The sequence below is a fragment of the Arvicola amphibius genome, chromosome 2 (genome assembly GCF_903992535.2).
Source record: "Arvicola amphibius chromosome 2, mArvAmp1.2, whole genome shotgun sequence".
NCBI lineage: Eukaryota > Metazoa > Chordata > Mammalia > Rodentia > Cricetidae > Arvicola > Arvicola amphibius.
Window position 1 is genome coordinate 93736633 of NC_052048.2, and position 144179 is coordinate 93880811.

Below are 144179 nucleotides of genomic sequence, written 5' to 3' on the forward strand. Positions count from 1 at the left end.
AGTGACACTAATGAGACAGGTGAAACATCCAAGAGCCCAAGACATGTGCTTCAAGAAACCACTGCTGCTCTGCCAGGGTCCTAGTGGGCCTGTTGGTGGGTTTGTCATCAGGTCTAAAAATAGACCATGTGGGTAATATTTACCCTAATGATGATGATGATTATTTATAGTCTTCCCAGCTCAGCAGGCTAGTGTCCCGGGAAGAACAAAGGATGCTCGATATAATTAAAACAAAGAAAATTTCGAGGTGATGGCATATGAGAAAAGGGGGTGTTTCAACATCAGAAGTAGGGACGGCTCTGTTAGATTTGAAGAATTATCAATTATTGGGAGTTTATTTTAGAGTCAAACAAGATTTGTAGGTGTATGGTTTGATGCACCCACAAAAAATGCATCCTAACACTTCTTTTCTGGTGAAAAAAAAAGGTTTGCATTACTCTTGTAGATTTGCATGTTTCATATCCTCATAAATAATTTGAAAGGGAAAGTCTCCTAATCTGTGAGTCTTGAAAATAGAGCAACTCAGACGAATTCTGAGGATAGTTATTAGGTATACATCATTTTTCTAGCATTGGGAATGCAGATGGTGTGTGTGTGTGTGTGTGTGTGTGTGTGTGTGTGTGTGTGTGTGTGTGTGTGTGATTTCTAAATTAAAACTCTGATGTGTGCTATGGAATAGAGTTCAGGAAAGACCTTATTACATTTCGTATGAAAGGGTGGGGGGATGCCTCACAAAGTTTAAAGGCAGAGAGGTGTGGTGCAGCATTTTGCTTTTAAGATTATAAAGACACTAGCAGGAAGAGCAACCAAGTACAGACAATAGATGAGCTCTGTCCTGGTGTGATTGGGAGCCATTGGAGGGTTTCAATGAAGGAGCTTCCACATCCAAGTTTCTTTAAGAGGATCGCCCAGGCTGCAGCAGGACAGCGGATTGAATGAAATAAGAATATCATTGGGAAACCATTCAGAAGCCATTACAACTCAAGTGAGAGTTGATAGATGGTTTCTAGTAGGTAATGGAAAGAAAGCAGAAGACAGTGATTGTGGAGACTGCTCAGTACACAAGGCTTACTGCACAAGTGTCAGGACTGAGAGTTGGAACACCCAGAACAAGGTGGCTAGTTGGACCAGCCTAATATGTGAGGTCTGGATTCATGTGAGAGGCCCTGCCTCAAAATAAGGTGGAGAGTAATAGAGGAAGACAACACACACCCGCGTTTGGCCTAAACACACATGCATGCACACACGCATGCACACACACACATGCACAGAAGATAACTGTAAATTGTTAATATGTAGAGTTCCCTGTAAAATTCAATAATCGAAGGCATTGCTCAAACAGTTAAAGACTTTTTTTGAAAAATGCTCAAATGGCCACTTACATGGCGATTATTAATTACATATAATCATATACACGTAGCATGACATATTCACATGTTAGCATGGCCTGCCAAGAAGCTCCATGGAGTCAGCTTCATTGTCTGTGGTAAGACTCCAAATGCTGTTTTCAGACCTGGACTCTTGTTTTCCAGATGCTTAAATTTGACAAAATCTCTAGTAGGAAGAGAAAGCACCTTAAACTATGTCTGAACTAAGTCTGTTCACTTGTTCATTAATATGTTTCTTGGGAATAAAAAAACACATGAATGAATAAGGAGGAGGAGAAAAAAAAGAAAGAAGGAGAAGATGAAGAAAAGAAGAGGGAGGAGGGGAAGAGGAAGAAAAGGTGACCGATGTCTAATAGATTCAAGACCTGATCCTCAACTGTGAGTCATTACACCTTTGTTTGGCTTTCATGACTATGATTCAGCTTGAAGAGTTGAATAATTTACACCAAGCCTTAATTTTCTGAACTATAAAATGGGTACAGTCATAAGTGACCCCTACTTACCTGTTTGTGATGCCACGTAGATGACTAGGATATGCCTTTAAAATGCTTTAAGCCTTCGCTCAAAGCTCCCTTAATGTGTCATTACTCCGTTGGTAGTGATTTTGGAGATCATGTAAGCTTTAAGGGTGGCAAGGTTGGGTCTCCTAAAGTAGGTGACTCATTGGTCAAAAGGCACCAAAATTGATACCATCAGCAATTTTGGATTTAACTAGGCAGCCAAGGATTGAGGTCAACCAACCTATTGAAAGTACCAGAGGATTTGTACTTGGAAGAGAGAAGCTGTACTCCAAAGCCTTGAGAGTAGACACCAAAAGAATAAAAATAAATTTAGAATTGAAAATAAATACAATTACATTTCAAATCTGGTAACTTGAGTGGCATCAGGCTCTGTGTTGGTCCTCATTAATTCCGTGGACTTTTCTTCTTTTGTTCAAACTTCTGTTCAGCACATAATAAACACTCATTAAATGTCAGTTGCATATACAATGTTATAATGAACACTTTCCCAGGTTTGGTTCAAGACTAAGGGAAGAGAGAAGTATGCTAATGCCTTACTGCTGTTGGAGGAAGAAGAAAGCCTAGATCTACACACTAACCCAGTCTGTCAAGCTCCTGTAGTTTTCTTGACTTCCTGGCTTACAAGTGTTCCCTCTCTTTTTTTTTCTTTAACTACTGTGCTGGCCTTGCCCCTTTCAGTCCCTGGGATGTATAATTTTCTCTGTCCCTGACCACCATTTTGCTCTGCTTATACAAAAACTTGTTTATTGGCCCCATTTTTTGGATGGATGGATGGATGGATGGATGGATGGATGGATGATGGATGAATGGATGGATGAGTGGGTGGATGATGTCTACATCTACATGACTGGCTGTGTGACAGATGAAGTGTTTACTCCAGAGCTCCTTATATTCAGTGTTCAGGGCTCTGGTCAAATGACTGATAAGAACCAAACTGAGTTTTTACATTCATCTGAAACAGTCAGACATATTTTCCCAACTTCATTAATAGATGTCTTCATTTTTGGCAAATATCTAAAAAAATAGTCAGACTGCAATGAATGGTCCACTCTTTTAACTAGATTCACTGAATATTAACTTTTTATTGGATGTTCTCAGGGGTGCTTGGAAGTTATAAATATTGGTAAAACATAAACCTTGGCCTCCCAAGGTCATGATCTAATTGAGAGTCATGTTTAGGATGCTCATTGTTTATGAACTTCATAACTGTGAATGTTTCCTTATTAAAACTTATTTTTAGAGATGGGAGAGATGGCTCAACAGTTAAAAGCATTTGATATTCTTACAAAGGACTTGGATTTGATTCCAGCACCCACATGAGCAGCTTATACTTGTCTGTAATACCACCTCCAGGGTATTCATTGCCCTCTTCTGGCCCCTTTGGGCACTTCACACACTTGATACACATAAGATGAATAATATATATTAAAGTATGGTTTTTTAACACCAAAACTAATATGCTCAATGCTTTTGAGACTTTTTTTTTTACTGTCTTGCCTCAACCAAAAAGTACTTGTTATCCTAATATCAGTACATGTTCCCAGTGACTGAGATCATGGACATTGTCTTTTTAGCACTCATATTATGTCCATCTTGTGGGTTATACTGTACTGCACTGAACTCATTCCATGCTTTCTGTTGACAGCTTCAGTGTCTAAAGTGGTCCTGAAACACAGAGCCTAGTTCTGTACAATGGGTCCCCAACACAAGAGGGCAATGATGCTCGGTAAAGCGAAAACATGCACATTAGGTCCGCTCTGCACAGGCACAGGGGACAGTACTGTCGGCCATGGAGTCAATGCCAGCGAACCAACAATATAGATTAAGTGTGATGTCTCTAAATAGAAACCATGACTGTTTGCTGGTGTGTTAATGAAACAACTAGAGGCTTATAGACACCTAATCCCATGTCTCCCCTAGATGCTATAGTCCAGTTTGTGCCACAAGCTCAAATGTGGTGACTTGATAGAACACGGTTATTGTGAATAAGGAGAAATGACAGTTTGATCAGCTGATGCCCCAAGGACAGCTAAGTGGGGGTGACTATGAGGGTGTGAGGACCACATTATGGAAAAAGTCATTACAGAGGGGTCACTTTTGAACACAGTCTTTAAACGTATGAGCAGAAGGTCAATGGATGCATCTGGATGGCAGGTCATTCAAGGATGGGAGAGCTGTGAATAAAGAAGGGGGGGAGATGAAAGACCTTACCAATGGAGCAGCCGAGTGATATGTCACTAAGCTATGGTACAGGTAGGGGCTTTTAGCCACTACAGTTTCTCTGCATAGTTTAAGCTATAGTTTCTATATCAGGGAAATATGGAGGATGTCAGCTGTGAAAATTGGCTCAGAAATGCATAATCAAATCTATTATGCTCCCGCTGAAGCCTGGCCCATGTTTCCACAGAAACCCCTAGTTACACAAAGGGACCCTAGCCAGCCATTGGCAAGACGACTAGATTTTCCTGGAGGTCACTAGAGTAATGTCAGAGGGGAAAGGACGGTGAAGTACGATGCACTTCCTGGTGACAGCAATGACTTGGGACAGCAAAAGTACTGTTAGCTTGTAGCATATAGGACAGAGGAGAGAGAGCACCCTGGAGAAAGGACACAGAATCCTTCCGTCTCCCCACCGTGCCTCCACCTATGATGGACCCTGCCTACCAGTAAGTCCAAACCTAGAACTCACTTGACATCCAGTACAATTCAGGGCACACAAGAGGACGCCATTATAAAAAGTTTTTCTTAACCTGGTAGTGGTGGTGCCTTTGATACCAACACTCAGGAAGCAGGATCAGTCAGAACTCTCTCTGTAGGTTCAAAGCCAGCCTGGCTACACAGTGAAACCCTGCCTCAAAAAAAATAAGTAATTATTAATTAATTAATGAAAATAAAATAAATAAAATAAAAAAGCTTTTCTTTCACAGTTCCAAAGCAATTAATATATGCCCATATATCAGCCACTAAAACAGGAGCTTCCTAAATCCCACCTTGTAGAAAACAATCCAAATGACAAAGTAACCTATTATAAGTTTACACTGCTTGTCCCAAGGCCCCTTAAGGAATCATTAGTTTCTCTGTTAAGGCTTGGAGGTGGGGGAACTCTCCTCAGTTCGCCCTTCTGGGTCTCCACTCTGCTTCCGTTTGCGTAGTGCGCTGTCCTGTGGCATCTACCTTGTTCCTCTGTATGAAATGTTCCTGGCCTATTCACTGCCTGTTGAAAGCTAGGTCATCTCCGTTTAGCAAGACCCCCAGAAGCTTTTTCTCCCACGATAAATTCCTTCTATTCTGGGTCTAGATGGGCCACATCTTCATTCTAACCTCTGGTTTTGTCCTGTCCTGGCCTGGGCTGGCAACTTTTCTGTGTCATCAAAGGCCTGCGACAAGTTCTCATCCCATCATTTGGTAAAGTTCCTAGCATTTGGTTGGTGTGGTCCAGCAAAACAAAAACTCCACCACCCAAAGAGGATGTCCTTGAAGTTAATTGAATTGAGATAGTAAGGTTCACGTAAACAAGCATGCGCTGTAAATGAATACCATCGGGAATACAATCTGAACTTACCTGCCCCTAATTGACAGTTTAATTTCACTGTAATCTTTATTATGATAACTTCTGAACTTGTCATTAGCGTTACTGATAAAGTTGAAAGACTATTCCATCTGATTATCGTGTCTTAGGAAACACTTAATTATTAAATTCCATACCGATAATTAGAAAACCCTATTATTTGATAATGGGCTCAGCAATACTTACACAGGTACCCCTCAGTGACTGAGACAGAAACCATCGCCAAACACGCCGAAGTGAAATGTCAAACATCTAGTCATCTCTGCTCACCAACATGAGCCGCACTGCTAGAGATGGAGGGTGTAAAATAAAAAGTCTGCTCAGCTTAGAAAATGCTAGTGCTCCGGGTATGAGTGACAGCTGGGTCTGATTCATTCGGGACCTTCCCTCTGACGGCTGGCCAAAGTTAAAGGTAGACAGAATAAGGAAAAGAAAAAAGATAGAGGGGTGTGTGTGTGTGTGTGTACGTGCATGTGTGCGTGCATGTGTGTCTGGGAGAAACAAGAAAAGGCTAAGACAAAGCGAGGAAAATATATCTAATAGAACCATAACAAAATAAATTGTTGGACTAACAATAGAGGTTAGTGCAGGACAGAGGACCTTGGGAGACTGGTAACCCAAGGACCATTTCCAACTGAGAGAGTCTATTATTCTAGCCTGCCCAGACCCTGTCTGAATTCTTGCCAAAACTGATCCCAAAACTCCACGAAGCAGTCCCTGGGAGTCTGTCAGAGACACTTGCGGTCAGAGCCTCAGGGAGACTTAGGCAGAGCAAATTTCTTCTTGGGGACTCACACTGGCCTCAGGAAGATGACAGTGCCCGAGGATACTCTCCCTGAAGCTGATAGTTTTGTGGGCCCCAGGCTTTTCCTCCTTCTGTCCCCAGCCCACAAACTATCCGAAGAGGCTATGGCGGTCAGCACAGAGCCTGACACACTGTTTAATATTGCATAAATTTTAGAACCATCTTCCCTAGTTGACTGAAAAGAGCAGTCGAACTGGGGAGGGGTGGTCTGCAAGGCACAGACACACTACCAACAGGGGCTCTGACTCACAACCTGTTCAGCATGGCTCTGTCCTCGGGGCTTCCGGAAGCTCCCTCTCGTTAATGCACAAAGCCTCCTATGGTAGATGGTTTTGAAACAATGATCACATAATTATTAATGTAGCATAATAGTTTAAGATACTTTCTCCTTTCGCCGGAGAATTTTAGACTTACTGTTTAGAAGACCGTTGCATTTCAAAGGTTAAGCATTTGGGAAGACGTTTAAGGAGATCCCATCCAATAAGAGCGGCCCTTGAGGCTGGGTCCGTGTCAATAGGATAGACGGGGAGGTGGAAGGTAAAGCCAGGTTCGTAATCCAAAGTAACTTGAGAGCGGGGACTAGAGCTTTGGGGTGATCTGGTATGGGCACTAGTTTCAGTGTGGGTGTATGCCAGTGACTTGTGGGGATTGTGTCTTTGGGGGATCTTTTTGTTTGAAGTGGAAGGGTGGGTATGGAGGAATTCAAGCTTTCTAATGAGTAACAAGGCAAGTGGCCCAGGCTGAGGGACGGCAGGGTTACTATGAGCCGAGGGACAGTGCTAGATACTGGGTTCAACTCCTAGTTAGTGCCTAGCCTGCCTAGAAGAAGGGAATCAGGCTGCCTGGTGACAGCGGGGTGGGATTCCCGGGCCAGGGATGGGCGGAGCGGGGGCGGGGCGGGGGCGGGGCAGGGCGGGGCGGGGCTGGAAGCAGACTCTCGGGCTGCGGCTGCCGCGGGAGAGGCTTCCACAGCGGCGGAGCGAGCAGCGGAGCGCGAGCAAGGCAGCGGCGGCGGCAGCGGCAGCGGCGGCCGTGGGGACAGCGGCGGCAGCGGAGGCGGCGACTCCGGTGAGCGTGGGGCGGACGCGGCTGGGGCGCGGCAGGGAGCGCGGGTGGGGACCCGCCGGGAAAGGCACTGTGGAGGCGCGGGGGCCTCCCGGGCTCGGGACATGGTGGAACGGGGCGACCATGGCCCTCCTCGCCTAGCTCGGAATGTCCTACAGCCCTGGGCAAGGGAGGGAGGCAGCTCAGACTCGGTCTTGAACCCTTCATCTTGATGCCCGAACCAAAGGTCTGTGGGTCCGTCCGTTGCTCGCGCTCGCCGGGACTTTCTCCTGATTTTATTCCTTTTCCTGACGACTCCCTTCACCCCCCAACCACTCCCACCCCCAAGAACCTTCATCCCCAGAGCTATTTTTCAGGAGATCCCAATCTTACCCCCTTGGAGTTCCCTTTCGAGGGCCCCTGCTCCCCATCTTTTTGCAGACCCAAGGCGTGGATGAAGCCCGCCCCGGGCCCATGCACACCTGGCCCCTTCTGCTGCCACCTGCCACAGAAGTGCTTAGCCAGCACACTAACTGCTGTGCCCAGGACCTTGCCTCCGCTGCATCCACTCCTCCTCACATCAGAACTCCTACCTGGAGTCCAACAGGAGGAGACTTTTCCAAGCTGGAGCTTTGGGAACAATTTGACCCACTTCCCAAGGCGCTGGTCTCAGGCCAGCCGTGCTTTTTGGTAGACACACCTGTCTTTTTTGCCAGCTGAGGGACTGACAGGAACACCTCCTGCCAAAATGTACCAGCCCATCCTGAGTACTTCTCCAAGCTGCTAAACTTTCTGGCCTCTGTCCCCAGAGACAAGATCCAGGGCCTTTGCCATTTAATTCTGCTAAAGCTCCAACCCCCATCCCTGTAAAGATCCCAGAATTCTGTCAGCCATCCTTGGAAAGGAGGGGTCCAGTACTCTTAGGGCCACCATTCTGGGTTCTGGGCAGATTTCTTCTCCTCTGTGGGTGATCCCCTGCCTGCTCCATAGAGAACCCCAGTCACAGTCACAGGCTCCCAGAAGCTCAGTGGTTTCCCTATTAGAAACTTTCCCTATGGGCAGCAGTCACCACCTCTTCTAGATTGGCCCAGGCCATCCGCACAGTGTTGAGTTCCTGGGGCATGGAGAGCTGGGCTGGGACCATGCAGGGCTAGGACCCATCCTGGGCAGCAATAGGAGGTGTTGCCTGGCCAGGCCTCTACTTGGGAAGACCAGCCTGTTTGGGTTGTTTGCCGTCGGACTGAATTTCATGTAGCTCCTAGAGGGTTTTGAGGGTTTCTTGTCAAGAGAGGAGGCAGAATAGGGGCTGTTTTCCCTGCCTATTCCTGACTGTCTTGTGTTGCTATGGTGACACTTTTGCCTCTTCCTCCCCCTGACTCTTCTGGGAGCTGGTTTTTATTGGTCTGTTGTCCTGTCTTTTATGGCTCTAATTTCTTTCTACTTGCTCTGAAATAAACAGTCATAAACATGGGCACTGGGCCCAGGCTGGGGGCTGGCAGAACTTTACCTCCTGCAGGCCCCAAGCTCCTGCAAGGAGAGAAGACTGAATGGGGAAGGGTGGGATGGGACTACCATGCTGCTTCTGGCTCTCAGCTCTGGGGAGGAGACAGTAGGATCCCAGGTGCATAGTTGGTAGCACACTGCTGGGGGTGCCAAACACTTGTGGTAGCTCAGTGGGGGTACGTTCATGTTCAGGATAGTATTGTAGGGGAGGGAGAGCCCCCACCCCCACTTTGCAGATGTAGCAACTAAGCTCAGAGCAAGTTGTTTTCCATGGGCTCCCGGTGCTGGGAGCACACAGTCAGCCCTCAGGGTTGATGAATGAAGAGATGTCATGGAGCTGATATATGGGTCTCCTACCTCCCATTCTCTTGTACTCCCTGCTCTGTCTCCTGGAGGACTTCTGTGCATCAGGAAGTTAATTAGAAAGGGTTCCAGTCCCTTAACCCTGGTTGAGCTACTGCACCCTCTGGGGACACAAGCTGCCTTCCATGCCCTTTGTGCATCCTGAACCCTAAGTGCTGGAGACCCAAGTTGACAGCAGAGTGAAGCCACTTGTGACTTCCTGTTTTTACTCAGCATTGAGAAGAATTCAATTTGCTTGTGTTCCCAGAGCCTAGATGCGACCGGATGAGCCAAGGACAGAGAGCCAGCCCCGAGTGAGGAGTTCCCAGAGAGCTAACACCCCCTCCCCCCCCCCCCCCCCCCCCCGGGCCAGAGTATCACTCACTGTCTCCTGTCAGTGACACTCCTAGTTCTCTTTCTCTTCCTTGCATTTTCTCTGTCTCCCCTTTTGTATGGCAATGCTCTGGGCTTGTTGTGTTAGGGCAGCATGGGAAGGCAAGGGCATTAATGGCCTGCCTCACTGCTGTCGCCCATTGAGCCAGAGGAAGTCCGTTCACTCACACGGACCTCATTCTGTCTTTAAAGAGGACTTGACAGAATCTTTAGCTTCCCTGCTTGATATTGCTTCTTCTTTCATGATGGCATGGATTAGCCTATCAGGTACGTTTTGATTGGTTGGAAGGCCTTTACTTCAGATTAAAGAGATGTCTTGAGCCACTATTGACAAGTTGAAAAATTCAGGATTTTAAGGCATAATCTCTCAAGGCTAGTGGCATTTTCCCAAGTTATTTTGTGGCGTGTTCACGGAATGCACGTCTTCGTTTCTCCACCTTATGTTTATATACCAAATACAGTGCGGGTGTCTTGGAGCCACTACTCCCATTTGTAAACAATGTGGTCGGCAGAAGAGGGAGACCTCACGATAGAGTCTTGTCATGCGGTCGGAGGAGTGATTTGACAAAGGGGACAGGTGATGTGGGATCTAGAGATTGCTCTTGGTCAGGTAATTCCTTAGGGTTGACTCAGGCAGTCTGGGCTTTGTGGCTGAAGACCAGCTCCTGTTCTCTTGGGAAGCCTTCATTTACCTTCACAGAATGGGATTATTGTCAAAGAGAACACCTCCTTTAGTTCTGGTGAGCACACATCTAAAAGCCTGCCCTATATACCTCCGGGACTTTTGACTCCTTCAAAGTAGCCTCTCCTGGCTGTGGTGTCACAAGAATTCCAAGATTAGGTCTTAGGGTGGTCGGAAATAGGGAGGATGTTGGCAGTCAGATGTGAGTTGAAGTTCCGTTCTGGTGTGCTCTGGCTGTGGAATCCTGAAAGCCCACCTAACCTCACCCAGCCGCCATTCCTGTGACAGTCAAACTCCAGTACTTAGACTTGCCTTCTTTGGGAGTCAATGTCTTGTGTGTTTCCAGGGCCTGGCGTGGTGCCAATCTAACAACAAACTAGCTGTTATGTAGTTGTATTGATTAGAAAGGAGTTCTCTCATTACCGGGCCTCTGGGACCTCTTAAAATCCCAGGAGGTGGCTGTCTGGATGGGTTCAGGCCCTTGGACATCTATCTATTCATTATCTAGGAAAGTTAAAGATTGCCCACCCTCAGACTCCTAGCATTGCTAGTTAATCAAGTTGTATGTCACCAGATAAGCCATGTCCTCCACCACCAGGGTAAGTGCCAGTCTCTAACAGTTTTTGAAATGCAAACAAACTTCCAGAGTTGCAGGAATGCGTTTTATCTATGAGAATCCTTTAAAATAAATGTTTTCTAAAAAAAAAAAAAAAAATCCTGGACCTATCTAGCTGCCCCCTTATTTGTTTTTTAAAGGGAGAATATCTATGTTTATGTATTTGCTTGTCTCTATTCTGCAGTTAAAGAAACGGGGGCAGGGAAGCAGAATCTCTTGCATGGTGTTGTCAGCTAGTAAGAGGCAGGGCCAGAATTTAAAACTAAGTTCCGCTTACTCTTGGTGCCATGGCATACAATTTTGTCATTTTCTTGGCTGGCATGTCAATGACCTAAAATAAGTGTGTTTGGAGACTACGAGTGGATTTTAGTACGGGTGGAACTTGTCTGTGCCCTAACTCAGACTCATAGTAAATATTTAGAGAGTTTATTAGAGTTTTGCTCTCAGTGCAGCATTAACGAGGCTTTCTGCTGCTGGCTGTGGGTTGCTTTCTACAAGTGGTGAATAGAAGAGGAGGTTGATATGTCTTGGTTAAAAAAGAAGGGTTGATGGAATTCAAAGTACTTTTGTTTGCACAAGAATGGATCTTCAGTTTGTTATTAAAATAGCCCAAATCATTGGTCAGGCCAGGATTTTATCACCAGACATATGAATGGAAAACCTCACAAGTGTTTCCCTGGAATGTGGATATAGGGACAGATTATCCTAGACAGAGTTGGAATAGTTGACGGCAGGCTTGGGGACAGGGAGCTTTTCAAAGGCGAAGATGATGTGGATGTAGTCTGCCGGTACATCTCATGTCTAGGAAGAAAAGAGTGAGAAGTAGTTTGAGAATTGCTCCCTAGCCTTCCCTAGGTGAGATAGAAGCCAGCATTTCCTTAGGACCCCTGCTGCTCCAGCTGCCCCAGGTGCTGAAGACAGGGACCACATTTCCCAGCAGTCTGCTTACCAGGTCCAGCTGAGCACTGTAGACAGATGCGTTTCTACTTGCAATTATCTCAGGGCCTGAGCCTGGTGTCTGCTTCTTTAATGACTTCACTTTCTAATAAAAATTCTGTATGGCATAGATAATTAGATTTTTAAAATGAAACTGGGAAATAGAGTGCCCCAAAGAGTTTAATTGCAGTTTTATGATGGATCAAGCATAAAAATGGGACCATTCATTCCTATAACAAATGCATACCATATGGGTCCTTGCCCTTTGCTTGCACAGGGTTGAGAGCATACAGATCAGTATGGTATCATCCCTGCCCTCATGTAGCCCTCCCTCCAAAGGCAAAAGCCCCTGCGTAAGCATGGCCGGAGTCAAAAAACAGTTATCTAGAGGAAGAGGGAAAATGACGCAACAGAGCCCATTCTCCTCTGCCAGTTAGGTGCCATCTGAGGGCATACCAGTTCTCCCTTGAGTGCTGAAACACAAAAGCATGTGCCCAGGAATAACAGCTGGGTTCAGCAGTCAGCATCCAGTCTAACATCCAGGATAAGGGAGGAGCAAGCCCCTGGGCTTCTATAATACAGGAAGGATTTGATGGCTTGAAAGGACTTTTCCACATCTAGTCTGATGGTCTTCAAAACCCTTGTTGTTTTTGCCCGGTGACCAGTGAGGAAGGGAGACCTAGAAGCCTTAGTGAGCCAGCTTTGTTGAGAGAGATCTGAAATTGGGGAGAGTCAAGAGTACTCCCAGGGAGTACTCTCAGACCAAGGAAACCTGCTCCTTCCAAGGAAGGGAGCCCTTTTCTAATGGAGCACTGCCCCTACCAAGTGATTGAAAGTCAAAGCTGATGAGAGCAGAATATCAAGGAAGCAGAACAGAGCTAATACCATATTCCATAGCTTCCATTAAGGTCAGTGGAGAAGGGAGTGGGTCTCACAGATGCCTTACCCCCCTAGAGTTGTTTTCTATTATAGTTAATGCCCTTAAAACCTTTGGCGGGCAAGCTCGATGAGTCTCACCTTTTTAACTAAATTAGAAGGCACATGAGGAGCAATGGTCAATATACTTACCCCAGGGCCTTCAACTTCTTTTAAGGTCATTGGCACCTAGGTCTTCGTCCATGCAGGAGCAGTGATACAGCTGATTCCTAGCCAGCCAAAGGGGAGAGGCAGGTGACAGGGGCATCAATAGAGAGTCAGAAAATAACAAGAATCTTATGTCTGCACCTCTGTTCATTCACGTGCAACCTGGGCTTTGACAAGTTGTGCCCCCTCCCCCAGTCTTCTGTTGCCTTTGGTACTATGTGGGCAGCAGCATTTACTGGAGCAATAGAAGATCTTGTTAGCAAGATAATACCAAGCATTTGATAACCGTCTGTGCAAAGTTCTGAAGAACATACACAGCAGATATTAGCTCTGCCTCGTGGCTGGGGAAGCTGACATCCAGAGGTATCTATGGGAACTTCCATAATGTTGCCTCACTAGGAAAATGACTTCGATGGTTTTTGCTCCTCTGTAGATTGCCTTTCTGAGCCATTTTCTTACCATCACTCACATGGTAAATAAGGACCACATATGTGTGAGGAATGTGGTACTTGTAAGGAAGTGTCTTGGTAAAATACTTACCTCACAAAAGAGCAATTCCATGCTAGCCAGAAATGTAGCCATACTTTAAAACTGCAGTACATCTAATCAAGCTTGTGTTTTAAGTATTTCCCTGGCACTGACTGGTATCTTTCAGGGTATCTCTTGCTCAGCCTGCCTTGTCAAAGGATGTGATCTGATAGCAACGAGCTGAGCCTGAACTCAGCCTTGCTGAGTGGCGAAGGCGCCTCCCCTCTGGGGCAGGTGCTGTGCAATGGATTTTTTTCATCCTCTTCCCTGGGACAGCTGGTGACCCTGGGAATACAACAGAGCCATGTTCTCAGCTTACAGAATGACGGGGTCAGATGTGCATTAATACCTCTGGTGTCTTTCTTTATTCTGGTTTGAGGGGGGGGGTATGGATGGATGATGGATGAATGGATGGATGATGGATGGATGGATAGATGGATGGCTAATATAGGAGATATTAGAATGGGGGAGATACAGAGGAGAAAGAAAGGAGTGAGAACTGAAAGAGAAGAGATAGATGGGGAGAGAGGGAGAGAGGTGGTAGGACACTCAGCTGCTCTGAAATCCAGAGCAATGCCGTGTACACGTACCTAGGAGTCCTTGAGTTGTTTTTTTTTTTTTCAAACAGATACGATTTGGAATCTCGGCATTTCCCTTGGTCAGATTCCTTAAGTCTGTAACGTTTTCCAGCTTGTGAATGGCAGCTGATGATGCTTGTGTCTCATGGATGGTATGAGGAATACGTGGATTAAATATTTATCAGGTTCTCTTTTTGCTTGGGCTTTGAATAGAATGTGTTTGAAAAGTTTTGGCAGCTCCTGTAGGTTCCTCTTCAGGGCTCTGATGCGACGAGCAGCCACAAAACTCCCCCGGCCACAACCCATCAGTGAATGTCCCTTGAAAAGTCCCTTCTGAGCGGCTCATCATGTCTGTAGCCTGTGAGCCTTCATTCCCTAGCACACACGCAATAATAATAATAACTTTGTGGGACTGATGAATCCTAACAAAGAAAACTGAGATTTGGTCTATGCACATTTTATTACTGCCCTCCTTGCTCATTTCCTTGTTTCTCAAACATGTCCTTCCCACTCCTGACCTCCCCCCCTCGTGTAGTGAGATTTCAAACCCGTGTTCTTGAATACTTTTCACAAGTAATAAAAAGGGTCAAAAGCGATATTCCGAAATATCCACATCCTCTTATTATTGAGTCCAAAAATCTAAAACTGGGGTTATTTTTCCATCATTCTTTTGGAAGTAAAAGCTAGTCCAATTTTACATGAGACTATTTATAACTCTTATTAGTCTTTCTTGGGATAAATGAGTTTTTTTAGTGCAAAGATGAGTGCTTTAGACCTTCCTGGGGGGTGCATATAATAGGTAGCTATGTACTTTGTTCCTTTCTGAAGTATAGAGAATTCTGAAGTTAGAGGCACATCTGGTCTGAGAAAAGCATTTTAGTGAGGACTGGTGGGCCTTTATTACAAAATGCCTACAGGAGCTCACAGTAGGCCACATGTCCAGCTCGGGGAGAGTGTGGTCACCAGTTAGGTTTGTGGCGTCTTGACACAAGCTAGAGTCGCGGCAAGATAATCGTCCAAGAATAGGGACCCTCGGTTGAGAAAATGCTTCCGTCAGATGGACAGGTAGGCAATTCTATAGGGTATTTTCTTGATTAGCGATTGGTGTTGGAAGTACTATTCACTGTGGGCACTGCTACCCCAGGGTTGGTGGCCCTGGGTGGTATAAGGAAGCAGGTTGAAGCATCTAGTACGCGGTGTTTCTCAATGGTTTCAGCATCAGTTCCTGACTCCAGGCTCGTGCCTGAGTTCCTGCCCTGACTTTCCTCAATGATCGGCTGTGATTGGGACATGTAAGCCGAACAAACCCTCTCTTCCCCACATTGCTTTAGGTCATGGTGTTGGTCACAGCAATGGAAAGCAAGTTAGAATAGATAGAATGGTCATGTAGCTCATTTCATTCTAATCAAAACGTCGATGACCACTTTCATTTTTTTCCACTTTAAATAATTAGAAATGCATATATGAACTTACCACCAGGAATAAAGGAGTAATAACAATTTGTTCAAACATGGCTTCCAAAAGTTTCAAAAGGACTCAGTAGTTTTCAAGGAGAACTTTCTTAGAAGTATAAATAAGTTGGAATTTTGTTGTTGTTTTCTTAGCAAGTGTGGCATTAGGGGAAGATAGAAGGGACTTTTTCAGTCTGACTCATCACTTTAGCCTTGTGAGGAGGAACCAGACTTGAGAAGGAGCACGGGGAAGTGAAAAGTCCCAAGCCGAGCGTGAGAAGGTCTCGGCTCTCACTTTGGGCTCACTCTTAACTTACTGAGTGACCTTGGCCTTGTTACTTCCCTCCTCTGCCTCCTAGGAACCAAGTTGAAGTAAATCCCCGTTATCTCCTTGAGCCTGAGTGTGGGTGTCAGGGTCCCAAAGGATAGGGATAGAAGACGTAAGTCCTAACTGCCTGCCATTTGTCTCCCGCGGCCTCCGTTCAGATAGAGGGACACAAGGCTTCCAGAGTGTTGTCTCAGTATCGTCTGGAACTTTCCTTTTCTCTTAACAGTGATAATTCCATGCTTTTCTAATACAGTTTGTTCCCAGAGTCTCCATTGTCATTCACTGTCATTCCTAGGGATAGTACTAGGAATTAATTGTCAAGGTCTTGCTGGCTGGTGGACCAAGGAAACAGTGACCATAGCCCCAATGTGGCCATTGTCAGTGTTGCCTGGTTCTCTATAATAACAAGTTAAAACACACTGGGCACTAGGGTGCCAAAGAGGTTGGAATAGTTCCCTGTTGTGGAACAGAGCTAGGTCTGCTCAGAAAACTGAAAAGCTGTAGAGTCTATGTTTGTAGTCCGCATCTGTGTGGGGGGACAGTTAGGCAAAGAGATTGTGTAACTGATGCCCAGGAAATCCCTCAGCCTCTCTCTTTCTTTGTCTTTTGAGTTCATGCTTAGTGTGTATCATAATTCTGACCTTTACCCTGTTGGAAGTTGAACCTTATTCCAGGGTCCACGAGGTGTGACAAGCTGTAGTTCTCCATTCTTGGGGGGGCCTCACCTGATCATCTGGAGGGGATTGTTCCCCAGCAGGAATTGTGACAGAATCTGGGGCTACAACAAAGCAGGGTGTTTTCAGGGGACAGAAATGACAGTAGGGTTAGGGGTCTTCAAAGCCTTTGACTGGTACAGACTATGGAGTTTCAGGGGGGCTATAAACAAGGCCCATTTTGGAGCACAATTCTAGCATGTTAGAGTTTATGTGTCATAGAAGCCTGTGTGTATGAGTGTGTGTGTGTGTTATTATATACAAGTTTGTTTACTTCTTTAGAGTGTGAGCTGTGTGTGTTACTCATATATAAGTGTATTTATTGTTTGCTTATTTTGTGTGTGTGTTACTCATATATAAGTTTATTGTCTACTTATTTACTATATGAGTATGTATGTCTTACTTATATACAAGTTTATTTACTTATTTAGTGTGTGAGTGTATGTGTGTGTATGGGAGGGAGAGACAGAGAGTGATATGTCTATGTGTCTGCCATGACACTTGGGTGGTGGAATTGACAGGAGACCCTATGGGAATTGATTGTAAACCACGTGGTTTACAGGGATCAAGCTTAGGCCACTGGGCTCAGCAGCAAGAGCCTTAGCCTACTGAGCCCTCTCACCAAGCCTGTTGTGCTCATGTAATGTGGTATATGTGGGAGGTGGGTAAGTGTGCAGTGAGTGTGTGTTTAAGGTGGTTACTTGAGTGTGTCAATTACACAATTGTAATTACAATGTGTGTTCACATTCAATTGATGGATGTCCTGTAATGGGTGTGTGCAGGCTGGGAGCACACATGCCATGTGATGGGTGTGTGAAGGTATGAGAGAGGAGAGCATGGATGCCCTGCACGGGTGTGCTTTATGTGTGCTGGGTGTGAACACCGGAGTGCATGTTGGAGGTGTATGTGGTGTGCACGGGCACATGTGTGTTCATGCAGATCTACGGCAGTCCTGCTTCAGGCAGGGTCCTCCTAGGTTTTATAGGCGTGACTTTGGCTCAAGCCAAACCCTTGCTTCTGTGTGACCTGACTTCTCAAGAGCTCCTGCAGTTGAAGCGGAGAGACCTTCTGGGACCTTTCAGGCACCTGTGACCACAGCGAAAGGCAAACTAAGTGGCAGAATGTAGTTAAATCAAACTTCCTGGGAGACATTTCTAAATCCTTCTGCTAAAGAGACAGACCCTTGTAAAAATTCATTCTAAATGTATTTAAAAATTCAAAGCATTTTGAGTATTGCTTTAAAAAATAAAGAAACTCGAACACGGGTTTTCAAAGAATAGGGGACTAAGTTTCTATTCCATTTTGGGCAACATAGACTATTGGCAGAAGTGGGAAGGAAAGGGGTAAGGGGCACACAGAGGAGAAACTGTTGAGTTGTCTCTGCCCTGTGAAGGTTTGACTTACTCTGTCTTTGCCTCCTGCATGTTCTCACAGGTCAAAGCAGCCAGGGCGGGGTGGGGGAGCTTAGCAGAGTCTGTGTTCCAGCCGTGATGGAGAGGGAACAGAACAATGATAAACCCTAGCTGCACAGCTCTGCTCACTGAGCTGGTGGTGATAGGGAGGAGCCGTGGGCCAAGAATGGCCTGTGTGGATATTGACCCAGGGTGCTGAGCCGGGTTCTGCCGCTGGTCTGGCCCCGCCTCATGTGGTCCACTTCCCTCTTTGAACCTCAGCTCTTCCTCCTCTAATGAGAGAGTTTGATACTCTGTCTCTTGAAGCTGGACAAGCCTAGCCCTGCCCACCAGTCCCAGAGGCTCCTGAGATGGGGGAGTGGAGGATGGGGCACCGGAGGCAGATCTCTCTCTCTTGCCTGAAGCTATTCTTCTAGAGAGCCTCTTTGTGTGGGGGTTGAAATTGGGGTTCCCTTTGGATGTGAATGTGGGGATGAATGTCAACATATGGATACTGCATTATATGTTATCTCCTGCTTGCTTCCCACTTTAACCCATTGTGTGCTGGAGCCTTCTCTCCTTCCCTCCCTCTCCTCCCCTCCCCTCCCCTTTCCTCTCCTCCCCTTCCTTCCCTTTCTTTCCCTCACTATACTTTCTGTAACTTTCCAGTAAGGTAGTGAGTTTTGTAACTTTATCTGTTAACCTCAAATTCAGCAACTAGTTTGATTAACCCATATAAACTACAATAGCTACCATGTGCTCACTGTTATGTGGTTATGTGGTGTTTCTTCTGAGCTAATCATTTTCAGCTTATCCAGACCCAAGCTGGCCCCTAAGTTTTCAAAGAACTCTTGAATCTCCTATTGTATTAATTAAGTTATGTTATTCAGCAACCATTAGTGACTGTTAATTGTCTTGTGGGAAGTCGTTTGTATATTCCTCTCAAGCAGCAGATACTTGCAAGGCATGTCTCTATCTGTTTTTTTTTTTTTTTTTAATCAAGACCCTGAGCCTTAGAATGCATTTTTTTCTGAAATCTCATAAGGACGTAAGAACCCAAGTGAGCAGCATGATTGGGGTACAATCTATCTGTCTCTGAAAATTGTCTGCATTGCCATACCCCACAATTCACAATGGTTCTAGGTCACAGAATTTTTTTCTTCTCAATAAAAGAAAATCCTGTTTGCCATCCATGACTAGTCCCTTAAGCTTCAGAAAAATCCATCCACAGCTTGATTTCCTTGCCTTTCTTCCAAATGGAGTTTCATGCCCCCCCCCCACCTTAATGTATGTAAATTTCATGCAAATAGTATCTTCTGTTTGCCATGTGCTTCCAAAGTGCCAGACGCTGCTCTGGAAACTTTCACATGTGTCAAGTACTGGGAGAAGATGCTGGGTGCTCATTATATAGAGAGCAGAGCTTAGATGCAGAGTGTTGCCCTTACTTTAGATGCAGAGGGTTGTGCTGACTTACTGGAAGGCGGATCGCATAGCAAATACTTGGCTTGTTTTATGTAGGGGTCGTTCACAGAGCCCTGTTTAGAGAACAGTTGATATTTTTGCTCTGACCTGGAGTGCAAGGACCCTTATTAAAGCCTGGGATCAGGTCCTGATGACTCTTCAGTTCCCAATCTCACGGTACTGGGCTTCCCCAGCTTCTTTCTGTGGTCAAAACTGAGGCCCCAAATATGGAGAAAGGATGATTCCCTTTGGCTTTCCCCATGTTTCTTCAGCCCACATGGTGGTTGGCACTTCTTTTTTGCTGGCCAGAACTCCTCTTTTTAGTTTTATGGCTCATCGTAGACTTGCATATTTTTTCTGTTAGCTTCATCTTACAGAAGAAAAAGATGGAATATGATTTGCCCCAAATCACACAGAAGTTGCTTCCTCTTTCCAAGGTTTTTACCTCCACACATCCTTGGGGGTTCACTTCTTATAGGCCTTTCTTCTGAAAACCTTCCCGTTTCCCACCATAGTCATCCACCCATTCATCGATCCACTTGTTTAATAGATATTCATTGAGTATATATAACCAGGTATATTCTGGGGATTAAACCGTGAGCCAGACAGATGCAGCTCCCTGGCCTCCCAGATAACTATATTCTGATGGGGAAAGATGGACCGGGACACATAAGCAAGTAAAAAAGGGATGTAAGATCCGGGAAGAAAAGTAAAGCTGAGACGGATGTAGACCAGTGGATCTCAACCCTCCTAATGCTGCGCCCCTTTAATACGGTTCCTCCTGTTGTGGTGACCTCCCACCATAAAATTATTTTCAGGACTACTTCATAACTGTAATCTTGCTATTTTTATGAATCTTACTGTAAATATTTGTGCTTTCTGGTGGTCTTAGGTGACCCCTCTGAAAGGGTCATTCCACCCCAGAGGAGAAACAACCTACAAGTTGAGATGCTGGTGTCAAGGGTGAGACTTGGCTGGGAGGAAGTGTAGTCACTATTTTGAGCAAGATGGTCAGGGAAGGTCTCACCAGAAGGTGGGGACTGTGTGAAGACCTGAAGGAAGTGAGAAAGTGAACCTCATGTGGAGAGTCATGGGTAACTATTGTCTATATCGAGCCCCAGCTGATACCAAAACAGTGACCCTGGCCTGAAGGTAACCATAGCTGAGTGAACAGGATGGTTTCAGGTTATGAGGTTGCCAGCCAGTCTGTGATTTCAGTACCTCCTGACTCCCTCTGACCAAGAACGTAGACTTCACATTTACCGTCTCTGCTTCACTGGTATGTCTGACACTAGAGTATGCACCCAGAGGGCAAGCCTGGGCTGGCTTGTAATCACATCTCTAGCACACCATGGAGGCCTGGGGCAGGGGGAGAGTTCAGCTTTTGTGACTACCTCTGCTTCTTTCCTTTTTCAAAGCACAACGTCCTAGTTAAAGATGATTTGAAGGCTGGGAGTTTTGGTGGTGTGCTGGCTGCAAACCCCACTTGTCTCGAGTTTTGCAAAAAAAGAAAAAGAAGCCATCATTAAGCAGTACTGCGGAGAAGTCTGGATATGAAAGTAGTGGCGGGGAGAGTGGTAGCTGGAGTCCTGAGCATGGGGAAGAGCCCCCAGGGATTCACAGCACAGGAGGTCCCTGCTGGGGACTGGTGTTTATAAAGTGTGACCACAGGGCTGGACAGAGAAAGTTCTCCAGAAACGCTCAAGTGTGTTTGGATTTCATCCAGGACTCCCATTCACCATTGGGGTGACTCAGAGCATAGCAGGGGAGACCTTTCCTGAAAGAAAAGAACCTTCTCTGACAGTGGGACCCTTCTTCCAAGCAGAGCACTGGTATTGGAGAGGCCTGGCTTTATTGTTGGGTGGGAAGCAACTAGGAATGCAGGTGAGCTGACGGGTAGAGAAGAGGGCTATGGGCAGCATCATGGTGGGGGGGGCGGTGCTGCTCTGCTGTCTCTTCCACCTCCCTGTGCCTCCCATCTGAGGCCTGCATCCTTAGGGCAGAATCTGTGTTAGCAACTCTTGCCAGTGCGAGCCAGTTAGAAGATAGTGATGAGGTGAAATTGAAGAGAAAGGACATCAGGAAGTACCAGGGAGGCCATTATGGTGTTTGTACAAGGGGATGATGAACTTGGGGTTTCAACCAAAGTGTGTGTCTGTGTGCATGTGTGTGTACATGCACATATATGAACATGCATACATGTTTGTGTATCGGTTATTACATTGCTGGAACATAGACAAGCGAGGAATGGTGTTTTCTGGCTCATGTGTCAGAGAGTTCCAGTCTGTCATGGGGGAAGGCACATCGCAGTTCAGCTTGTGGTGGCAGTGAGAGCACATGACTAAGGCATCACACAAGATGTCCATACACTGAAGGACTCGTCCCGGTGACCCATCTTCTCCAAACAGCCATAGCTTCTACAGTTTCCCTCACCTCCCCGAGTAGTACCATCTGCTGGGGACCAAGCTTTGGGGAAACAAGCTTACGTGGGGCATACTTCAGATCCAAATAACAGCGGTGTGTATGCCGTGAGTGTAAAATGGTAGCGTATTCTCTCATGCATGTTAGGGAGAAAGTAGTTCTTTTTTAACTGGTGGAAAAGCTGACTTAAATAAAACAGAAAGGGAAAAGGCAAAGCGTTCCTTTTTTTAGTTAAATTGCTGTCTTTGAGGGATGAACTGACTCTACAGGCACCTTAAGAAGCCTGGGGGCGTGGCGAGACTGGAGAGATGGTTCCCTGGTTCAAAGCATACACTGTTCTAGCAGAGGACCCAAGCTCGGTTCCTAGCGAACACATTGGCGCCTCAGAACTGCCTGGTGCTCCGCATCCTGGGGGCCCGCTGTCATCTCCTGTCCTCTGTAGTCACATGCAGCCAGTTACACATACCTCCCCCACAGACACAGACACACCTGCACATACTACACACACTTGCACGGACACACACAGACGCACACACCCACAACTCACACACACACACCTGTACACGCACACACTCACACACACCTGCCACACACTGCACACATACATTGCACACACTCACACAGACACACAGACAGACAGACACACACACTTGCATGACACACACAGACATGGATACATCTGCACATACTTACACAGACATACACACACACCTGTACTCACACACACACACCTGCACACACCTGCACTCACACACACACCTGCACACACCCACACTCACACACACCCTGGCACATACACACACACATTAAAATTAAAATAGATCTCGAAGAAGCCTGGGTAGGTTGCATAAGCCCTGGCCTCAGGGAGACTGGATTCTTCTGGACTCCAACACTTATGATAAATAGTTTCAATTTTCTGATTCAAATGCACCTTTCAAGTTTTTGAAGTGAAGATGTTATTAAAAAAAACAAGAAACTATTTCTGGTACGTGATATTAAAGAAGGCAGAGTTAATTCTGTGTCTGCTGGTGATGTTCCATGGGCTTCCTCCCCTCATGCTCCAGTAGGGTTGATCTTTCCTGCTTTCCTCCCTCTCTAGGGTACTTTACAGTTACAAACAAGCTTTGACGTAGGTCAACGTTATGCACAAATGGCAGTATGTGAGTCGCATGCCTATCAGGGACCTCTGTTCACCATGTGATGCCTGAGTTCAGATGAAGTCTCCACATTTGTTCTGAACTCAATTTGTGTCAACTTTGCTCCTCTCGGTATGTCTCCAGCTGCCTGTTTGGGCTTTCTTCCAGCCTTCAGAATGACTTCTCGTGATTTATATTAGCATTTGGTCTCTGTAGTTGAATGTAATGCTTTAATAACACACACATGGGCACACTTAGCTGATTACCAGGAGGTGACTGTTTGATTGTTTTTTTCTTCAGTTGCTATTGCAGTAATGAGGGGGGTGGGGAAAAGCTCAGAGGAGGCGGGCCTGGTACTGCATGGAAACATCATCTGTGGGCAGAAGGGGAGGGCGGTGTCAAAACTCAGCCCAGCCTGGGTTAGCATTGGAAACCAGTGATGTGAACTGTGGTGGGAAACCACATGCAAGGTGCCAGTGCCCCTAGAAATGTCTGCTCAGAACCAAGTTTGCACGCAGAGAGCTGAACTGCTGCAGAATGCCTTCCCTGTCTGCTAGCAGGCTCAGTTGGGAAGCCTGGGGTCAGGGTGAAGGGTGTCTAAACTGAACAAACTGACTCACCCCTGTTGAATAGGTTGTCTGTGTGGTTTTTTTTTTTTTAATCGAAAATAAAAGGGAAAGGAGAATTAAGAAAGAAAAAAGGACAGTGAGTTTTGAATCAACAACAGGAACAAGAGAACCTTGCGTGAGTCACTGCAGTCAGACAGGGTCTGCGAACTTTTGTCCTGACTGAGTACCCCCTTAAAGAGACACAGAAGTCAATGCTCTTCACATCCTGCTGAAATCACACGCTCTATTACCGTTCTCCAGCCTCACTCCAGGCTTGTGGTAGGCATTCTGTGAACTTTTATCAAGGAGTCTTAGAGCACCCCCCATCCTGAGCTCAGGGAGCTTTCCCAGGGCATCAGAGGAGCAACACCAGTCTTCCCTCCTCTCAGTGTGGCCACATGGCACCATTCAGCATTAGGGTGAGAGTGGCGGAGCTGGCTCCGAGTGTTTAGTGGGACGAGGAGCTCTGCACTTTGACTTTGGTCTCTTTAGTTGCAGCCTTCTTATTCTCTTGCTAGATCATCTGATGCTGGGAAATATCACAAAGGCCAACAAAAACTATGGGTTTGCTGGAGCTTTAGCTATCTGCAGTTTGTACAGGTTTTACTTAATGTAGGCAGGGCAGTCTTTTCCTTGCACTTGACTATTAAAATGAGCATGGGTTTGTTTATCCTGCTTTTAAATCCTTCCTGTTTGATTTATCCTCCAGTTGGGCTTTGCCTACTGACTCTCAGGTCTTAGGGACCTTACGCCTAAAGTAGATATTGTTCTCTTACCTATTCCATTATAATGATTGTAAACACAAAATGATCTGGGGAAAATGTAGTCAGTTTTGCTGAGATAAGAAACAAGACCCTCATCCCACTAGTTTATAGCAGCAAATATCCCCATTGTGGCACATTTCAGAGGCTGTGATTGGGTTTCTATGGCTCTTCCCACGTGTCTTGTTATAGCTGGGTCCTGGGCCCAGGGAGCAGATGCTTTTTGGAATATGTCAGGCTCACTGCAGGGAGAAGAGGGTGAGGAAAGCATCACAAACTTGAGAGGCCCACACAGGCTTCTGCTGGGTTGCAACCTTCCCTGTGCTACTCAACTTCTATCTGTTAAACAAGGCAAATGGCATAGTATTCAGCTGATCCCCTCCCATGGAAGAGTAGATGCTCCATGCAAGGCACATGGCAGCCAGTAAAGCTGTGTGCTCTTTTGGAGTCAGGAAAATAGTAAGGACTAACCCCCACAGGGTAAACCTGTGATATAATATGTTCTTGGTAAGACAGTATTTAATGGCATCCAAGGAATGGAGCACAGTCTGATGTCAGTATTTTTTGAGGGAAATACCTAGACTGTTGAAGTTCCATGATAGAGGAAACGTGTCTTAGGAGCCAGCCTTGCATTCTGCCAGGTAAATCATATATACAAGTTGTTCTGAATAAATCCATGAGATCACAGCTGCTCCAGTATTCTGGAAACTCAGGAAACTCAAACGCAGTAGGTGTTCTATATCTACAGATTCACCGTCTGCAGATCCCGCCTGCCAAGTGTAAAACATTTGAAAAGAGGTTGCATTCTGGCCGGTGTATCCCTCATCAGTGTGCCCGGGAGGCCTAGAGGGTTGTGTTGCGGAAGGGGCACTCATGTTTTTCTTTGTCGTTGTTTACTAAGCGATGGCTAATATAGCATTTACACTGTGTTAGGTATTATCAGGGTGGTTTAAAGTAACAGAAAGTATATGAGTAGGCTATATATAAATATTAAGCCATTTTGTAGAAGGATTTGAACATCTGTGAATTTGGGTGTCCGGGGAAAACATATCCTCAGTAGATGCTGAAATATGACTATATAATTATGCCTGCTGCAATCTACTTATGATTAGAAAATTTGACAGGGCATGTATGTCAGCTGCACGGTAGAAAGATACACATGTTTATCAACTTATTCCTTAAATTAAAGGGTAATCCAATTTCTGAAGCATTTTGCCCTGTGCTAGAAATTCATCATCCTGTCCAAGAATATCAGTGCTGTACACTTAACTCAGTGTCTCAGCATCTTCATGACCAATGTCCTTAGCAGGGACAGCAACCGCATAGTGCTTTTGATCATCCTCTCGTCGTTGGCTGATCAGGATTAATAGGTTTGAGCAAGACCAAAAAATGCCCGTTTTAAGTGGTGTGCTCCCAGCCTCTCTAAAAGGAGAAACAGAAAAGAAAGCTGACATGTGTGTAATAAGCAGTTAGCAGTAAGGAGCTAGAGGCCTTATTTGTACATCAGTTCTTTTTAACTTCTGCTAACGTTAGTGAGGAAACACTCAATGCATTGCTCCAAAGATATGTGATGTGCTGAGAATCCTACATTGCTATCCTTGATCTTCTTGGAAATTCATCTCATTATCATTACTGTCCCCATTTTATGGAAGAGAGCAAAGGAACTCATATATGTACATATGTGTCCCAGGTCACACAGCTGATAACTGGAGGGTACAGGATTTGAACCCTTAGTGCTGAGTGTGTCCAGTCCATAGTATATGTTCTTGTCTTTGCTTAGGACAGTGGTCAGTGGCCTAATGTCCTCTGCATGGTACTGAGGAAGTTCATCTCCCCAGCTGCATGAGCTAATGTGACTGAGCAATTATGTTGACAAAAAACTCCATAATATAGCTTGAGGAGATTGTCAGGAGGGTCCTGGTGACCAGGAGAGGCCCCCTCTAGACTCCCCTGCCCTATTCCAGTTACCTGTTGGTATAAGGAACAAGGAATGCTCTAACCTGGCCTCCCAAAGGATGACTTCTTCCCATGGATGCCTTGTTATCTTCTACCCACAGCTGAATACCTACCATGATGCTTCTGGGCATATGCAGTTGCATCAGGACCATGGCGCTGGGCCTAGTTCAATCATGCGTGTATCTTCTCATTCAGTGAACAAATATATATTGAGTGCATACTATGGTACTGGCATCTCGAGCAAAGTAAAAACCCTGACCTATCATCTATTTGTCTGTCTGTCTGTCCATCTGTTCCAATATCTGCATGGCGTTAGGCAGTGATAGGCGCGATGGAAAGATATAGAAACATTGGAGGGAGTGAAAAGCATTTATGGGGTATTCAGGGAAGACGACTGGATGACTGCATACATGAAAGAAGTTGGCTATATTGAACCGTGTGATTATCTCAAGGGACAGTGTAGAGCATACGTGGTAGAAGGAAAAGAAATTAGGGAAACCCTCCCCCATCCAAGGAGAATGTGGTTTGTAAATTCAGAGCTGCAGTGAAGGGCAGAGTATCTGGGACAGAATTAATGCAACCATCAGAGGTCGTGGGCAAGGCAGAGGCTGGAGCCCATCTGGAGAACCTCATAGGATGTGTATTGAACAAGAGAAAGCAAACCAACACAGAGGGCACATTGTTTGCTCAGCTCTGGGCTGGGTCAAATCCTCTTTAATGATTTTTCAAGAGAATCTGGTATGGGTAGTATATCTGAGGAAGCAGGACTGAAGGGCTTGTCTGTCATCGGATAGCTCACCAATGGCAAAGCCAGGGTGTAGACAGCCTTGGCTTCAAAGACTAGTCTAGACCTACCTCAAAGTTACAAAACATATTTTCAGAAAAGAGTGTGGCCAATGTTCTTCATTGCTTAAAATACTACTAGCACATTCTGTGTTACCTGGTCTATGTATTTTATCTAGATCCAGGTATAGTTGTAAATATAGATACAGATTAAACAGATGGCAGATAGATAAATAGGTGATAGATGATGATGATAGGAGAGAGTAGGGGGGCTCTTACGGAACTAACTCATACAGTTATAGGAGCTCAGAAGTTCCAAGATCTGCAGTTGGCACACTGGAGAACCGGGAGAGCTGATGGTCTGCCTCCAACCTGGATCTGCAAGGAGAGCTCACAGTGTGATTTCCAGTTCTATTCTAAGTCCAAATGCATTAGCCCCATGTCCTAATTTAAAGGCAGAGAGTACTTGCTACATGCTGTTCTACTCAGGCCTTCAATAGACTGGAGCAGACCCACCCATTTGTGGGATGCCAATCTGCTTTACTTCAGCTATGGATTCAAAGATCTCCCTCTGTCTCTCTGTCTCTGTCTCTGTCTCTGTCTCTCTCTCTGTCTCTCTCTCTCTGTCTCTCTCTCTTTTTCTCCCCCCACATCTCTCTCTCTGTCTCTGTCTCTGCATCTCTCTCTCCCCCTCTCTTTCTCCCTCCACCTCTCTCTCCCCCCACCTCTCTCTCTCCCCCACCTCTCTTTCTCTCTCTTTCTCTCCCCAACACCCCCCCTCTCTTACACACACACACACACACACAACATAACGATTTCTAATCAACATATGGGCATCCTTGTGGCCTAGGCAAGTGGATACATACAGTTGACCATGATGGAAAGTATTTTAAGAAGTATAACAGGATTCAAGAAAGCAGAAATAAGATTCGTCTTTTTTTTTTTTTTTTCTGGGGCTGCTTTGACCATGCAGGGAAGCCTGAGCTTGTTTGCCCTACAGCCCCATGAACTCTTAGTACTGACTGGCTCCTCTAGATTCCTAACATTCTTTGTTTCGCTTATGTGAGCATGCGCCATGTTCAAGGCACCCCTCAAGCTGGAGCCAAGACCTCTGCTACCACACCTTTGCACACACTGGGGACACTTCTCTGCTTACCTTAAAATATGTTTGTGGGATAGCTATGCAAACCAAGAAGAGGTGACTGTCCATTTAGAGGCTACCAATCGCCAAACCAAAGTCATTTGTAGTTTTTGGTGGCAGTTATGAAATTGCTGGCAAAAAAAAATGCAGTGAAAGTGCTGGTTCTCATGGATCAGTTCTGCTTGCCTGCCAGCTCCCCTGGAACGTCTGCAAGCTCTATTGAAATATGACTTTCAGATGAAAAAAAAATGTGATCATCCTCCAAGTATTCTTTCTCCCTCGATTTCTACTACACTGAAAAATAAGAATTAATCCTGCTTCATTTTAATGTTAATTGCTTTGCTAGATAAATCTTTAGGAGCTATATTCCTAATGAGCTCCTGATCTCTCAGAAGCTGAGTTGTGTTGTTGCGCATGCCTGCATGTGCGTGTATAATATGCACATCCTGCTTTGTGTTTCTGCTCTACTTTCTTCTTATTTCCCATAGCAATAATTGACCCCCTTCCATATTAAAGACCCCCCAAAGGTGGAAGAAAGCACATGCAGTGATGCTGGAATCATCTTCCATGTGATTATCTATGTGTGGCCTCCAAGGAAGTTTCTTCTGGAGCCCGGTTAATTCTTGACTTTAATCAGAGCCCAAAAGCCCCTAATCATGCTTCTGTGCTTGGTAATGGCAAGCCTTTTTACAAACATCTGGGAAGAAAGCATTGTCAGGGACACTTTTGATGGACAGCAGTAGTTAAGCACAGCAGCCGTTGGACAGCTGCCTCTGGAACATGGTGTGCTTCAACTCCCGGAAGACAGAACAGGGACAGTTCACAGAAGAAGTGGTCATCTGAGGCCAGGACATGGGCTCTGGTTCAGAAAGCCTTAAAAATCCTCTGTCAGTGAAGATAGATTCTTCCATGACCCATTCCACTGCAGGAACAGATTTAGATGAGGGACTTTATGACTTGCCTTGTAACCTCCAAATGTTAGAAGTAGACACCATAATTGCCACAAGGTTAACTCCACTTCGCATCAGCCACTAGGACCCAGGAAGCTGCAAGGGCAAGAGAGTTAAAATGTTAAGATGTTCTCTTGACCATGTTCAGGTCAGCAGGGAGATGAACTTGATGTTCAGTAATCAAATGTTGGTCAAGTAATTGCTGGTACTCAGGCACTGTGCCGGGCACATGGGGTGGGGAAGGGGATGCATTTCAAGGGCGAGCCTTGTGACGAACTGTCTCTCAGAGCACGCGGGTCCATCATGGAACTGGTCCTGGCCGGAGATAGGTAGCAAGTGTCACACACCTCTTTATCCCTTCTTTATCCACAGAAGACTTTTAAGAACACCGTTTAGTTGAGCACTGGAGGCGTGATGATGAACGAGAGCCACATGGCTGAAAAATGCTTACTGGAAAGCGTGCTTACTGGAGTTCCAATTGTGGGAGACTAGAGGGGAATGAAGATATTGTTATCTTTGTGATATATGGGGAAATGTGTGACATGAGCATTGTCGAGGGAGTGTTTTTGCACAATTGTTTATCAGCTTTGGTGTGTTTCGTTCACATTTTGATTGAGTATGTTTAGGAGACAAACATAAGTCTATACAGGAGTCCCTTGAAACTTTACTCCATTGGACTGGGTAAGTCTGAAGCTGCTTAACAGTGCTTCTTTTGTGGCATCCAGTAATCGAGATGTTGTTGCATGTTAATGTGATGGAGCAGTTATGCCTTTACTACCTTATTTTCCAAGATCTGATGTCTACAAGACCACTTAACTGCCTCTCACTGTACCTAAATGCTATGAACTGTCCAAGCTACAGTTCAGATGCAAAAACTAATAATAAATAATAACTTTAACTATAGCAACAGCATCAATATAGTATTAAATAACAGTTGTAAAAAATAATTTGTATTGCTTATTACGTATAAAATAATAATGGAGTAATAATAACTTTAGCACAAAGTTAGAAAGTAATATTTTAAAATGATGAGGATGTAAGCATGTTCTTAGGTGCAGGAACTGTGTTCCGGGTAGGAAGGAGATATATTTGAGAATCAGCAAGGAATCAATGATAGAGCACCCTCCCACCCCACCTCACCCCAATCAAAAAAACCCCAAAGGGAAAGCAGGGGTGACATCAGAGAATCTTGGAGGAGGCATGAGCCTTTAAGTTTGAACAAAGGGACCTACTAGAGAGCCTGGACCAGAGGAGGGCCATGATGGCATCTTGGTGTTACTATGGCTCAGGCTGTTGTATGAAAAGCACACCAGCAGGGAATGAAGATGGGACTCCAAAGGTCTGGTGAGTGGATATTCTAGCTAGACTGAGAATCGCGGGATGGAATTTCCAGAATGGTTGGATGTGGGTCATGAAATAAGTAGGCTAGATGACTCAGTGTTTGTCCTGGGATCCTGAATGTCTGGAATTGCTGTTAGCTGAAATGAGTGTATCCGTGGATGAGGAGTTAGGAGGAAGGATAAAGACTTCTAGCCGCTCCCACATGGGAGTGCAGAGTTCACAGAGGCTGTTGATTATGACAAACAAGGGACAGCTCAAAGCTGGAAGTATAAATTTGGAATTTATCAAACTATAGATAGTAGTTAAAGCCCTAAAACTAAAAAAAAAAAAAAGACCCCCAAGAGGGCATGTCCTGGTGAGGTGCACAAAGGCTGGTGGAGGTTATAGAGAATGCCATCATTCGGAAGAAGAGAAGGAGTCAGCTGACCCCAGTAGACTGATGAGGAGCAACCATTAGCTACCGGACAATAAGAGACTTGGGTCCCTTAGAAACCAAGGAGATGAAGACCTTGTAGAAAAGGTGATCACCCGCATGTGTCTCACATTGGTGGTACTGTGGGCTTAGTGGAGAGGAAGAGCAAGAGCTGGCCTTTCCCTTTGGTCTCCTGGAGCTCACCTCATCCTTCCCCAGCACTCCTCCTTGCCTCCTCTACAGGCTAAGGTGACTTCAGTTCATATAGCTGTGCCTCCCCCAGTCCCACAGACTGTCACTGCATCATTCGCTCATTCACAACTGATGTGCGTGCTAAGTGTCTCCTGGGTGTCAGAAAGAGTGCTTGCTAGAGTGGCCACAGAAATATAAATCAATGATTTTGGTGTCTTATAGTCTAGGGCAATGGTTCTCAGCCTGCTTATTGCTTTAAATACTGTTCCTCAAGTTGTGGTGACCCCAACCATAAAATTATTTCATTGTTACTTCGTAACTGTAATTTTGCTACTGTTATAAATAATAATGTAAATAGCTAACATGTCTTGGCCCACAGGTTGAGAACCACTGGTCTAGGGACAACAGTAAGGTGAATAGAATCTATGGCAGTGGAAACGAAAGGGATTGAGATGCAGTATCATGATGAGAGCTCAAAGGGAAATATATTTTCTCTAGAGGTCATGATCTAGTTCATGGCTGGTGCGGCCTAAGTTTGGTCTTGAAGGATGAATAGCGTTGGGAACTTAGGAGGCAGAGTGGAACAAAGAATATTCGACACAGAGAGAAGCTGTGGCCAAAAGCATCGTACAGATGAGAGTTGCCAGAGGGTTCTTCTGCTTCAGGAGCAGATTCTGGGGAGGAGAACCAGGACTGGAGGTTGAGGATAGAATTTTGATCAGGGACCTAAAGAGAAGATCCTTGGGAATGGGAGGCTGCGTCCTATTTTCAGTCAGTCAGGGCATCATTGAAAGGTTTAAACCATGGAGATAGCCGAGTACTCTTTGTTCCTTCTTGAAGCCTCAGAAGAACCATAAAAAAAGATAGTTCTCACCCAAAAGGTGACATTTTAGATGAAGGTGTGAAAATTCCTTATCTAAGGGAAATAATATGTTCCTGGAAGAGTGGGGAGATCCATGTGACTGATAGATTTGAGGAACCCAGAGAACAAAAGGTGAGCATAGAGTGGCTTCAGGGACTCGGGGAAGAGGAGGACTATTGCTCCTAATTTTGGACCAGAGGAGGGTCACAATGGCTTCTAACATTAGTGATGCTACTCTAGCACCGTAGGGGAAGTAGATTGGTCACTGGGTGACAAGGATGGAATGATGTCCTAAATCAGGGCTGGAGAAAGATGGCAGGGACACACCACAGAGCCATGAGGTGGAGCCAGGGCTCTGAGACTCCCTGGGAAGCCACCCAAACGTTCTGAATGTAGTATACTTGGCCTCTGCCACTAAAGGCTCTTGTTCCCTCTCTGCCTCCCCATCTCCTACCCAGCCTGCACTTCAGACTCCATCTCATTGATGGCAGGAAGGAAGCCTGTTTATGTAAGGGAACTCTGTGATTAACACCATTTCGTTAAAGAAACAAAGGAGCCCTGTGACTGACTCTCCACCTGTACTCCGCCCACTTTAACAAGGCAAGCCTGGAGCCTGAGAGGCTGGCCATGTGATCCCATCAAGCCTGACCTCTCTGGGCTTCTCTCACATCTGGCCTGATTAAGTGCTGGCAGGGAGGGGTCAGAATTCTTGAGCAAAACACCTCCCGGACCCCAGGGAGGGCAACACACAGCACCCCCAACCAACAGACAGTGCCATTACGAAAACGATGGCCAACCAACCAGATGGGGCCCTCCACTCCGCCTCTGTTTATAACTCAGCCCAGGCAACCTGCCTGCTCATTCAGCCTAGAAAACCAGACCCAGGAGAACGGCCTGCATGCCAGAGAATGGAACCTACTCGGTCCTTGGCCAGCAGGGAATAGTGGGACATGGTGGGTAGTGGCCCACAAGGGTATCATCAAGGATTTCTGGAGGTTGGAACCCCAGCATTGCGGGGGAAGGGGCTGGCTGCAGGCCAGCATCCCCATTCCTGTGGCAGCACAGGGAAAGAGCCCTTTGTGGCAGGCATGCAGGCAGGCTGGCTTCCTCCTGAATCTGCCCATAAAAGGATGAAAGTGCTGTTATCTGGTCGGCATTGGGTAGGGTGGCTAATAATACATTTTTCCAAAGTGTGGCTCTTTCCCCCTTTGTGTAAAGATGTGTGCTCATGTGTGTGCGGGTGAGCCTTCTCCCGCACAGTTTGCCGTCTGTACGTGCTAACAGATGGATCCAGCCTCATCTTTTATCCGGTGTTACAGAAGATAAAACTGAAACTGAGTGGCTGGCTGCCTCTTCGACTTAAAGGAGCGGGGGGGGGGGGGGGAAACAAAAATAAAATAAAAAAGCTTTTCAAGGGAAGCCCTTATGCTACAAAAGAGTGATCCAAAATCTCGCCTGGCTTTGCTTGAACAGCAAAAACGCAGTAGAACCATTTCAAAGTGTCTTTCTTCCCTCCCCCTTCTCAACTGCTCCAAAATATATGATCTCTTGTCAGAAGTAGGCCAAGCTTGAAGGCGGTCATGAATTATATATCAAGGGACATCATTACCCAGGAGCCTTGAACAAATGCCCGACGGTTTAAATTTTACAGATTTTTTTTTTTTCTATCTAGCAGCAGCAATTTTTGCCCGAGATGGACTCGGAAAGTGTTTTCACAAAATGCACAATGAGACGTTATGCTAATAAAGGTGATTGTGCAATGGCTGGGAACTATTCCTTCCTGAAAGAAGGCTTTTCTCCCACATGCTCCGCCTGCACTCCAGGTACTTAGGCCAGCATCCTCCACTTGTCTTGCCTTTATTTCCTGTGGGAGTCAAAGACGTCCAGAATGAGGGCTGATTGAGAGAGGGAAGCTGGAATCAGCTGGGTATTCTGGGCCCACCCTCTGTAGCAAAGACGCTGCCATTTCATTTGAATATCAAATATGCTTCATCCACCTATTTATTCACTATGATTCAAAGAGGCTTTCTGAGAATCGTCTTTCCACCCGAAACTGGAAACACTCATTTGGGTAAATAAGAAAGGAGGATTGGGGGATGTTGGCGCTGCTTCCTCCTTGCTGTGCAGGTGTCGGGGAATGAGCCTCCCCACACACAGGTGTAAGCAGTGGTTGGAGGACCCAGCGCTTCTCGACCGAAGCTGCTTCTACTGTCACCTCTAGGGTTGTATAACTGGATGTGGGGGTCCTGAAAAACTTGGAGACACTGAATGATTTGGGAATATGTAGCAACCAAAAGGTACACCTGAATCAGATGAATCGTGCATATGAGGTGTTTCTGTTGGCATGAGCCCATGGCACACTATGAGACCTGAAGGCATCCTTGGTGTCCAACATGACCAGGAGATGCCAAGGCGAGCTGTTCAGATTGGAACTGCCGTGTTTATCCTGTCCATGCAAAGTTTCCTCCTCTTATAGAAGCAAGGGTTCAATTAGGAAAAGCATAGAACTTTAATATTTTCCTACCATTGTCTCTTAGCATGTATCAAACTGGTATATCTTTGGACTGGATTGTTTTAGCAAAACAGATATATCCACCTTTCTAGTGTGTATATTTGCTTTCATCTTTAATAAATGATAAGGTTATATATGTAATAAGATTGTGTGTGCATATAAATCAGGGACTTGTTTTTAAAGTTTTTTTAGGATTTATTATTGGTAAATGTTTGATTTGTGTAATCTTTGGATATACCTATGTCCCTGGAGCCACATGGTAAAGAGACTGTGAGCAGAAGAAGCTCCAGAGCCCCTGATCTAGACAGAGCCATAGCTGCAGAAGTGGCCTTCTCCTTCTGGGAATCAGGGTCTCTTTCCAGTTCGTTCTCTCTCTCTCTCTCTCTCTCTCTCTCTCTCTCTCTCTCTCTCTCTCTCTCTCTCTCTCTCTCTCTCTCTCTCTCTCTCTCTGTGTGTGTGTGTGTGTGTGTTCTCTCTCTCTCTCTCTCTCTCTCTCTCTCTGTGTGTGTGTGTGTGTCCATGCACATGCGTTATTTGCTCATGCACATGACTATGGAGGCCAGAGGAGGACATCAGAGGTCTGTCACTCTCCACCTTACAGTTTTGAGCCCAGGTCTCTCACTGACCCTACAGCTCACCATTCAGCTCGACTGTCTGGATAACAAGTTCCCAGGACCTAGCTGCCTCAGCTCCCTAATCTCATCTGACAGAAACCACCCATGCCTGGCATTTTTTTTTTTTTTTTTAATCTTGGATGCTGGGAGGTTTGAACTAGGGTGTCCTCCTGTTTTCCCAGCAGGCACTCTTTCCTGCTCTCTGTCTCTCCAGCTCCTAGTTTCTCACGTTGTTTTATTCTAACACTGGGATATGGAGGGTGCATGATATTCTCCCATTTTAGAGACAGAACTATTGCTAGAGCAGGGATGTAAATAATAACAAGATAAAACACGTATATGAAGCGAAATATAAACCAGAAAGGCTTGTCCCATCTAACCTAAAGAAAAGTAAAACCCTGTATCAGAGTGTAGATGCTATGAGAAGCTACTTTGATAAGGAGGGGACTTTATTTTGTAAAGTGCTCAGTTGCACATAGATATTGGCCAACATGAAGATGAAGAAATCACAGCTTCCAATTGAGTAAATCGTGGTATTAACATACAGCCAAGTGATTCTCACTGGGACCCATTGTCTTAGTTCAGGATGCTGGAACAGAATGCACAGCCCCATGGCTTAGACAACAGAAATGTATTCTTCATGGTTCTGGGAGCTAAAGAGTCCAAGCAAGATTTGGTGTTTAGTGAGGATCCGATTCCTAATGTTCAGATGGTGACTTCATATGAGGAATGGGGAGTCCAACCCTTCCGAGTCACCCAGTCACAGAGTTCCGGCCTTGTGGCCTAGTTCCTCCTAAGGCCTATCTCCACAAGTGTGGCATTGGGAATTTTGTATTCAACACATGGATTTTAGGAGATATGATCATTTAGTTCCTAGTACTTCTTCTTTTGTTGCTTTAGTTATTACAACTTTAAATTAGAGAGAGATAGAGAGAGAGAGAGTTATTTAGGCCTGAGCAGTCAAATCAAAGAAATCCATTTGCTGTTTGGCCAGGAAATGTTTGCATTTCTCTTAGCCTGGCTATAATAACACCCACCTTGCTGGAATGTAAACTTGAAGGACGAATGAGAGACATGATGTTTGGAAACTGCTCTCTCTGAAGCTTTTATATCTCCATTCTGTGGTCCCAAGTCCTGCCTGGGTTACAGTCAGCTCATTCTGAGCTGTAGGGAAACCCTAGGGAGGGAAGGAGAGAGGGAGGGAGTGTAGAGAATTTAAAAGCCACTCTCTCTGGCAAAGTGTGGTAATCAGGATTGAATGCACTGAAGCCTGTGTTTAAGAGCCAGCAAGGAAGGCAGCCAAGTCTGCCAGGCCTGGGGCATCTGCAACCTCTCCCACCCCCACCTTGATCAAGCCACAGGCCTCATCCACAAGGGAAAGGGAGGGAAAGGTCCTTGCTCAGGTGACTTCCAGCTCTCGAGTTCAGGAAGTGTGTTTTATAGCTGAGCCAGCTGTCATTCATAGACCAGGAAGGGCAAAATCCTCTTCACTACCTCGCTCACAGTGCTAGTGCCTGCAAAGCCACTGGAACCTACCCGGTCTAGAATTAGCTCTGAGCCCTTGGACTTTTAATTAAAGGGCTGTGTGAGTCGGGTGGTTTATGGTTGGCCTTAACATCTTCAGGGAGACACAGAGGGAGGTCCTTGTTCTGTCATCTTCCCCTTTAGAAATCTACTGCCTCTCTGGAGTGAGGATGTGGATGAGGAGTGTCCCAGAGACTTCCAGGAAGGGCCTGTGGCTAGGCTTCTCCCCCAGCTCTGCAGACGCCAAGCCCTGGAGGCTCGGTGACAGTAGGTTTGTAGCCTGCTATTGGTCTTTTTCTTGGGAGGGCCAGAGTTGAGCCAGCCCCAGGGGATTCTCTTGTGGTTCCCTAGGCTCGCACAGCTTGTTAGTGTTTCTTAACCTAACACTGTGCTCCACTTTGGGTGGTTTGTGCTAAATGCGTTTTTTCAATCCTCAGCGGTGTGGAGCATAAAAGGATTGTCTTTTAAAACGTGGTTTTGAATGTGTTGAAAAGAAGCCTGCCTGCTGCTTGTCTCTGACAATTGCCTCCCTGGAGGAGGGCTAGGAAACCGTATCTTCCCAGATGTCACAACTCCTATTTGAAAGGGGCTTAAATAAGATTGCCTTTCTGACCAGCCTGACAGGGTCAGCAGGGTGGTGATTATTTATCTAAGCGGGGTCTCAGGCTGCAACTTTATATCACGGTTCCCACTTCCCGACGCCTTCCAGAGGAAGAGACAATCTGATCGTACTGGAGTTGTTCAGTGCTAGGGTGTGTGTCATGACTCGATTGGACCCATTCACCCTTTCCATAAGCATCCGTGGTGTGCCCAGCACTGTGGATACGATGAGAGCTCTGCCTTCCATGGCCATTCTCCATTCCTGGCCCACATCCGTGCTCTGCCCCTTTGGCTAACCTTCCAGGACTCCTGCCAAGAGACCTGGATCCTTTATTTTCATTCTAGAGGCCAATGCATGTGCAGACTTGCTTTAGCTCCTGAGCGTGAATATCCTCACGCCGAGATCCCTCGGCGGCATGGTGGCTTGAATGAGAAATACCCCCCAGAGGCTTACATATTTGAACACGTGGTCCTTGGTTGATATTTGGGAAGTCTGCAGAACTTCGAACCTTGCTAGAGGAAGTGTGTCGCTGGGGCCTGGCTCTGAGAGTTTATAGCCTCGCTCACTGTTGGTTCTCTGCTTTCTGAGTTTGGTTGGGGATAGGATTTTTCAGTTTCCTGCTCCGGCTGGCTGCCTGTGGCTATGCTTTCCCACCCTTATAGACTCAATCCCTCTGGAACTGTAAGGCAGGATAAATTCTTCCATAAGTCACTTTTGGCCATGGTGTGCTATCGCAGCAACAAAATATGTTATTAATATACTCAGCCTTAGCATTGCTGGCATTTGGTGCAAAATATGCCCTTCGTTGTAGGGCACTTAGCAGTTTTATAGCCAGTAGGACCCCACACACACTTCAATTTTGATGACCAAATATGTTTGCAAACATTGATTAATGTCTGGTCTATATTTATTGTTACCAAAGTACCTTTCTATTCTTTTATTTTAAAAAAAGAAACTTATGGCCAGAAGGGTAGGCATTTCAAGTGGTTAACTGGGAAATAGATGTAGCTGTAATTAAAATGGCTTATGTTTGGGCTGGAGTGATGGATGGTTCAGTGGTTAAGTGCACTTGTTGCTCTTCCAGAGGATGCAGGTTATATTCCCAGCATCCCACATGGTAGCTAACAACTATCTGTAACTCTCGGTCCATTTGTAATGCAGACATACATGTAGGCAAAGCAGCCCGCATGCACATATAAAATAAAAAAGTTTAAAAGCAAGAGAGAGAAAGAGAGAGAGAGAGAGAGAGAGAGAGAGAGAGAGAGAGAGAGAGAGAGAGAATAAGCAACAGCCCATCATGGCTGTATGACCTCATTGAACATAAAGTTGGGAAGAGATACAATTGACTTTGGTGACCTAGTCCTAGAGCTTCAGAGTGCCATAGTCATATATGCTGCCATATGGTGACCAGCACTGTGCTCTTTGTTCTCTCTTGTAGCTTATTCTTCTCTCCCAAAGGCAGGCTCTTCACTATTGTGATGCTCTGTGAAGGACACGCCTGTCATTTGGCTTTGGTCACCTCTCTGCTAAGTATGAAACAGCTAGGCTGGGCTGTTCTCCTTTGCCTGCAAAGTGACTGTCTCATTCTAGTCCTTGTAGCAGTATGATGGCCCCGGTCATGGACAGAAGCCTTGGAATGTTCACCCCAGGGCAAGAGCTCCTAAAAAGAATGCACTCTGGTCAGGGACATGGGTGGTGTTTCTCGGTAGTCACTGTGCTGGGTGTAAGGTACTTGGGAGGGAACATGTGGAATCTGTGACAGACAAGAAAGACAGCAACCCCTTTCACTATTATAAAGTGAACTCTTTAATACCTAAACTGCAGCTGCCTCTTGCCCCCTTGTTCCTTGGTGGAAGTGGTTGGTTGTCACATAAAGGTAAGCTAACTGATTCCAGGGACATAGCTGGTTTTAGCTTTTTCACTGGGACCATGGCCCAGTGCCAAGTGCTCCCTGGGAACCTCTGTGCCTTGTTAACTAGGAGAATGAGAAGAATCATAGTTGCCCATCCAGAAGTGGCTGGTCTCCCCCTGTCTTTGATGTCATGCCAATGTGTAACCTTTGGGAGTAGCCTGTGACTGGAATGTGGATAGTGGCGAAGGAGATAGGTGCCCTGCGCATTGGGATTTTATCCCGAAGGTGGTGGGAGATCCTTGGAAAGGGCCTAAGTCAGGAAGACACATCATCAGATCCGTGCTTTACCAGTTCCGTTTATGGGGTCACAGCCCAGGAGGAGGGACGAAACTGGTCCTGAGCTTGGAGGGAAGGGCCTGTGGAACTTGTGGGCACTAAATGCCAAGAGTTCAAAAGGGTAGAGACCAGTGTGAGCTGCAGTGTCAGTGGGAATCAGAGAAGACTTCCTGGAGGAAGTGACCACAGCCTGCTGCCTTTCAAAGGTGACATAAAAGGCAGAAGGAACACCTAGCCTGAGAGAACGCAAAGCCTTGCTGATCTTTTGGGCTAAGCTGACTGTTCATGAGCCACACTCTGTACGGGCCCCTTTATGGAGGGATGCGAATGGTTGACTGAGGAACATGGATTCTGTTAGAAGATGGTGAGTCTAGAGACACGGTAAGAATGGAAGGTGTGTTTGGCTCTTGTCACGAGACTTTATACCTGTCTCTTCTCTTATCTCTCTGCTTCCTCTTTCTTTCTCTCTATGACAAGGCGTGAGCTGCCAAGGGTCCTGATAAGAAGGGATCTTGTTCCCTGTTCTTCAGGGACAGAATACTCCCTTGACTTCTTGGAGTGAGTGAAAGCCTGGATGCTGATCACGTGACTGGGGATTTTCCTCACAGCTGGAAGCCCAGGGCCCAGAGCAGCTGTGCTTTTGTCTAGAGCAAGAGCCAGTTTTCTCTGGGAGGCCAGGGCTGACTGTGTCAGTACCACAGAAAAACTGGCTCCCAGGGCATTCTAGGTAGGTGAAGCCTCTCTCTGTCTGCCCTTACCAGGAGTGATGCGATGGCCCTGTGTCCCTGGTGCCTCCTTTGGGGCAAGCCCATACTGCCTCACCTGAATGGACCCTAACCTGGACCTGTGCTACAGAAGAGATCGACACAAAGCACCGGGCACAGCTTCCAGATGTCATCCTTTGTAGTGGCACTGAGGCCAGGGCCTTGGCAGTTCTAGCATGGCTTATAGGATTCAAGTGGTGTTTGCCATGTGGGACCCATGTGGTTTGGGGTTCCTGAGCGCTGGAACCTCTGCAAGAGATGCCGGAACTTGGAGTCGCTGGTCTAGCTAGACCTTCGATAGCAAATGCCTCTTACCACACAGCTTTCAGCTGTGCTCAGTATAACACAATCATGTGCTCTTTCTAACTTCTGTGCTTGACAGTGGCACTGCCTTGAAATGCCCCAAACCTTTGTTTATACCAAACCTTTGTTTATGGCCCAAGGTAGCTTTGCCTCAATAATCTAGGCCAATCCTGAAGTTTGCTGAAGTTCAACTGGACACTTGTTAAATGCCCTAATAACCCTGGAATGGAGCTAGTGGATCTATTGTGGAAAAAAGGCCAACAAGGCTCAAAAGATATATATTTGCATGGAGCTAGGGTTGATGTCTACAACTGTTTGACCTGCAGCTTTTGCCTCAACTGTGCCCTGCCTGTACTGCATATAGTAGTTTCCCACTCTGTTACCCTAAAATTTTCCCCAGGAATCATTGAATGCTCCTTTTCCTCAGTGAAACTGCGTCTCATGAATGAAGACATCCACACTCCTCTTTCGTATAGACCTGTTGAGATCAGTCACAGTAAAGAGGGGTAGGGTGCCGAATCTTCAGGTAAGAACTGTGTGTCTATCCCACAATGGGTGTAAAGAACGAACGTAGATAGCTGTGACTTTTGGAAAAGAAAACTCACTGGATTTTCAAAGTTACCCAAAGAGGCTGGCTGGTATGCCATTGCTCTGTGAACTGCATTCAGCTGGGATTTTATTTTAATATCAGAAAATAATGTCTAAGTACTGTCCGGCCAAGGCCAAGTTCAGGGATAGACCCAAGTCTCCGGTAGTATAATCATATCATCATCCTGGTTTGTATGTCTAGGAAGTAGTCAAGTATAGATGATTCTAGACTGTTCCTCTCGGTCTAACGGCTTACCTTTCCTGTGGAGACAGGATAAGATATCATCTGTTGACATCTCTGACTTACTGAAGTGGTACCTCTTACTGCTTCCGAAAGTTAACACTCCTGGAGTTGCTTCCCTAGGGAGAAAAGGGGCAGGCAAAAAATGTCTGATGTCTGGCATTTAATTGTCATATTACTCAGAGCTGCCAGAGAAGAAAACCAACTGCTTTGTTATGTGCTTCCCATCCCCCTAAAACACCTGGAATAAAGAACACTCTAGAAACTGTCTCCAGGAAAAGGATTCACCCTGGCCTTTTGTTCAGGGAATGAGTTGTAGCCTCACTGAAAGGTCAAGTGGAGATTTCTGAAGGTTCCAGCCTCTACAATAGGGACATTCACTTTAATGGCAGCATAGAGATGACAAAGATCATAGGCCACTTCAGAGCCTAAAGTCAAACATGTAGTTCTTGTTCTGCTACCATAGGCCACTAGCATCTCCTTTACCTGAGACTTGGATCACCAACCATGAGCAACACTTGGCTTGGCCTTCTCTTTCTGGAGTCCAGGGACAGGGGCTCCAAATGCACACTTCTCTACTCCAATATTAACACAAAATATCAATCTCAGTCTTTCTCAGCTGCTCCTATCTGTATGGTGAGGTGGTATAGATAACAGATGTGCCACTATTGCCAGGAAGGCCTATCTGACTCTTGGGAAAGGACCCAGAGAAATTGTCATGAGGTTACCACCATAGAGCAGTGGTGACAGGTGATGAGTTTTGGTAAACAGGACAGACATCTCCTCTGAATTAGGGAGCATGCACATAGTATGTCCCCTTTGCAAATAAGGAAGGGTCACACTGTGTGGTATCTTGGTATCTCAGGTGGAACCAGAGACCTGTACAGAGATAGGGGCTGCTCAGAGCTACCAGGCTTTCCTTGGGTCTCAGCCAATCCCTGTCTGTAATATCCCCTGAATGCCTACTAGAAACTCGAGTCCCTTCAGAGCGTGGGCGGATGGCTGTTACTCCTTGGTTTTACCTGTATTGATATGTGGGTTGAATTCATGACTGACTTCCTGGTATCAGAAGAAAAGCAGATAGATGTCTTTCTCCTCTTGGCCTAAGATCCTTAAGAAGGAGGGTTCTTGGAGAAGATGTGGAAACAGAATTTCTCCTTAAGTGAAGGCTCCTTCCTCCCCTGCCCCAGGGTGGGCAGGGAAACTACAGTTGCTCACCCTCCAGGCAGGGTTGGACGCTGCTTGCAGAGGGGAAAGGCTAGGATTTGTGGAGTTATATACTGATCTCAAACGAAGCTCGGACCCACATCTCTATGTAGGCTCCGCTCTCTCTAGTGGTCTTAGGCAGCATAACCACGTCTACTATTCCAGCAACTCATCCAGCGGCCATGTCTGTCTGAGGTTGTAGAGCCACTACCAGGCCCCTACTTCTAGAGGAGCAGTTTATCAAGGAACGCAAAACAAGCAATGGTTCAATTTGTGGGTGGCTGGGATACAAGGAACCTACCAGCCCTCCTTGGGTAGCTTGCCAAATCTAGTCCCATCTTACTTCTCCAATCACATGGTTACCTTGAGCTCATGCCACATACATGGCCTTATCAGCTCAAGGAACAAAGGGAGGAGCAATTGTTACAGAGGAAGGTTTGTGTGTATTGAGGAGTGGAGTTGTCCAGCAGAATTCATGTAACTGGACACGAGAATGACCAGCCCATTGCAAGTATGAATTGCATGTGGGGGTCCATGTGTCCTGATGTGTCTGGGTCAGTTCTGGCTTCTGTCATTTGTCCCAGCTGTGTTACTAAAAAGACTACCTTTTGTTCTCAGAAGCATCAAAGTTTCGATGACAGAGCATAAGCACACTTAATTCCACGTGACCTGTCTACACAGAAGTGGTTAATAGCACAATAGCACAAAGCATAGTTGTGCAGGGTGGGCCACGGACTTCAGTGAAGTCCTGGGCAGGGTCCCATTACAGCTAAGAAGTGGGTTATAGTTTATCACATGGGCAGTTCCCTGAACCATGTGTTACTAATGTGGCTTCAAAGTAAGCCGGTACGCTGAAATGTCACACGAACAGTGGCTCCCAACCTTTCTCACAGCCTGCTACCTTTGACCTTTATGAAATTATTTAGTTACCTCAACTGCGAAGTAGGGCTATGCATACAGACCTTCAAGAGTTTAAATAGTGATCTCCTTAAAAGCATCTGGCTTGCATCCTGATGTAGGATAGACCGCCAACTAACGGCAGCTGCTGTTGTTGTAATTATGACTGTTAGTTGTCCCGGGGTTGGCAGTGTTTGGGCTTTATTCTCAGCATCTGTGAAATGGTAAGAGATGACTTCTGTCCTGCCTTGTCCCTTCTTTCTTGTGAGATTGAAACCAGGCAGCCAGGAATCCTTGGGAGAATATTTGCCATTAGCCTGGGGACTGCGAGCAGAGTTGCCCACCTGCCAGCCCCAGCTGCTCCATTCTCTGGGCCTTGGGAACTGATTTCCCAAGACAGCGTCGTTGCCCCTTCCACCCACCCAGATGATCGCTCCCAGGCCTCCAGGGTCCAGCCACTTCCTTCTCCTGTGAGTGGGGCCATGTAAACATCGAGACCAGGATGCCATTTACTGGTGGTGGCTGACCCCAGCGGGCTGCTGGCCAAAAGGGATCAGGAACTAAATCCTCCAGTCAGCTGTGAGCACTTCATGCCATTCCCTGCCCGGAGAGCATTACTGCCTCCTCCTCCGCTGAATGAAGAGTCCTCTGTTCCTAGGGGATTTGTTTTTATTCAGCTCTTTCCAGTGTCTTGCCCTTTAATATAGCTGCTTTGAGGGAGAGTTTTAGGAAGTGCTTAACAGCAAGAATTCCAGTCAGAGTGGCCGAGTTCATAAACTGACTGTCTCTCTCAAACGCTGAGTCTCTTAGACCAGAGGCTAAGCCCTGATGATCTCAGTTTTCCTGACTGTGAAAGGGGCAGCAGCAGTGCCAAGGCGACAGGATTTCTGTGGGACTTCAGGGGGTGACAAGATGTACAACTGACGCTTGATTCACAGTTAGTCCCAGCTCTGACACTGTTTTGTCCCAACTCCTGCAGCTGTGGGGAAAATGTCACATGAAGTGCACTGCACTAAAGGCCTTGCTCTGCTTCAGAGAGTGGGGAATTTTGAAGGAGCCCACTCCTGTATTGGCCTTTGGCTTCCCTGTCTGTCTGGTGTGGAATCACAAATGTGTTTTCTCAGGTCTTTGATCTTACCCTCTTTCTCCCCTTTGCTTCTGTTGGTCCCTACTCTGCCCCTCTGCCACCATAGACTCTCAGAGTGGAAGACCCACAGCTGTCAGCAGCCCCTTCTCTGGCTAGGAGTGGGGGGGATGTTGTGAGAAGGTCACTGCACTGGATGTCACCAGTTAGATGCTGCCTGTCGCGCCTTAATTCTGTCCCATGACCCTGGCTGAAATTTTCCTCATTTCTGAATTTTGGCTTCCCCAGTTTGTTCAACAGTCTTTGTAGCTCTTTGCAAGCTGAGCAATGGTTATGGTACTGAAAACCACATTCCTAGTCACCATGTGCTATGGAAGGCTAGCCCTCCTGCTGATCACAACACCATAGGCTGTGGTGGCATCCGCAGAAGGACGGGCCTCAGAAGGAGATCAGGACAGTGGGATGCTAGGTTGTGTCACCGTGGAAGACAGAGACGGGCTGATGTTGCTTTCCTCGTTTCATCTCTGCTCTCCCTTGGATATTTGGTTCTCACAGTCAGCTATGAGCTACTACCTGGAAGAACATGGATTCCCCACAAAGATATGCTTACTCAGGCTTATCCCATGTTTGTTTGGATATTAAGAAAATGATTTACAGACTCTGGGACAGATCCCCAGAAGGCCATTCAATGTCAGACCTTGAGAAAATCCTCACTGGGTGCTTTGTGATCCTGTCTAGGAAACAAGAGAAGGTGGGACCACCATGAGAGCCAAACCAATCCCCCTTGTGACCCAAATACTAGTCCAGGGAGCGAAGCCAGGTTGATGCCAACAAAAACTGCCTAGACGCCAGCTTACCACTTCCTTCTCTGGGTTTGAACTATACTTTCTATTAGCTTCTCTGATGCGCAGTTTTGGGGAACCACTGGAGTGGTGGAATTGTGGACTAGTTAAGGATGCTACATTCTCTGCTCCTTCCTCGAGCTTCCATGCATCCTGTGGGAGCATGAAGAGTAGCGCTAAATACTACTGGGTCTCCTCTCTCCCCCTCTCTCTGGTCAAACAGTGATAATGTTAATAATCTCCCTACAAATGTCTCATCATTAACCCTTCACATTCAGTTCTTCTGTTTTTCTTCTCTGACAGTTTCATACATGTGTATGGTGAACCCTGGTAACTTTCTACCCCACCCCCTTGTTACTTTCCTCCTCCTTGGTCTTCCATGGAAATCCTCTTCCCAATAAGCCCCTCCCACACTTTCATGTATTTCTGTGTATGTGAGAGAGACAGAGACATTCTGGGACAGGGAGAGCTGCTGATTGGAATTAGGGTTGCCTATAAAGAGCATGGGTGAGTGTTTATTGACTAAGTCCTGGACCACTTAGCCAATGACTAGACTCCACAAGAAAATGATGCTCGCTCAGCAATAACCATTAACTGCCAACTGTGGCTGAGGGAGCAGAGGGTCCCACTGACCCTCTCCCTTGTAGTAAGACTGTTTCTGTGAGGTTGTTGAGCTCACCAGGAGATGCCATGCTTAATGATGTGTATTTGAAGATGGGGAACTTCTGGAAGCATCTCTGGGTGAACAAAATAGACGGAAAGCATCAGGGCAGGATCTTAGCCATGCCATGAAGACCTCTGTGTTATCGGTTGAAGGTAGCTGGGCCTGTTTCGGTAAATGAGATTCATGTATGCCTCCCAAACCACGAACAATCTGAAAGTGGCTGAGAGAGAAAGCAGATGGTGGGGGCCTGGGAAAGCTCTCCCGATGTCTAGTCACCATCACCTCAAGAGTTCCTCTTGTATTTCTAGAACCTTCTTGGCTCACCTGCTCTCTCAAGCTTTGCCAAGAGGTGTGGGGGAAGGGCCTTCCTGCACCGGCCCTTTGGAAATTCACTTTCTTTAGTGTTTTACACTCAGCCTTGTATTGGACAGGCTAGGCTCTAGGACTGGAAATAGAATTTTTGGGTACCCACCCACAGGACCCTCTTCCTCATCTGCACCACACCCTATTTTCCAAAAACATAGCTCCACAGTCTGCTCAGAGAACACTCTCTGGTGGAGGACGTTCCAAAGCGGCTGTTTTCTCTAGTGTTTCCTCCCCCACTTCACTTCCTGTTTTTTTTTCTTCCTCTTTCTCCGCCCCCGCCCCATCTCTCCTGGCATGTCCAGGCTGTCTGAGAACAGGAACAAAGCCCGGAGCATTGATAATCATGATTTCCTGTGGTGCCCTCTGCCTGCAGCTGCACAGAGCCCAGGCGAGTCCAACCTCCCAGAGGCAAGTCGAGAGCTGGGCAGTAAGCTTTGGCTTCCAAAGACCTCCTCCACCCAGCCCTAGGACCTAGGAAGAATATCCCTCCCTGTCTCTCGAACACTGACAGCTTCCAAAGCACTTTGTCCTGCATTTGAGGAGGACAATGGATGCATAGACAACTTCTGATTTTTGACCCCAATAAATGTAACCCAACTGATACGCACAGAAAGTTCTGAGAGTCAGATGTGGCCCTGTTTCTTTTTCTGTTTTATATTTTCACTTTTGACCAGTTTTATCTGGCTACTTTCTCTTTGCCCCTCCCTCTCTTGGTGAACTCCCTTTTCTCTTTCCAATTAGTCTACCACCTCTTTCTTGAGTGCATACACACCTGTGTGTGTGTGCGCGTATGTGTGTGCACGTGCATGTGTGCAAGGAAGCTCTATGCAGGTTGGGCTCGTCGGTGCACTTTCTTCACGCCTCAGCAAACAGTCTAGCTGTATGAAGTTCAGGGGCTAGTTGTGGGGAAAATTGAAATTAGCAGTGCCTGACAAGACAAAGCTTAGGCCAAGTTGGGAAAATATGGGCACAGAGGTCACATGATGAGCCTGGGAGCTATGATTCGGTTAAGCAATGTTAGATACGTGTGTTTCTTCTCTCAGTTCGTTTTCTGTGTTGAAGTGTGGTTGTTCAAATACACAGGAGAGCCAGAAAATCCCTGTAAGAGTTAGTACTCACCAGAAGAGTCTATATCTTTTCCTATTTTTCTGCAACAGGGAGAAAGAGAAGGAGGGGACAGAGGGGTTGAGGGGGTTGGAGAGAAAGACTTGTTGCCACTAAAAAGCAAAGCCCACCTATGCTGTATCCGTGGCTCACAGTCTTCCATAACAATGTTTTTATGATGAGGGAAACATGGACACCATCCGAGTCACATGTCTGAGATGGACTGTTTTACCAATTTAGTTCCCTCCTGGCAAACCCATAAAAACTACAAAAACAGAAGCCCAGGAAAAGTTTTACCTCTCTGTGAAATGTTTTTCAAAGGGAGGGAGCTGGGACATGCCTCAGTGTGTGAAGTGCTTGCTGGGCAATTTTGTGAGCACCTACATTCCGATCTCCAGTACCCATATACATGCTGCACATGTGTGGTGACCCGCTGAATCCCAGTGCTCAGGAGGCAAAGATGGACAGATCCCTGGGGCAAGCTGACTAGACAGACTAGTGGATAAGTGAGCTCTGAGCTCAGTGACAAACCCTGCCTTACTGTTTAAAGGGGAGACTGATAGAAGATTCCCCTTGTCAACTTCTGGCCTCCACGCACGTATACACACACAGCTGTGTGCACAGGGCCCATATGTCTATGAACACACGTACATGTGTATATGCACACATACAGAAGAAGCCTTCCGTTCAGGGTCAGCAGCCACTCTTCGGTCAGCCTGACCACGAGGCTGCATTCTAAAGTTCCCCTTGCCAGAGAGTCCAAAGCCAATCTGGACCACCTCCCAAACGGATGGTCTCAAGGATGCTGTTTTCTTCTTTAAGCCTTAGTTTCCCCAACTACGGGATGAATGAATTGGACAAGTTTATCTCCTGGAAGTCTTTCTCTATTGGTGGTCTGCACATGGCTTAGAAACTGCACTGTGGTAGGAGAAGGGCTAGATATTGCCTGTCATAGTAACATGACTTTTGTTTCCTTTCCTCAGGGTACCACTCCTGTAAGGACAGGGACTCTCGAGGACCACAGGCCTGATTTGGGGAGCTCCTTCCTGTGGCCTCATTGCTGCGCCCACTGGTTTGTCCCTTCAGCCTGGATTGGTGACACACAACCACTGGAGATATTTCCAGGTAACGACCTGCCGAGTTTGAGGACAGCGGAAGTTGGTAACTAGCATTTTGGTAGGAAGGGTGTAATGTGCACATGGGGAGACCGCACGGAAGCACAGGGTTGACTCGTCTCCCTTGTCTGTCGTCTTTCATTAGAAGCTGGGCCTCCCAATGCTGTGTCTAAGGAAAGACTCAATGAAAGAGGTCACAAATGAGAACTGTCGCGTATTCCAGGAAAACTATGCTTAGGGGGTGGGCCAAGGCCCCTGGGCATGTTCAGCTGTGTTCTCAGTGGTGTCTGGGTCGCTCTGGGTGTCTGGAATATTTAGGCCTGAAGCAGTAGATTAGCATGACACATAGGGGAGGACTAGGTTAGAGCTGGTGTTTTAGTCGCTTTACCTGGTCACAGCTGAAGTCCCTCCTGCCTTTTCTAGCTAAGCATATTTAGGCCAGCAGAAGTCCTCTGGTAGGCAGCCTCCCGAGGTGAGGTTTAGGTGTCCTGGAAGAGGCCTGGTTTGCATCCTGTTTGCAGTATCTTCGGGGAGAAATGCAGTTTACGGTCATCCAAGGGCTCATGTGTACCTCTCTCCTCGCCCCTTCCCACATCTGCACATCTGTTTCTCTCACACCCCCTCCCTTCCTGGGTCCCATTGACTTTGGACAGTGTTTCTCTTCCTATGGGTAGTGTGTGGCCATATCTATTTGAATTTCTTCCTTGAATTTGCATATGACGCGGGCCTGACAAGCCTCCCCATTTGACTAAAGGTCTACAGGGCTTCAGATTCCTGGGCTCGCACTTATGAGTACATCTCCCTTAGGCTGACCTGGAACACAGCAGGACAAGGTTAGGGAGGACGGAGGCAGCATTCCTTACACTGAAACAATGACCCATGTCACTCTCAACGATCAGTGGAGTTACCCGTCCTACCTCCTACACTCAGTCTCTTTTTCATAGAGCTTCTCGTCATTCCCTTAAGAGCTAACACCGGAAGTGCTTCATGAGCATATGGCAGCGGATAGAGCCCAGTTAGCGGACCGCTAAGGTGTTTACCCACCTCGGTTCCTACAATCTTCAGCCCCATGCTTTCTCATTCGTTCTTTCTGTGGCTAGCCTAGCCTAGGGCGCACTTCCTTTCTTCTTCCTGTCTTTTTCCTCTAGCATGCTCCCTGAGCTGTGGGACCATCCAGAGGAGGGAGAAAAGCACCGTGAATTAGAACGACCCCAGGGTGTATTTATTTGGCTCTGTCTACTGACTCTGCTAAGGTCATGGCTAAATTGCTGAGCCTGTGTCTCTCCCTGCCGCATGGGGACGGTGATTATTTTCAAAGCTGCCCATGAGGCCTGAAAGACTTAATCCATCGACATAGTTTCTTACTCCCAGTGAGCCATAGCAAAGGTGAGCTCCTTTCCCCACCCAACGTTTGTAGAGCTACTTAATCACAGCTCTAGCCCCATAATGGATTCCATGAACTGTGTGACTATAATCTGTGGGCAGAAGCTGTCCCCGACACCAGCAAGTCCCCAGCAGTTAAAGAAAGAGAGGCTGTCATCAGGCTTTATAACCCAACACTTTGGCTTCAACCAGGGCACCCTCCCCAGTCTAGCTATTTGGGAGGTTTGCTCTCTCCGTGGCCATAAGCAGCTTCAGGGCCTGCCACTCTCCCAACCCCTTGACCATACCCCTGGGTCCCTGAACTATCAATGATAAATTCTCTTCCTTCCAGAAGCTTCTTCCCTTCAGATCAGCACATGCCCAGGATCTAGAAGTAGGTTCGTGTGATTTGCGACAGGCGTTCAGATCTGAGACTCAGAGAAAAAGTTCAGTTCCAACTACAGTCTCCTCCAGACATTCTCCCTTGACTTAGCTGGTAGAGGCATTTCAGTACCCCCTCCCACCTCCCCCTGCCCTGGCTGTCCATTCCTTCAGCAAATATTTGTTGTGCATGTGTTATGTGGCATGCAGCAGGTGTTTCTTAGTGCTACGGCTAGCAGTGCAGAAGGAAACAAAGTCTCCATTTTCAGGGAGTTGCCATCTGGGTAAGGCCAGGGGTCAGGAACAATTAGCCCATGTGCAAGTATTAGAGGGCCTGTTCAGCACAATGGGGAAAATACAGCAAAAAAAAAAAAAAAAAAAAAAATCACTAAATAAATCTGAGTAAGAGGGCCAGACTGTCCGGGAACCGGTATTGCTACAACAAGGGCTGCACTGGAGACTCCTGATGGTTATCTCAGGAGGAAAATGAGGGATGAGGAGGTAAGAAGGAATTGCTGAGACAAAAGCTCCAGGGGACTGGGCCAGGCCTTCAGGGAGCTAAAAGTAGCCAGTGGGGTCTGAGCAGAGGAATGCAGGGACAGCGGGAGGAGGTCAAAGCAGGAAAGTGTGGGCAGGTAATAGGATCCTTGAAGGCCACTCTCAGGAGGCCGCTGGTGTTTCTGTCCTGGCTAACTTTCCCTGGTTCTTTTAAGATCCCTCTCTCCTCCCCAGTACTTCCCAAAAACCTCATTTCCAAAACATCTGCACATAGACACAAAGATAAGTGCTCTTACCCAATAGAATGTCAATCATTCATTCAAAGAACCTTTTCTGGGCTCTGGCTCCTAAGACTGGAGTCCCCCTGGTGCTTGTTCAAGGCTCTGTGGAAAACCTCAGTGAGCGGTTGTTAGGTCAAAATGAAAAGTTGCCCTATATGATCAGAGTAGAACCAATTTGCTAGAGTAGGGATTTTTTTTTTTCTCCCAGAACCACCCAAAGGTCAATTCCACGCAAGCATCTGGAGTTCATTTGCATAATAGGCTTTTGCCAGGACTTGCCTTCAGGCTAAGCTGAGGAGGGGGGGGGGGGATCAATTTCATTCCTTAAATGTTTGGATCTTCTTCTCATCAGCACCTACCTGCAGTCCTTGGCAGAAGTGCTGATTATAGTCCACACCCACGCTGAGGTTGTTTATGGGTTTATCAGACCCTGTAGCCTGCAACACGTAGTTACCAGCAGTAAGGCCCAAAGGGTGTCAGGGAACCGAAGGAGATGTCACTGACTCAGACCCAGTGCAGCCAAAGGCCAGAGTAAAGGAACTCTCTGGGGGTGTTTTTCCTCTCAGACCCAGCCAGGAAGTCTACAGGTAAAATCGAGGGTAGGCCAAGAAACTTCAGGGCAGGGTGTGAGGAATCTCTGTGAAGCCACAGGAGCAGAGGCCTTGGCTGCTGGTGTGGACTCAACCTTCCTGGTGGCTGTGACTGGAATCTGAGAGATGCTAAGCAAGCTGACGTGTCAGCATAGAGTCTCAGATGTAGGGCTAGGTTGTTGGAGTTTACGGAGGACTGTGAAGCACTCTTGACAGATGTTAACTAAAGATGGCTTCCCAGGGCTGGGGAGGTGTGTCTCAGCTGCGAAAGTGCTGGTCATGCAAATACAAGGACTTGAGTTTGACTCTCAGAACCCATGTGAAGCAGATTCAGGTGTGGTGGCCCACATTTAATAACCCCAGCACTATGGGGTCAGGCACAGATAGCCCATAGACCCAGGTGTGGTGGCCCCCACTTAATCTGAACACTGGGGGGTCAGAGACACATAGTCTGTAGGGCTTGCTGACCAGGAAGCTTCATCTACTTGGTGAGTTCCAGGCTAGGGGTAAATCCTGCCTCAGGAAAGTAAACACAGAAAAATAGGGGGTCATTTATTGAGGAGTGAAACCCTCTGTCCTACACAGACCACCCCCCAGGCACACACATACACTCATACACACACAGAGGCACATGCGTACACATCCATAGATATGTCTACCCAAATATACGTGAACATGAATACATACACAGACATGCACACACAAACACAAATATATGTGTACCCAAATATACATGACCATCTGCATATTCATTCTCTCTCTGACACACACACATACACACATACACTCACACACACTTAGAGACACACATGCACATATCCATAAATATGTGCACCCAAATATACACGACCATCCACACTCTCATTCTCACTCTTTCTCTCTCTCTTTCTCTCTCGCACACATGCACACAGACACAGACAAACACACTCATACACACTTAGAAGCACACATACACACACCAATTTGTATACCCAGATATACATGAATGCAAATATACACACACTCACACACACAGGCATATACTCACGAACACAAATATATGTGCATCCAAACACCCAAATATGCACACACGTTTTCTGTCTGTCTGTCTGTCTGTCTGTCTCTCTCTCTCTCTCTCTCTCTCTCTCTCTCTCTCTCTCTCTCTCTCTCTCTCTCTCACACACACACACACACACAAACACACACACACACACACACACACACACACACACACACACAGAGTCACACACTGGATGCCCTGATAGGATTGGGGTTTCAGAAAAGAAAGGCCTGCTTTCCTCTGTGTCCCTCTCCCTACCACCACCACACAGTTCCTTTGACTGCCGATTGCTCCTCCTTCTGTTACTGGGAGACACAGTCTTCTCAGGTCTAAAGGAGATTCTCTTGTCAGCCCCACACAGGCATCACGGTGGTTGATGGTCACAAAGGTCCCTCCACCCCCTGTGCATAGGTAATGCTGCAATAAGTTTTTGCACACTGTCTTGGTGCCCCACTTGCAGTGGGAGATGAGTGGACCTGAACCTCTCTTTTTGGTAGGCAGGCTGCCTGGCTAAGCAGAGACTAGAACTCCAGTCCTTTACATTTCCTTCAGTTAGAAAGCAAATGGATCGTTTCCACCTCTTAGCCCTTTACCCACTCACACTAAGATAGAGGTTTCCTTTCTGTCATATGGGCGTTCATGAAAAATGTGCTGTGTTTTTAACTTTGGCAATGTCCTGAGCTCGGCCTGTGGTGCCAATAACTGGACCCATTCTAGGAGTTTGCAGGTGATTGACAGAGACAACACAGCCAATAGTGAGAAGAGCAACTCATGGACAGGAACCTGGGCGTGGACCAAGTAATGCGGGCAGGATGAGAAGTCTGCCGTCTTCCTCCCTAGATATCAGGGAAGGGCTTAGAGGGTCTGTATGAGCCGGGCATTGAAGAAGGACCTGGAAGAGACGTTCCCTCGGTACAGAAGCACCTATAAACCGGGACTGACTCTCAGAGCTCTATGCTAGGAGTCGGGAGAACAGCAAGAGAGCTTGTCATATACGGATCATGCCTCGACTTGCTCTTTAAAAATCCATTAGGAGCTGCCTCCTCATCCTCCCACCTGTTCCCAACAGTGACTAACAAGCAGCAAACTGAATAATTTCCCTTGATCTCCTCTCTGACCCTAGGGAGGCAAGGGTGAGCATAATGAGATAAGAGGCACCAAGGAAAGAAGTAGAAAATGGATGAGGAAAAGGAGGAGGGGAAGAGAGGAACGAGGAGGAGGAAGAGGAAGAAGAGGGAGTGGCAGCAGCTGCGTTGGCCAGCTCTGTCTTTCAGCTTGCACTGTACTTCCCTGGTGGTAAAATGCAGCTTCCCAGAGGGAGGAATCTGCTGTTGCTTTGTGAGTGCACAAAACAATCCTTCTCCCTTTCTCTAGGAGAGAGACAGGCAGGCAGAGACAGAAAGAGAGAAACACAGAGAGAGACAGAGACAGGAAGAGATGTAGAAAAACAGAGAAGCAGAAACAGACTAAACCAGACAGACCGAGGCAGAGACTGAGAGAGACATACATATGTCTGTATATGTGTGTAGACATGAGAGATGTGTGCATGTCCATTCTATATACATGTGTATATATGAGTGTATATGGGTGTTTATACACATCATATTAAATATATTCTAGAACCTAGCACGGAGCCTGGTTTAATCAACCTTCCACTGCCTTTGCTGGCTGGAAGATGAATAGGTGGGTGAGAATTAACCTTGCCACGCACATCCTTGTTTAACTGTGCCAAGGTCAGTACACTTTGTGCTATTTTTACACATAGAGAGAGCATTAGAGTGGTACCTGAAAAAGCTGAAGTTCAGAATGTTGACATGGCTTACCCAAGGTCTACAGCCCTTAGGACATCAGCATCCGAACCCTGGAATCATCTCCTCTTGTGCTGTGTCCTCCTTTTTATAACAGTAAGAGTTTCTCATCAAATGAGGTCTTTTTGTGTCCTTGGGCTTGCCCCACCTCATGCTCTCAAATGCAGAACTGCATAGAGTAATGGCAGATGGAGACTCATGTCTGGAAACTCTCTGAAGGCAACACCTTGCTCTGCAGGTGCCCGTTGAGGTACTTCCTGGCCCAGGGAATTCCCTACTTTACAAGAGACTGGATCTAGTTCCAGAAGCCGTGCAGCGTCCTATTGTAGAGTCACACTAAATCCAGCCAGGTCTCAGTCCTCAGGACCATGAACAGCTCAATGGTGAGGCTCTGAAGGCTGCTTGTGTTGCTGTCCTCATAGAGTTTCTTGGAAGACTTGTTTCCCTCCCTGTAACTGGGACGTGTCTGGCTCTTGCTTCTTGGCATCCAAGTTATCCTGGTGGGCTAAGGTTGGAGACAGGATACTTGGGGCGTTGTGAATTTTCTTCTCTCAAGGAAAGACTTCAGACCAAACTTTCTCTCACCCACTGCTCCAGAGGGAGGGAGGACTTCCTTTGACAAAACAATTTTGGCAAAGAGAAAGAGAAGATGCCAGTAGGAAGGAGTGACCAGGAGAAAGGAGGGGCCAGTGCTCTCATTGGGAGTTCCTATGGAGACCTAGGGAGACACCCCCCTCCACCTCCACCACCCCACCTGCAAGCACCAAGATTCCACACAGGCTCCTCTTGATCTGCCCTGTCTTGGTCCTTTAATCCCCTAAATCCACCCCAGATAGCTACCTCAAGTAATCCTTTCTTGATGACCCAGCTGCAAAGGGCTTCTTTTTTTTCCTCTAATGGTGCCGTCTCCTTGTGGCGCTTCTCAGTATTACAGGGCACAGGTAGAAAAGAAATTGGAGGCCCCTGTCTTTTCGGGCTCCCAGCCATATTGAGGCTCCAGGTTTGTTCGTCTCTGGGGTGGGAAATGGGAGAGGCAGATAGGGGCTTTTGGCTAAGCCCCAAGGCCGAGTCATTCTCTCTATTGGGTCACCTAAGATACCAATACTCTGGCCCTAGGATGGAGATGTTACCTGACTTGGAATATAGGAAAACATTCAGGGGTTGGGAATGGGGGCAAGCTGGCAGAGAGGCCACCTAGAATGGCTACAGCAGTGTCTCAACTAAGGACTCTTGCTTGGCCACCATGGCCTCTCACAGGAGCGCCCTGTGAGCACCCCAGCTCTTTCTTCCAGGTATGGAGCCTGAGTATGATGCTCGTCTAGGAAGCAAGGATGTGGCTGTCTAGCACCTGTCTGTGGCTGCAGTCACATGAGATACAGACAGGGAAACGGGATCGTGTTAGCCCGGTCATTTGCGCCTACTATCCAGGATTTCCATATTCCAAATAGTGCATTTCCTAGAGGCTAGGTAGAATTGGTTCAAATGTCAACCATTAAATAATTCATATGTAACATGGTCTTCTGAGGAGCACTCTTGAGTATGTTCTCCAATCTCTTGAATCCTGAGCTTCTAAAGGGGTCAAATGAGAAAACAGTACTAACCACACATGTGCGTGCACGCAGGCTCTGGTCCTTGAATGAGTTAATACCTGCAGATATTCCCAGTGCTGTCTGGATTACGGTAAGGACTCCACTAGCAATTGTTTGGGTTTTGACCTGGAGTCGCTGGGATTTCCTTCCAGAAGTAGGCTTCTGGGCCGCAGAGCCATTCAGCTTTTGAATGCCTGTTCATTTGGCAGCTCCTAGGTCTAGGAACCTGAAGTCCTAGGTAGTAAACTCACAGAGACGAAGTCAGCAACAGTGATGAGCAGGCCCCGGCAGGTGTCAGTAGCCCGTGACATTCAACCAAGGGAGGATGTTAGGCCACCACAGGCAGGAGCATTCTTCAATGTCGTGATATTTCATTTGTATTTTAATAAATAAAACTTGCCTGAAGATCAGAAAGTAAAACAGATGCCCTGGTCAATGTCACAGACCAGGCAGTAGTGACACACACCTTTAGTCCCAGTAGCCACATTAGTTTGACATAGAAACTGGGCAGTAGTGGGTCACACCTTACATCCCAGCCTAGAGAGGAATATAGGACGGGAGGAGCCAGTTCTCAGTCACAGTCTCATTCTGAGGATTCCTGGAGGCAGGATCACCATTTCGGACTGGGGTGGGGTAAGAGCCAGTGGCTGGCTGTTTTGCTTTCCTGACCCAATTGGTGGAGTCCCAATATCTGTCTCTGGGTTTTTATTAGTCACGCTACACTTGAACAAGGAAGTTCTCAGAGAGGAGAGTTGGAGGTTGAGGGTCCGGACAGAATCAGAAGGCTGAGGGAAGGGTGAGTGGAGGGGGGTGGGCTAAGGATGACTCAGGCGTAGGATGCCGTGCCATTGTGAATGGGAAATATCAGCTAGGAGGAGAAACTATTCAGTGGAGAATGTTTGTTTCTCTTTGGTTGGTAGGGCAGTTGCCCTGACTGTGAATCCCCCTTCACTGGAGGAGGAGAATGTAGCATGTAAAAAGTGTGGGGAGATAGGTCCCCAGCAGGAGGGACTACCCCAGAACTGGCCCTGCACAGGCCCCTCTTCTGTGTACAGCCTGAGCCTGGCTGGCCTGGTCCCCTTGCAGGGCTCAACAAAGACTTGCCTGTCCCTTCCTGACATCAGATCTTACCCTCAGGATTTCTCTGTCCTACCAGGGCAGATCTCACACAGTGATTATAGAAGGAACGGGAAGTGATGAATCAAGCAAAGACTGTCTCAGACATCACCATGCCAACATGCCGGTCCTGCAAGGGGAGGAAGATGGTGCCTGCTGGGGGCAGTGGACCAGCTCATGCCCGGGCCAAGTTCCAGGGGCTGGGCCACTGGTCTCAGTTCAGATTTTTTCTAGCTGCATGGTCAGTGAGTAGAAGATACTTGGGTTGGATGAAATAATTGCTTCCCACAATGGGCTGAGTCTTCTCTGCTTTCTTAATTTGTTTTTAAATATTGCACTGAACAAATGTACTAGTTTCTTTTGGCTCCCTACCCCCCCCCCCTCTGGGGGCACATGATCAAAGCTGGTAGCCCTGACTAGCCTCAAACTTGATTTCTTTAGAGGCGTGTGCCTCCTAAGCGATGTGGTAACTGGCATGTGTCCCCCAGGACAGGCTGAATTTTCTCATATAGCAAAGATTTCTGTAGGGAGTTTTGCCTTGAAAATCTCATAAAAGTATATACTGTGTAGAGGACTGTAAGAGATCTCGTAGTGCCACTTCTATCTGATGTGTGCATGTGTGCATGTGTGTGTGTAGACACGAAGAGTCAGCAGTGTTGGTAATGGAAAGGGTGCCGACTATAGCCATACAAGGCACAGCCCGGAGTGCCCACTCACAGATCTTATCCCCATGAACATTTTAATCCATGCAAAGCAAGACTGATCAATGAGCCTACTTATACAACCAGATGCAAACTCAGCCAGCATGGGAGCAGCTCCTCTGCAGTCCAGGGAGACAAGGATAGCAAGGCAAATTGATGCTGGATTTCAAGCCCCTCACTGTGAAGCACCTGTAGACAGACAGAGGCAGGGCTTGCTGTTCCACCATGTGGTGAGTCTGGCAGTGGCTGCTGAAGCTGCTACCAGAGGCTCCACAGCAGCAAGAATCCAGAAAATTCTTAGGAAAAGAGTTTTGTATGCATGATTGGAAACACATTACAGTGAATTTCTTTTCTAGGATTCTTTATGGACAAGAAAAACTGGTTGTGAGCTTGAAGAACTGAGTTTGGAACTCAGAACCCACACGGCCATTCTGGGTGTGGTGCTGTGAGCATGGAATCCAGTGGCAAGCGAGGTCCTTAGGGTTCATCAGTCAGCCATTCTAACCCAGATGGTGAACTAAACTCCTGGGGATGACACATAACAGTGTCCTCTAGCCTACACACACACTCTCTCACATACATGCACTTGTGCATACATGAACACCCACACTCATGTCACATACACATACACACACATACACAAAAATTTTTAAAAATCGACTTTTCAGAGGGTCTTGAGGACTCAGAGTCAGAAGAGAGATCTGTATCCAGCCAGCTTTCAGGTAAAGATGGCTAGAAAGAGAAATGAGACATGCCATGTGGTTCCTGGCCGTGGCTCTGTGGTGGTAAGTGGCAGATATCCCGAGCCTCAGGCTGCAAGTAAGTACCTGTCTGAAAATAACAAGGTGGGGGGGGGCTTTTACTGGAAAGCATCGACACCTCTCTTGGGTCCACAGGAAACAGCAAGGTGCCCCAGGCATGACAGACCACCCCCAAGAGGAGAGCATCTGTATATGACAGAGCAGTACACTGGAGATGGCAGTGGTCGGGATGATAGGTCCCTGACCTCCTTCCAGGACAGTAGCTGAAGGAGCAGTGGCTCTGATGCTACCTCCGCCAGGACTGCTCGGCTGTGCGTATTTCTTGTCGCTGCCCGCCCCCCCCCTTCTTCCTCTGTTTAGACCTAGGGCTCCCATCTGTACCCCGAAGAGGAATTGCAGTCATTGCCCTGGTGGAGCTTGGGTCTGCGGAAGCCAGAGCTTTGCTCCAGAACTCTGGTTACCAGGACGTTCCACCGAGCTGCACTCTCAGATAGGAAGGGCCGAGGGCCAGCTCCACGTTTGGGGCTACGCTTTGCTATTTTCCAGCAGAATTAAAGAATAGGCCGGACAGCGGCCCATCTGTCTGTGCAGCCTGGAGGCCCTGCAGAGAATGGAAGGCAGTATATTCCATTCGGACTGACAAGTGCCCAGTGTGGCCCACAGACACCACCCTGAGAAGCCTCGCGGCTGGGGGTGTTTGTGAAGGTGGAGTGTGGCCAGCAAATCCTCAATAGCTGGGCGGGGCCTGAACAGAAATCCGGACGTAAACTTTAAGGGTTTGTTTGTGGGTTTCCGTCACGGTCTCGGTTCAGTCATCTAAACAGGGAAGTTCCATGTGGACTGTGCTGTTTTTCTTGTGTGTATGGTAAGCTTCCTGCTGAGGCGGCTTGTGGGGAAGCCCCCAGACTTCTGACCATCCTTCAGTGCAGACTTGGGGTAGACCACAAATGCAAAAGTCTCCTCTTCTCCTCATGGTGTTTCCCAGCAGGTATTTTAAGTAGCAATATTGTGTCTGTGTGTTGCATGCGTGTGTGATTACATGTGTGTGTGCTCGGGGCAGGGGTTCACATACCCTATGTTGAGGCCACAGATGGACACCCTGTGTCCTTCTCCATCACTGTCCGTCCACCTTACTCTCTTGAGATGCTAAACTCAGAACCGTTTTGTAGGTAGCCAGGGCATCTAGCAAGCCTGCAGTTGGCTCCACTCTGCCACCTGTGGTACAGGCTTCTGTGACCACACTGGCCTCTCTGTGGTGCTAGGGATTCGAACTCTGGTCCTCATGATTGCACAGCAAGGGTTCTCACAACTAAGCCAATCTCCCCAGTGCTAGATCCCCATATTTCTCATGTGAGTTGTGGAAACAGGCTTTGCTGGCCTTGCACAAGATTGCACTGCCCCTTGGAAGTGTCAGGTTGGCCTTAAGACAGATATTTTCCTACTTGGAAACAGGATTTCAAAAATGTATCAAGGAGGCTGAAGAGAGTAGTCACTACTCAGAATGGCTAAATCTATTCATTTCCCCCCTCTCAAAAGTCCTGACTCCATTTCTCGCAAACTAGTCTTCAAGACTTCTGATTCTGAAATTACCTAGGAGCAAAAATCGAGTGTCCACACCAAGTATTGGGTATTGTAGCTATGAGTTCAAACACTTCACTTTAGGAAGAAATGCTATTTAGGAGAATATTGCAGGTGTTGAAGGGGATCCTGCTTTGTTCTCTTGGCAAAGGGCTTTTGTGAGAAAAAAAAAAAAACGGAACTGTCATTTCTCATGTGAGGCAATGCCTCCCTCTAGTGGACACCGTCTATAATTGCAAGCTCCTCCATCTAAGGTCCTCTTGGTAGCAGAACAATCTAGTATAGCCAAGCCCACTTGCCTTGGAGGTGATGAGAAAATTAAGTGAGAAGCTTTGTGCGATGAACCTCACGAAATATTGAGCACAGTGCTGGCAATCTGTGACTGGCCATCTGATCAGGGACACCTGGCTTTGGTGCAGGCCTGGGTGGAAGTAGGAAAACCAAAGAAGGCCCTTTGGGCCTCTGGGATTTCAATGGCAAGACACCCGCTGTCATCTCTGATATGAATTTGGGAAGGGACTGGAGAGTATGTGTCCTTACCTGGAACAGAGCTGTGAGCACTGCCCACTCACCCGAGGGGAGAAGCAGTCAGGACCATTGCTGAAGTGCACAACTGGAGTATGGCACCTGTTGACACAGTGGCGTGGTGCTGTCATCTACGGAAGGTTTAGTTGATCTAGTCTGTGTGCAGGGCTGGCGTTGCAGGGACCTCGTCTTTCGCCTTTCCTTCTGCTCTCTTGAGATGGTAGTCAGAGCTGAGTGAGCCCTACCCACCTCAAGCAACTCACCAGACACATGAGGATTATTTTTGTTTAAAGGTGAACATTAAAATCCAGGTCTCAGTGTTGAATTTGTATAAAGGAGGAGGCTAGCCCTGCCATGGAGACAACCTACAAGGTTGAGGAGGGTATTGAAGTTACTGAGTGGAGGTGAGGGGTGGGTGGAGTTAAATATGAGCTGAAAGGTGTGTAGATCAATTTCAATTATACTTATAATTTCTACACATTTGGGGAGAGATTGTGACTTCTTCCCAACTAGATGCTGCCTCCCCCCCCCCCCCCGGGGCAATGTAAGAAGCTTCAAAGTCTCTGAGTCACCATTAAGAATGCTGTGGATGTCGTGGCTTTCATACTTAGCAAGCCCACTCAAGTTGGTGCCTTGATGTTACAGTTTATTTACTCTTCATGTAAAACGGGGAGGCACGATTAGAGGTCCTGGGCTGGGACTGTGGTATGTCCTCAATTTCCAGAATCCCAAAGGGAGTGTGAGTTAGCCCTTCTATCAGCATTTCTCAACCTGGGGGTCGAACAACCCTTTCACAGGGGTCACCTATCAGATACCCTGCAAAACATATATTTACATTACAGTTCCTAACAGTAGCCAAATTGCAGTTACTGAGTAGCAACAAAATAACTTTATGGTTGGGGGGGGTCACCATAATGCAAGGAAACTGCCTTAAAGGGTTGCAGCCTTAGATGAAGCTGCCGGGTAGTGGAGCCTGCTTTATAGAATACATGCAAATGACTTTTGTGTTGTGTGAGTTCTCCTCCTTTTCCTTCTCCTTCTCCTTCTCCTCCTCCTTCTTCCTTCTCCTCCTCCTCCTCTCCCTCCTCTTCCTCCTCCTCCTCCTTTGTCTCCTTCTTCTCTTCCTTCTTTTTATTCTTTCTCCTCCTCCTCACTGGGTAAAGAATGTTGGCACAGAGAAGTGTTTCTGTGGCCACTTGGCCACAAGGTTATAGATGATAAAGTTTGAGACTCCGGGCAAGAAAATGACCTCCCCCAACATCAATTGGCCAACAAATAACTGAAGTGAGATTTTTGGCACAGTTGAACTTTCTGACTTGGCAGCTGCTTAACTGCTGATGTCTTCCCAGTACCCAAGAGCTGAGCCACATTTCTGCCCTGCTTACTGGGTGAGATTTTCTATGCAACCAATCCCTGGTCATCTCTCCCTGCCTCTTCTTAGCCACCCAAGAATGGACCCTCTGTTTTATGGTGATGTATTTATTACCCTCATGAATACCAGGCTCACAAATGACTTCTCTCTCCAAATGAACCTCATGTTACTCTTCTGAAATCCACATCCTAGTCTGGCATCCTGGAACTTTGGTCAATACCCTTACATAGTTTTTTGTTTGTTTGTTTGTTTGTTTGTTTGTTTTTTTAATAAAGAACTGTGCTCACTGTCATACAGTTCAGCATACAATTGATTGTTTTGGGCATGGCTTCTGCAGCCTGACCCTCACCAGAAGCAACAAGCCAGGTATGAAAGCTGGTTTCTGTTTCTCTAAACACTGAGTCGTAGTTCTGGGGTGTCAGATGAGTGGGCTAACACAGTGGCTTAAAATGTGAGTTTTCTGGAATGCCCTGTGCCTAAAGCCTGGCTCTGCTGGTTGCTGGCTATAACTATACGAGCTACTCAACACATGCCAGCCTTCATGCTTCTAAGTCAGACGAGAGCAGCGCCTAGCCTTGTGGATGCGATTTGACAATATCTGTGAAGTATTCAGCACGGTGCCTATCATAGAATAAATGCAGAGTGTGGGGCTGGGATCACTAACGAGATCCCTATGTAAGAATAAGTATTCAGTTTCATGTTTTCTTGGCTATAACTCAAGACGCATGAGCCATGCGCTCGCTCTGACTGCTAAAACTTCCCAGTTCCATCCTGGCCTCGTCAGTGGAAATGCAGCACCCAGATGGAGGAAAGATGAGGCCTGCAGCTTGGAGCACACCTGAGGGCCTGCACACTGTTCTGGAGCACACCTGAGGGCCTGCACACTGTTCTGGAGCACACCTGAGGGCCTGCACACTGTTCTGGTGCACACCTGAGGGCCTGTACACTGTTCTGGATACGACAGTGGCAGAATCTTGCTTTGATGTACGAAAGAGCGTGTGTGTGTGTGTGTGTGTGTGTGTGTGTGTGTGTGTGTGTGTGTGTAGGGGGGCAGTGAATCTCAGGAAGACTTGAGAATTTCTCCTTACCTGTAATATGAAGGAAGAACCTGTTTTGTTTAAAAGGCGGCATTACAGCAGAGTAATGGGTGGTATTTTATTTATTTCATGCTATGTGTGTATATAGCATATAGACAGAGATAGATAGATGATAGATTATAATAGAAGATAGATAGGTAGATAGATAGACAGACAGACAGATAGACAGACAGATAGAGACAGGTAGGTAGGTAGATAGGTTATGTAGATAGATGTGTATACATGCATATAGACAGACAGATAGGTATTTACAGACAGATACACACACATGCTGACAGACAGGTAGGTAGGCAGATAGATATAGATAGATTTCCTACTGTGTCCAAGGCTCTATTTGAGAAATTTAAGGGCATATAAATTAGTAGAGATAGGTATAAAAACTAAAAAAAAGGACCCAGGGGGTGACATATGGCAAAGGACTATTGTAGACATGACAGTTAGGCTGGACTTCACAGAAAAGCAAACTGAACAGAGACCTAGAGAAAAGCATTTCAAACAGATGGACCAGCAAGGGCAAGGGCGAGCTGGGACTGGAGGCGTGAACTTGAACAAACAGAAGGAGTAACATTGACGACATCAAAGTACCTAAAGCAGAATAGAGAAGCTTTAGAAGGCGAGCAAGCTACGTAGATCTCCTGACTGGGACAAAATCACAGTCCCTTCATTGGAGGTCACTGAAGGGACTTAAGCCAAGGGGTGACTGGGTGTAATTTTTAATGCAAGGCTGTACTAGCTGGATGGACAGCTAGCTGAGCGATTGGGACTGGGCAAGAATGGGCTTGGGGACCTGTTGAGGAAGACACTGGAGATGCCCTAGCAAGGGGTGGTCCATTCAGCTTGGTCTAGTACACTGTTGATGGGTACAGAGGATTAAACTCAAGACCTGTCTCAAAGCTGAGCTGTGGGATGTGTTGGCTTGAACATGGGGTGTAAGAAAGGGCTAAGTCAGGTCAGCAGCAGCCTTCATACAGAGTGGCCAGAAGCTCGTTCAGTTGCCATCTTCTGAGCTAGGGAGCACCTTGCAGGAGCTGATTTCCAAAGAAGAAATGAGCCTTTGAATTCTGGACTTGTTGAGGTTGAGATCCCCCTGAGAAGCTGAGTGTCACCGCTCCGTGTGGGCTCTCAGAGATGGGGGCACAGTGAGTTATAAACTGGGGTGGCCGCAGCTCTTGTCCTTTGAGAGCTCAGAGTCCTCGTAGATACCAGCCGTGAAGAGACGAGAAGCGGCCCCCATTAACCAGGACAGAAAGAACTCAGACTCGCCATTTCTAAGGGAGTGGCAATTGTGGCAAGGGCCACTCATGTGTTTGGCAGCAGTTAAAAGTCTGGAATCCTGACAGTCTTCAAGAGCTAGAGTCTCAATGTTCCTGGCCTGCAGTTCCAGGCATTGACAGCAGAGGGACGCATGCACCGGATTTCTAGGTCTCACTGCCTGAAGCCATGTTGAATGAGCCAATGTCTGCTCCTTGGACTCTGAGATCTAAACATCTCCTTGGCAGGAAATCCTCTAGGAGCAGGACGGGGTTGTGCAAACACCCTTACAATGTCCGTTTGTGTGTGAGCACATGGCTTCTCCTATGTCTCCCACAATGCTCTGTTTTGGGGGAGGATAATGGGCCTCTGTGGACCCCTCCACCTTGTCATGCAAAGGGAGTGATCTGTGTTTGTCATAAATGGGCTCTTGTATGATTAATAGCCCTGTGAATGAGCCCAGTGCAGCCGTTCAGCGCCCGCCGTCCCCTGGCGGTGGTCTGCATCCTCTTTCTTCTCTTGGCTGAAGCAGCTGCTGCAGATTTTCTTACTAAAAAAAAAGAAAATGAGTTGCTTTCTTCGCGGCTGCAGTTCCACAGATGTATGGCAGGGGGCGCACATAACTAGTGTTTGCTCTGGGGATGAGCAGGGATCCAAAGGTAATCCTTTACCAACATTCTGTGTGTCAGTACCGTAAGGGAAGTATAATGGTTTGCTTTTTATGGACAAGGAAAACCCAAAACTGTCTAGAGTAGGATGACACCCCCGTGGTCTCCGAAGCTCACAGTGTTTCCAAGAAGTGATTTTCCTTTTTTTAAAGGCAGCTGAGATCACAGGTTCTTTCACGCAACCTGTCCATCCATCTATAAGTTCCGTTTCCCCATTTTAACATAAATGATGGATTCCATTCCTGGGCTCCAGTGTAGTCATTGCACATCTTGGAAATGTATACATATTTAGTAGAAGGCTGGTTTTGACCAGATTTTCAAAATAGCCTCCTGAGCTCCCAAAAGGTTCAAGCACTCCCAAAAATGTTGAGATCTGGGGGAATGCTGAATTTTCTCACCAATTCGTAACAATGACTGTTGGATCTGTTTGTAGTCAATGCTGTTGCCTTTATTATCCGGTGACTATTTAGCCAGTACTTGCGGTCCATCTCAGAAAACATCAGGAAAGAGAAATTGTCTGTCTGGACCTGGGCGTGATGCAAGGGAGGAAGTGTAGACAGAGTGCTATTGGAATGAGAAATACACCTACAAATGAATAAGAAACAGCCCCCTAAAAATGCACGACAGCCAAGATTGCTAATTCTGCTCGGGGATCTTGGAAGGTGCTTTGAGATCTGGTCATCAGGTCAGACCTCAGGCACGAGGGTGTCCTTGGCAAAGGAAGCACAGAGGGAAAAGAAGCAAAAACGGGGCAGAATTCTGTGCCAAGTCCAAATTCCCATGAGATTCTCTGGGTCTGGAATTTGGAAGAAAACTCTGGGCTAATTTTATGGGCTTTCTGGATACCAGAAAAGTCTTGTGGCATTTGTGCTGAAGTAGCCATCTATGGGTTCTGCTGATTTCTGATCCCACTTGCCTCCTGGGGGTCTCACTCAGGAAGTAGGCCCAGGTGCCAGGCTCACATCTGTCAACTCTGCTCCCACTAACTCTTCCTCTCCCAGGGTTGGGTTGCTGTCCCCACAGCATGCTTGGGGCTCAAGCCAGGGCTTTTACCTTAAGGAGTTAGTTTTGTTTGTGGGAAGGAGTGGTTTCAAAATCAATGAGATTACTCCTTTCAAGAACAAAGACATTAATCTTTCTTGACTCTGAAATCTCAAGAGAGATTTCAATACTTTGGACATTCTTCCCCCCCCCCCTTTTTAAATTATTTTTTAAAGAAAACAAACTGTCTTTTTTCATTTTACATACCAATCCCAGTTCCCATTCCCTCCCCTCCTCCCATTCTCTGCACCCCTCCACACCCCCATCCATTCCTCAGAGAGGGTAAGGCACATTGCTTTGGGGGAAGGTCCAAGGCCATCCCTACTATATGTAGGCTGAACAAGGTATCCACGCAAAGAGACTAGGTTCCAAAAAGCCATTACATGCAGTAGAGATAAATCCTGCTGCTACTGCCAGTGGCCCCAGCCATGCAACTGTCAACCACAACCACATTCAGGGGGATTAGTTTGAACCTCTGCTGTTTTCTGCCCTGCCTGGCTGGAGTTGGTGAGCTTCCGTTAACTCAGGCAAATTGCTTTACTGGGTGAACCTATCATGACCTCTTTGCTCATATTCTCACTCCTTCCACTTTTCATCTGGACTTTGGGAGCTCAGTCCAGTGCTCCAGTGCAGGTCTCTGCCTCTGTTTCCACCAGTTGCTGAATGAAAGGTCTATGGTGATATTCATCAGTCTGATTACAGGGCAGGGCCAGTTAGGGCACCCTCTGCTCTATTGCTTAGGTTCTTAGCTGGAGTCATGCTTGTGGTTTCCTGGGAATTTTTCTAGTGCCAGGTTTCTTGCTAGCCCCATACTGGCTCCCTCAATAAAAATATCTCTTTCCTTGCTCTCATCTCTGTCATTTCTTCATCTTTACTATCCCATTTCCTCAAGTTCTCTCATCCCGTCCTCTTCTCCCCTTGTCCTTCTCTTCCACCCCCTCCCCTACTCTCCCTACCCCATGCTCCCAATTTTGTCAAGCCATTTTGTCTATTTCCCCTTTCCAGGTGAATCTATGTATGTTTTCCTTAGGGTTCACCTTGTTACTTAGCTTCTCTAGGATCATGAACTATAGGCTTAATATCCTTTGTTTATAGCTAGTATCCACTTATGAATGAGTACATACCATATTCATCTTTTTGGGTCTGGGTTACCTCACTCAGGATAGGGTTTTCTCGTTCCACCATTTGCATGCAAAATTCAAGAAGTCATTGTTTTTTTGTTTTGTTTTGTTTTGTTTTTTACTGCCGATAGTACTCTAATGTGTAAATGTGCCACATTTTCTTTTTTCATTTTTCGGTTGAGGGGCATCTAGTTTGTTTCCAGGTTCTGGCTATTACAAATAATGCTGCTATGAACATAACTGAACAAATGTCTTTGTAGTGTGATTGTGCATCTTTTGGGTATATGCCCAAGAGTGGTATTACTGGATCCTGAGGTAAGTTGACTTCCAACTGTCTGAGAAACCACCATACTGATTTCCAAAGTGGTTGTACAAGTTTGCATTCCCACCAGCAATGGAGGAGTGTTCCCCTTACTCCACATCCTCTCCAGCATAAGCTATCATTGGTGTTTTTAATATTAGCCATTCTGACAGGTGTAAGATGGTATTTCAAAGTTGTTTTGATTTGCATTTTTCTGATGGCTAAGGATGTCGAGCATTTCCTTAAGTTTCTTTAAGCCATTTGAGATTCTTCTGTTGAGAATGCTCTGTTTAGTTCTGTGCCCCATTTTTAATTGGGTTATTTAGAATTTTGATGTCTATTTTCTTGAGTTCTTTATATATTTTGTAGATCACTCTTTTGTCTGATGTGGGGTTGGTGAAGATCTTTTCCCATTCAGTAGGCTGGCTTTTTGTCTTATTGACTGTGTTTTTTGCTTTACAGAAGCTTCTCAGTTTCAGGAGGTCCCATGTATTTATTGTTGCTCTCAGTGTCTGTGCTACTGGGGTTATATTTAGGAAGTGGTCTCCTATGCTCATCATTGAAAGCTACTTCCCACTTTCTCTTCTATCAGGTTCAGTGTGGTCAAATTTATATTGAGGTTTTTAATCCATTTGGACTTGAGTTTTGTGCATGGTAATAAATATGGATCTATTTTCATTCTTCTACATGTTGATATCCAGTTATTCCAGCACCATTTGTTGAAGATGCTTTCTTTTTCCCATTGCATAATTTTAGTTTCTTTGTCAAAAATCAGGTGTTCATAGATGTGTGGATTAATATCTGGTTCTTCAATTTGATTCCACTGGTCAACCTCTCTGTTTTTATGCCAATACCAAGCTGTTTTCATTACTGTAGCTTTGGAATAGATTTTGATGTCAGGATTGGTGATGCCTCCAGAAGTTTCTTTATTGTACAGGATTGTTTTCACTATCCTGGGTTTTTTGTTTTCCCATATGAAGTTTTATGCATCTATGTTCATGAGTGAGATTGGTCTGTAATTCTCTTTCTTGGTTGAGTCTTTGTGTGGTTTTGGTATTAGGGTTACTGTAGCCTTATAAAGAGTTTGGCAAGGTCTCTTCTGTCTCTATTATGTGGAACACTTTCAGGAGAAAGAACTTTGGGCAAAAGTGTGCTAGCCTAGAGGACTGGAGGTCTATGCCATCTCATTAACTGACTATTGGAGCATCCTAGGTGGCAGGTAACTTCTAGGTGGTCATTTCATTTTCTAGACTGAAGCAGAAGCCAACCAAGGACAGTGGAAACAGCATCTCCAGCACAGCAGAGATAGTCAAAGGCTTTGCCGAGACTCAGGCCTCTGGGGCTCCTTGCCCCACCCACAATGGCTCTTTCCACATGAGATTCAGCATGTCCAGCCTGGGTAGGCTGACTCTCAGCTTTCTTCGGAAAGGAGCAAACCCTTAAAAATGTTTCCTCCTATCTCTGTTCTGGAATCTATGAGAAGACTGAGCAAATGCACTAATACTTTCTCAGTGCCGGGTCAGTCCAAAGCCAGGCCCCACTTTGATTGCTTCTGTCCTCATGAGAATTTGAAACGCAGGGAGAGGCACGTTGATTCTCATTCCCTAAACAGAGTCTAATTTTACCCTCATTTCTTGGCCATTTTTTTGCTGCTGTAATATTGGTGTTTATGGGAGAATTAGTAGTGATGAGGTAAAAGTCTATTTTAGAAAGCTGAACTCAGATATTGAAGGGGCTATTTTAGCCTGTACTTAATTGCTCGGCTCCATTATGGGCTCTTGGTGTGGAGTGTGTGTGTGTGTGTGTGTGTGTGTGTGTGTGTGTGTAGTGTATGTGTTGTGTTGTGAATTCCTGTGGGTTGGCTTTGAACTGGACTTCAGGAGCTCGGATTCCCCAGAGGATGTCAAAACCTTCAGAGGGACACCTCAGTATTAACGATCATGAGAATATTCAACACATTTTCCCATTTGAGCGACATTACTTGTAGTGTTAAAACGTTTTGAAAACACATTTAAGCCATTAACTCATTTTTATGGTCAGATGAAAGTGCCTAATAGAGTCAGTTCTGCTTTGTTCCTCCTTCGTCTTGGAATGAAATTGTCTGTTGGATTCTTGGCAACTCATTCCGCAGCGGAACTAAAAACATGACTTCATCCCCAAGATGGCAAATTGGTGAAGACTCACCACCCAGCCCAACTAATTTACACTACTAAACTGCCTGACAGATTCAGTTTCCTAGAGTTAATAAGCTAAAATACTTCATTCCGTTGATGCAATCCCCCCAAGAAGTATTTGTGGTGTGTGTGTGTGTGTGTGTGTGTGTGTGTGTGTGTGTGTATCAAAGTACAACCTCAAGTGCCACCATGCTTTTATGAGACAGTCTTTCATTGGCCTGTAACTCACCAAGTGTGCTAGGTTGATTGGCCAGCACTGGCACTACAAATGCATGCTACCCTGCCCAGATTTTTCTATGTGCATTCTGGGGCATCATTCTCGAGTCTCCATGCTTGCAAGGTGTCTTAGCCAGTATTCTATTGCTATGAAGAGATACCATGACCATGGCAACTCTTAAGCATTTGATTGGGGCTTGCCTATAATTTTAGAGCTTTAGTCCATTATCATCATGGCAGGAAGCATGGTGGCAGAAAGACAGACATGATGCTGGAAAAAAAAAAAAGAGCTGAGAGTTCTACATCTGGATCCACAGACAGCAGGAAAAGAGAACCTCCTGGCCTGGCTTGTGCTTTTGTAACGTCAAAGCTCACCCTTAGTGGCACACTTCCTCCAACACCTATCCAACAAGGGCCACATCTCTATCTTTCTCAAGTAATGCCACTCACTGATGACTAAGCATTCAAATCCATGGGCTTTGGGGAGTCATTTATTACTCAGACCAACACACAAGACAAACACTTTATCTGGTGAGCTATTGCCTCAACCTAAGAAGCATGATTTTGTGGACTCTTTTTTCTTTCAACCACCCAGTTTGTATCCTATATGGTATAAAACTGAAAAAATGAAGTGTATGCCCTGGCAATGGTGAAGCATGCATGGGCAGCCCATATATGGCAGTTCTGTTGAACTTGTCCATGTTGGATTTCATGGTCCAAGTTGATGAGGACGACTGACCAGATCTCTTCCTCAAGAGGGCACCAGATCTCATTACAGATGATTGTGAGCCACCATGTGGTTGCTGGGAATTGAACTCAGGGCTTTTGGAAGAGCAGGCAGTGTGCTCTTAACCGCTGAGTCATCTGTCATTTGCTTCACTTGGAGTTCTAAATAGCCAGAACTAGAGTTTACCGCAAGGGTTCTGGTCTACAGAGGATGTTTCTGTGGTGAAAGGAACTTTCTTTTATCTAACTGCTAAAGGCCCCACAATGGAGTTGACTTAAACAAGCAGACAACGGGCAGATTCTCGGGAGATGACACACACATTAACGGAAAGGTGGACCGGTTAGGCCAAGTACTATCTGCCAAGGAGGGTCACATGGTTGAAGCTTAAGTCCCTTCTTTGTAGGGAGAGAATAAAGTAAAAGCTGTCATATACTTTGGTAGGAAAAAAAATAAGTGATTTTTCAGGGGAAGACAAATAGGCCAAAGAATAGACAATAGGTGGGAGAGGATACCTAACTTGGGAGGGTGCTGTCAGTTCCAGCATTCCTTCCTGCAAGTTCATCAAGTGGAGAACATGGCCTGTGGCAGAGAAGAGAACCTCAGCAGCAAAGTCCCTTTCTGTGCTGCAGAAGAGAGAGAGAAAGAGAGAGAGGGAGAGACAGAGAGAGAGACAGAGGGAGAGAGACAGAGAGAGAGACACAGAGAGAGAGAGGAGCAGGTGGCAAGGGAGCCGGAGAGACCTTGCTTCTCTTCGTGGTCAGAGATACAGTGGGCCAGATGCTGCATTCAGAGTCTGGCGTGTAGAACCCAGCAAAATCCGACTCCAGTAATATCATCAAGTCAGACTCAAGGCAGAGCAAGGTGGTCAGGTAGCAGTGTACCCAAAGGCACTGTCCCAAGAGATGGGGGGCCCACTTGAGCTTTGCCTCAGTCCTAAGCAAAGTCACTGTCTGTGTGAATAGTTCCCAGCTGTCCATATTTTATAAGCCAGTAAAACTTCAAGATACACGCTGGGCTGGGAAAAGACAGCAGTCGCCTTCAGGCTATAAAATAAATCAAAACAGAAATACAGACGTGTGTGGTTAGTGCTAGCCCTCTGAAGAGCTGCTGGTGTAGCGTTTGCTTTTCTCATTTGCGTTCAGGGAACTGATGCTTGGGAACCCCTGCACAAAGCGTTGACTGTCTGCCAGGCCCCGCTCTAAGTGCTAGGAACGCAATGAGGTGTGATAACAGCAGCTCAGCCCCAGTACACCTCAGGTTCAGAGACCCATGAGAAAGTGTGTAGTTGTGGCCCTAAGTCAAGCCACAGGATGCCTACAGGGAGCAAAGTGAAGCACCTTGCTCAACATCATAGGGCTTTTTCTTGTGGTTGCAATGAGGTGAATAATCATGATGATATAATCGGGATGATATAATATAATCAGGATGATATAATAATGGGGTTCCTTTCCAAGAACCCAGACTCTCACACCCATTCCTTTTCTTTCATAACCCAGAGTGCAATTAGTGCTGCCCATATATGCATGGAAATAGGACCAGCCACAGTCCTCAAGAAATTGCCTCTCCTTTTCCTGGAAGCCATCAGCTGTCCACGGCTCCTACATTGAGGGGAGGGGGAATGAGTGTGAATTGAGATCGCAATGGTTTCTATCTCATGTATTGGTTGTGAAACTTAAACCCCACAAGGTGTGAGGTGCTGTCAACACCTGCAGGTGCTGGTAAGTGTGAGGGAGGAAGAGACACACATGTAAGAGCCCTGTGGCAATGAAGGAGCCATAAAAATATGGCTAGAGTCAGGAGAGCAGGCAGAAGAAAAGAGGGTACAGAGGAAGTGAGCAGAGGCCAGGATTTCTCTGGTTGGGGCATGCATTTGGGTGCCCACTGCCCCGCAGGCAGTGGGTATCCGTGGGAACTTATGAAGGCTTATCAGCAATGTGGACATGAATGGGGAGGGGGGAGACTACCCTGAGCTTGGCAATATTGAGCTGGATGCTATTTGTAGGAAGTAGGTAAGCCCCTGAGGGGCCACACAGATGACTCTCCATGGGATGGCGGAACAGTGTGCAAAGCTTCTAATTCCCACTGAGGATGTCCTTGTTGGGGGAGAACTGAGCCTGCTCCGTCAGCATGCATGGGTGAGACACTTCTAACAGAGAGTGCAAACCCTTGAGTGATGGAAGCACACTGTACTTTACAAAGTAATGCCTTAAACCAGGTGGTGTTGGCACATGCCTTTAATCCCAGCACTCCAGAGACAGAGGTAGGCGAATCTCTGTGAGTTCAAGGCCAGCCTGGTCTACAAGAGTTTCATCAACTATAACTTCTTAATTCCCAAATATGGAGCTGCAGTTAATGTGAGTCTTTGATTCTTTAAAGTCTTTGTACCAAAAGACTAAATATGCTAGACTCGGGAAGATAGTGGCTCGTTCAAAGTGCTAGTGAACTCCACCCTTTCTGATGGGGGCACTGACATAGTTTCTATCTTAAACCTTCAAAAAAAAACTGTTGCAAAACAAACGCTGTTAAGACCACCATTTTGTTTTCTCCCTCTGCCCTTGATTGTCCTGAATTCCTAAAGATTTATTTCTGCTCTGGTATAGCAATTCATTTTCCACATGGTCATAACTTAAAAAAAAAGTCTTCTAGATGGATTTTTATAAAACCAGCTCCTGAAAACTGATCATGGAGATCTTGATGTACATGGTTTAAAGGTCCTTATTCACATTTCCCCACAGCCTGTTAGGTGTTGTTTGTGGAAAGCAATGAAGGTTTCCTTTTGTTTGTTTCTTCTCTGCACTTGGGATAAAAATGCTAGGACCCAAAGCAACTTATAGATTTATGGTTCCAGAGGAGCAAGAGTCAGTTACGACAGGGAGGCATGGCATCTGAAAAGGAAGCCGGGAGATTGGCTCAGCTGCAAACGTGAAGGCAGAGGGAGCCAACCAGAACTAGGGTGAGGCTATGAACTCTCAAAGCCCACCCCCAGTGATGTACTTCCTCCAGCAATCCAGTGGTACCTCCCTAAACAGAGTCATCAACAGGCACCAAGCTTTCAACTATGTGAGCCAATGAGGCACTGACTGTATCCCTTAAATTATGAGGCACAGCTTTTGCTTCCTTCCTTCCTTCCTTCCTTCCTTCCTTCCTTCCTTCCTTCCTTCCTTCCTTCCTTCCTTCCTTTCTTATTTTTGTGGGATGGGAGGGGAGAGGTTTCAAGTTAAGGTTTGTCTTTGTAGCTATGGCTGTCTTGGAACGTGCTCTGTATACCAGGCTGGCCTCAAACTCAGAGATCTGCCTACGTCTGCCTCCTGAGTGCTGGGATTAAAGGTGTGTGCCACCACCGCCAAGCTTGTACATAGCTTTTAAATAAATAAATAAATAAATAAATAAATAAATAAATAAATAATAAGACTTGATTGTTTGCATTTGGCTTTATATTCTGGGAAGATAGCTAATGCTGGCATTTAAACTTTTTCTTCCAAACCAAAGTAGAATTCTCAGGAGAGAGGGAGAAAAAAGAGAGATAGTTAATTTATTTTCTACTTTTTTGAAACTAGAAATGTTAGCAGTGAATAATTTCATTTGGAATGTTATGAATTTTACACCAAGTAATAGTAGAGCCAGTTCTATAAATGTCAGTTGAACTGAGAGCCTGGAGAGTGATAATATATGTATAAAAATATCATCATTTGTATATCCAAAATTGCCACCCCTTAAAGATGGATGCTTCCCATGTCAAGACCACGCAAGTTCTCTACACAGACACCAGCATGACCAGAGAAACTCCCTTTGTCTTTACTATTTGGAGGGATCTTAGCCAGTCACCCCCTCTTGCATATCCTTCATTTCCTAACTCCTAATACCCCCCGATGGAAAAACTCTCACCTCTACCCATATTCCTCAGACTCTATGAGTGGCAGCTTCCTTCTTGAGTGAAGCAGACTTGCCCAGGAGATGTTGCCCTCATGTGGTTCATCTTTTCTCTGAATTTCTGAAGAAGAGAAGCTTCCTCTATATGCCACAAAGCCGATTCAGAGCAAACCCTTTTGGCATGTAATAGAAGCTATAGAGTCTTTCCACAGAAAAGGGACTGTGTGCCTGCATTAACACCACCATATCCTTCATACACTTTCTGAAGACTGTAGGTTTTCTGATGTCCACAGACAGGGGCCCTGGAGTGTCTGTTGTGGTACTTTGTCTCCAGTGGAGAAAAGAACTTGAAGTTTGCATTCTAAAACTTTCAAAGCCAAGGGTGAGTTCATTGGTCAGTTACCCATTTTGAATGCCCTCTTTTGCTGTCAACCAATGAGAACATAAACATAACTTCTTGAAAGTTTTAAGATTTGAAGAAATAGTGTGGGAAAGCTTATAAACACAGAGTAAGTACTCCGTATAAAAATGTGGATGTTGTTCATAAGTATGGGCACGAACTTTTATTTCCATATATAGATAGATAATCAATGAACATCTTTGAACGCTTGATGTGTTTATGTCCTTTCAGCTAGAGTCAACTCCTAGGTGGATGCTAGGCTACAAGTAGGCTGTGTATCACCTGCCATGAGATCGTGGCTTCCCTCACTGCATTCTCCACCTGCACCTGTGCTGTGTATGAAGAGGCTCAACACAGGCTCAATCAGTTCTTGAAGGGAAGCTGTGAACAGTAGCATGTTCTCTATAAGACCAAAGAGCAGGAATAAGTTGTGGCCACATTGTTCTCAGATGACATTATTTTAAAGAAGAAGGTTCCTCAGGGGCTCTGAGTACCTTCTGCATGGTTGTATTGGCTTTGACGTAAACTTCTGCAGCTGGGGAGGAATGACAAGCAGCTGACAACTCTTGAAACAGAAGCAGGAGTCATAGAAGGGAGTGGCCATGAAGTCACTGGATAGAATGTGCAAGCCAGATTTCCCAGCTCTGCAGAGTACACCCCTGGATTGCCAGAGCAGGCAGCTCTGCCACCCATATGTCTGCTCTGCCATGGGAACTGTGACTCAGTACATCCTCAGACATCCTCTTTGAAGCAGCCACTCTGAGCCAGAGGGGAATTTTTCTTGTCTTCACTTGCTCTTAACTATGATGTCTATATTTACCCACTGTGATCTTCATTTTTTTTTGAATACTGAATCCTGAAAAAGACTATTTTTATCTCCTGCTCTTTGAGTCTGCAAAAGTTCAGATACAAAATGCCTTTTCTAGCTCCTGGCCCAGTGGCCTCCACTTTGTGTCCTGGTTGTGACCAGCCCTTTTTATTCTCTTGGCTTCAACTTAATTATGTCAGTATCTGCATCCTCCAGCAGACTGAAATATTATTCTTTTATTTAATGCGATAAAATATGTCTAATCTCAAGTCTAAATCTATCTTAATCAAGTTTTCTCCTTAGTACCATGGTACATAGCAGTGTGCTCATGTAGGAGCTATGCCAACAGATTGGAGAGGGGCCTTTCTAGGTGGAGTTCAGGGTTCAGTTTAAAAAGGTACCATGGTGGGCTAGGGATGTAGCTCAGAGAGAGCATATTCATGGCCCTGGGTTTGATTCTGAATATGTTCATGATAGATAGATAGATAGATAGATAGATAGATAGATAGATAGATAGATGATATATGTAGATGTAGAGAAGATGATAGATATAGAGAAGATAGATAGATGATAGAGATGACATATGTATATATAGAGATATAGATTATAGATAGATGATAGATAGATAGATAGATGATAGATAGATGATAGACAAACAGATAGATAGATGATAGCTCTATTTGACCATTTTTATGATGTTCCCATTTACTTGGTAAACTTACCTAAATGAGAATAAAATCTCCTGCATTATTGACCTTGGAAAAAAGTAGCAAGTACACATGTTTTTCTCATGAAAACATTGAGATGAAATATTTCTATATTTCATGTAGGGATCTTGCATTGGGTTTGAAAAAATGCTTCCAAGGTTAACAGAATTAACCCGTAATAGTGCATCATGCCCGTGAGTCACTGTTCCAGATGTACCTGGGTTGAAAGCCCACACATCTAGGATCCCAAATGTTCCAAGTAACTGAGCCTGGCTGATGTTAGAATTATGTTCCAACATATTTACTGCAGTTGGCCAACCATCTCAAATAACCTTATGAAGAGGTAAAGTTCTACGGGTCACATTTGGAGATATCTCTACATTTATTGGCTTGTGGCTTTTACAAACTTCAAAGGCTTGGCGTATTTCCCATGTAGGGATGGATTCTGGCACGAAAATCATTTACAAAACAGGAGCTTAGAAGGATGTGAATCTGGGACACACTCATAGCAGCAAAACGGGGAAGTTAAGAATATTTAACTTCCATTAAGTTGTTAGGTACGAAGTCCAGCCTACTATTAAATGAATCATCTTCCTCTAAGAAGTGCTTCCAGCTCAGAACTGGAATTGCTCATTAAAATGAGGTCTAGGAGGACTTAAGAATACTGCCTAGTACAGGATGGACCAGACCCATGATGACCTCTACTTCTGGCAGAGTTTGTGGTACGTAGAACTCGCTCGGATATGTTTTCACAGAAAATGGTGTGAAGGCAGGGGATGAAAAGCAGAGCAGAAGAAAGGATAGGGAAGGTGTTTCTTCAGAAGAGAGAAATGGAGTGCATTGCTCCATTGATCTCCTCTGGAGAGCTACATGCAGTCTACTAAACCCATCTTCCAGCAGAATTCCTAAGCATATCCAAAGGCTGTGGGGATCTAATGTCCTCTGCAACAGAAATAAGAACTCTTAATTTCTGAGCCTACTATCCACTCCCTGACGGTGCTGTTTTGTTGAGAATGACTTGATATTATGCCTTTTATTTCTTTGAAGATTACATTTATTGTTATGTGTATGTGTGTGTGTCTCTGTGTGTCTATCTACATGTCTGTCTGTGTGCTCATGCACACACCACACACACAGAGAGACACACACACATGCACACGTACACTCATTCATATGTAAACGTCAGATGACCCATTAGTAGATGGGATTGGAATAAGTTCCTGCCTTCCACTATGTGGGATCCAGGAATTAAACTCGGGTTGACAGGCTTAGCAGCAAGTACCCTTACCTGCCTGAGCTATCTCACCAGCCTCAAACTTTACATTTTTGTATTTTATGTAGGAGTTGTTTCATCATCAGAACACCAACTGCTGAAAGCCGGTTACTGGTCTAGGAGTTCCAGTTTGAAAAATCTTGCCTCTTAAGTGTATCAAGAGAGTCCCTGGGACCCAAAGTCTGTGTCCTGAACTCCTTCTCACAAGATTTAGGAAATTTATGCTGGACAGGCTGGTGTACACCTGGAGCCTCGGCACTTTGGAGGCCAAGGTGGGAGAAGTGTGAGTTCAAGGCCAGGATGGACTACAGAGCAAGACTCTAGAGATCTAGGCTACCTAGCAAGTCTGAGAGAGATGGGGAGAGTAAGCAAGAAGAGGAAGGAAGGGAGAGAAGAAAAAAAAATAATACAAGAGAGAAGATAAAAGAGAAACCCTTACTATTCCTGACAGATGTTTTAATGACATCCTATCTCTGTTATAGCTACCCAGTGATATGGTTTGTTCTACACTGGCAGGAAAGAAAAGCAAGGTAGAGATGTCAGCTGTATGGTTACAGGGGCTTGTAATAGGCGAAGGGGAACATTTCATAGAAATAGTCAAAGTTCCACTTCAAAGAAGTTTAAGTTTTAAGAGGGAACTCATTTGTTGTTGTTGTTGTTTGTTGACAGAGGTTTTCTGTCCCGCCTGGTTCTGCAGCTGTTAAGTCCCAAAGAATCACACAGAGGTCTACGTTAGTTATAAACTGATTGGCCCATTAGCTCAGGCTTCTTATTTACTAATCCTTATAATTTACATTAGCCCATAATTCTTTTCTGAGTTAGCCACGTGGCTTGGTACCTTTCTCGGCAAGGCAGTCACATCTTGCTTTCTCTGTGGCTGGGTCACAACTGTAGACTGCAGAATCCTCTTCCCAGAATTCTTCTGTTCTCATTGCCCCTCCTCTACTTCCTGCATGGTCACCTGCCTATACTTCCTGCTTAGGTACCGGCCAACCAGCATTTTATTAAACAAGTACAAGAAACAAATGTTTACAGGGTAAAGCCATTGTCCCACAGCACTTGTTATTGTTATGTGAATGAGATACAGGGTGCAAGTGTCTTCTTCAGAGGCCTGTGACACACACATCTGTCACTACTGTGCTTCAGAGAACTCCAGAGTAGCTTAGCTCCCAGCAGCTCAAGGCTGAGCTGTGGGGTTCCAGACCTGATGGAGCTGCTCTCCTCTCGGGCTTAAGGATGTGACGGGCCGGGCGGTGGTGGCGCACGCCTTTAATCCCAGCACTTGGGAGGCAGAGGCAGGTGAATCTCTGTGAGTTCGAGACCAGCCTGGTCTACAAGAGCTAGTTCCAGGACAGGCTCCAAAGCCACAGAGAAACCCTGTCTCGAAAAACCAAAAAAAAAAAAAAAAAAAAAAAAAAAAAAAAAAAGGATGTGACGGTGGAACTGTATGCTTCCTTTTTACATCCCTGATGGTATTTGCTTTTGTGTTATCTTTTCTAGGTTTGCTGGCATGGGAAACCTGCTCAAAGTCCTGACCCGGGAAATTGAGAATTATCCACACTTTTTCCTGGATTTTGAAAGTAAGTCCTGAGCCCTGTAATACAGGAATGGAAACTTGGCACTTGCTCCGTAGCTTGTTCGTAGGGAAGTTATAGAGATTTCCAATGAGACTCAACTCAAATCCAAGTGGTATCATGCATTTCTTTCTGACATTATTTCTAAGCCGTTTTCCTCCACCCGTTTTGATTTCTAGAAACCTAAACAAAAGTTTGGTTTAACTGGTCCATGGTTTTTTTTTTTAATAAGGATTAGCTTTGGTGTGATATACATAAAACTTTATCATGAAACTTCCTTAAGATTCTGTGTATAATACTATTACACTTCCAAAGAAAAATAGCAAGTACATTAGCTGACATGGATTAGCACTAAGTACCCTTATACGTACAAGGGGAGCAGTGATGAACAGCAGAAATCAGGCTGACTATTTGTCATCAGTGCCATCTACTTTGTGTATTATTTAACTGCATAAAATTATTTTGGGATCTTTCAAATCCTGGCTTTGTTCATAAGATTATTGCCCCAGTTTTTATTGTCAGTTTGATCCAGCCCAGAGTTACGAAGGAAGAGGGAACCATATTAAACAATTAATCAGAAAAACGTGTGACTGTGTCTGGGGTGTTGTCTTGGTTGCCTACTGTAGGCAGCAGCATCCCTAGGTGGCCCCAAACTGGATAAGAAAGCCAGCTGAGTTCTGTGAGCCAGGGAGATAGCCAGAGAGCAAACAAGTAGGGAGGGTTTCCCCAGAATTTCTGCTTCATTTCCTGCCCTGGCTTCCTTCAATGATAGATGGTGACCCAAGAGTGTAACCCAAATAAACCCTTTCTTCCGCGTGTTGCTTTTGGTCAGAGTGATTGGCCATAGCAGCAGAAACACTAAATAGAACAGTTAGGTCTCCATTACCAAAACAATATAATCAATTTTTTTCTGGTGTAAAATGGCCTAAAAGTCATTGTTAAATAAACAGAGATTCTGTTTTTTTCTTTTGATTGACTGTGCTGACTCAAACTAGGTTGGTGTTCCCACTCTTTTCCCCTTTGTGCCTGTATGCCTGTGTGTGCCTACGTGTGTGTGACGAGCATGTAGAAGTCATCTTTCAGGAGTTGATTCTCAGTCCGCATTTTGAGGCATTCTCTCATGATTTCTGCCTCCACCCAGCATACTGCAGACTCTCTGCCCTAAATACTGCAGGTTCTGCCCTGCATGCTCCAAGCTCTGCCCTGCCTACTCCAGGCTCTGTCCTACCTATTTCAGGCTCTGTCCTACCTATTTCAGGCTCTGCCCTGCATGCTGAAGACTCTATCCTGCATACTACAGGTTCTGCCCTGCCTTCTCTAGGCTCTCCCTGCATGCTGCAGACTCTACCCTGAATACTCCAGGCTCTACCATGCATACCCCAGGCTCTACCCTGCATACTGCAGCCTCTACCTTGCATATTGCAGTTTCTACTCTGAATACTGCAGGTCCTGCCCTGCATACTGCAGACTCTAATATGCATACTCCAGGGCCCACCCAGCATACCCCAGGCTCTACCCTGCATACACCAGGCTCACCAGCCAGCAAACTTCTGGGTGATTCTTTTGTCTCTGTCTCCTATCTCACTTTAGGAGTGCTGGGATTACAGATACTGGCTATCCTACCCCGTTTTTTAAACATGGATTCCAGGTCACCAGGTTTGCATGGCTGTTGCTCTTTCCCACCGAGCCATCTCCCTGCCCCCTTTTTGTTTTAAACGACACCCCACACGAGCTGGAACACAGCTGGACATCTCTTTTGTATTCACGCCCACTGCCCTTTTTAACTTGCTGGACACTTTAGTTTGTCAAGTATTTATATTAAAGAAAATGGCCAGAATGCCTTCACGTATAGACTGAATTTTCTAGCACTTCTGTTAATTAAATGGTAGACGACCTTTCCAAGTTGTAGCGCGAAAGCCCTCTAAGGTGTTGCATGGCGTCTTTGACATATTTAAAACAGCTGCTCAAAAAGGAGAGCGACTCCGGAACTCATGAATTCTGATAACAAAACTCTTAATTACATTGACTGAAGGATACTTGGCTTCTGATCTAACCCCATTCCTCCCTGCTGTTATTGGTTGGCTCGACTTGGTTTCATTTACATTTGGTTTGATAAGGATTTCAGCTTGGAACTCAAGATGAATTTGCCTGTGATTCTTCTGAAATATATGTACACATGTGTGCATATATTATTATTATTATTATTATTATTATTATTATTAAAGTAAGATCCATCATTAGCCTTAAATAAGTTGCCTGTAATCTTTACCACTTTGTTACTTTAATCGTTCTCTGCCATTTTTTTTTTGATTCATTCATTTATTATGCACACGTGCTCTGCCTGCATGCACGCCCGCAGGCCAAAAGAGAGCACCAGATCTCACCACAAATGGCCTTGAGCCCACATGTGGTCACCCGGAACTGAACTCAGGACCCCTGGGAGAGCAGGCAGTTCTTTAAACCTCTGAGCCATCTCTCCAGCCCCTCCCTACCATTGTTATAGCACACATTTTGCGTGATTGCATTCAATGCATGAAGTGGTTAAGAATAATGTTACAGTTTGCATTCATTCACAGTTCCCAAACACCTAGGAGCCCAGAGTAATCCCATGTCCACTCACGCTGGGAAGCCCTAAACACCACATGAGTCTGCCCTGACTCCCACCTACCTGACAGAATTCGGTGCCCCCCCCCTTGCTGGTCTAATTGTCTTGATTTCTTGGCTTTCTACACTACCCTGAATTTTGAGTCACTTGTCAGGACTCATCTTCAGAACCTTGAAGGAGTACAGATAAAACGTGTGAGAATTTAAAGCACTGGTTTTCAACTGGTCCACCCTAGGGCTCTGAGGTTTGCCTTGGAAAGCCTCTCCCCACTGCATGGCAGGCAAGGTGGCCTGAGAGAGGGCTCAGTTCCTTTTCCCTGTTGTCAATGCGCTCTGATCTGCTCGGTCATGTGCTGCGGGCATTGTTTTCCTCTTTAAGGAGAGGTCCTGGTGGCTAAAGGATACATTTAGCGAAATTTGATGTCCATGATACAAAAACTCCCTTTACAGATATTGTAATTTCTTAAGATAAGGAAACAAGCTCTTGATTTCCATGTCTGGTGGCTTTCTGTTAGGACTATAAATAACTGTAATCTATAAAGAAAATATGAATTTTGAAAAAAATGTACAAAATTCTGCTTCTTTTTCCAAAGAGAGACTAAGAAGAAGCTCCTTTCATATCCTCTAGAAATGTAGCTTTATTTCCCGTAAATTCTAAGAGGGAGCAGCTGAGCTGAGGACACAGGGAATGGTTAGGAAAGAAAGATGGGGACCCGAGTCCCTCCAGCTGCTTTGTTCTCTCCAACTGCCCGTCACAGCAGCCAGCAACTTCTCTGAACACCCCTGCATCGCTCTGTTACTGACTAGGAAGAACATGCTTTATTCCTAAACTAAACACGTCTTATGAAAAAGCCGGAGAAAAAAACAACACAGCAAAAAAAATTCTTTTTATCCTAAATATCACCCCCTTCACCCCGAGCAGGCAAGTTTTCTGTGTGTCATCTTGATTGTCCTAGAATACACTCTGTAGACCAGGCTGGCCTCAAACTCTCAGAGATCCGCCTGCCTCTACCTCCCAGAGTGCTGGGATTAAAGATGTGAGCCACCACTGCCCATGGCTTAAATATAGTATTCCTTAAGGAGGTTTCTAAGAAAGACCAACGGTAAGAGAGGTGGAAAATGTGGACTTCAGGAAGATTTTCCCTAGAGTCTGTGGCTTGCAGATTAATCAAGAAAGTATATGTTTAGCATGATATGATTTTTCCATGTCAGCCACGCACAAGCAGGATTGGGAACTAAATGAGAATAAGCCTAGTGGGAAAGTGACAGATTAAAGTGGAGAACCAGACAGATGTTTACTTGGAGACAAGCTAGAAGACTTGAGAAAGGCATAATGTGCCATCAGAGAACTGAAGGGAACACAACTTGTATCTAGGTTCTGGAAATGGGGGGCCACAGGAGGGATAGGACAACACATGTTGAACAGGTGGCCCTTTAGTGAGTCTTAAAGAATGGAGACGTTTCTACGGGCCCAGATGGGATGGGGAGTTTTACACCAGATGGAAATAGTGCAATGAGAGGTGCAGAAATTAGAATAGAAGGGGCATGTTTGAAGAACAACAAGAAGTACAATTTAGACAGAGCACCAAAGGCCTGTTGAGAAAACGGGGTGGGGGTGTGTGGAATGGAAGGGCTGGTTTGATAAAGCTGGCACCAAATACACTTGCCAAGTCAAGACTGAAGGCTCATAATCAGAGCTCACAGGCAAACAGAAGAGCTAAGATCCTCTGGAGAATGGAGAACAAATAAGAGCAGGACAGATGAGCTGTACTTCAGGCACCACACTGAAGAGGGCGCCAGTGGGCAAGGGGTCCTGAAGAGATGCCACAGTAGAGAGGCAAGGATACCCTACTAAGTTGAGATTCTGGGGCTAAAGCCTAGAATCTTTATGACCTAGCACGTAGCCTTTCGTTGAGCAGGGATTTGAGTACCATATGAACGTCAAGTGTAGAGAATGAGGTTGTGAAGGAAGAACCACGTAGGTCAAATCTAGGCAGTTAGGAGAACATAGGGAGTCCTCATATCCAGTGGGCAGTAAGAGAACAATTGAAATGGGAGATGACGTTGAGCATTCTGGTGTCACCAGTCACCCTGAGAAGGAATATTTGGGGTTTGTTGCTTTCTATCCAGAGGCTGGGTGGTAAAGAGTTAAGGAGCGAGGGGTAGAGAGAGGAAAGAAGGCTGAGCAGCATGTAGTAACAGCTTAAATGAATTTAACACGTCTTCTTTCAATGTTGAATATTCTTTTTGAAGTCAGTGATGGGATATAATTGAACTGGGTCAAATAGATATAATTAAGCTGGGTCAAAACATAATACAAAATTAGACACATCTGTCCTTGGGTTCCTCAGTGGCAAAGATCTGATTTAAATTCCTGTTGACCTTTTCAGTGAGTTCTACAATCTATGCTCATATTTTCCCACAGATCCTTAGCATCTTTTTTTTTTGATTGCATCTTTTATCCGTTTACTTTTTTTCCCCTTTTTTGTCTCTCTCTGTCTCTTCACTAGGCCTCACTCTCCTCTTTGAAAGTCAGGAGGCAGGGGTATGGTGGGGAAGGTTGATGAATGTCGTTCCAGTGAGGGATGGTTTGGAGGACATTGCACAAGAAGTATGGCTGGAACCCTAAGGCAGATTGCGCAGTCGGAGCCTCCACAGTGGCCCCTAAGGTGGGCAGCAGGCATCAGTCTTCCATACAAAGGGTTGCAGTGAGTCCCAGACTGGAGTGATTAGAAACATCTGATGATAAAAGTAGCTAAGCTTCACCCAAAAATCTGACTCAATGATCTGGTCCATACGGATCTGCTTACCCCACAGTTCTCCTTCTGATGCTCAGCCAGAAGATTGGTAACAGTCTCTAGCTAATGCATCTAGTGACCTGCCATCGTGTTCAGTAACAGGGGAGCTACAGCAAGCAACCGTGTGAGTTCTGAGTAATATTCTTCAAGACAGTATACATTCAAATAGCTTAACGGGGATTGGTGGTCACATGACCGTGATCTCAGAGCTCAGGAACTGGAAGGAGTATTGCAAGTTTGGGGCAAGGAGGTGAGTCAGACTTTATGGTAAGTTTAGGGACAGCTTAAGTTACATATAATACACACACACACACACACACACGCGCGCGCGCGCACTCTTTCACACACATACACATTCTTGCATGCACAACAAATAATAATAATAAATATCTTTAAAGTACTCAAAAGCATGCCTCTTTGAAGGAAGTTTTTGTCTACCAACAAACAATTTGATCTATGAAAGATTGCTCAGAGATCTGAACAGACATCTCTCCAACAAAAATAAATAATTATCCATGGAAAAGGAATATCAGTATTATCAACTAGGAGGGAGAGCTACCATGAGCCAGTGCCCACAAGGGTGGCTGTCATCAAAACGAAGATGATAAAAAGCGCTGTTTGATTATGAAGACGCTGCAGTCCACGGGCAAGTAGGGAATTAAAACGGTCCGTCTGCTGCGAGAGACAGTTTGAAATGCTCGAAGGTTAAGGCTCAAGTTACCACATGATAGGGCTGCTCCTGCATGTGCCCAACAAAATGAAAACATATACATAAAACTTGTATTTGAGTACTAACATGTGACATTGTTCTGAAGGACCGAAAAGTAAAATCCAAATGCTTGTGAACTGGTGAATAGGCAAATAAAATGTGGCATATCCATTCAACGGACTATCACTGATCAATAAAAGATGTGAATTACTGAAACGCGCTACAGCGGAGACAGACCTTGAAACCTTATTAAGCTAAGTGAAAGAAGCCCACGGCCAAGACTACACATGGACTGCATTTATATGGGGTGTTAGAGAAGGCAGATCTACGGATAGAGACAGGAAGACCAGCTGGTCTAGGATGTCGTGTAGATGCTGTTTCCTGATTCGCTCGACTCAGCTCCATCTCCCCCATGTTGGCTCCTGTAGAAACTCTGGCTTGACTGTGCCTCAGAGGCCACATCCCTTGGCTCCCACGCCTCCATGAAATGCTCCCAGGGATGGTCCCTGCTTCCGACTCTCATAGGACCCAGAGTGTGGAAATATTTGAAATCTGAGTTTTCTGCTGTCCTTTCAGGCAGACCAAAGCCCCATGGCCAGCCGGAGTATCTTCTTATATTTTTCCTCCTGTTCTAAATTTGTCCTCGTCAGCATTGGCTTCATGATACCATGCTGGCAAACTGACCCTGATTCCCTTTCTGCCATGAACTCCTAGGGCTTCTCGGCTTCCAGGCCAGGACCTGCACATGGTGCAATTGTGAGCATGTGAACATGTGAACATTTCCACTATTTTCTTCTTGGGTACATTTGTGGAACCCTCCTTTTCTTACTTCCCCTCTGCCAAGCCTGAAAGCACCCGCTGCCCCCATTGTCCAGGACAGTGGTCTTTCTTTTCAGATTTTATTGCATTCTATACACAGCCTCCGTCCTTACGGTTTACTGTAAGAATACTGTAGTAATAGAGGCTTGGTTTGTGTGCTGTGTGACTTGTTCTCTTTGGTAGAAAGAAAGCAATATTCCTTGCAACTTTTATTTGTTTCCACAATAGTATGAAAATTGGTTACAGAGCTATGGATTTATACGCACAACAAATTAACATGAATTCTTTTGTGTCTTTGAATATATAGTTAGCACATCGAGGCTTTCTTGATCCCCTCAAAATAAAAATGAACGGGTTTTTGACTAATCAGGATCGAAACTGATTCACACATAGAGTTAATTACCTTGAATTTTTGATGTTTTCTGTTCTATCATGAGTTCTATCATCTTAGCAGATTTTTAATTGTACAATACACTGTCGTTAACTAACCAAATCATTGCGCCCTGCATCTAGAACTTAATTATTTTGCACAGCAGAAGCTTCATCTCTGCTAATTATCAACTATGTTGCCCACCCCAGTGCCCCTGACACGACTCTACACGCTGCCTCTATTAATTGACATTTTTGTGTGCATTGCATAAGTGAGATCACACAGTGTGCATCTTTCTGTAACTAGTTTATTTCAGCTTTTGTAATTGTATTTTATTGTATTGTCTCTGAACCTCATCTATAGTTTTGTGTATTGCACGCTATCTTTATTAAATCTGAACACCATTGTAATTGTATTTATGCTGCCTTTTCATTCTCTTTTCCTTTTAAATCAGTGGTTCTCAGCCTTCCAAATGCTATGACCCTTTAATACAGTTCCACAATCATAAAGTTATTTTCCTTACTACTTCACAGCCGTAAATTAGTTATTGTTATGATTCATAATGTGATATTCATAATGTGATGATCTGATCTTTCCAATTGTCTTAAGCCACCCCTGGGAAAGGGTTTTTCAACCCGCAACAGAGTTGTGACCCCAGATTGAGAACCAGAAGCAGAAGGACTGCCTTATGGTTGTTATGATCCAGTTTTTCATGCAATCATGAAGGGTATTCTGGGCACCAGACATTCTGTTTGTCATGGTGTAAACGACTAAACATCTTGTAGTCTGGTTGGGGAGGCAGACACAGAAGCTGGCATCTAAGATGTATTGTTGGTTCGGGCGTTATTTGAGGCACTGTCAGCAACTGAACAATGCTGTTTTCTTCTGCTAGTAGAGCTCGTCACTAGTGGGCACTTCCTTGAGATGAAGACTTAGAGAAAACCACGAGCTTAGATTATTGTCTCCTCCTGTGTCTGTCATCTTGCTGAGCGTGGAGTGCAATTTCATTGGCTTTCATGGACACTAATTGAGTGGCTATCTGCAAAGAATCCTCCCATTTTTAAGGATGAAACAGCTATCTTGGTGACTTCTTGCCAGGGGCAAAGAGACCTGGAAAGATAAGATGTTGGCACATTAAAATGAGAGTATTTGAAGGACTTGATCTCTTTTTAAAAGCATATTTTTTTACTTTATTGAGAAAGTAAGATATGAGCAGAGCAGAGACAATGGTACAGGAATTTAGAACATCCCAAGCAGAGGTCAAATACTACAGTCACCAGAAGAACAGATCCCAAATTAGGCTAAAGAACTATTCCTGAGTGGGGAGTGGCTAGAACAATGGAGGAGCTGGAGAGGAGGTTCTGCAACGAAGAGCACATACTGTTCTCCAGGAGCCAGCATACTCTTCTCGTGCAAGATCCGTATTCAGTGAGCACACACACTGGGCAGCTCACAGCTGGCTGTAATTCCTTTCTAGAGGAGACCAGTGCCTCTGGCCTCCAAGGGATCCTGCACACACACACACACACACACACACACACACACACACACACATTAAAAATTAAAGATGAATCTTTAAAATGGTAGTGTTCTTATGAAACAAACCTATGTCTCATAAATTAATCCAGGATAACAACAATGGGATAGTTAGGGAAATTCTAAAAAAAAAAAAAAAAAAAAAAAAAAAAAAATATTACCCTATCAGTGTACTTACAAAAGGCTTCAGTTTCCTGTTCTTGGGAACAGAGGTCTGTGTCAGGTTAGCCCATCATCTGGGATGCCTTTGTGGACCCCAGTGCACTTCCCGCCTCAGCTGCTCTCCCCTTGCGCCTGTCACCTGTCAGCCTTATATCTGCGAAAGTGGCTCAGAGGCCGCTAGAAGATGGATGGGAAACATTTTCCTCATTTTGTGACCAAATGTCTTTTTCTAGTATGCTCACTTGACAAAGGAGAGCGATAAAAATCAAAACAGAACAAACCTGCAAAGTGGTTTCTGGATCCAACACAAAAGTGATAAAATGTGCTCTCCCGGAGCCTAGGGAAGCAGCTCCGCGGGTAAAGTAGTTGTCGTGCAGTTGTGAAGACCTGAATTCAGATCCTCCAGACTGGTGTAAAGCAATGTGCATTGATACTTCTCTGTATCCAGTGCTCTTGCACTCGGAGACACAGGGATCCTTGGGCCCTGAGAGGTGTGTACCCACCTGTGAGCACAGTGGTGAACAACAAGAGACTCTCTCTCCAGGTGGAAAGTGAGCACTGACACCTGAGGTTCTCCTCTGGCCTCTCTATGTATGTGCCTATACTTATGTATGTGCATTTATGCGTGCGTACACACACGTATACATACATATGCACAAATTCAGGGAGTTTTTTTTATATTCCATAATATTCTAGCACTCCAGCTTTCTGAGACCTTTAACCTTGTCTAAACTCTTTGTACATCCCTTCAGGTAGGAAGCAGACAGGGCTGTTATTAACTTTCCTTTCTTCACCTGAGATCTAATCTGGATTTTAGCAGGGTTAGCTGGTGTGCCCCGAGGGCAATATTCAGTGAGTGCCAAGGTGACAGAGGATTTGCTTGGAGCACTAGGTCCACCCAGGGATCCCAGTGAAGCAGATGAAATAGACAGCCCTTCACTCACCCAACCCTGCTCAGTCCCTGGGGTGATTGCTCTGTGTAAAGATTTTTGTGCTCTGGTGCGTGATAACTAATGTCCTGTCCAAACAAATGTGTCATCCGGGTCCCACTTACATTGTCCAATGGACCCTTGGATTTCACGCTTCTTCTGTAAACAGTATCTCACTATAGGCCATTACCATTGTACATCCCCCCCCCCCCCCAAACTAACACCAGGTAATTATTTACGTCTCTTAGTTTATTCGGAACGCAGGAGAGGAAGGGAGAGTATGGAAGTGGGTGGGAAGATGGGTAGGAAGATGGGTTGGGGATTAAATTTATGGCTTGGGCAAATCCTTTCTGCCGTTTCTCGCTCCAGTGTTTACGCAGCAGTCATGGGGCACAGAGATGGCTATACATCCTGATGATGAAGTGCCGCCGCTGCCTTCAAGACCAAAGGCATCTCGTAAATTGTGTCTTCTCCTCAGATTATTTTAGGTTAATTTGCTTCTCTGTCAGGTTCCCCTCACAGGCCTAAGTAGGCTGTGGGGGGAAAGGTGTGTTCGTCCCTGCTGCCTTTGAAGACAGGATGAGGCCCTGGCTGATTCACAGAGATAAAGCCCTTTTGAATTGACAGCCTCTTTCCAGTTGGAGGCCAGCTGTTGTTCCCTGTGAAATCTTTCTGACAAACAAAGACAACTGCTTTCTTCCCCGTTAGCACAGAGGAATGCCAAGCATTCGGCTTTGAAAAGAAAATATCAAGAGTCCTCCAGAGGGATACCTTCCACCTAGCCTCCAGCAACACCCAAAATGTTGGCAGTTGACATGCATCAACCCTCACTAGCAATTGCTGTCCAAGGAGAAGTCCATATATCCCCTGCCTGGGAACAAAATGAATATCCTTTGTCTTAACTGATAAAAGGGTTGTTTACCTACTTAACATTGTAGACATGTGAAATCTGCTGAGTTCTCCACAGCCAACATGGGGATGTAAGGTCATAATACATAGGATGCGTTTTCATACTTTCCACAGTAGCGAGTCCAAAAAAGACCCTTAAATCAGCTCCTGGATAAGGGCTAGGATACAGATGGTCCAGGCCTTCTCGGAGTATTGGCTTCTGAAATTGCCTGTGTAAATCACAAGGACTTTAACAGCTCCGTCGTCAGACAGGATGAGCACTCACTTCACGTAGCTATTCCTCTCAATTCACTCAAGTAATTGAAGATGATTAGACGGTCAGGATGAGAGTCGTAGAAGAAACATCACTGAAGAAGTCATTGGCTATGTATGACTGGAACCAAGGACTCCCATCAGGAGTGGTAGCGTGAATGCGTATAAGTGTGTATATGTGTTTATGTGTGTGTATGCGTGTGTGTATGTATTTGTGTATATGTAAATGTGTGCATGTGTATAAGTATATGTGTATAGATGTGTGTGTGTGTATCTGGTATGTATGTATGTTTACACCAATGTGACAAATATGTATGCATGTGCGCATGTGTGTGTGTGTGTGTGTGTGTGTGTGTGATATACCACTTCATAAAAAGTCAAGCTTCCTGTTAAAAATAGAAAAGCAAAGACCATAGTTCAGAGTTGCTAGTCACTTAGCCGACGCTCTCAAGGTTACTGGGGAATTAAACATAGTAACCTTTTCCAGCACTAATTTTTCAGGGTCCCTTTTAAGATGTCATTTCTCGACATCTGAAAACTCAATAAACTTTTTAAATCTGGTCAGCGGTTGGGTCTGAATATGGGGAGTGCTGGATGAGAATCCAGATCCTCTCACAGAGTTGTCCCAGTAAGCAAGGCAAGGGCAGTGGCGGGGATGGAAAAGGTGGGGCTTTGGCAGCGTTTTAGTCTCCCAGACAGAGCAAATGTCCCAGTAGCTTGCTAGCCATTTTGAAGCCCTGGGCAATGGGAGAGTAAATCACACATGTTGATGAAGCGAGAGTCAGTTTGGTCACCATTGAATATGGATGTTTCAGTGGCAGACACATGATAGGACAGAGGCTGTGGGGATGGAAGGGTTGTTTATCCCACTGCCTCCTAGCACCCACATCCCATCTCCTGGCTGATTCCCAACTGAATCCAGTTTCCCATGTTCTTATGGAGTATCTCTATTGAATGTGATAGCATAAGAGTACCGAATGTGTGTGTAAACCCTGTATCCAAAGAACTCAGAACTCAGACAAGCATCCCCAAATGAGGCAGGGAATGCAGCTCGGTAGGTAGAGTGCTTGCCTCGCATCCCTGAGGCCCTGATTCCATCCCCAGCACGGTCAGGTCTGTGGCACACACCTGACTTCCTAGCCCTTGGGAAGTGGAAGTAGGATGATCAAGACAATCAATAGATTATGTAGCGAGTTCAAGATTAGTCTGAAACACGCGAGATCCTGTCTCAAAAAAAAAATCTAAAATGTGAAAACTGTATATAAATTATTTCTTCAACTATATGTCTGACACATTTTCCTTGAGCACACACTATATACTAACCAGGCACTGAAAATATGTAATCAGATGAAACAAATATTGTTGAGCCCTATGTCTAGTGGATAAAATTATTATTAATTATTTCTGAATTTTTAGTATTGTGGGATGTAAGTGGAATGAATCATTGGATTCCATATGGATTTGGGACAATGGTAAATGTCACTTGGGGTTACACAGCCCTTTTACCACTTGCATGATGAGACAGACACTAGGAACGACACATCCAATATGCAGCCTGATCCATATACATTCTGGGATAACTATAAGTGTGACTCAACACCTTTGTAGGTGACAACAGCATGTCACATTGTCAAAAGTTTGAACAGTCCTGAGATTAGAGTCTTTCAGCTGTCCCTGCACTGGGAAAGGCTGGGCACCCCGACAGTGATTTGAGTCCCTTGAGGAATATTCCACCTTCAGGCCCAGAAGGCATGGTGGCCTGTTTGCTGGCATGAGGGAACTAACTGTTGGCTGGAAGAGAAATTGACTTCAATTCCATGACAGGAAAGGTGAGAGAAAATCGACTGTCCCGTGTAAGTAGCAAATTATGACAGAAAATGAGCCAACACATCTCTAAGCCTTGATGGAAGAGGAAGTGTCGGATTAGGTTTCTGCACCCCCTAACAGGACTATGCTACAAGCATTAGGCTAATGGGCAGAATATCTGCCAAAGGAAACAGTTTCCCAGAGAAGGAGGCTGGGCACTGAGGGTCCTGTTTATATCCTCTAGCTGCTAGGAGAATAGCTCTGTCAAGTAGAAAATGCTTACCCTGCACCCCAAGTCCACTTCCTGTGGCATGGAAAAGATGCCACCCCTAAGCCATTCATGCAAACTCTTTGTGGCCAAAAGAATGTCTCTGCAAGTTTATGTAGGAAAGTGTCACTTCACCTGCCATGGAGACAGGAGCTGGTTGTTGGAGCTGTAGGACCACTTGGAGGCCTCTCTGTAGGGTGTTTATTTTTGAAAGCACTTAGGAAATTCCTCTCTTTTCTATGAAGTGGCGTGAAAGCTTTCTCCTTTTGTGTTCTGCAGTTAACAACAGGATGCTTTTTAGATTTGGTCTGTGCTCTGTGCCACTCAGTTTTAATTCTATTTCATATGACACTATTCCTTAGTGACTTGTTGAGATAAGACCATGAGGCAGGGGAGATACGACACATCTCTTCTTCTCCCGGGACAACCCTCTTCCACAAACCGTTGTAGAACTCTGAACCCTCAGATTGGGCACACTCTCTATTTTTGCTTGTCTCTTCTCTAAATGCTTCATCTGAAAAATTTCTACCTTAGAAACAGTGTGTTCCTGGATTTGAGTTTCTTCAGTTTCTTGTGTTGTTTTAATTTCATGTGTATGGGTGTTTTAACTACATGTTTGTCTGTATGTGGTGTTATGTACCTTGTGCCTAAGGAAACCAGAGGAAGATATCAGATCCCTTGGAACTAGAGTTACAGATGATAATTAGCAACTCTGTGGGTGCTGGGAACTGAACCCAGGTCCTCTGGAAGAGCAGCCAGTGCTTTTAACCACTGAGCCATCTCTCCAGCTCTTGAGTGCCTCATTTTTATTTGCTATGTAGGCTTTTTGCTTTGCTTTGTTTTGTTCTTGTGTTTTCCTCCTTGCCACTATTGCAATTCAGAAACTCGTGGCTCCTTCCTTGGATTTTCACCGAAGTGTTCTCCACAGCGACAGACTTCCTAGCTCGTGGATGTGCAGGCTTCCTTTTATGACATCCATATTGCTTTGAGGAAATGGAAACAGATAACATATGAAGTGATTCATATTGTGAAAAACCTCAGACCTGAAACTATTTACGCCACGTTTGTGGGAAGCAAAGGATCCAGGGATAGGAGGAATTAGCTGTTCTTTCCCCTTCATTTCCGGGTCAGCCTCTCTGATCTCTCTCTTGACATCTCTGTCCCCTGCTGGCCCAGCTGTGCGCCATCTAGCCACCTGGCCCTAGGCTACTCTGTTCCCTCTATCTGTGGATATACCTCCTTCTCTCTCCCACCTCTGCCACCATGCTCTAGTCCTGACATCTCCAACACCTTCCAAACCACATTCTTTGCCTAACCCTGACCTGCAGGCACTTAATCCCCAGTTGACATTGTATCATTTCTAGGAAACTTTTTTTCCCAGTGTCTGGGAATCCCATTGAGGGGCTATAATTTTCTGTCTTATTTTTAGATGTTGCCTCTCTTCTTGATTTGTCAGCATCACACGTATACACAGTATATCACCTCCATTACCCTATCTTATTCCTCTTCCTCTCCCACCCCCGTTAGCCCCCTTCTTCTTCCAAACATTTATGGGTTTTGTTTTCTTTTCTTTCTTTCTTTTTTTTTTTAATTTTCTTGGAAGCTACCAATTCCTTTGTTTTTGACAGGACCTGGTGAATAAAATAGTCCCAAACTCACCACGGGCATCATTCCTGAGTTTGACAGGAACTTCTCTGGCCTCCTCTGGCCGTCAACTCTCCCTGGTTGCCCAGTCTGCTAATGCACTCAGCCAACATTCCCTTTACCTGTCTTGTGAATCCATCTCTGATGCCCCAGACTCCCACTAGTGATGAAAACACACCAAACTTTTGCAGCATCTGCCCTTTGTCCTGTGAAAAGATTAAATAAAGTTGGGGTTGGGTCAGGGGAGCGTCAGACTTCATACAACTCTGTCCCTGTCACTCTGCTAGTTAAGTCGCTGATGGCATCCCTCATCTCAGGATTTAAATACCTGGAAACAAAGTCACGTGGCAGGTTGTCTGTTCCTCTCTCCCTGAGCAGTGGCATCATTTTACAGGAAGAAACTAGCCTGATTCTTATCACTTATGAGAGCAGAGATAGCCATGTTTCTCAACTATCAGTCTCCGTGAAATGCTTCTGGGGGTAAGAACCTGCAAGGTCTCCAGGGATGTCGGAGAGGAAGAGCTGCCTGGAGAGCTTAGATGGCACCTGTGGCTATCAGAATGCTGCCTTCGTGTATGTGGCCTAAACACATCACATGCTTCTGTGGGTATCACAGTCAAGACTGAAGATAAACAGAACAGACCTTTAGACAATGATCTCCCAGCGTGTCTCTGCTGAGAAACTGTTGTGTGCACATCCTACCCCTGTTGACTTCCTTCTTCTTCTAGATGTGCCCCCTTTCACTTTCATGGATTTTCTTTTCTAAGAGTGTTTCTATGCCGTGATGAATTCCCAGAAGACTCTATCCATTTCTTGGCTCTTAGACAGGATGTTTATGTGTATTAGAATGTTTCAGTGCTTTCTGTATTTCATGGTTTTAGAATTATGTGCTGCTGCCATGCCCTCAAGGATTAATTACCCAAATCTTTATTATTATTATTATTATTATTATTATTATTATTTTCATTTATTTGGGAGAGGGTGTGCCATGGCACACATGTGGAGGTCAGAGGACAATTTTCAGAAGTTGGTTCTCTTCTTCCACTAGGTGGGTCCCATGCATCAGACTCAGATTAGGCTTGGCAGCAAGTGTCTACCTGCTGAGTCATCACACCAGTCCTAAATTAAGTGGGCTTTAAAGTTGATTAGTATATACATATATACTAATTCATATAATAATATAAACATATATGAAATAGTAGAAGTATATAAAATAAAAGAAATAAGCATTAAAGGGGCTTTTTTATTGATACTCAAGTCTACAAGTTTTTCAGTGATAGAAATAGCCCCTCGTTTTTCCTGTTCAGAAGCATACTCTATACAGTATTTTGGCTTTACAAGATCAGGAGAGCTGTGGAACTGCATGGAGGGAGGATCCATAACTTTATCAGTATCATTGCTCTCCACACTTGGAAATGGCTAAGGTGGTACATTTTATGTTATGTATTTTGACCACAATGAAAGTGATAGCTTTAAGGGAGAATAAACACAATGAAAGGGACATTAAAAAGAAGTTTGGCTTCCCCAAAACCATGTTTACCCCTCCAATTACCCAATGTGAACATAAGGTATACAAAAATGCATTTTATATAAATTAGCAAATGAACACTTAGGACAATTTGCTCAAACTATGTTTAATATGTGCAAAACGGATTGTTGGATGCTTTGAATTGAGTCATGGACAGAAGCCGTGTTCATTTTCCTTACCTAACAGCTTCTAAAGTTACAGAGTGACTTCCAAAGCTGGAGGAAGAGAAGGGACTGCTGAGTTGGTAGACCTGACTGTTTATGGACTTTGAGAGTTGTTCAGAAACACCAGTCTCAGTTTCTCGTGGTTTCTCTGTCACGTAGATGCCCAGCCTACAGAAGGAGAACGAGAGATATGGAACCAGATCAGTGCTGTCCTCCAGGACTCCGAGAGCATCCTCACAGACCTGCAGGCTTACAAAGGAGCAGGACCAGAGATCCGAGATGTAAGTCAATGACAATACTGAACTAACTAAACCCTGCAAGGGGAAAAAGGAAAAATCTTATACACATGAACAGGCCTACATATGTGTGCATGTACATGCACATGTGCACACACACACACACATACACACACACGTGCATGCATATTCGATGATTAAGGCATAGCCTTAGTACTAACTAGAGTGCACTCCTGTCTAACCAGTAAGGCCAGTAGATGACCTCATTTAAGGGCAATATTGTCATAAAGCCCAGGAATAGAAGTTGAATCTCTGAGTCATGAGATCTAGGGTAACATGTGCAATCGAACTTTTGGGTTTACCTTGGTAGGTTACAACAGTGTCACACAGAACAGCTAGAGAACACCTGTTCTAAGGAGAGTGTAGATCTAGTTGGTTTATATTTTCCGAGGTTTAAAAAAAAAGTAATAAAATCAATAGCCAAAAACCTAAGGAATGCTGAATAGGAGAAATAGTCTTCTTCAAGGAAGAGCACACCAACTGGTCAGGAATAACACTGTATGGACTGAGCAGGCTGTGTTTTTATATTTAGGAACACACGAACACACACACACACATACACACATTTGCATAAAAGTTACCCCGCCTCTGCCACCATCCTCATAAGAACATACTGAATGCTACAAAGGAAAAGTCTATTATGATGCAGCATTTCTACTTCAAGGTCACCTTAAGAATAGAGCTTATTACAGACCAGCAAGAACACAACGTGTATCACAGACAGGGCACAATAGCTACAGCCTTCGTTCTTCATAATAAGCAGTCTTTAGATGAATCAAGTGCTACTAGAGAGTGCTATGCCTTCCATTTCTGATGTTTGTTTTGTTTGCTTGTTTGTTTCATTTTTGTTTTCATTTTGTTAAACCAAAGAATACAGCAGCAAGTTAGATGAGACAAGTTCTACCTGAGACCCACAAGCTTCATGCTTAAGTATTGAAACTGACTTCAGAAATGAGTTCTTTGGGGAATCATCCAGATAATCATTGTCCACCAAGGTGGTTCTAATTCTCAAAGCACACTAGCAATTGCATTTTTAAAAAATAACCTGCAATCATTCAGGGTACTTTGGTGTGGCTTACTACTTTTCTTAAGCTAGAAACTCACCATCACCCCATTTTTCTCCCATAGGCAATTCAAAATCCCAATGATATTCAACTTCAAGAAAAGGCTTGGAATGCAGTCTGCCCCCTGGTTGTGAGGCTGAAACGGTTTTATGAATTTTCCATCCGCCTTGGTGAGTGACTATTACAGCTATCATGTCCGACATGGCACTTCTTTTATCATTATTATCCCTCTACCCTCTCAAAAGGCAAAACTCCAGTATTTACTCCTCTTTATCATACATTGATGCCGACCACAGTTTCCTCTCCCTTCCTCCCTGTTGGGTGAGGCTGTCGTTCATTTCCCAGATGCCCAGACTGAAACTAATCACACAGAAATTATATTATTTGCAATACTGTTTGGCCAATAGCTTAAATGTATTTTCTAGCTAGCTCTTATATCTTAAATTAACCCGTTTCTATTTATCTGTGTATCACCACGTGGCTGTGGCTTACCAGCAAGGTTCTGATGCATCTGTCTTCCGCAGGTGGCTACATGGCATCCCTCTGATTCGGCCTACTTTCTTAATATATTTCTTTCAGCCTGGCTTTCCTCTGTTAAGCCATTGGCCGAAAGGAACTTCTTTATTAACCAATGGCAATAAAACATATTCACAGCATACATTACCTCCACTTTTCTGTCTAAGTAAAAAGGAAGGTTTTAACTTTAACATTGCAAGATTAAATATAACAAAACAGTTATCAAGCAAGAATTATAGTTATTGTATTTATATCTACTCTATCTTTTATTGTAACTTGGCCCATAGCATCTGGCAGACTTTTTCATGAAGTAGGAAATTTCAAAGACAGTTCCACCTGTATTGGCAGTTTGTCAGTAACTTTCTTCTGTGTCCTGAAGAATTTCTGGCAGACTCTTTCATGAAGCAGGAACCCTGAAGGACTGTCTCACTTTCTTTAGGCAGCTTCAGCAGTCATTTTTCTGTGGGTCCTGCAAGTTCAGTCAAACAGTTCAGGCAAGAGCAGTTTCTTGCCCAAATGGCTAACAAACTCCATGAGGAGCCTCTTCAATGCCCATCTTTCTCTTGAAATAATTGGTGCTGTCAAAAACAGATGTGTCTCATTGTCATGAAAAGTCTAAGTTCTTAAAACTTTAAATGCCATATTCTGTTGTTAGTCTTTGAGAGTTTTGAAGAATAACTATCCATCTGAAATATAACTTTGTACATCTAGAAAACCTAACTAACATGACTACAAGCTTGACTATTATAGATGAATATCTCTTAACCTATATTTCTTAATTATATATTACATTTTTAAATGAGCTACACAACCAATACCTTAATCAAGAGCAGAAATATACATATAACAAAATTGACCTTAAATTTGTATCAATAAACCAAGATCCATACCAAAGCAAAGTATCCATCTTTATAGCATATCCCCCTTTAAATGTAAACAAGCATTTATAAACAATCATTTAGGGACTTTGGGTGTAGTTCTCTTCAAACTGCAACCTGCTTTTTGTTGGGCAAAGTAATTTTTGGGGATGTTCACAGTGACCTTCCGGGGGGGGGGGTCTTAATCGATCAAACCATATTAGTCTAGAAAAACTTCACAGGTTCTCATCCTCTATGGAAACAAAAGTAGGACCTCTTTTCCAAAGCAACAAATCCTTAGACCCAAATTTTAAAGTTGAGATACCTTTAAAATTTATATGTTGGTTTAACTTAGGAGCCCATACAATGAAATTTCTCTCTTTGCTTAGCTCCTTCACAGTCAAAAAATTCAAAGAAAACACAATAATATACATAATCCAGACTCTCTGTGTATATTCCATCTTTACATGGCTTATTTTTCTTTCTTCTATAAATCTATTACTGTCTGTACTCTGTCTCTTTAAAGACTTTGTTTTATTTTTTTTAAACCATTTACTTCCTCCTATATTTCTCTTTACTCCTTTTCTTTTCTCTCCTAAGCTGTGATCCATTTAGAGGTCTTTTTCATCTGAATCTGTCTTTATTGCATATCTATAATCCTTTTCTGATCAGGACTTCCTTTTAAAATGCTCAGCAGGGTGGCTAGAACTAAGGCTGCTTTGCCTTTTGGCTCTGCCCAGTCCAACATGGCCAAGATGTGTTTACTGCCTCTGAGACTGCCAGGTGGGAGCCACACTCACCACCTCAACTCTGGTAACCAATTGGCCCATGTTGCCACCAAGTAATTGCAACATGCTGCCCACAAACCCTATTCAAGTGCTAGGCCTTCTGAAAGAACCAGAGTCATTCCTGCTGGCGAACCAAAAAGCCATTTTAAAAGAAGCTGTATAGTTTTTACTGCTAAAGCTGAGTCAGTAAACCTTAAAGGAACTGCTTCTCTGCTTTCTGCAAATAGAGCAAGAAGTTGCATTAAACTCTATTTTTTGTGTGTGTCTAGAATTTATTTTCAAACTCTCTCAGGTTTTTAAGTGGATTTAGTTGACCACATTGGTGCCAATTTGTTGGTCTCACCAGAACTTTACTCAGTAAGCCACAGCCATGTGGCAATACACAGATTAATAGAGATGGGTTAGTTTAGGATATAAGAGCTAGCTAAAATATGCTTAAGCTATTGGCCAAACACTATTGCAAATAATATAGTTTCTGTATGATTATTTCAAATCATGGCAGTCAGGAAATGAACTAGCAGCCTCTGACAACTCCCTCTTTTCCTCCCTCCATGTGTCCCTTCCTCCTTCCCTCCTTTCTTCTCTCCCTCAGATCCACTCCTCTGTCTCCCTTCAGAAAACAGCAGGCCTCCCAAGGATATCAACTGAACACTGCATGACAAGTTACAATAAGATTAGGCAAAAATCCTCTTATTAAGGCTGGACGAGGCAACCCAATAGAAGGAAAGGGGTCCCAAAAGAAGGCTAGAGAGTAGGAAACACCTTCACTCCCACTATCAGGAGTCTCGCAAGAACACCAAGCTATATAACCACATCTATGCAGAAGACCTATGTCAGACCCATACAAGTTCTGTGATTGTTGCTTCAGTCTCTTTGAGCTCCTATGAGCCCTGCTTAGTTGATTTTTGTGAGCTGTGTTCCTATGGTGTTCTAAGCCCCTCTGTCTTCCACAATCTTTCCACCCCCTCTTCCATGGGGTTCCCTGATCACTGCCTAATGCTTGACTGAGGGTCTCTGCATCTGCTTCCATCAGTTGCTGGATGAAGCCTCTCTGATGACAATTGACCTAGGCTCTGGTCTATTGATCTCAGTTCTTAATAAAAACAAAATTGGAGGATAGAGTTCATTTGAATCCACAGTCTCCTCACATGCCCCAAAACACGATTAACTGAATGCAAAATGTAAGAAAATAAAGCTAGCATTCTTACTTTAGCTTAACAATAAAAATAAACTGCACAAAAATAAGATGACTCTGCAGAAGCTGGCATGGAGGCGAGTGAGGTTGACAAACTGGCTCCATGCCACCAGCAGTGTGGTGTAATCACTGTCAGTGCTTGGGGTTTCATCTGTTAATATAGTATAGTTAGAATGGAAATGGTAGTCAGCAACTTTTGCTTTAATTTGCCACTAAAATGAGGACCATTTTCTAAGAGGAAAACCAAAGCTGAACCCATGACTTGATATTGAAAAGGACTTGATGCTCGACCAGCTAAGGGAGGAGGTCAAACTGATTTCACAAAGAAGATTGCCCCAGGTTCTCAGGCAGAAGATAAATCGAATCTTCCCTTTCCTCAGTGGGCATTTGGATGTAGTGAGATGAAATACCAAGAACCTGAGTTCTACCTCTATAGAAAGGGTTTGCATCTTGTGTGTCCTGTCTTTTCAGTAACAAGATTTTACCATCATAGTAGCGACACCAATGGTAGCCCTAGTCAATGTAGGAAGTGATGAACATATCTACCTTTTAAATAAAACTTTACTCATAAAAAAAGAAGTGGGCCAAATTTGGCTTATGGGTCATAGTTTATCAACTCCTGCCATTGAGGATTGGTTAAATGACTTTGCTGTTAAGATGTATGGGAGCAAAAAGAGTGGAGAATAATTAGAAATAGGCAAATGGGAGGGATGAGGTCATTGTAAGAACATAACAAGGGTAAATGTGGTAGATTTGTAGAGAAATGTCATGGGGATGTAGAAAGAGAGAAGCATGCTAGAAGACCAACATTTCCACCGTGTTAAACAGGCAACTTAACCCATGTGTTCAGGGCTTTTGGAGACCAGAGACTGACACTGGTGTCTTCTGTTGCTCATGGACTGGCTAAGCTACCCAGCCCCAGGGAGCTTTGACTCTTCTGTCTCTATCCCCATGCCCATTTTCAAAGCTAGTGTTACATACCTGTACCCCGCACCTGGGGGATTTTTGTGGATGCGATAGGTATGAATTGGGTTTGCCCAGCATCTTACCCATTGGAGCCCTCTCCTCAGCTCTCACCTCACCTGGAATCATTAGTGCCTCTCATACACACAAGCTCCATTCATATATTTGTGGTTTTCTACAAGGCTCAGAAAGGAGATTGCTAAGTGAACTGGGCTCAGGAAACCCTCGAAAGGGACCAGCCACAGAGGTTGCCTCTGAGGGTGTCAACTTGAACTGGGCACTGTGCTTTTAAGGATGTGTCTGACCTCCCTGAATAGACCTCTGTCTCCCCTTGACTTTCAGAAAAAGCCCTGCAGAGTTTATTGGAATCTCTGACGTGCCCTCCTTACACACCAACCCAGCACCTGGAACGGGAGCAGGCCCTGGCAAAGGAATTTGCAGAAATCTTACATTTTACCCTTCGATTTGATGAGCTGAAGGTCAGACCACACACACTATGGAAGTTGAATGGGGTAGCACTGCTTTATGGTTCTTTTGCTAAGGCTGTAGGGTCGGGATGGGAGAGTAAGATGGAATACCTCCCACAGGAGGTTTGTAATGTGGTATGTATTTGCATTCTGTGTGGCCAGAGTAATCTACGAGGGTGACTTACCTGTGGAAATTTGGAATCTGTCAAATGAGCTCAGAGAACCCATACAAGTATCTTTTTCTTGCTGTGCAAACATGCTTTCCCGGAAATACAGCACACAGTAAGAACAGGACATGTTTCAGAACACCTGAGTGATAGGACCTTATTTTTTTTTCCTCATTTTTTTATTCAAGATTTCCATCTCCTCCCCTTCTCCTCCCCCTTCCCTCCCCTCCCTTCCACCCATACCCCCACTCCACCCCTCTCCAAAGACAAAGAGCCATCAGGGTTCCCTTCACTATGTTTAGTCCAAGGTCCTCCCAGCTCCCCCTAAGTCCAGGAAGGTGAGCAACCAAACTGACAAGGCTCACAATGAGCCCGTCCATGCTGTAGAGTTCATGTTCATTGCCATTGTCCTTGGTTTCTCAGTCCTCCTCCACCGTCAGCCACCTTATTTTTAATGGTTGCCCTGGTTCTTGAATGACAAAGAGAAGTTGTGCCATATCTGTAAACCCTCATGTCTGGGCTCCTGATGCTGCTCCTTCACCTGTTTCTGGAAGGTGAACTTCTTTCTTCTCTTCCACATTTCAGATGAGGAACCCAGCTATTCAGAATGACTTTAGTTACTACAGGAGAACAATAAGTCGCAATCGCATCAACAACATGCACGTGAGTTCTTGTGTGTCTCTGGCTGGGGCCACCATCTCCCCGTGGCTGCTTTGACTTGTGTGTCCGGCCCAGAGAGAAGGCCGAGTCCTTGTCTATAACTTGGTTGTGGAGATAAGGATGCTCTCTTTATAACTGTTGCTGCTCTTGCTTCCATCAGCTAGACATTGAGAATGAAGTGAATAATGAGATGGCCAACCGAATGTCCCTCTTCTATGCCGAAGCCACACCAATGCTGAAGACTCTCAGCAATGCCACAATGCACTTTGTCTCAGAAGTAAGTGCAGCCAGTGAGCCGCACAGAGTGCTCTTTCTTTACCATGCATGCGTACTGCTAGGATGACTAATGTGTGTTTGTGTCTCTCCACTTAGAATAAAACCCTGCCAATAGAGAATACCACAGACTGCCTCAGTACCATGACAAGCGTCTGCAAGGTTATGCTGGAGACACCGTAAGTGAAACCAGAGGTGTGGGCATGGCTAAGTTTCCACCAGGCTGGGGCCTGCTCAGGATGTGTTGATAGCAGCATGTCCTCTTTCAGATGCCAGATTAAAGTTTCCCTTGTAGAGCGTTTGCTTTGGTTTCAATGGGAGCTCAGGATGGTCTGTGTCAACGTTAGATCCATTTGACAACTGAAGTAGCTGACTCGCCCATGGGTTGATTGGCCTCGCAAAGGTTTAGCAGCCTGTCGCATGCTCTAAGAAAGTGGTTCTCAACTTTCTAGTGTGGTAGCCCTTTGGTACATTTCCTCACGTTGTGGTGACACCCCCAACCAGAAAATGATTCTCATTGCTACTCCATAACTGTAATTTTGCTACAGTTAATGAATTTTGATGTAAATATCTGATATGCAAGCTATCTGTGAAGGGGTTGTAGGACTCCTAGAGGGGTCGCAACCCAAGGTTGAGAATCACTGCTATAAGCCATGCAATGAAATGGTGAGAAGGGCTAGATGTGTGGGTGTTGTTATCGATATACTGTAGAGATGTAGAACCAGGAGTAGCAACGGTGAGACCGCTGCGAAAGTAACTCCTCCACCCCTCTCTTCACCCTCTGTTTCTTTGTTCCTAAACTGCTTGCCAGACACTCAACGTGAAGGATGGGTAGGGTCATGAAGGATGAAGGACGCAGTTACAGGGGAAGGTTGGGGATGCACTTAGTCTGCACTGCTCACTGTGATTGCAAATGAACTCTGGCCTCTCTGGACCTTCCTTGTATTCTGTGTCTAATCAAATTCCCGTAATACCATCTGCTCCCTAGGGTGCCGGAGCCCAGAAGTGTCACAGGCACCTTATTACAGCAGCTGACTGTCTTCGATTATAAAACGATCTTTTATCATTTTATATGTCTGCATGTGTGTATGTGCGTGGTGTTTGTGTGTGTTCATATTCACGTGCATGTGAGGATGCACATGTGTTTGCTGATGCATATGTGTGTGTGCACATGTGTGCCTCTGTGTGTGTATGTGTATGTGTGTGTAAGCCAGAGTTTGACTTTGGGTGTCTTCCTTAACTGCTCTTTGACATGTATATTGAGGCAGGGTCTGTCATTTGAACCCAAATTTTGCTGATAGGACTAAGCTGGGTAGTCAGCTTGCTGCAGGCATGCCCTCTCTCTGCCTCCCAAGAGCTGGGATTGCAGGTGGGACACTTGGTTAGGGTTGCTATTGGTGTGATGAAACACCATGACCAAAAGCAAGTTGGAGAAGAAAGGGTTTACTGGGCTTATACTTCCACATTGCAGTCCTTCACTGAAGGAAATCAGGATAGGAAGTCAGCCAGGGCAGGATCCTGGAGGCAGGAGCTGATGCAGAGGCCATGGAGGGGTGCTGCATACTGGCTTGCTCCTCATGGTTTGTTCAGTCTGCTTTCTTATAAAACCCAGGATGGCATCACCCACCATGGGCTAGGTCCCTCCACCATCAATTGCTAATGAAAATGCCCTTTGGGCTTGCCTGTAGCCAGATCTTATGAAGGCATCTTTTCAATTGAGGTTTTATCTTCTCCAGCAATTCTAACTTCTGTCAAGTTGACCTAAGACTAGCCAGCACAACCACCTGGCATACATATGGGCACTGGGGAGCCAAACTCAGTTCCTCTCCCTTATGCAGCAAGTGCCTTACCCAGGGAACCATCTCTCCTGCCCCATAAAAGGATATTAATTTTAAATCTTTCCTTCATACCAAAGTTAAGATTTATTTCAAGACAGAAATAGTAATTGTCTGCATTGTGGGGCCAACTCATAATGAAATTGATGCTAAAAATGTCTCTAGCTTTGGCCTAAATTATTGCAATCATCAGGGCCCCTGTCAAAGTAAGTGAGCAAAATTTAACCTCCACAAATAACTCCCAGGTACATAATTTCTTTGAGATATCTGCCAATCCACGCTCTTCCACAGCCTGTGTCTTAACAAAGGAACTGACTCCAGCTGGAGACAGGAACGCTGCTGTGTAGAAATGAGCCTGATTCCTTTTCCCTGTAATGAAGCCATTATTCTCTATAATCTTGGACAGCCAGAGGGGCCGGCTATAAAATATTCAAGATTGATGGGCAGGGGTTGATGTACATGGTGAGCTAGCTGCTAACGGGAAGCAGAAAAGGGAATTTACCGCCCTCTAATTTACCAGAGTTTGCTCTGAATTGCTAGTTGGATAGAGTCAAGGAAAATTGTCGTCTTGGGTCTTTTAAAGAGCATATTAACCTGGTCGCTGTTCTGTCGGGGGTGGGTGGGTAGAGGAATGGCCAGTTGTTGGTCTCAGAATGCACGTGTTTGAACAAGGGAGTGACGCCACATCCACGTCTTCTCTTTCAGGGAGTACAGGAGCCGGTTTACAAGCGAGGAGACACTCATGTTCTGCATGAGGGTGATGGTGGGGGTCATCATCCTTTATGACCACGTGCACCCCGTGGGAGCTTTCTGCAAGACATCCAAAATTGATGTAAGAATTCTCATGTAATGTGCTTTTCTCATGAAAGCCCATGAATGCCAACTGGTAGACTTACCTCTCTTCCTGTGGCCTCCATCCATCACTGAGCAAGACCTCTCAGAGATTTCTATCTTGGAGATGCATGGCAAATTTCTTCCTAACAAGTAGTCCACTCTTTCTGACATGGTTAGGAGGAGACATCCTGCCTCCCACATGTAGCTGGAGTGCTGGGATGCTGATTCCCTAGGCCTTAATGGAGCTGAGCAGAGATGCTCCACCCCCACCCTCACACCACCCTTCATCCATCCCAGCTTCCCTGTCCATGCACCCTCTGTACCATCTGTGTGTTATAATATAGAGTTGGGATTGCAAGGCACGATCGTCAAAGACCAAATGACCTTCCAGCCTTTTCTCTTACCAACCTCGCCCGCTACCCCACCAACCATCCTGTCTGTTGTTATTGTAGAAACCAAGAGTCTCTCCATCACCTCCTCCTCTGATGGTGGATCTCTTCCAGGCACTCTTTAGATGTAGCTCATCCAGATCACATTTCCTTTACCCCACATAAGTGAAGCCTTCCTTCTCCATTGGTCCTCAGATGGTTCACCAAACTGCTTTTGCTAACATTCCCCCAGGCTCCAGCTTTTCAAATGTATAGGGACAATGACCAAGGCACCTAATGTCCTGGGATATTATGCCTGACACCCACTAGATGCGCTGCACAAAGCGTCTGTTCAGTGTCTAAATGTGAGTGTAAGAAAAAAGGAGAACATGGGTGCATACGCAGAGACCTTTGGAAGCACATGCTCTCCACAGTTGCTTCCCTGCGGTTTGCAGAATAAACCACACCCCCTTTAGCCAGTGTTTACCAGTAACTCTGTACCAATTACTTTTTCTCTGGCCGTGATTCAAAACCCTGAAGGAAACAACTTAAGGAAGAGTTTACTTTGGCTCACAGTCTCAGGGCATACCCCATCATGGTGGGAAGTCATGGCAACAGGAACATGAGACAGCCTGGTACAGTGCATTCAGATTTAGGTGGCTCCTTGTGTTTTCATAGATGGCTGAGCCTAACAAATTAGAATCCTGCTGTTTGCACTATTTTAGAATATATTTCATTTACGTAAGAATATATTATGAAAATCTTGCAATAAATATACGTATTGTGCTCATTGTGGGGGCTTAAGGATTTGGCACTACAGACTGAGTACAAATAACTGTGAGAAACTCTATCGTGTGACTATGAATTGAGTTTTGTGCCTGGTATTCCTATGGCATTTTGGTTTACTGTAGCCATTTGTTAACTTGCCACAGAGTCAACAACTAAAATTACGCAGGGTGAAATGAGCCCTTTGTACCCTTAACCTTTTCTTTGTGGTTTTGTGCATGTGTGTGTTTACATGTGTTTGTGGGTTGGTATACCCATGCACACACATAGAGGCCAGAAAAGGATATCGGGATTCCTGGGCTATTATCCAGCACATTATTCCTTGGAGACAGGGCCTCTCGCTGAACCTACAGCTAGCAGATTTGGCTAGGCTGGCCAGCCTGTCAGTTCCCAGATCCATCTATCTCTACCCAAATGTTCTGGGATTATGGGCATATGTAACCGGAAATGACATTTGTACATGGATGTTGGGGATTTGAATTCAAGTCTTCATGTTTGTACAAGTTTTCTTATGCACTGAGCCATCTATCTAGCCCTTGCCACCCTTTTTTATAAAAAAGCTTGGCTTTCTAAGCCATTTACAGAATCTGGTAAGTTCCCAAACAGGGAATGTGTTGATTTTCTCGGCCATTTTTCAAGTCTGTTTATTAATGGAGATTAAGAAAGGCCAGTTTGTGGAGAACTGTGCATGTGCCTCTAAGAAGGCTTTCAGCTTGATGAGCACTAGACCTCTCTGAAGAGGGTCCATTCCACCCCTCTGCATCTAAAGCAGCAGCTCTAGGCGCTGGGTTGATAAGTCCTTAGGATGTTAGGATCAACTGTGAGGAGGGACAAAATTCTCCACATTTATGGGCCTGATACCATCACAAACCCAGAGTGGCACATAACTGGCATCAATGTAGCCCCTCTCCAAACCTGTATCTTTTTTAGACGTGTATTTGACCATGACTTCATTCTTGCGTGATCTCCAAATGCTCCTCAGTCTACCTACAACAATTGACAGGGTCTATAAAGCTGTTATCATAAAACTTTTGCATATTTGAAATACGACCACAAGCATTGTTGAGAAGTTACCACTCTGCAGGTAGCCGCTGGTATAATCAAACTTCTCAGATGCCCACACACTGCATGAATGTCTAAGATTAAAAGAAGTGATTGACTTTTTATAGAAAGATCTTTGCATTTTCCAAAGGATAAGTAAAACAGTTAAGGATATGCATAAAATAACATGATGTAAATTTTAATTTTCATGACAGAATTAGATTACTTTAATTCCAAGACCTCAGAAAACCTAGGAACTTGTGTAAGTTCACACGACTACAAAGCAGCATGGATAAAAACTAGAAATTTGACCTCTACAAGGTTCACATTCTCTGCAATTGCCCTTTGCCAGTCTTCTCAGCGGTGGCTAAGACGCGGACCTGTACTTCTAGGAGTTACTAGTGAGGGAGACAAATTACTGACTTGATGAGGGGCTAGTCTATCCAGAGTTATCTAATAAATACAAGGTCATATTGGGGTCACAAAGAAGTGGTAGTGACTATCTGTGCTACAGATAGTGGGGTGAAAAGACCCTTTCTGGGCCACAGCGATAACTCTGCCTGCATAGTGTTTACTTTGAAAGCACTAAGAATAAATTCATGTCCAGGAGTCTTTTTTTTTTTAAAGAAAGCCATATATGGTTGATGTGCTTACATTCCCAGTCTTGGGGGAGTAGAGATGGGCAGATCTCTGGGGCTTTCTTGTCAGTTAGCCTAGCCTACTTAGCAAGCTCCAGGCAAAAGAGACCCTGTCTAAACATTAGGTGGAGAGTACCTTAGGAATGACAGCTGAACTTGTCTTCTGGCCTCCACATGCATGCAACACACACACACACACACACACACACACACACACACACATTTCCTGGGGGCCAATGAACTTGAGACTTTATAAAATATTATGGGTGTGCTAATCAATAGCTGACAGAGAAGAAGCATTCTTAGCAGACAAAACTTTAAATGATTGAGTTTGTAAAACACTTAATGAATCTCAACCAAGAGCCAAGGAGAGTGATTTCTGTTCCTGCTCTGGGCTCCAGAGTACAAAGCAAGACGTTTATTCCCAAAGTCAAACGGACAGTTGTGGACTAGAACGAAAACCAGTAGAGACTGCAATCATTCCGTCATACAGAACTCTGGAGAAATCCAGAGGCACAATGCACCATCCTGAGAGGATAGGGAAGCTTATTTGTGATTTCCATGTTCTGTGGCTACATAGAGTTGTTAGTATGGACAGATACCACTCTGTACAGGTTTACTAGAGTACTAACGGAGCACTGTGCATTCTTCTTCCAGATGAAAGGCTGCATAAAAGTGTTGAAGGAGCAGGCCCCGGACAGTGTGGAAGGGCTGCTGAATGCTCTCAGGTGAGCCAGTCTCTGGGGCAGGCAGTACAGCTTCCCTTTCAGACCAATGCAAATGCAGATGCTGTTGGGGGCTAGAAGCCTGGGCTAGAAGCCCTTGACTGGGTGTCACATGGTTCTCCTTCCTAACAGCTGGGAGGGCAGCACAGGTTTTATCATTCACTTTTTAAGATGGGGGAATTTGAGGTAAGTTAAGTTTTTGGGTTTTGAGACAAGGTTTATCTGTACAGTCCTAGCTGCACTGGAACTTACTTTGTAGTCCTGGCTGGCCTTGAACTCAGGGATCCACCTGTCTCTGCCTACTGAGTGCCAGGACTAAAGGCATGCAGCATACCTGTACCTGGCTTTGTGTGCTCAAATAATGTTTCCATTTCACACAGTAAAGGGCCAAGTTAGGACCTATACCTGGGTCTTGGTGGTCCTGCGATTCTTACACCTGACTCTTGACTGTGATGGTCTATGTATAGTGGGGTATCCTTCTCGGTTCTTACGTCTATCTTAACCAAGGGTTCCCAACCCTGGCTGCATGGGAGGAAGATGAAGGGAGTTTCCAGAAACTGAGGTTGCAGGCCAAGTCAATTAGTCGTTGGCACTGAAACTCAAGCATCCCTCTTGTGTTAGCTTGTTGTTTGTTTTTGTTTGCTTGGTTCGAACTCCCCAAGTGGCTCCTACCTGCAGCTGCCAGAACTGAGGATCTGTTATTCATTGCTGGGTGCCTGAATATTTAGCCAGCTATAGCATGTTCCCACTCCTTAGGCATCTCTCTTTTCCCAAGGATGCATTTGTTTAATCCATTTCAAGAAAGAGGTTGTTATTTTTAGCTGTGCTGCATCCAAAGAAACTTGCTGAACTGCACAAACCATCCCCATGCAGAATTTTAATCTGAAAGACTCATGAATCTTGCTGTCTTGGCCTTTCATTTCCTTCAGTCTCATGCAATGCAATCCATGCAGTCAGCATGGGTAAGTTTAAGAGAAATAGGGCAGCACTCAGTTCTACATGCAATGCTCTACCTCCAGTCACACTGTCCAATGCAGCTATTGCAATCCATCGACCCCAACCTGATCTATTATCCTCCTTCACTGGATAAAGCCAGCAATCTCAAGACACTAAAGTTACTGGTTTTCTGGCTTGCCAACTCATCATCTTTAGAGGCTATATGAATCAGATGTTTGCTCAAAAGTGACACCCCTATATCCAAGGACTCCGGGATGTTTGATTGAAAGTGAGACCCCAGTCTTCTACCACCCCTATATCCGAAGAGACTGGAATGTAAAATTAAGTTGGAAGTGTCATCCCAGCCCCTGCCTTGAGTCACCAATGGAGCACCAATGGAGCAAAAAGCTCCATCTCAAACTCCCTTCCCTGGGATATTTGGTTCAAAGGATCACCGAGCCCCTTTACTTGGGAGTTGCCTTGGGCTGGACTCCACCAAATGCTGACCCCTCTCCAGGGAGGATCAGGACCACTTCCACAGGCTATTTAGGCTCCTACGCTGGAAAAAGGAACATGTGGTCTCCAGGGTTTGTGTGGGCTCCTCTCCCCTCTTCTCTCCCCACCATGCTGTCTCAGCCACCCAGGAAAGCACTGCATTTATTAAACATGGGCATTTTTGATATTTGGTCTAATTGGAGTTATTTTGAGTCAGCAGAGAGGATCTCCTTAAGATTTTTCCTAACATCATTCTCATAAGAGCCTCCCAAATCCTAGGTTTACTCCAAGCAAGACTGTAAGCACGCCATGCTAGCTTTCTGTATTCATTAATAAGACTTTAACTTCTGGACCTCTGGACCTTGGCAGTTTCATACTAGCTACCAAAACATGTTGGAGATCAGGACATGGTGTGAAGCCATGAGTCCCTTCCCAGTGTGGGAATTTGTGTTTCCTGGAGACACACGCTGAAGTGGGAAGATTATAGGCTTTCAAAGCAGCCAAACTTGGGGTCAAGTCAAATGTCACAGGTTGTTCACGAGTCAAAACATCTGCTGTGGGATTCAGAGGGAGCCACTGAAGCTCAGTGATCCTCAGATCTCTTACCAGTGAAATCAAGTCACTTACCACGTTTGAAAAGTTCTTTATGACCCAGAGTGCCTAACATGTGGTCAAAGTTGTGTTATAGGTCATTTTTTTTTTTTTTAACAATCCTTTGCACACAAGATCAAGTCCGAGGACACTTAAGATTACAGCTTCAGTAGTGGACCTGCATTTGTGCCTCCTGGTGGTGGCAATGGGAATAAGCACAGCCCCTCCAGCAGGCAGTCATCAATGTTTAAATTTTAGGAGTCCTTAATTTGAAGTTCATAACTCGTCAGGGTTAGCCTCAATGGACAAGATGTTGAAGTAAGTGCTGTGAAATTTATCTCCTTGAAGATGAAATCAGTTATATCTACTCTTTGTGATCATTTGATGAAGTTAAAAAAAGGCTGTAGACGTAATTAAGGAAGCTTATCAAACCACGTGTGCTGGTACCCAGAAGGCTATTGGCTGAATGAATTCGCACAACAAAAGACTTAGTTTGATACTCGTCACACAAGAAAAAGCAAATATCACAGCTGCCTGCCTGACAAGCTTGGCGTTGTGGGGTGAGTCTATAATCTCAGCAGTGGGGAGGTGGAGACAGGAGGATTGCCATGAGTTTGAGGCCAACCTGGATTACAGAGTGAGTGCAATGTCAACCTGGAATACTGAGCAAAACCCAGTCAAAGTAAAAAAAAAATAATAATAAACTTCTGGGGCTGGAGAGATGGCTCAGCAGTTAAGAGCATTGGCTGCTCTTCCAGATGGATTTGAGTTCAATTCCCAGCACCCACATGCCCATTCACAACTGTTTGTCACTTCAGTTCCAGAGGATCTGATGCCGATGCACATGAAAGAAAATCTAAATAAATTTTAAAAAATTGCAGACAATATATGGAACGAATACCAACATGTGGTTTCTTGTCTAAAGAAGTGACCCCATAGTTCTTATTTACAAATTTCAGTTGAGCAAGCCCTGACATCCAACTCTCTCTCCCCAGGTTCACTACAAAGCACTTGAACGACGAATCGACTTCCAAACAGATTCGGGCAATGCTTCAGTAGAGCCCTGCTTACAGAGGAGGATCTGTGTGCTGACCTCAGAAGATGTATATGTTTACATAATTTAATACAGATTGATGTTAATACTTGTGTATTTACATAACCACTTCCTTCTTGTCTCTGAAATATATGGACCTTAATTTGTATCCTGACTGACTCAACCCAGCAGAGCATAAATTGACTCGAGAGCCTTACCTTTGATGTCCGCAATGAAAATCTTGTCTCCAGGGACCGAATTTGGAAACTTCAGTCTTGGCTGCTGGAGTCTTGCAGTGATACCTGTAATAAGCAGAAATTCTTAATAGTTTGTGGCATTGTTTTAATTCTAGATGTGTTATCTCTCTGGGAGTATAGTTTATAGAAACACAAAGTACTTGATTTCCTGTGTCGGCTCAGATACAAGAAGCACACACAACTGTTGCCCTGACAGAGAAAGAGCAAGAGAGAAGAATGCAAGATAAGAAAAATGCATGTGGAGGGCGGGGCACAACTGTTGTGAGTTCAGCACGCCCCCCTCTTCCTTCAGCCTGCAAACCTCACGTGCATCTTTTCTGTATGCACGTGTGTTATTAATCCAAACATTCTCCTTCTGTCTCAATCCATGTTCCTTCCATTCCCTTTTAGTTGTTGTCAGAGGAAAATTGCCTGTGTTTTAATCCACTAATGAGGAGGCAATGGGTCGAGAGAGGGGTTCTTACAGGAGGACTGAGGGAAGTGGCTCTCTGAAGAGCATTTGAGAGAGGGAGCTGGTGTAAGGATAATCATATCTCTGTCAATCCTCTGCCTGCGGTGACAGAGAGATGGAACTCTGGTTGTAAATAAGGCCACTCATTCCCCAGGAGCCTGCTGAGTTCTATGTACACCACCCCTCGTGATAAGGAGACCCCTGCTTCTCTGTGAAAATGGACTGTTCATGTCAGAACTGAGAACTAAGGCACTTTGTTATTTCCCAGAGAACGAGGGATTTAGAGAGAAGATATCTATGTTTCCTGATTGCCTGGTGTCAGCCTTCGCCACTCTGGGTACTTGGACAGATTCACTCTTAGCACGCTCACCTTCTTCGTTTATAAAATAGTCTTGGGGGCCGGAGACATGGCTGAGTGGTTAAGAGTACTTGTTGCTGTTGCAGAGGATCTGTATTTGATTCCCAACACCCGCATGGTGGCTCATAGCTATCCATTACTCCAGTTCCAGGACATCCAGTACCCTCTTCCAATCTCCATGGGTACCATGCATACACATAGTGTGCCCCAATACATGCAGGAAAAAAATTTATACATATAAAATAAATGAACTTTTAAAAAATCTAAAAGAGTTTCTAAGAGTCCTGGAGGGCTAGTAGGAGCCATGCTACCAACCTTCCTTCATGCATAAATTCCAAGGAGTATCCTTATCATTATCAATCTCACCAATCCTGCAGTCATTCTGCCTATAGGTCACAGCTGAGTTAGGGTCAAATCTTGGAAATATACTTTGACATCTAATGGAAAGATGTGGGCACATAGATGACTTTTACTTTGGACTAGATCCCCAGATGTTTCCTACCTGACTTTCTACTCTTCCCTCTTTCCCATGTGGCCTATGGAGATGTACTGTGGAGTGTATGGAGCCTTCTAGAGAAATCTTGAGGCTAACCTGTGATATTGCTTGCATGTCTCTTCTGGAAGGAGAGAGTTTTCCAGACAGCTGATGAATAACCCTGGAATTCAGGTCTAGGATGATCGGGGTATCGTATGATTTGGTTTGCAACATTCCAAGAGAAGAGCTGTGAAATACCTACACTTCCAGACTAGGGAAGTGGCCATCCAACATTCCATCGAGCCCTCCAAGAAAGGGAATACTTGGTTTGTTTCAACACAGAAATGCAAACACATTGGGGAGAACTCCTTCCCTGGTCTGTATATCAGTGTAGTCAGTGGAGAGGGAAGAACCTTGTTCCTTGGTGCTTTACCAGAAGAGTAAATACAGCCACTTGACTGATGTGGGTGTTCCCAGCAGAGTAGAACCATGCTCAACGGCTTCCATCACCTTCTCAAACCTACAAATTCCAAGATCCAGAGGAGGCCAGGAAATGTGATCATGTGGGGTGAGACATCTCTCCAACACTCAACTTTAGGGTGTTCCATTTGGCAGTCATGAGTATTGCTCAGTTGGGCAATCGTCGAGCCTACAAGGGCAGTGAGGCACACTGTGAGTGAGCTTGTGTCCATTTTCCCTTTCCTCAAAAGAGGAGACTGAGATGTCAGAGAAGAAAGGACTGCCTAATTTCTCTACAGCTCTTAGACACAGACCTGAATCATGAACCTAAGCCACGTTATTTATACCATAGCTGCCTCTCAGCTGGCTACATAAGAAAACATTAGAACACAGACACATACACGCACACACAATTGAGGATATCTGTAACTTTTAGTTAAACTTTCTATCCAACGGGACCAAATGTGTATATGGGTGCTGTCAGTCTGCTTCAGATTAGCCAGTCCATTGTCTCCAAGTTGTGACTCAGCGGGACTTGAATTTTGAGAAGCCCAGGGTCGGAGTAGTTGCCTCAGGTCACCAAGAGGACAGGCTAAGTGTGTGTCTGTGATCACTAACAGGGAGTGGATCTTGAGTCCACTCCAAAGCTGTTGTGGGAGACCAATTCTCTTAACAGACTGTCCAATAGGCATCAGGAATCCTTGAACAATTTGGTTTTTCTTTCTTTCTTTCTTTCCTTTTCCTTTCTTTTTTTTTTTTGTGCTGCATGCATATGTATCCAGCACTCATGGGTGGTTTGGGAGAAAGTACTAGGGACAATATCAATGTTAATAATACTTCATAATTGATTTCTCATAGTTCTAAAATAAAGCCTTTTATATTTAATTTGAGGCAAGAAAGAAGGTAAAAATGGTGTTTCCCAGACATGTTGCTACTCTTGTCATGATAACACCTCTCATGTTTACCTAGACATTCATAGCAAAAGCTGGGTGGAAATGGGTATTTTTATTGGTAATAAATAGAACCAGAATATTAGAGCTGCAATACAGCCAGAATATTAGCTGAAGACCATGAAGAAGGTCTTAAGTGTATCTTAATGTTTAGTTAATTCCTCACCAATATAAACATACGTTCTTGGTTATCACAGTTATGTCAAACATGAATGGCAAGCCTAAGTTTTTCGAGACATCATCACAATTAAGTCAAAAATTATTTCATGCTTCTTCAAGAGCAAGATGAAACCTACCCAATCCAGGGATCCAGTTGTACAGTCAAGTCCAGACTTCTCATTCAATCTTACATAGTAGGCATCTCGCAAATGCTCTAGATATTAATAACTAACATTGGGATTTTATCTCCACCAGCCCCCGCCTTCAGAGCTCCATTGCCACAGTGCACCTGTAAAGAAGACTGCACATTAGGAGGGGCTTTGAGGTTGTCATATGTTGTTTGCCGAAGTCATTGTAATTTCTTTTTTTGCCTGCATTGCCTCTTTTTGTACAGAACTTTCGAGTGTGAAATGAAAATTAAAGTTTGGTACATACATAATTTAAAATCATGCTTTTATATGGCGCACAGGGTAAAATGGGTGGTACAGCATAGAAGCCTGCTTAGCCTGCTGTGAGGAAATCACATCATGCCAGCTTCCCTTCCCCCTCCTACTATAGTTTCTTCAAGCATGGCATGCAGTGGCCCAAAGGCCTGCTTTAGGGATCACTGGTCTAATACTTGTTTTGACAAGGACCATCATTATATTAAAAGAGAAAAGAAGAAGAAGCAAGACTGGCACCTTGAGATGCAGGAATGCTGCTGGCCCAAGGATGCCAAGAAAGTAATAAATGCTCTTCCGTTCTTTTGAATGCAGTAGCATTTCCTGAATTTGGCACAATTGGTGGGGGAAACCCCTCCTCTGTGTATATTCGTTTTTTTCAGACCACAGAAGCGGACACTTGCCCAGAGCGTTACTTCTCATCTACACTCCTGCAGCCAGAAACCTTATTGTAGGGATGCGCAGTTCATCCGAGTCTCTGAGAGGGACCTCACTGCAGCCTGTGAAAAGACAGGAATGACGTTTAGGTCGACTTGGAGCATGAAAGGAATGACGATGAGAACTTTTCTGTAAACTGACGAACGGCTAAATTATACATGAGCAAAGGCTGGAAAGAGCTAAACGGGAAACGGGGGTATATGAGGATGTACACATGGATGTGTCTGTTTGTCTGTCTGTACTTCAGTAAGTTCTGAGAGCAAGGGGGTGGGGAAAGTATATGGGTGCCTGTTAAGACCAATACAGCTAAATAATGTTGGTGACGTTGTTTGAACTGTATTCATTAGATACATTGATCCCATGCCCAAGGCCAGGTGAAAACCAGTAAAGAACCCTGCTCTTCTGACCCATGTGGTGACTCGTACCCAGTAAATAGAAGGCACCGTGAAGCTGGTCTCCAGGGTAGAGCTCTATTCCTTGGTCACATCCAGTCCAGAGAGACTGTTTTCCCTGCTGTGCCTCTTCAGTTGTCTCCTTGTCATTGCCAAAGATCTGGAGATGCAGCAGTTCCAGAGAGTCTGTAGAATCCACCAAAGGCTATCCTTTGAAATCATGCTATGTGGGATTCTAGGGGGAAAAAAAATCTCAGAATTTCATAAGTGAACAGTTCTTAGAAACCCCTTAAAGCGTTTTCTCTGGGCAAATTTCCACTTTCCTCATCAAACCTCATGTTTTCTGGAATCTTCTTCCTCTCCCCCTACCTTTTCTGGTCACCTTTCAGTTCTCCTTATTTGCCCCACAGCTGGTTTTGTTTCAACGTGTGACACATGGTCCACCCTGTAGCTGCTATTGGTGGCAGTGGCCTTATTTGAGGAATAAAAAGGCTCAATAGTGTCCTTCTGCCTTGAAGTTCTCTTTAAAGTAAACATCAAAGTATCTGCGGAAGGCTATTGAAGTACACTCTTGCAAATAACAGTATATTTGAAAAAGGCATGTCTTCCTTTGCTTGAGAAAAGTGCTCTGACCACCATGGGGAAGGGTAATGGTTGGCGGTGTTGTTTGTAAATATAGGTGCAGAGAATGACATACACCATGGCGAGGGCTCTCATCTCAGCAGGATTAGGTACTTCCCATCTCTCAAATGTGCAAGGACGCTGTGCTCCCACGGTGATGACATCAAGCACACCATCTTTCTGAATGTTTGAAATCTGCCTGATGATCAAGACCTAATCTTTCTTCCATCTTCTCCATGAAGCTTCCCATGACTACATCCCCCCCCCACCTCTACAGAATGCTAAATTTTCTCTTCTGAACTGTTACTGCATTTAACTTATTTTCTGCTAGATATAGGCCGCTGCACAGTACTTGGAAATGCATATTTTCTGTATTCACTGTGTCTTCAGTTCCTGGGAACAAAGAATGGGCCTCTCAGAAAGCCAAATTCAATATACGCCATTGGCCAATAGAAGCTTCCTGCAGAGGTGAAACTTGGGTCCAAAAACCCAGGTGTGCTGAAATGAACCTGTGAGAATTAATTTATCTAGCTTAGAAGGCATTCACAGACAGAAATTTCCTGTCCCTTGGGCAGTCAATTTTATTTTTGAAAGAAATATTTACTTACTGTCGGGATATTTTAACCTCTCCAGACACAGAGAGCTTGTATCTTATGGCTAATCTTCCAAGGACCTGGCACTGCAGGCATTCAGAACACTAAGCATGTGGTGTCTTGCTCCGTTTCAGACAAGGCGGCTCTTTAGTGAAAATGCTGAGTTTGACACAGCTAGAAGACCAAAGGGCAACAGATCAACTCAGCACAGGATAGATCTGCTAACTTGACACAGTCTAGAGTCCTCCGGTAAGAGTCCAATCAATGATAGAGTGTTTACACTGAGTTGGCCTATGGCTGTATCTATGAGGGATAATCTTGACTAATAAAGAAGACACAGAAAAACACAGCCCACTGTGAGTGGCACCATTCTCTAGACGGGGGTCCTGAACTGTGTGAGAGTGGAGAAATGGAGCCGAGCCCAAGCAAATAAACATACACATACCTGGTTTCCCTGTTTGACCATGGATGTGGTGCAACTAACTGCTTCCTGCTTCCAGTCCCTACCACCTTGAATTCCCATGCAAAGGGACCATGGCCTGGAATTATTCCCCCTAAGCTGCTTTTTATTAGAACCTATTTATTTACTTATTTATTTCATCACCATAACAAAAATGAAACTAGGACATTCATTCAGTAACTACAGAACTTAGTTCAGAACCTTGGATAGCAGACCAGGCGACCGTTCCAAAAATGCCTGGCATCTGAACCTGAATCCCCAAACCTTGTTGGCTGTTCCAAGTTTGTCTCTGGCACTCCAAACATTACGCGATCTGTAACTTTGAAAGCTAAGCCTATTGGGTAACTGCCAAGGCTCTCTTCTTTCTTTTGGGATTTCTGAGCACTACCTAAGCAGGATGGGAAGCGGTTAGGACACACCCAGGAACCACACTGGCTTTTCATATTTATGGTGTTTTGAAATAAGGTCAGCTTAGCCAGGCAGTAGTGGTGCATGCCTTTCTTTATTCCCAGCACACTGAGAGGCAGAGGCAAGCAGATCTCTGTGAGCTCTGGGCCAGTCAACCTGGTCTACGGAGTGAGTCCTAGGAAAGCCAAGGCTACACAAAGAAGCCCTGTCTTGAAAAACCAAAAGAGAACAAACAAACAAAAAAGGAAGAAGGTAAACTTATAAAGACATCGTTTTCTCCTTCCTCCTCTTCGCTCTTCCTTTCTTTCTTTCCGTTTTGAGACAAAGTCTCTCTGTGCACTCCAGGATTTCTGGGTATCTTAGGCTGACCCCAGGCTTGATCACCCAAAATATTCATTCTTATGCCCTATTTCTTTTATTAATTATGACCACAAAGCATAACATTATGTTTTCTAAAGAGTCTCAAAACATATCAGCTTCTCCCCAGTCTGTTTTATTTACTCCAACCTTTCTCCCCTTGTCCCAGGGTCACTGGGCTGCACTACCTCTCCTCCAGTTCCCTTCTGCACAGAGCAGGTCCTTTGTTTTGGCATGTATTTGGTTATATTTGTGTTCTTAGCAAGTTTCTTGAGCTATGTTGTGAGAGATATTTACTGGCATTGCCCAGGGAGTGAATGATAATTTTCAAATGTTTGTCACACAAAATTAAAGACATTATTTACCGATTAACTTTACTACCCATTTATTTATCAATTAATTTTTCCCATAGATTAAAAATGTCCACAAATGGGCTGAATAAATAATTGGTAGCAATTCTCAGATGCATTTGTCTATAAAATTCTTTTGTATCTCACAGAGCATCATTCATGTCTCCTGGCCATTATCATTCTTCAGAAACAGTACAAAGGCAAACCCAGGAGTTTGAGACATAAGACCTTCCAATAGACAAGCTGTCTAAGTTCCTCCATCCTTCCATTTCATCCACAGTATGTCAAAGATGCTACTCCATTCTCCTTTGCTACACAGCCATTTCCAGTGTTCTAGCGCACTACTGATTTTTCCTATTATATGTGCAGACAATAATGCTGCTTCTTCCTCTCATTCTATTTCCCTCATCTGTTATACAGAGGCCCAGTCCTCTTGAGGGCATTGCTCAGATGTCTTCTTTGAACCTATACATGAGCTACCTAAGCAAAGTTAGGTTCTCTTTCTCTCTCTCTCTCTCTCTCTCTCTCTCTCTCTCTCTCTCTCTCTCCCTCTCTCTCTTTTCTCCTTTCCTTTTCTCTTCTTCTCCCTCCTCCATTCCTCCCTTTCTACTGTATATGGAGTCTAAAACTCAAACTTCACCTTGGATTGCACACACACACACACACACACACACACAACACACACACGCGCGCGCTTATATATATATGGTTATTATAGCTGTAATGAAACACTATGACCAAAGCAATTTTGGAAGAAAAGAGGTTATTTGTCTTACATTTCCAGATCATAGTCCATCATTGGAGGAAGTCAGGACATTAACTCAAGCAGGCTGGAACCTGGTACAGAGGCCATGGAGGGGTGCTGCTTACTGGCTTGCTCCTCATGGCCTACTCTGTCTGCTTTCTTATAGAACCTAAGACTACCAACCTAAGTATATAGCATCACCACAGTGGTCTGGGCCTCCCTGTTAATTACAAATTAAGAAAATGTCCTACAACTAGAACTTATAGAATCATTTTCTCAGTTAAGTTTCCTTCTTTCAGATGACTCTAGCTTGTGTCAAGTTGACATAATAGTATCCAAGATATATATACACATATGTATGTGTGTATAAACAAATCTATGCATGTATGTGTGAATATATATGTGTGTGTGTGTGTATATATATATATATATATATATATATATATATATATACATCAAGCCATTACAGTTTTCTTCGTCCTAGCAAAATGAAGCTCTACCTGTCTATCATCTATCAATGTGTACATAGCCAATATCTGTGCATGGTATACAATATTTAAAAGATACATTGTTTTATATACCAACATTATTCTGAAGTTTTATACTTATTTCTTCTTCACTAAACAAAATGGATTCCTCAAAAGAAATGTCTGCCCATGATTTTATCTTGCCAGATGCAAATCTTTAGATTTGTATCACCCAATCTGTTCTGGGTCATATAAGTGAACGCCTTCATCTCACCTACAACTGAAGCCCAGGTCATACCACTAACAACAAAGTAACTTCCTGTACTTATGCACGCTGTCTTGCTCCCTCTGATTGTGGATTCACTAGCAAGCACTTTGGACCAAGACCTCTATGTACAGTTTGAAAGAGCTGTCAAGGCATTGAGGAGTATGAACTTCTTGCTGTGTTGCCCAAGTCATGAACCTCATATGGTCTATGTCATCCTGGAACCAGATTCTCATTGTGTTCTCAGAAGAGAGAGCGTGAATCACAATAGTCATGCTTCAGGCCACTCAGAACCTCTGGCCCATTATAACTCCTAGTATTGGATCTTCTTATCTCTACTTTCTTAGATAAGTTTCCCAGAATCCATAGATGTCAAAAGAACATTCTAATAGAAATATCTATTCAAGACATTCAAGCTAAAGCCTCAAATATGGATTATTATTTAATGGCAAATTTAGACAAAAGGAGACTGAGGATTCTAGCCACAGATGTGTACAACTGAATTCTTTAGTGTGACCAAATTCTAAGTATAGGAATGAGGAAGCAATCCTTAAATGCTGATGGCTCTCTGGACCACACCAAATCTCTCAAGATGCCAGAACGGCTAACCTCTACAATCATAATGTATCATAGCATCCCAGTTCAGTTAATCACGCTGACATGACATGGAGACACAGTTGGTAGGGGATATAACATTTTGATCCCCTAAGAAGGCAGAGATTGTCCACAGTAAGGAAGAGAAATATAAACACATTGGAATATAAAGCTATATGCTTTCACTATGGAATGGGCACTGGTTTAGAGAAATGGTTCACAAAGTTCATCATTGGCTTACAGAACTCAAACATCTTCAAACTTTCTGCGTCAACTAGGGCTGGAAATGTAGCTCAGTAAGTGGAGTGCATGCTGTGTGTGGGCGTGAGAACTTGAACTTGATCCCCAGCACCCACAAAAAGGCTAGATGTAGTATTACACACACGTTTCCCCAAGACCTGGGGCAAAGCCAGGTGGATTCTTAGGGCTCATTGACTCATCGGTCTAATCTAGATAATAGCCCTAGGTCCCAGTGAGAGACCGTGTCTTACAAAGCATAGTGACAGCTTCTTAGGGACAATACCCAAGGCTGATCTTTGGTTTCCAAATAAGCATACATACAGTTGATACACATGCATTTTTTGCCTACATAGGTTCACCAACATAAACACACATGTACACATGCACACTTACTCAGAAGAATTTCCAGATCATCCTTAGCTGCACAGAATTTGCTGCTAACCTGAGCTATATATCCTGCCCTCTCAACTCCCCCAAGGGGAAACAGTTCCTAAATCAGTAAACATGAGTAGGTGTTAGTGGAATGAATGAAGTCAAGATCGCACTAGCCTCAGAACCAGGGCAGCCATTACTGAAGACTCTCTTGAGGCTCCCCAGTCTAGAACATGTAGCTTTAGGTCTTATTGAAGTGATGTATGGAGAATAGGTGTTTAAAAAAATAAAAACTATTTCCTATACTACAAGCCTTTAAAGTTTTTACTTTCAATATTTTGGCATGTTTTTAAATGTTATTTTTGTTGGCTCCATAGAATGGGAAGTTTTTATCTTGTGAAAATAAGGCCATGCTATAAATAATTTATATGGTTTTTTTTTCATGTGAAATACACAGTAAGCACCATTGGAAGAAAGTATAGGTATACGTACAGATACAAAAGTGTAAAGCTAAGTGCACACACATACAAAGAAAATGTATAAAGTTGAGGGCAGTTGACATTAATTTAACCATTTTAGTCCCACTCCTCAAACAGATTTCTTTGAGATTTAGTTGGTACACAATAGACTAAACATATTTCAAATGTCTGTGTTCATGTTGACACATACAAACATGCCACACTGTGAAACACTGTACAGAATAGCGTTATGTGCAGTGCTGTGCACACTACACATAGTAGCCATATCCATTATCCATGGATCTCCTTGGTTCTTCTGTGGTCCCTCTCCCTCCACTCTCACCCTGCTATCCTCAGCAGCATGAATGCATGCTGACGCTGTATGCTCCTTTGCCGTGCCCACAACTGTTAAGAAACAGAACTCTACACTGGAGGTGCCTTTTCGTTTGCCTATGTTTAGTTCATCTGCTCACTCAGGTACCAGCAAATTTCTGTATGGCAATATGCCTCTCTTATCTGTGAGTGGTGTGGCGGGATTATTTATTTTGATTTTCTAAGAGACTATCAGACTGTTTTCCAAAGACATCATCCCATTTGAAACTTACACCAGCAGTGTACATACCTATAGTTTCTTTTTAACGAGAAACAAATATAACTATATTTATTTGAATGGTAATTTCTTTTTATTCTGTTTATTTATTTGTTTATTTATTTATTATGTGTGCGTTTTTGAGGTCAGAGGACAACTTATGGGACTCCATTCTCTCCTCCTACCATCTCATTGGCTCTTGGCTAATAATTCCTTTATATTTGACTTGAACTTGAAGAGTGACTCTTTCTTATATAAAGTTAGATTTTAAGAATTAATTGACTAAGACCACATAGGGCAGAGAAATTTGGAAATAAGCAGCATTAGTGACTGCGGAAAAGTAGCATATCTTTTGCTATCCATACAAATAATAACTCCCACCTCCTACATAAGCTTCATGTCTTGGCAAACCTTCATGCCACCCCATAAGAGAATTCTATCTGTGATCTATGATGAGGCAAATTGATGTCTTCTCTTTAATTAACAAACTCCTCACTGTTTTGGGTTTTTTTCTTTTTTGGTTCACTATAAATTGCCATCACACACTATTCTGGTTCTGAAAAAAAATTCCCAGAAGATTTTGGATAGTCCCATAACTTGATAAAGCCAGCATAAAATTAATTGTGGCAAGCAGAGAGCATATACTCATAAAAACAGAAAAGGGAGCTGAGCTAAATATATAAAGAACATCCAGAAATATCTAAGACAGATGATGGATTAACACGGCTACTGGTAATTGGGGATCTTGTGTAATATAAGATGTTACAGATGGTAAGAATTACAAATATGAAAGGTCTCACTTTGACAGACTTTGCTGGTGTTTTGAATAATATACCATTCTACCCTTGGATGGATTAAGGAACTTGACGAGCAGCCTTGTGTGGCATGTTGACTTAAACTACCTACAATTAACTCCCTCCTAGTCTCAAGGTAGCGATGTACTTCCAACCTCTGTGGAAGTCTGCACACTTTCTCAGAGGGTGTCAAATAGTATCTCTGAGCTCTTGGGCTTGCAAATAAAGATCCTTGACCCTGGACACAGGAAGGAAGCACTCATAACAGCATCCCTTCTTGTTCCTCCCCAACTCTGTCCCATGTGCATGTGTGGTAAAGTAACTGAGTCATCTTGCTCACTAGAAAATCATTAACAATATGCTTCTGAAAATCAGAGACTTACCATATTCTGGGGGTCTATAAAATATGATTCTATGTGTTAATTGTTATGATAGAAATGAATACAACATCATGTGATCACAATGATGGAAAACCTGGTCTAGTTAGGGTCAGGCTGTGGTAAAGTCAAGGGATTTTTTTGTTGCATTGGCTGCTGAGCTCTGCAGTGAAGACAAGAGATGCCCATTAGTGAAGGATGAAGGGCTGCTGTTATTGATAGAGGCATCAGCATGGATAAAGGCAGGGAGGCGTGACCCCTGAAGGGACAGCTATGGATGGCACTCTTAGCTCTAGTTTCCTTTGGGAATAAGGGAGAGGATAAATGATGACAGGGACTCAACCAGACTCAAGGCTAGACAAGAATGTAGAGCAATGATTCTCAACCATTCCTTGTGCTGAGACCCTTTAATACAGCTCCTCATGTTGTGGTGACCCCAGCCATAAAACTATCTTTTGTTGCTGCTTTATAACTATAATTTTGCTACTGTTAGAAATCATATGTAAATATTTGATATGTGACTCCTGGGAAAGGCTCATTCAACACCAAAGGGATCAAGACCTACAGGTTGAGAACCACTGATGTAGAAAAAGCTCAGGGTGTGTGGGGGGATGTGGAAAGATTTTTATTGATTGAGTTTTTTTTTTTTTTACATTTTCCCATGTGTGTATAATACATTTGGTTATGCCAATCTTTTTATCATCTCTTATCCTCTTGCCTCGTCCTACCAAGTCCCTATCCTCCTTCCTTCCATCCTTCCTTCCTCCCTTCCTTGCTCACTTTGTGACCTTCTGGGTTTACCGAGGGCCACTTGCATGGGCATGGGTGTGAAACTACACTGGAGCATAGGTAACACTAGTGTTTACGTCACTAAAATCAATGACTTCCTGTCAACCAACACCCTTTGACTACGAAGAACTCCCCTGGACTGGGTGGGTCCCCATGAGTCCCTCTCCCATCTGTGGCAATGTTTCATGCCTTGTTCTTGTGTAAGCCCCCATGCAAACGTCAGTGATTGTCCTGAGTTCATGAGTGTCACCGTCGTGCCGTGCCCCTAAGACAGAATTTCATGCTTCACCTCCCTTTTGCCTGGCTTTTACATTAATTTTCTGCTATCTTCCCTGATCCTTGGAGTAGGTAATAAATGAGTATCCTGCTTAATACTAGGAACCATGTCCAGTGATGAATGTTAGGTAGAAAAGGCTCACGGTCAAACTTAGGTTTTCCCTTAGTTTGGCTGGCTGCTGGATTAGTGCGTGGCTCGAAAAGAGAAATCCAGCAGTGAATGACAGGAGAGTGATACAACACCTGATGGAAGGTGCACCCAGTCAATAAATTGTGGGTGTAAGCTTTGCTTTGTGTTCTCTTCTGACACAAGATCTTCACTGTTTGTACAGAGGAGAAAACCGAAGTACTGATTTAGTCTCTTCTTGATCAAATGTTGCTTACACTCTTTGCCCCTCAGCCTAATGAGGCCTGGTCTTCGTACTGATCTATGCCTCACCCAATTTCAGCAAGACCCATGCAAACTTGCTTTAATCAAAACTCACCCTTGTTGCCTAAGCACGATTGACAAATCAGCTTGATCTTGGTTCTCCAGCCCTTCAGTGATGCCAGATCAAGCTGGCCTGTGTTCAATAAGAATTTGGTAGGTTAGTTTAGCCAGACCCTCTACCCACATTTCCTTTTGGTCATTTCGTGGAACCAAGCCTGTCTTGCTCCTTTACTGTGAGTCTTGCTTGCCCATGCTGTGTTATAACTATTTTTTCATCAGCCCCAATTTCTCTCCCCTACTGCCACATCTCCTTGATGTGGTCCTTGGATGTCCTGCAACAACCCTCCCCCATTCCTGGAATAAAGTCTTGCCCTCTTTAGAAAGGACCACTGAGGTCTTATTATCTAGATGCTTAGAGCCGTGAGTGACGGTTCTGGCATTCTAAAGGAAGCCCATCTCCAGAGTGTCAGCTCTCAATCACTGTGCCAGGGAAATGAATTGCTATGGCCAATTACCACATCTAGACTCTTATACACATCACGTATTTTATCCCAGTTACTGTTCAGATCATGACTGCCAGTGAGCAATAGAACTCTAGTCATTTGCTGATGAAGAATGAAGGAACTAGAACACAGACAGGTTGGATTTCCCAACAACATGTAGTTGAGGATTTAGACCTTTACTCCCCCAATCTAGAGCTGATGGTTTTAAGAGTTCAGCATGTCCCTGGCTAGGAAATGAATGCTGTAACCCTATTGTGGTCTTAAATGTTCTAACATAAAAGTTCCATGATTTTATTGAATGCTCTCATGGATTCTAGAAACTGAAGGATACAGAGTGAAGGAAAAGTGGTTTGCTATTATCAGAATTTCTATCCTGCCTCTCGGGGGACTAGATGTGGCCCATTTCCTTGATTAGACCATTCTGAAAAGATCCTGTGTCCCTTGAAAATTGGCTGTGGAGGCCAGGGAGATGACTCAGTGAGGTGCCGGCTATGAAAGCTTGAGGACCTCAATACTCACATAGAAAGCTATGCACAGCATCCCTGGGGGAGGAGAAGATGGGTGTATTCTAGGAGCTCCTAGACCAGCCAGCCTCATCAAATCAGTGACCTCCATATTCAGTAGAGACCCTATCTCAAATGAATGAGTACATAGATAGAGAGATAGATGATAAATAGATAGATAGATGATAGATAGGTAGATAGATAAAAGATAGATGATAGATGAATAGATAGATAGATGATAGATATAGATAGATAGATAGATAGATAGATAGATAGATAGATAGATAGATATACAAATGATGGCTCTTTTCTGATAGAGCCATCAGAAAAGACACCTGACATCAATTGCTGGTATCCACACCCATACCACATATATGTACCCACACCCACATACACATGTGTGCCTATCCACACAAAGATGCAACACACACACACACACACACACACAAACAAACAAACACAGGAAACAGGGACCCAGTATTTCTGTACTGTGTATCTACATATTCCCAGATACATGTGAAATAAAAGCATTCGCTAGTATTTCCCTTCTCAAGAATGGCCTGGCTCATATGGAGAAGTCTGTTTTTTTTTTTCCCTAGACAGGGTTTCCCTGTAGTTTCTAGAGCCTGTCCTGGAACTAGCTCTTGTAGACCAGGCTGGCCTCGAACTCAGAGATCCACCTGCCTCTGCCTTCCGAGTGCTGGGATTAAAGGCGTGCACCACCACCACCCGGCGAGAAGTCTGTTACTAGGAGGAGATGGGTCTGTCTATCACAAATGCTGCAGACAGACTCTTTCACGGGGTAAATATTATCTCATACCACCCAGGATAGGAGCCAGTAAAGACACATAACTAAATTTACATTTGATAAAATTAAGTAGTATTTTATATTTAGCTTCGCAGGCATGCCAACCATGAGTAAATGTCCAGGAATTGCATGGAGCAGCTGCTTGAGTGGCCAACACTGGATAACATTTTCTCCACAGCTCAGCGTTCTCCTAGAGAAGCCCATATAGCACTGACGACTTGTCATGTCTGTTTGAGAGCCAAGAGGGGCTTTCTATAGTATAGATGTCCATGCCCTCTTCCAAGCCTACTGATGGAAATGTCCTTCCAAGAATTCAAGGAACATACACTTCCAATATCTGTTCTTTTTTTTTTAAAAAAAAAAAAAAAAAAAAAAAAAAAAAAAAAAAAAAAAAAAAAAGATGGTCTAAGACTTTGATGCTCAACACTTTTTTTTTTTTTTTTTTTTTTTTTTTTTTTTTTTTTTTTTTTTTTTGGTCTGAAAACTACTTTGTCCGAGCAAAATTGTATCTGAGACCTGAGACCTAAGAGGACAAAATGAAGGAAAGCAGCAATGGTGAAGTAGAGGTGGCTGACTGGATATATCTCACCAGGAGCCCAGTCTCCACAGAACGATCAAAAACCAACTTTCTGGAAGCTTTGCAAACCCCCAAACCAAAGGCTGCAGGAGCATCACAGACACTCTGCAGTCCTGAACCACTGTGAGAACTACTGAGATGAAGAGAGAGCTATCAGAGCCCTCCCCACAAGCCCCAGAATCTACAAACTGAACCCTGAAGTGAGACTTATATTATGACAACAGTTGGATGCAAAGGTTTGCAGCATATGCCTTGTGTAGCATGCCGAGCTCCCATGAAAAACACCACAGAGGTGGTAAGAAGTGACCAACCTCAATTGTTCCTCACTAGCCTCCAGTTTGCTGTGCTCTCTTTATTCATACCCTGATGTTCTCAACTTGCTAGTTTGGGGCAACTGCTATAGACCTAAGTAACCTTGAACTTGGGTTTGGGGGCTTCAAATATCAGGCAGCAAAAAAGAAAAGAGAGATGGATTCCTGGGGTTATGAGGAGATGCGAACAGAAGGCTGGGAAATGATGACTTCCATCACTAGTGTTAGATAATTGGATGCTGTGGTGATTCATCCGGATCATGCAGGCAACTATCAGATCTGCTGAAATTCAGACATGCTCCAGTTAATATTGGGGATGCATTCTGAGAATACATCATTAGTTGATCTTGGGGCAAGAACATCACAGCGTGTTCTTAGACAAACCTACATGGTCCAGCATCCCACACACCTAGATTCTATGGAACACTACCATCGAATTTATAGCCACTGGAACAGCCCTGTGCAAAATATGACTGCAGACTTCCACAATAATGGAAGAGAAAGTGAACTCATGGTCAAAACACTCTGGATAAACTAATTACCACGGCATATCACTGCAATTGTTTGTCTGCTGTGCTCTCCTCTCTCCTTCTCCCCTCCCTCCCTCCTTTTTTTTTTCCTGGATTCCTGCTTCTGGCCCCTTTTTCTACAAGAGCCAGTGTGGTTGCCTTCACCTGCTTCAGGAGCTAAGCTGCACTTTCCTCATTAATGAAGTAGTGTGTCTAAACTTACCTTGAAATCCATGAGATATGACTGCAAGGCAGTGATCGTGGGAGACAGGCATCAAGCCACCCTCGCTCTCACACCCCAGCCCCAGCCCAATACAGAATCATCGTCAGCTACACAGGACAATCAATCCAAATATGTCAGATCGTATCTATAATGCCACCATAATCTTAGGATGATGTGACTTGCTTCCGATGGGGGTGCCATGGCTGGACAGTTATTAATGTAGGCAATGATGTTGATTGAGTTCCATTATCTCGACGCTTTGGAGCTTTGATGATGCGTGTGTGTTATGTTAAACTATGAGAGCATTGGACGGAGGGACAAACAAATGGGTGACTAAATGAGTGAATGAGTGAGAAGTGAATGGACAAGCACGCTACTCTTTTATGTATCACTCTTATTTGGAGGCTTTTATTTGTAACCCCTAAGACATATGGTATTTAGTGAATCTATGACAGTAACACATCATTAAACTGAGAAGTTTTAATTAAGTAATGAAGACATCATGGGCCATCTTAATCTTTTTATGTTCGTACTATGATAGGTCATTTTGATGACAACTTTTATAGCGGTGATTAAATATTCTGATGATTTAGAAAACTCACAAATAATAAGGAATGTTTCATCTTTATTTTATCATCAATGACATATCCAATTTAGCCTTGTGGCAGTCACTCAGGCTTTGTGTGTCTTCTCTTATTTCTTTTCACCTATCTGTACTCCCTAAAAATGAAGCTTAAAATGCTGGTGGATTATCCCTGAAAGACAGAGGCGGGGCTGTAAGGGAAAAGATGTTGGCTCCCACTTAGATATGTGGAGCAATCCTATCCAAAGTAGCCACCGCCCATCTACACCACAGCTTTATCAACATAAATCCAGATGATGACTGCTTGACATGTACTTCAAAGGAAGAAATCATTTTTATGGCATTTGTTCTGGAAGGTCACCCTGTCTGTAACTCTGCTGGTATGGAGCCTATTTCTGAAGGAACAACGGTTAATTAAATAACATTGATTTTTAAATTTTTTTTAGTTTTAGTGAGTTTATATTCAGACAAAAAGTCTTGCTTTTATCTTATGTTTGTTTGATTCTAGATCTGCCTTTCTGATCCTATTCATCCACCCACTGACGTGCTAATTCACTTTGATTTCTCATTCCGTGTTGATGTACACATAGTCCCCACTCTAGAAGAGCAGGGTGGTCTGTAGTCACTGCTTCCCCCGGGGGGCATTTTCCCATGGCCTGAGATCTGAAGGATATGGAAGACAGACCCCTGCATCCTCAGAACTAGATGGTACTTCATAGTGCACAACACCAGTTCATCTCCTTCCACAGAGGAAAGCAAGCTTCCCCAAGGGAAGTGATAGCCCAAGGCTAAGCCAACTTTCTCAATAAAATTCCTGGCCAGGAGGTGGAGTAATAATGCCCAAATCCTATCATGGTAAGTTTATTTGGCAGGTGTGCTGGCCCTGTCTTAAGGAACTAAAGCCCCTTAAAGGGGGTTGACATTTCCACTTTAGATGCCTCAGACAAGATGGGAGGGTTGACAGAATGGCTGTGTTAATGGGTAGCTGAGGCGATTCCACATCTTCTGAGCCTTAGATTTTGTAAACTCTAAGTAACAATGCAAGGAAGCACGTAGTTGCATGGAGGAATCAGAGAACAAGGAGCATGCTTGGTCATATCAGGAGCAGAGAGAAGGTCCCACAGTCCTGGGATGATGAGGTTGTGATGAATACATTGGAAGCTCATGTTGGGCACTGTGTCAAACTCCTCAGACACATGACCTATATATATGCTTGCTTCACTGTGATTCTGAAGCCAACTACTCTTCATAATTGGCCCATGCCCCATTGCCATCCTCCCTAAAACAATTCATCCTTCCAGCTCCAACCAATGCCCTTTCTTTCCATCCAATGAACATCTTCTCATTACTCTTGCTCCTAGAAACTCTCCTTTTCGCACCCCATCTCTGGCTGTTGCTGCAGATGACTTTTCTACCTGTCCATGAACCCATGCCATTCTCCCTTCCAGCACAGTGGACCACAAGAGACAGCACTCTCAGCAGTATTTACCAGGGATGTTTCTGTCTCCGTCATCCATCAGGATCCCTCCTGGGGGAGAGGTGTGCTGTCCCAGCCATCCACTCAAGAGTGGTTTGAATAGAATGCACAGGCACACCTGTAAGCTGGACCTGGATTTTCTCTTCCTTAGTCAGCTGCTCATAAGAAATACCCCAGCTGACCACGGTCATGGGTTGAGGGACAGAAGGCACCAACAAGGCATAAGGAGTCTGTTTTAGAGTGTGAGCCTTCCTGTCATGTCATGCACTCATAGCTCAAACCTCTTCTGTTATATGATTTCCTTTCATTGTTGCTTTCGTTAGCTTTCTGCTGCGCATTGCCCAGATGCCTAGTGATACATAGCTGATCATGGCGGGTTCCGATCTCATGGTCACCTAACATCCCATGGCTAAATAAACCTGGTTTCTACCGGGATCCAGTAGCGATCGAAAAGCTAATTTTCAAAAGGAAAATGACACACAACTGAGACCAAAGCCTTGCTCCCAAATTCTGCAGGGCTGCTGTGATCTTGGGGTGGGTGCATTTCAGAAACTCCATAGAGCTTCCTTCCCATCCACTGACACAGGTGTAGAGGCACAAGTCTTTAATCCCAGCGCTGGGGAGGTAGAGGCAGGTAGATCTCTGTGTGTCTAAAGCCAGCCTGGTCTACATAGAGAGTTCTAGGACAACCAGAACTACATGGAGAAACCCTGGCTCAACAAAGCAAACAGAATAAATAAATTAATTAAATATTCTTAGATTTGTTGGATCATGAGAAAAAAGTGCTGGAAAAAAATTGTTTGCTGTGGTGTTAATTTGGTGAGGAACCTCCAGTAGTTGTCTACACTCAATCCTATAGCATTACAGATGACTAAAGAAAAGCCCTCAGAAGAAATCTTGCCTCTGAAATCCATGCTGGCTCACTGAATTTTGCACCTGATTTGTCAGAGACAGCACAAAGTCCAGCAACTTCTCTTTACCTTCAGTGGGTACTTTCACGTGGCCCCAGCAGTTAAAGGAAAATCACTTTGTAAGGCCCAAGGTAGTGACCCATGACTTTTATAGGGTGTTCTGCTACCTGCTAGTTTTCACACGTCTGACTAACGTGTCCGAAAGACTTACTTCTTTCTTATCTCAAGACTGAATCAATACAGAGTCATCTATATGATGAACTGGCTAAAGTGGTCAAGTGACATCGCAGACGGCAGAGCAGACAGAGCCTTGGCCCAAAACCATGACAGCATACTGTGACCGTGCTCAACCAAGGCCAATGGATGGTAATAGTGCTTGCGAGCCGGCTTGGAGATTAAAGGAATTGTCTTGACCAATCATTTTATGTCATGTCCTTGGACCTGTGTTGAGTGACTGCAATCACAAGGCAACAGGAGGGAGGGTGACTGAAATGGCAATCTGCTTCTGCCTGAATTTACATAATGAAGCCATTCCCCCAGACCCAGCTGACTTCTGTGGTGGAAAAACTGCTGAGGTCGAGGGATGTGTGGGAGCTGAGAGTCTGGCTGAGGCGAGCGAACATATGGTGGGCAACACCTCTTCTCCTGCTGCAGGGCTTTAGTGGTGACATTAATCTCTGCAATTAGGCAGCACTGTTTCTGCTTTCCTATCTTGACAGGTAGGGAAAGTTCCAGAGGTGCTGCCTAGCTTTCCCTAGGAGATTCGTTCTTATGCCTTGGGTTAGAGAGCCAAGGTCAAGATTTTGCCAGCTGTCATTTTTTAAAAAGTACTATATTTATTTATTTTTCATGTGAGTGCTCTGTCTGAATATATATGCACCATCTCTATGCTTGGTGCCTGTGGAGGTCAGAACAGGGCATTAGTCCCCTGAGACTGAAGTTTATGGGTAGTTACCAACCACCATGTAAGAACCAGAAATTGAACCTGGTCCTCTACAAGAGCAACAAGTGCTCTTAACAATGGAACCACCTCTCCAGCCCCTAGTTGGCAAATTTTAAATTTAACAAAGGAAGAAGAAGAAGGAGGAGGAGGAGGAGGAGGAGGAGGAGGAGAGAGGAAGAGGAGGAGGAAGAAAGAAGAAGAAGAAGAAGAAGAAGAAGAAGAAGAAGAAGAAGAAGAAGAAGAAGAAGAAGAAGAAGAAGGGAATTACTGAATTACCACAAGGCATACAAGGCAGTTCCTGAACAAACTGAGTCCGGTGAAGGTCAAACTTAAGCTAAGATTTCACCTGGCACCTGCCCACTAGAAGCGCGATTACAAATGTGAGGATACCACAGCTACTGGGGAGCTCAAAAATAAGCCTCAGTTGAGAGCTAGTGTTTAACACAGTAGTTCTCAACCTGTGGGTCACAACCCCTTAAGGGGGTCAAATTACCCTTTCACAGGGGTCCCCTAAGATCATTGGCAAACACGGTTATTTACATTATGATTCACAACAGCAGCAACATTACAGTTATGAAACAGTTATGAAGTAGCAATGGAAACAATTTTATGGTCGGGGGTCACCACAACATGAGGAACTGCATTAGGAGGTTCACAGCACTAGGAAGGTTGAAAACAACTAGTCTAACAATTACCAAGGTGCCTGAACACAGGCCACAGCCCCCTTGGAGATAACCAGCTTGTATCAAGTTGACAAAAAAAAATCAACCAGTACAGCATCTTATTCTCCTTAAATCTGTGACCTCGAGGTCAGAAAAGTTTTACTTACCAGATAGCAGAGCAGGTGTGTGTCTGCTTCCACTACCCACTCAGCTTGTTGTCGCATTTAAAACAGCCACAGGCAATGCTGCAGTGATGAAGTGTGTCTGTCTTCCAAAAGCAATTAGATGTCCCACTGATTGGAGTTTGTCTACTTCTAGTGCCAATAGAGAAGCCTTTCTGGCCAACCAATCACCAGCTATTAGAGCCACCCAGAAGTGCATGGCTGATACGCTCTGTAGTCCAGAGCTACAGCAATGAATTTAGGTCAGGACAGTATTACATTCTACCCTTCTTGCTCAAATACTCGTAAAGCCCATGGTCACTCATGCCTCCCAAGTTTCTAAACAAGTATTTTGATTTTTTTTTTATTTTGGTGCAAACTTTCTTCCTGAGATTTCACATGTACCAGCATTTCCAGAACACATGGAGATATGACTGTGACCACGGGTCGGGTGGCAGCAGAAGTGGCTGTTGTGGGTTTGAAGAGACGGATTATCCACTATTAAGGCATATAGTAAGGTTAGAATGAATAGTCCATGCAGAGGAATACTAGTCTCTTGGATACTGTAGGGCAAGCTGATTTCAGTGATGGGGACCCTCTGGATTATATGGAAATTCAAGCTGGTCCAATCACATGTTCTCATTCACATCCTAGCATAGTAACACTTCCCACTGAATGTCTTAACATTCCTGTTAGAGACTGGAAAGTCTTTAGACTCAACTGTCATTGTAATTCAACAATGCGCCCAATAAATTTGTGTTGACTTTTAGCAGTCTCAGCCTCATAGCTACAGGAAACAAATATATATTCCAGAGTTGTCTTAGAATCTCTCTGGTCTACAACCAGTAGCTTTAGGTAATGGTAAATGTCAAAACTTATCACTTTCCTTTAGTTATTGTTCAAGGGATCTCAGAAGGACTCCTCCTATGCTGTAGTCCCCATTGTCATCATGACTGGCGCAGTGGTCAAGCACACTGGCCAGGTGAGCTCCAAGGCACCTTATCACATTTAACCACAGGTGACAGCTCCTTTCATCTTGATCACATTGTGTACCAAGAGTTTCTGGGGACTCACTTTCTCTGGCCAAACAACACCATAGCACCACACCCAAGACGAAAACATCCACCAAACTAACTTTCAAATTCTGTCTTGATATAACTATCTCCTGAGACCTTGTACAGTGGCAATCTGCACAAGCCAGGCACCTCTCGGGAGAGTGGAGCCATACAGGTATTTGAAGAAATTAAAAGTGAGGGATTAGCTATTCGTCTACAAGGGAATAAAGGGCTTATTTATAAAGGCTACCATAAGGTCAGTGAAGTGAAGCTTAAAAAATAATCACTTTCAGAGGCAGAGGAGTCTGTCCAGAGATGCGTGATCTCATTTCAGAATGCGTGTTCTGCACTCTGCTGGATGGCAGAGATGGTCGCTGGCTTTCCTGGGGTCACAGATGGGCCACAGTCACCCACCACTTTGACCCTTGAGACCTGAAACTATAGTCGAAAATTCAAAAAAAGGCAGCAGCAGTTTCCCCTCTGAGGTGTTTGTGGTCCAAAGCCCTCAAGAAGAGAAGGCGCGACCGAGAAGTCGGAAACGTACTGTGATTTAGGCAAGGCCTGTGGGACTCCATGGCAATCTACCCCCAGGGTTACTGCTGGATAGAAGTAGAAAATTGTCTACATGGGGCCCACCACAACCTAACTGTCGTGAGAACAAGTGGGTGTCCTGCAAAATGGGAGCCCGAGGCAACACACTAGAACATGGAGGAGGACCAAGCCTCTTGATGTATTCCACCTGCGCCCTCTACTGGGAGAGCTAAGCGTTGCAGAAGCTGGCAAAGGGAACCCCGCAGAACGTTTCTGCTCCATTATCACAGAGTAAGTAACAGAAGATAGATTTGGAGTCCAGGAGCAGTACGTTGATATATGGCACAATAATATCAAATGTTCAACAATTTATACCATCTATTTCTTATCCAATTGCCTTATTTGTTCATCCAACCACTAACTTCATTTAGAAAAAAAGTGAGGTTCAAGTAAGCTCACTTGTCCGGCATCCTGCAGTCGTCAAGTAAAGCTGGAATTCACATGATATTTTTATGTGCAACGTGAATTTCCACTATCAAACTTACTGTTGTCAGTTCAGGTACTGGGATGCTAGAAGAAATAGAGAACTCATTGCTAGCTTCAGTCACCTAATATTTGTAATTACCACCATACAGCAGGCACGGCATCTCTAGTCTTCAGGTGGTGGGGGGAGAGTTACCCTAGGACTCTTCAAAGAAGCCAAAATCCTTATAGGAGCTCAATTTCCTTCTGTAATGTGGTCTGACATTTGCATATAATTTATGCACATCTCGTACATTTAAATAATCTCTGGATTACTTAAAATATCTTGTAAAATATAAGCATTGTGTAAATACACTGGGAAGAATAAGAAGAAAACTATCTGGGCATGCTTAACACAGATGCATTTTTTTATCAACTATTTTCTCTATTAGGTTGGTTGAACCTATAGACGTGAGTGAAGCATGTTGAATGAGCCATATTGAATAGCTTAATTCAAAAACAGTGTGACTGATAACTGATACCCTCCGCGTGTGTTATATATATAGCATGAAAAGGGAACAAACCAAACGTTGTGGGAGAGTTTAATTTATACCAAGAATCTGAGAAGCTCTTAGAGAAAGGGCATTTTCACCAAACCCTGAATGGTGGGGTGGGCAGAGTAACTTATGGAGTGTTCTGGGAAGGAGCAATAGTCCTGGGAGGACATTAAAGGTTCATGGAGAAGCCAAAACATATTAGCAACAACAGTGCGCACACACACACACACACACACACACACACACACACACACCAGACAGATTGCAGCTTGGAGGGTCGCAGGGAGAACCAGAGTTTAAGATAAAGGGGGAAGGGACAAGGTTTTCTAAGACCTTGGGGGAAAGACCAGGGTAAAGGTAGCAATGCCTGGGAACAATCAGAAGTCAGAGGGGAAACAGGAGGCAGATACAAGGACTGAAGCCTAACCAGTAGTGGGGGCCTCCCCACCTCCAGCCAAGCATGCGTGAAATGCTGTTAAGCGTGTCAACCTGCAGGCGAGGCACTGCCTCCCATGCCCGTGGACCCTTGCTAACACATACTCCTTTCAGGTCTGTTCTTTGATGCATTCAAAGAGAATTCAAACCATCTTTCCATTTCATAATATAATGGGCGCCGCAGGCTTGACAGAAAGTCCAGGAAAGCAGCCTGATAGCCCCCAATCTCCCCTCTACACCCCAGCTCCTCCAGGAGTGGGGACTGACTGGCCCCAGAAAAAGACACAGAAGCTGATGGGAGCACGGTTTCTGTTCTAGCCTGGTCCTGGATCTCACTTTTCACTGGCACATATGGGTGCTGTTTTAACTGGTGACAGAAAGTAGGTAATACACAGGCTCTGGAATGGGACACTCCAGGTTTAAATCTTCTGCCACTTCGCTGGCAGTGTTACTCTGAGTGACAGATGTGTGAAGGAAATACTTAAGGTAGTGGGCGGCACATAGGAAGTGCGGGGCAAGTGTTTGCCCCACCGTCTGCTTCTTCATTGAATCTTTCTAAAATTGTGTGACTTGGGCAGGGCAGAGAGTATAATCCCGTTTGTAGACTGTAGGCTCAAGTCATCATAAGATAAAATCTCCTAGAATCATGTGGCCTGGTTGCTCCTCACACCGGCATCATCCACGTGCCAAGGTGTACCCTAGCTTGCACTAAGCTTTTGTAATTACCTTGAAAGATGAGTCACTGGGCCTCAGTTTACCCAACAGTTCGATAAAAGAGGCGAGGGTAGACATTATTATCTTTGCGTTCTCTACCCCAGGTTACCTCCGCACCTTCTGGTTCTTCCGGTGCAGTGTTTCCACCCTGCCATAGGGAGCGCTCGAGACCCAGACCCAGCCTCCTAGGCAGCAATACTTTCTCAGGATAACGCAGTCAGCTTCCAGCCGGTATACAAGTTCCCTTGTCACATAAAATTCTCCTTCTGACACTGTTTCCCTTTAGAAAGCAAGTAAATCATAACTTTTCACTTAAGCATTTCTGCTTCTAGTCAGACCTGCTTTAGCCCGAAGTTGAAAAAGAGTACATTTGCTTGGATCATATTTCAACTCAGTCTAATAGATATTTGTTTAGGGGGGGAAAGGGGTTGAAGAAAAAAGGGAAATGTCAGAACGGAATAATAAAATGGTCTATAAACAGAAGCAGGTTTTCTGCGATACGTTACCCCGATAAACCCGATAATGGCTCCCAAATGCACCACCCTGGGTTGATGCCAGGCTGGGCGGGGGCGAAGGAGGGGGGGTGCTCTGGGTTATTTTTAATTTTACTGTAGCCAAACCATTACCTCATTCTGATGGAATTCTCTCCCACCAAAGAGCTCTATCGAGTATTTGTCGGCTGAAATTCATTTGAATGTAGATTCATCGGAAACATGTGTGGCCACAAAAGCAGCCCAGAGGAACACCGAGGGGAGGAGGGGAAGAGTGGGGTTTTCAAGGAAATCCTTCCTTTTGTTTTAACCGAACAGGCAGGTCCTTGGGAGGGCGCTTTGTCCATTTGATGAGGCTGATCTCCACGCCTCTGTTCTCTGAGACCATTCTGAGCCCTCTTCAGCTTCCCCAGAGTAGGGTTCCCCTAAATAAGTGGGACATTCAATCCAACTTATTACCCCCAGGAGCAGGTCCTGGGGCTATGGGAACTCTGCCTCAGAAGATGGAACTATTGACTAGTTCCCAACCAACTAGAAGAGAATCACCATAGTAGGTATGGTTAATAACAGCCAGTCTGTGCTTTATGGGCAACCTACTGTGTGTATTGTAAAATTGTCATAGCTTTCCACAGCCTATCTCTGATCCTCACAGTAAATATAGGAGATGTGATCATCTTCCATTTCACAGATGAAGATACTAGGATTAGTTAGTGGTGTCAACGCCACAGGTTCACATGACCATTTTGTAGCACAATTGGGTTTCAAGCGTAAGCCTGTTTTATATTTTTATATCTATTTCTTCTGCTCTGCCTAGAAGATGTCCATGAACAGAAGAAGTCTTGTGTGACAAAGAGAAAAGGACCCAGACTATTGGATCAGGAAGGCTTCATAGAAGAGGCGGCATTTGGGCTGTAGGTAAAGGACAGACAGCATTTGGACAAAGGGGATACATTACAGAGAGACGCTGTTGGAAAAAGTCTTCCATCTGGATGCTGGCAGAAGAGTCTGGCTTGTTTTTCAAGGGACTGTGAGTGATGACTTGGGAGATCTCTTATGGGCTTATGCCATAGAGAGAACCTAACTTCCAAAAATTACTGAGCAGGCTTAACCTGAAGGGGCATGGAGAGTGATTGACAGGCTGGGAAAAGGAAAGGCTTCCACAGTCACATGAGGCAATGGAGTGGAGAAATGAGGAGACCAGGACAGGAGGTTAAGAGAGGCGAGCTAATTGCAGGGAGAGCTCACACGGTAGGCAAACTATAATGCAGAGTATGTGATAGTTGATTAGCAGGACAGGGAGCTAGGAGTGGGAAAGAGAATCTAGGATGAATCCAGGTCTCTGAACAGGGTTGGCCCAAGATAGTATTCTAAAAGAGTGTTTGTGGGCAACATGAACAAATCTAGTGACCGGACACGTTCAGCTTGAGTTACATTATCTCTGTCTCCCCAGCTCCCACAAAGCTGGCTGAAATCATGTTCTTTCTCTCCCTGGGCTCCCAACTCAAGCTTTAAGGGAAGGCACAGATAGAAAGGCACAGCGTCTCGTGTTCCATTGTCTAACCAAGTTAGTCACCAAGAGAGCTGGGCTTGATAGGACTCTGCCTTCCAATTGTGTGGGTAGCTAAAGCACCATGTCAGCAGCTAACATCACATCCTAAATTTAGATGGGGAGCAGGTAGGTCAGCTTTCTGAGACTGTCACATAGCATGCTGGGTGGGAGGAGAGCTGGCATCAACACAAGATTCCCTACCTTTTGACATCTACCAGAATGATGATGAGCTCATTTTACCAACAAGCCACCATGGCCAGGCAGAAAACTCTCCTCGGAGCAGATGGGAGGTGGAATTGTATGTGCCCATTTTCAGCTGAGTTTCTTTTTCTATACAAAATAACATTGTAAAGGATGGGCTATTCTGCCTTCTCAAAAATGGGCACTTTGGGATTACTGAGAATAGCTTCCCAGAATGTCAAAGAAAAGTGGCTCATGTATTTGGGGATACCATAATTTTGTTCTGGTATATTCTAAAATAATCATCACGAATAGTGACTGAATCACAGAGATTTGAAAAACAGAGGAGCAAGAGCTTCATGATATCCAAGCTGAGCAAAGCTCTCGTTTCATATGGCTTTGTTGTCTCTAATGCCAGGACATGAAGCTCATGACATGACATCCTCTTTTGTCTAGGGTCAAGTCCACTCTAGTGACCTATACGTCCCAGAGAGTAGAAACAGGACTGAGAGAGACATTCCTATTTTAGATTTCTGTTTCTTGACCTCTTGATTTCTGAAAAGGGATGCTCCGTTTTGAACTTGACACCCTATTTCTTTTTTCCTTTTTTGGTTTTCTCAAAACGGAGTTTCTCTGTGTAACAGCACTGACTGTCCTGGAACTCACTCTGTAGACCAGGCTGGCCTGGAACTCACAGAGATCCACCTGCCTCTGCCTTCGATTTGTTGGGATTAAATTGTATGCCACCACATCTGCTGGACCCCCTTTTTCTATGGAGACACTTTGTCGGGGCCTGAACCCCAACATAAACTAACTCTATATGACACAGAGATCTTCAAACAGTATAGTGAGGAGCTGCGGGCAGGTCTGCTTTTTGTCCCGCCGGGCTCCCACACGGCTAGCTTTTCACCCCAGAATAATTACATGGAAACTGTATTCATTTAAACACTGCTTGACCCATTAATTAGCTCTAGCCTCTTACTGGCTAACTCTCACATCTTGCTTAATCCATTTCTAATAATCTGTGTGGCACCACAAGGTGGTGGCTTACCGGGAAAGATTCAGCATGTCTGACCTGGTGGCTGGCTTCATGGCGACTGACTCACTGCCTTCTTCCCAGCATTCTGTTCTGTCTTCCCCACCTAGCTATGTTCTGGCCTATCAGGCCAAGCAGTTTTCTTTATTAATTAACCAATGAAAGCAACAGATGGATAGAAGACACACCTCCATCAAAACAGTAACTGAAGAAAGTATTTCACAAGCATCCCAGCACTTATCGTCACTCAAGCTCAGTGCTCACCAATGCATTCTTGTGCGTGCTTCCTCTTCAGTCTCTCGGGCATTTCTTACTTGCATTTATTTCTCTTCAAGCTGTGACACAGTAATGAGCAGCAATGCGCTTACACCTATCAGGTCTGGGGGCTCTTATGCTGCTCAGTCAGGAAACGGACAGCAAAGGCCGTTTGTGTCCTTGATGTCCCTGGACTTACACGTGATCTTGTGTGCAGTTGGTACTTGAGGAGTGACACGATCACCTTTACCTAGATCTCTGACTTTGGAAACATCCTTTGGTCTCTTCAGTCTCCTCTACAAAGTAGGAGCAAGGAAATGTGCCAGGCAGCATCAGGGCGAGCATGCCTCACAATGTGTGGAAAATACTTAGCAGGATGCTCTGTCCACAGCGAGCTCAAGGATGTGCTGGTCCTTCCCCCACCCTTTGCATCATCCCTGGTTAAAGGATACCAGTGTTGCATAAACAGGAATTAAAATAGGCAAACAGAGAGGAATCACTTTAAAGGGGGAGTAAAAAGAAAAGGAGAAATAAAGACAGAGGAGGCAGGAGAAAGGGAATAAAACAGAAAGCAGTAGCGTTAGAGAGGTGGCAACACAAGAAATCTTTTCTAAATCCTGAATATTTGATTGAAGCTGTCTCCTGTGGGCCTGACAAGATCTGCAGCCATTGTAGAGCAGAGACGAATTGGGCTGTAGTCATGGCAATGCAATAGACAGAACAATATAGTGGTAACTAGGTCTATGGTACAGATAATGAGGCTAATTCTCCCCAGAATAGGGAGAATGTTACATAATACTCACTCAGGATTCCAGCAAAGGTTCCCTATTGGGATGCAAGGTGCTGGACTCCAGGTATCTCGAGACAGGAGGAACAAGCTGGAGACGTAGGGAGGCCAAAGTGGCTCACGAGCCTGTAAGTAGAAGAAATCCGTCTATGCGAGCAAAGAGATCCCGCCATATCATTAATGGTGAGTGAATATTTACCCAAGAAGAGGCACAATTTCTGTTTGATTAGTCCATGGTTAAACCATATTTTTAAACAGAAAAGATTTTTTTAAATTATATGCAACATTCTCTCAGCTGTCAAGAATAACGTTTTCCTGTATGGCTGGCCTCCAAGTCTTTCACTCCAGTATCAATCTTAACCTTGAACAAGCTAAAAACTGATCTTTCTCATTCTAGAGATTCGATAACTAAGCCTTAGGCTGCCTCGTTGACTTGACAAGCTGCAGCTTTACCAGTTCCCGTCCACTGATCCCCATAACTGGTTGGCTGTGAGGAACCCCTCTATGGACAGAAAGTGAAAGCCACAACTGTCACCAGATGGTCAGAGTTCTCTGGCAAACACCACCACCGTGTAAAGAACACCCAGATATGTGATCTGGTTTTTGCACATTCTATCCAGATGTTTGACTTCAGGTAAAGCAGAGCAGGAGATACTTCATGGACAGATGGGTGTTTCTTAACATGCCTAAGCCCTCAATGTCTCCTCTCCCAAGCCGCAGAAACACCTTCTCAAATGTCCTACAAAATCCAGTGCTCTGGTTCGATTAACAAAATGCAAATACAAGGGAGGCAGAAGGAGAATGGCAGCAGCTCCAAATCCCAAAGGCCAGAGCATGCCTGTGAGCCTGAAGAATAAGCCTGGGGTCAGAAGCAAAAGACTGGTAGCCAGAAAGCACCTGAGGTTCTAGGTGGGGCAGATATGGTGGTATTTTTCTGTCCTCGTGAAGACTGGAGCATCTAATCAGAGGTAAATAGTGAATCACTATACGTTTAGAGTCAAGGATTAACGTAGTATAAATAACACATCCAGCAAACTTTGACTTCATTTGAGACTAGCCAGTGGTAGGTTAGGGAAACAGAATATAGGAGGTTTCCATGGTACTGGAGAGCTTTTCTTTACCATGATGGGATCCTTAAGTTGGGCTGCTTTATAAAGAAACATAACTTGCAATTTTGGATGCTAGAAATCCAAGTAAGCGTGATGCAGAGCCTGACCAGGGTCCTCCTTGACTAGCCTCCTACACTGGTTGCGAGACCAATGCCAGCTTGTCCTGTTAAGAAATGAATGAAGCTTGGACCATTGTAGTTATGGAGGGAGCACTGAGAAACGTCTGCGTTCTGGCTGTGTTCTGTTCCCACTTCCTTATTGTTAGTCTTCTGACTCCAGAGCACAGCCCATCCGAGAGGAGAGACGTGTGCCAGACGCTACCGCATCAGGCAGTGATGACTTTTATCCTCAATGAAAAGTAAAACAAAGCAGCAATGTACCAAATCTGGAAGACTCTCATGACTGATGCTCTGAGACGGACTCGCGGTATCTCCCTGTGGTCATCATCCACTGCCTGGAGGGTCATAGAACCAGACTGTGCTCCCAGCAATGGTGCCAAACAAGAACTACACTGGGAAGAAAAAAAATACCTGGCCCAATTCATTTGGTACTTTTCCAATTTGTGCAAGAGACATGTCTGGAGAGGATAAAAGTAGGAATTTTGATTCCTGGAATGTAATTTCAGAGAGAAGCCAATACTTGCAAAGAAGGCAGGTGGCAGCAGGGCAGAGAAAGCCACAGCGGAAAACACCAGGAGGCTCTGATCGGAGCAGACTCCAGGGAGACGAAATGGCAGACACTGAGTTCCACAGGGAGACGATAAAGAGGATGAAGGAACTGATCTCACGGGTACTCTGCCTCCTCCTGGGGCAGCCCTCTCCACCTCGCACACTGCGGTAACGTGAAGCATGCTTTCTCCTCACCAGCTCGCCTCCAAAAGACACAGGCAGTTCTTTCAGTACAGAGCACGGTGTGTGGACT

The 144179-nt window shown here is 44.9% G+C and overlaps 1 protein-coding gene across 1 annotated transcript; it reads left to right on the forward strand.

The window, feature by feature from the left end:
• The first annotated feature begins 7299 nt into the window (after positions 1 to 7299).
• On the forward strand, positions 7300 to 115075 carry Cyria (CYFIP related Rac1 interactor A). The gene is made up of 12 exons (XM_038318831.2): positions 7300 to 7350; positions 48376 to 48517; positions 79263 to 79342; positions 95994 to 96115; positions 97259 to 97364; positions 101856 to 101992; positions 102733 to 102810; positions 102968 to 103084; positions 103180 to 103259; positions 105621 to 105747; positions 109240 to 109310; positions 112325 to 115075. The coding sequence occupies exons 3-12, from the start codon at positions 79273 to 79275 to the stop codon at positions 112386 to 112388; spliced, it is 972 nt and encodes a 323-aa protein (XP_038174759.1). The 5' UTR covers positions 7300 to 7350; positions 48376 to 48517; positions 79263 to 79272; the 3' UTR covers positions 112389 to 115075.
• Positions 115076 to 144179: the final 29104 nt, after the last annotated feature.

Excerpts from the sequence above, each read along its gene's own strand:
- Cyria (XM_038318831.2), top strand. The coding sequence starts at position 79,273 with ATGGGAAACCTGCTCAAAGTCCTGACCCGGGAAATTGAGAATTATCCA. Across the intron at positions 97,365-101,855 it reads TGAATTTTCCATCCGCCTTG|AAAAAGCCCTGCAGAGTTTA; the intron begins GTGAGTGACTAT and ends CTTGACTTTCAG. Across the intron at positions 103,260-105,620 it reads AAGGTTATGCTGGAGACACC|GGAGTACAGGAGCCGGTTTA; the intron begins GTAAGTGAAACC and ends CTTCTCTTTCAG.